Below are 121896 nucleotides of genomic sequence, written 5' to 3' on the forward strand. Positions count from 1 at the left end.
CTTGAACCCCAGATCCACTTTCATCCTGACCAAGGACTGGAGATTCACCTTCAGAGTGGCCCGGCTGCCGCTTAGGAGGAGGAGCCCATGGTGATAAAGCACATGCTGATTGGATCCTGCCAGATGTGCAAATAGAAGGCGTTCAAGTCGAGATGATGCTGAAATATCCCTCAGTTTCTCCAAAACCCATTTGCGCTCTTCTGTTAATGGTTTTGGAGGTGAGGGGGGGCAGAGAGGGAGAGAGAGAGTCTTCAAACAGACACCCCACTGAGCGTGGAGCCCCATGTAGGGCTTAATCTTGGGACCCTGAGATCATGATCTGAGCTGAAATCAAGAGTCACACACTTTAAAGTGACTGAACCACCCAGGTGCCCCTCTTCTATTATAATTTTGACTAAGTTTTCATGTGTGGCTTGTGAAATCAGAGGAGGAGCAGTTGTTGCCCATATATGTTATCACACGTTTAGCTGGCTTTGCCAATGCTTTCAAGGTCGCCAGCTAGCTTCATGAGTACATGCAAATAGAAAGCAGAATGACTCTTTTTTTTCTACCATAAAAATATCCCTTAAAGCAAAGAATCCATACTAAACTTTGTATTAAATTAAATAAATCTGCAAGTAAGACACACTTATTTAAAAGAAAAAATATGTATAATTAAATATATATATTTATATAAAGAATGCATACAATTCAATATTTAAAAACAATCCAGGGACTCCTGGATTGGCTCATTGGTTGAGCATCCACCTTTGCCTCAGGGTGTGATCCCAGGGACCTGAGATTGAGGCCCCATGGGGCTCCCCACAGGGAGCCTGCTTCTCCCTCTGCCTGTGTCTGCCTCTCTCTGTGTGTCTCTCATGAATAAATAAATAAAATCTTAAAGAAAGTAAAGTTGCAAAAAGAGTAGATCTTAAAACTCTTAACACAAGAAAAAACATTTGTAATTATACAAGGTGATGGATGTCAACTAAATTTATTGCAGTAATCATTTCGCAATACATACATATATCAAATCAGCACGTTGTACACCTACAATAAATCTCAATAAAGAAAGGGGAAAAATAATTGTTAAAAAATGAAGAACACCCAGTGACCTGGGTTGTCAAGCATTTGGAAGTAGGTGTAATTGGAGTCCCAGTAGAATAATAGGAGGGAGAGACAATCCAGGAAAGAAAAATGATTTTTTTAGATGTTAGCCAAAGGCACCTAGGTGGCTCAGTCAATTAAGGGTCTGCATTTGGCTCAAGTCAGGATTTGTGGGATCTAGCCTCTCATGGGACTCTGTGCTCAGCAGGAAGCCTGTTTCTCCTTCTCCCTCTGCCCTCCCCCTGCTGGTGCGCAAGCTCTCTCTCAAATAAATAAACAAATAAATCTTTTTAAAAATAAATAAATAAAAATGTTGGCCAAAATTTGTCAAACTTGATCAAAAACAGCAATCCAGATATTCAGAAAGCTCTGTAAATTTAATCAGGATTGATACGAAATGATAACTGACAACAACATACAAATGGCTTAAAACCACTGATTTCTACAAAATCTTAAATGGAACCAAAGAAAAATCCACAATAGATAGAAGGGATCAATGTATTTTGTTTTTTGTTTGCTTGTATGTTTTTTAATGCTGGATTTCTCATTCAAAACAGTGGAAGATCAAAATACTGAGATCATACCTTTAAAGATCTATGGAAAATAAAAAATCTATCACCCTAGAATTCAATATCCAGTAATCAGAATTTTCCTTAATGAAAGTCAATGTTGTGATAAATGAAGGCTAAGAGATGTTGCTGCTTAACCGTCAGACCTGCTACTGGGAGTTTTAAAGGCTGGAAATAAACCCCAAGAGGATATGAAGTGGAAACCTGCATCTAGAGAAAGAAATGAAAAGTCCTGGAAAGAGTAAGTCTGTAAGTAAATAGAAATATTATTTTCTCTTTTCCCCTATTAAAAAAAATCTAAGTGACTGTTAAAAGTAAAAAAAAAAAATAAGTATATGTTGTAGTGTTTATAACACATGCAGAAGTAAACTACATAACCACAATAGCATGAAGAATAGGATGGGGTGTATCTGAAATTATGATGTAAAGGTCTTGTATTATGGACGAAGTGCTATAGCATTAATCAAGGCTGACCATGATTAAGGTAAGGATACCCGATATAATCCCCAGAGCAACTGTAACAAAAGTAACACAGATATTTAGCTTAAAAAGCCAACAGAAGATAGGTCATGACATAACAACAGCAACAAAAAAAACTAATCATTCCAGAAAAATAAAAATAAAAAGAGGAACAAAGAAATAAAGATCATAAGGGACAAACGGAAAACAAACATCAAGATGGTAGACGTAAACCTGACCATAACAACAATTACAGTAAATAAAAATGCACTAAACACTTCCAATAAAAGGCAGAGATTTTCACTTAAAACGTATTAAAGACCGAGAACCGAGAGATGTTCATGCTTGGGGATGGCCAGCTGGGCCTTGCCCACCTTCATGCAGTTTCCGGGCAAGAATGTTAATGCAAAAGGTTAAATACAGAGGGATGCAGACAGATTGAAAGAAGAGAGAACGAGAGCTCATACAAACCCTAAGCCTAGGAAGACGGGCGTGACTCCCTCAGACAGGATGGAATTTCAGAGGAGAATTGCCAACAGGAAAGAAGATGGCGAGGGGACGTAAGCGTTGCTAAAAGGGTCATTCAAAGTAGTGCCCAGGGGTCCTAAGGAAGCCCCCCCACGCCCCTGCTGGGGCCAGCCCAGTTCTCCCGCTGCCATTGCCCAAACACGGGGACTTCCCCCTTTGGGTCCCTGCGGCGAGTCGGTTGCACCTGGATGGCCTCCTACCGCACGTCGCTCTACTCTGGGCTGAGGCAGAGATAATGCAGCATCTGTGAGCTAAATAGCCCATCATGTATTAGATTGTCAGTTTAATTTTGCCAGCACCAATCATAATTCTTTCAAAACAAGTTATGTAACCTAGTGTTTTTTGCCTCTGCAAGCCTGCACTCCCCACTTGCAATTCGGAGCACACGTTCAATTTGGGTCAACTCTGTGTCTCCCTGATTACAAGCCCCAAGACCCCAAATAAACCCTTTTGGTTGCTCTACGTCCTCTCCCTGGTTGGTGCCAGATATAAGGGGAGTCTTTTTCATGGTGACAGAAAGGTCAAATAATCAAAAAGTCATAGCAATCCCCAATGTGTATGAAAATATGTAACCATCTGAAAGCTCACGGAGCAAACATGGGCAGAACTGAATGCACTCGGAGCACATGGTCATAGTTGGAGATTTTAATGCCCCATAAACGATAGAACACTTTTTTCAAGCAGAAATTCACTAAGAATAGAGAAGATATGAATAAAATTCTCAACACAATTGACATTTATAAAACACCACACCTGATATCTGCAAAATACAAAATGTTTTCCAGGGCTCGTGGAATATTGACCAAGAAGGATCATGCTGGGCCATGAAAAGAGGCCCCGTACATTTCAAAAAGACTACAATCATGAATATGACGTCCTCTGACATCTCGATTACATTATAATTCAGTATTAGTGATCGCAAAATATGCAGAAAATACTTGGAAAATTTGCAGCTGACTTTAAATAAGAAAGCGGTCCTCAAAAAAATCCCCAGAAAAATTAGGAAATATTTTGAACGGAATGATGAGAAGACATTTACAGGATGTCGTGTAGTGTCTTTTGAAGTAAAATTAATAGCTCTAAATAGTTATATCGTAACAAAAGAATGTAAAAATTAATTGTGTCAGCTTCCCATATAAAAACACTAGGGAAAAAAGAGCAATGAAATGGAAAACAAATTATAGAGCATAACTGTGGAGCCCAACTTTGGTGCCTTTGAAAGATTGATGGGAACTTCCAAGGGAATAGAAGAAAACCCCTGTTAGATGGAAGAAATTGGAATGACAACCAGAGACTGGATTGTTCAGGCATTAAAAGGATGGCAAAGGCACATTATCAGCACGACTATGTGAAAATAATTTGACATCTTAAATAAAATGACCAAAGTTTTTGAAAATATCTTACCAAAGTGGCACAGATGAGATGATCTGAACTGTCAGATATTTATTTTTTAAATTGGATTTATAATTAAAAATCTACTCACGGGTGTCGGTGCACAGCCTCGGGAGCTTCCCGGTGAGATCCGAAGCCAGCCCTGGCCTCAGAGGGCGGGGGGCCGAAGACAGGTAGCCACCCCGCACGGGCACCACTGGGGTCACGAGCAAGGGACCTCACACATGGGCCTGGTCTCGGGTGCCACGGGGCGAGGAGCCCTCCGCCCCACTCCCAAATCGTGCGGACGGACGCGGTCCCTGGGCTCAGTTGCTGAACCACGTGGGTAGGCTCTGCTGCACATCACTGCCGCGGGCTGTGTCCTTGGGGCAGCTTCTGGCAGCAGGGAAGGCGAGGGGGACCGGCTCCCCCAGAGCAGGGGAGAGGCTGGGGAGCCGGCGGTCACCCAGGTCGGGCTCTCAGGTCCACGGGCAGCCACGGCCTCTCGATGACCCCCTTCAACAACAAACCCCTGCAGGTGTGGATGCCTTCGCTGGGGAGTTACATCAAACCCCTAATGAAAGATCATCTGAAGCTCTTTCAAAAGCGAGAGGATGAGACGACGCTTCGCAGTTTCTCCTCTGCAGCCAGCACTGCCCAGCAGCAGAGCCCGACGGAGAGCTCTCAAGAAAAAAATTACGGACCGATATTTCTTGTGAGCATAAACATAAAAATCTGCATTAAATACAGCAGGTTGAATCCAGCACCGCAACCGAATAGGGTTCGACCCAGGAACGCTGCATTTGCTCGACGTTCAAAGATCAATCAGCATTAATTCAGACGTTAGGAGGAAACCTTGTGATCGGGTTAACAGATGCAGAACAGAGGGACAGAACTCGGCACTTGTCCTCATAAAAACAATCAGCAAAGAAAAAATAGGGAGGGATTTCTTCAATCCGAAAAGGACGTCAGATACAAAAACCTATAGCCGGCACATGTTTAATCATGTACTTTTGAACGCTTCCCATGTGTGATTAGAGACAAGGCTCTGATCCTTTATTCCGTGTTTTGGTGGTGGTCCCCAAAGAATGTAGGCAAGTGTGAAAAGATAACAACTAGTAAGGACTGAAAAATAATTAAAGCTGGCTTTATTTGAAGTCCCTATGAGTTCTGCTTAGAAAATCGTGAAGAAAAAAAAAAGAGAGGAAAAAAAAAAAAAGAAAATAGTGAAGAATGTAAAAAATAATTATTAGAATTAATAAGCGAACTTAGCCGAGTAACAATAATGCCCCGATTTGTCATCCTCCCGCTCAGAAACACGGACACCTATAGTCACAAAAAGACTCGTACAAGAATGATCATATCGGCCGTTATCGACGAAGCAGAAACCACGCGTGCGTCCACTGGCGGGTGAGCGGAAGGACCAGCCGACAGCAGGATGCTGCTCGCAAGGAAAACGGGCGGCTTCTCGGTGCCCAGAGCCCGTGAATCGTCCCAGGAGCATCGCAGTGGGTGACAGACCCGGACCCGGGAGGCCTGTGGTGCCAGGGATGCCGTGGGCACAGGTCACCACCCAGCAAGACGGAAGTGATTTGGAATATAACTACTACGTGACGCTGTTAATGCCACTTAAAAAGACACTGCACTACCTCCCGTAAACGTCTTCTCGTCATAAATCAAATCTTTAAAAGAAATATAAAGTCTGCAGGTTTTCCGAATATTTTCTACGTATTTTGTAATCACTAATATTGAAGTTTAATTGAAATGTCAGGGCAGCCCGGGTGGCTCAGGGGTTGAGCATCTGCCTTCAGCCCAGGGCCTGATCCTAGAGTCCTGGGATCGAGTCCCACGTCGGGCTCCCTGCATGGAGCCTGCTCCTCCCTCTGCCTGTGTCTCTGCCTCTCTCTTTCTGTGTCTCTCATGAATAAATAAATAAAATGTTTGAAAAAATAATAACTGAAATGTCATAGGACGTGTGCTATTTATGATTGCAGTCTTTCAAAACGCGCGGGGATGCAATTCACGGCCGGGCGTGATGTTTGTCGGTCAAGGCGGGAAGGACATGAGGGGCAGTCAGGCAAGGGACGACTGAGCAGGGAGCGAGGCCAGGCGGGGTCTACGCCGAGTGCAGTGTTGGCCACACCTGGACACACATTTGTCGACACGCGCCAGAGTGAACACAAGCTGTGCGATGTGTTGTATGTAAACAGCTCCTCGAAAAAGTCGGTCAGAAACCACAGAGGATGTTTGGGGCCCCCCGACGGCCCGCTGGTGGGGGAAGGCGACCCGAGGTGGCCTCCGTGCCGCTGCGACACGTGGCACAACTCCAGGGCTCGCAGACTTGCTGCAGAGCGACAGGGAGGCTCCACGAGCAAACGCGGCCGTGCTCTGTGGAGGCTGCCGGGACCTGGTGGGGAGCACGGACAAGGCCTGGAGGGTGCAGCCCCCACGAGGCCGAGCTCAGAACCCGCAGACCTGGGGACCGAGCCTCCCCTGTCGTCCGTCCTCGTAACCAGAGGGGGCTCGGCACAGTTTCGTTAGTCCTGGGGTCCCTTTGATATCTGACCTGCAAATTCATTTTCCTGGTCGCTTCCAAGCCAAAAGCCCAAGAGTCTGTAGGCGGTTACGTCCGCATGTATTTAAGTGGGATCACAATAAAAGGAATGTGCGTAAACACTGGGGGGCTGTGAGAATATTTTCTCCTTCGAAAGGGATCAATACGTTATTCAAGGCTGGGAAACGCTGAGTATTTCTAAATGGTGTTATAATTGGAAGAGCTCCAGAAGTCTTGATTGGATGCTGGGGCTGCCAGAAAAAAATGCAGCAGAGCTGGCAACGGGGACGCTTTGCACAATTCAGAAACAGTTCTGCCTCTGAGCGCACAGAGGCCGATTTGCTGGAAGAGCATGAAAGGAATTCTTGTGCGAAAGGAAGCGGGGGGGCCCAGTTTCCAAGGGAGGGGGCGTTTTGGAGGATGCCCAGGACGGGGCTGAGGCGATCTACAGTCTGACCATTGTGGGGGGACCCGGGGCTCTGCAGATACGCTTCGGGCCACCGTCTGAGTTGGGGTGTCCCTGAATTCAGAGAACTGTGTTATGTCTCAGGGCTTTGGGGTTTGCAAGGGAGAGAAATTCAAATCACTGCCCCCCTCCCCAGCCCCAGGGCAAGAGAGAGATTGAGACTGAGAGAGAGAGAGAGAGAGACCTGGGCTTTGGCGACTGGAGACACCGGGGAGAAACTTCTTGAGGCTGTGAGGGCCTCACGTAAACATTTTTAGGACTTTTTTTTTTAATTTTTATTTATTTATGATAGTCACACAGAGAGAGGGAGAGAGAGGCAGAGACATAGGCAGAGGGAGAAGCAGGCTCCATGCACCGGGAGCCCGACGTGGGATTCGATCCCGGGTCTCCAGGATCGCGCCCTGGGCCAAAGGCAGGCACCAAACCGCTGTACCACCCAGGGATCCCACATTTTTAGGACTTAATTTGTCTTGTTTTCTTGCTTTGGTTTTCTTCCATGCTGGCTCCATTTCAGGTACAACCTCTCACTCCTGAAGCCCCTAGCAGATCCGCCCTTCATAGTTTTAAGACTCGATTCTAGGGGCACCCGGGTGGCCCCATGGGTGCAGCGTCTGCCTTCAGCTCGGGTCATGATCCTGGGGTCCCGGGATCGAGTCCTGCATCAGGATCTCTGCTCAGCAGCGAGTCTGCTCCTCCCTCTGCCTCTGCCCCTCCCCCCTGCTTGTGTGCACGTTCTCACTCTCTATCTCTCTCCGTCTCAAATATGTAAATAAAAATTAAAAAAAATAAAAGCTCAAGTCCACTGGGAAAGAGAAAAACTTTTGTTTTCAGATGGCTCCAGTGTGAGTCTCTTGGTCCCCAGTGAGCTCACATGAGCATCCGTGGCCACCCCCCCAGGCCCAGGGACCAGGCTGCCGGTGGCACCTGCCCAAACCAAGCGACGGCTCTGCCTGAGAAGCAGGCGACTGAGAAGCGGCGCAGAGCTTGGCTCTCCAGAGGATAATCAGATTAGGGTTTGTTACCAGAAACAAGCATATAGGCCCTGGATTTCAGGCAGTTATATTTCTAGAGCCATGGAGATTCCTGTAGCTATTTACCTGCCCACAGGCTCCAATGCAATAACTAATGCGCACGTTTGTCACGAATCATGAGCCCAGAGGCTCATGTGTGAAGCCAGCCCAGCCTGTGAGCCCCAAGCTGGGCCCCAGACCCAACCGTGTTCAGAACTCCCTCCGTCCTGTAGCTCCCCATCCTCAGATCCCATCACCAGAGCAGCTGATGACATCGGGGAGAACATGAGATGCCCCCAGGCTATTTCAAAGTCCCCTTGGTATATCATGGAAGCTTCTAGTAGCAGCTTGGGGTCTGGGAGAGAAGTCATCCCAGGAAGGCTTGTTGCCTGATTTTCTACCAAAGACACATGTGCCACCCGTTTATGTTCTCAATTCACCTGGACATACCCTCCTCGCCACGCTACTGGCTGCTGGGCCCAGCCCAGCAAGGCAAGCCCCGCACAAGCCATGCTGGGGGCCCTGGGAGCACGGGACAGAGGTGCTGGGTCTCTGGCTGGGCCATAGCTGGACCTGGCGCCGACTCCTGCAAAGACCGTGGGCCAGAGAAGCAGTCAGGAGGGAACACATCCCGCATTAGCAGTGCCCCAGGGGCACCGGGGGGCTCAGTCAGTGAGGCGGCTGCCTTTGGCTCAGATCACCATCCCGGGGTCCCGAGCAGGGGGCCTGCTTCTCCCTCTCCCTCTGCCTGCCGAGCCCCCTGCTGGTGCTCTTTCTCTCTCTCTCTCTTTCTCTGTGTCAAATAAATGAATAAATAAAAATCTTAAAAAAAAAAAAAAAAAGGTGGTTGAGAGTGGCTTCCGGATTCTCTTTATGAACACCAAGGAGGTCCTGCCCGTAGTCTGGGTGGCACCCGGCACCTGCCATAGACTTCCTACTCTGGAACTGTCTAGAAGAAGGAGAAAACCTTAAACAGGGCAGCTGAGCTCTTTCCACTACCCTGCGGTGCACATGGGCCCTGTCCTCCCAGGGCACAGGGACCACGCCACACCTCTGACCTAGGTGCCTGCTGCGCCCCTTGGGCCGACACGCTCTGCTGGGCCCGGGCCCCGCGATGATGGCTTCTGACACTGTCCTATGGGCCAGCGTGTGTGGGGCCTAGGATGTTAATGCAGTGCACGACTTGATAGTATATTAAAAACAGATCCCTGGAAACCTCCTTTCAAGGAACACAGTTTTGCCACTGATTTTAGAAGAACGTCTGTGAGTCATCCACTCGCTTATCTGAACAGATGCCGCAGACTTTTGGCCTGACGGCCGGAGGGAGGCCTCTCCGAGGTGCAGGGCAAGAGCCTCCCGGGGAGCAGTAACTACGCCCCAGGCGTTGCCTCTGCTGACTGCGAGCCCAACCCAGGGCACAGCCTTAATTACTGGCCCCTTTGCCGCCAGGCTGCTCCTCTGCGCACGTGCAGAAGCCACCCGAGGGCCAGGGGTGGCTTGTCCCACTCGTCAGGTTGAGCTAGTGGTCATCCTTCTGTCGGGACCACAAAAGCCTGCTCATCCTGGATTTCCCAGGGAGGGGCCTATATCCTCCTAACGCCACAAGATGAAGGTTTTACAGCTTTTCCCTTCTGCGGCTTCTCCTTTCCCCTTTTCCTCATTCCTCTGCTGGATCCGAGCCACTCTTCATCAGGTCACCCTGCCTCAGTTACAGGGCACACGGCCTGGTCTAGTCCCTTCCGTGTCCCAGGGCTTCTCTGGGCCTGGGCGTGAGAGGCCCAGTGTGCACAGTCCCAAGAGAGGCAGGATGGGGGTTGGGAAGGGCTGCGGGTCCAGTCCAGGAAGGGACTGACACAGTGTTCCCCCTGCAGACCACCCGTGGTGCCCCCCCTCCAGGGGACAACAGAAGCCCAACCAGAGTCTGAGGTTTCAGTGCCAGCTGGGCTCTAGCTCTGTTAGCTGTGACCCCAGCGGGTCTCGCAGGGAGGGGAAGGGAAGATTTCTTGTATCCATGTAAAATCCTTCCATAGTCTTATTTAAAATGGAACAGAGGACTGAAGAGTCACCTTGGAGCTTGGCCTGGAACCAGTGTCCTGTGCCTGCTGCTGGGGATGGGTGCTGGCTCCCAGACTCCCTGCGAGGGTGCTAACCCGGCCCCCAGAGGGCACGTGCATGGAGCCACTGGGTTCGCACGGACAAGGGGGCAGGAACACGCCACAGTGCCCGGGCACCTCAGGCTCCCCATCCATTTGGAGGCTTTCTTTTCTTCCTTTTGAAGATGAGAAGACAAAGGCCCTGAGACACCTGGTGACTCATCCCGGGTCCCAAAAGCTGCCCTTGCTGGATCCCAGATGACTCCCATGTCACCTCACCCACTGATTGGAAATCTTTCTGCTGCCACCTCTTTATCTACAGCCTGACAAGACAGTAGGCAAATACAGAGGGGAGGGGGGGAGGGGAGGGGAGGGAGGGGAGGGGAGGGGAGGAGGGAAGGAAGGAAGGAAGGAAGGAAGGAAGGAAGGAAGGAAGGAAGGAAGGAAGGAAGGAAGGAAGGGAGGGAGGGAAAATAGGAAGAAAGGATCATTTTTCTAATGCAATGAATTGCAAATCCTTCTGATGCCTGCAAAGTTCCAATAGTTCCTTGAATTTCTCGGCTAATCAAGGCTGCATGGGTATTATTACCTAAAAGGACAGAAGTCCTTCTAGAACTGCCCCCTCCCTTTCTTCCCACCACCTCTGAGAGCTTCTGACAGAAAGTGGTGTGGATGCTGGCTCGCACAATTAGCTCCTAATTTTGTCAGGCTTCTCCCCGCGAGCCGCTCCGTCTCATAATCACGGCTCTCCGGCTCTCCGCTGTGCCCCGGAGGCTGCGACAAAGGCTCGCTGATTCAACGGGAGCTGTGATTGAGGTGGGATCGATGCAGAGACATCACCAGTCCTTCAGTCGGACCCCCGGCCAACTTGCCAGCCAGAAGCGGAAGCTTGGGGGCACACAGGGTTTTGTTATCAGCCCATGGGCTTGGGGCTACCCCCAGGCCATGACCTGAAAAGAAAGGGATACACGGTGGCAGCAGACTTAGCGGTGGCAGCAGACTTAGCCTGGGTGGCCGGGCTGCTGCACCCCCCACGCGAATGTGGCCTGCTTCTTGAGGTCAGGTGACAGGAAGGAGAGATGGTAGGGACTCCAAGGCAGAAAGGCTCAAATCATTTTGGACATACAGGCCCTTTACCCAGCCATGGTTGTTTCTTCTCCTTCTCCTCCTCCTCCTCCTCCTCCTCCTCCTCCTCCTCCTCCTCCTCCTTCTTCTTCTTCTTTGGATTTTTCATGTTTTTTTTTTGGGGGGGGGGTTGGTTTTTGTTTTTGTGTGTGCCTGTGTGTATAAGGGGAAGCAGCTTCTCTCCACCGCCTGCAGACTCTTTGTCCTTTCTAGTACCCTCTGTTTGTCCACTCTATGGGAAGGGGGAGTGGCACCCGGGGGGCTCAGTTGGTTGAGCACCCCCTGCTCATCTCAACTCAGGTCTTGATCTCAGGGTCCTGAGTTCAAGTCTCAGTTGGGCTCCAGGCTCCACCTTCAGGGCACTTAAGAGAGAGAGAGGGATGGGGGCCCTCCTCCCACGGCGCACTCCCCAGCCCAGAGCCTGACCTCGCCTGGAAGAAGTGTTTGGCCCCAACGTTTTCAGGGATTCTCCGAGGACACTGCCCCGGGGCTGCACATCCCTATAGAGATGCCATTAGGGGAATTCAGGGGAACAGGTACCGTTTTCCCTTTATCCAAGAAAAGTAGCGCATCCCCTGGCCAAGATCAAAGGGCCAGCGAACCCAGGGCTGCACAGGGCTCTGCTGAGCAGTTTAGCATCCGCAGAAAATTAATCCGAATGTTTCTATTTGGGGCCTAAGAGCGCGCCCGGGGAGCCTGAGGGGCGGGAGCGAGGTGGTCCGCTGCCCGGGGGTGTAGAGTGTCTATGCCTTTGGGGCTCTGACCCTAAGGAGGAGGCAACTCCCCGCGGGCTAAGCCCAGCGGCCCTGGGTCTCCAAGCCCGGCACCGCTGGCCTGGGGCTCTTCAGCCGGCACAGCCACGCGGCCGAGGCCGGAGGGGGCCAATTAGGCAGGAGGAAGCCGGGGAAGAGCACGGAGGCGGCGGGAGGCGCGGGTGAGGGGGGGGGCGGGAGCCGGCGGGCGCCCACAGGTGGGCGGGGCGCGGGGGGTCCCCGACCCCAGACCCCGGACCCCGGACCGGGACCCGGCAGCGCAGCCTCGCCAGGCAGCGGGGCCGCGGAGCAAGGAGCGGGGAGGGGGAGCGCGCGGGGCGGCGGGAGGATCCAGGGGGCGGGGAGCGCGCAGGGGGCGGGTGGGAGTAGGGAGCGCGCGGAGCGGGGTGTGCAGGGCGTGCGGGGGGGTGCCGGGGCCGCGCAGGGGTCGGGGGGGCGCGCGAGGGTGCGGGGGGCGCGCAGGGGGCGTGGGGGGGCGCGCGGGGGTACGGGGCCGCGCAGGGGGCGGGGGGGCGCGCTGGGGGGCGGGGGGCGCGCGGGAAGTGGGATGCGGGGGGGCGCGCGGGGGGGCGCGCGCAGGGGGCGGGGGGGGCCGCGGGCTCCCACGCCGGCCTGGGTGCCCCGCGGCGCGCTCCGGCGGCTCGTGTCCCTGGGCGGCGGCGCGGCGGCGGGGCTGCGGGGTCCCGCGCGGAGGTGTCCCCAGCCCGCGGAGTGCAGAGCGCGGGCGGCGGCGCCGCGGGGACGAGAGCCGGGGCGGAGCGGCGGCGGGCGGCGCGGGCACGGAGGCGACTCGGGCAGCGCGCGGAGCAGCCCGCGGAGCCGCCCGGCCGGGTGCACGCGCCGGGCGGAGCGCGCAGGTGGGGCGCAGGGCCCCCGCCCGCCGCTGCTGCCCCCGAGCCCGCGGCGAGCCCGGCGTCCGGCCCGCGCTCTGCGCTCATGTATGTAGGCTGCGCGCCTCCCCGGGCCCGGGGGTGCATGCGGGGCGTCGGCGCCCGGCGCGCCCTTCCTCCTTCCTGCAGCTCTGAGGACCTCCCGCGCCCCCGGCCCCCCGGCCCCCCGGCTCCCACCTGGAATTCGCAGATTGGAGGGGGTGGGGGCGGCTCTCCCGCGCTGAGGACTTCGGCCGGGCTGGGAGTGAGCACAGGGCAGGACTGTCCCAGCCCTACCTGGGGTGGGGGGTGGGGGGGTGGGGGCGACCCCTGGGCGCGCCGGGCGGAGGCCGCTGGCTGCAGGGCGAGGTGGAGAGAGGCGGCGCGGCCCGCACCCCGCGGCGTCGACGGCTCCCTTGGCCCCTTCGGGCTGCAGAAACTTTGGGACCTGGAGAGGCTTTCGGAGCTGGGGAGAGTGACAGGGACGTGCCCCCGCCCTGCATCCCCGACGCGCACCCTGGGGCCGCAGGGACCCTCGTGCTCCATCGCTGCGCCCCCCTCCCGGGTGGAAGCGGCCCGCGCGGGGGTCTCCCACCTAAGCTCTGGGAGCCGACTGGCTGGCTGGCTGGGGGGGGGGGGGGGCGGGCGTGGAGGAGCCGGAACTCCCGGGACCCCGACCCCGTGCCTGTGGTGCTCAGGACCATACTTCCGCGCTGGGGGCCAGGGAGGAGGGGGCGGGGAGGCGGCGTCCGCTCCCTGCGCTCCAGGCTTTTGAAAAGTTGTTGGAGATGCGTCCCGGGCCCCGGGAGCTCTGCGAAGCCCCTCCCGCGCCCTCGGCCTCGCGCCCTCGGGCAGCCCCCGCGCACCGGCCCCGCGCGCAACTCCACTGCGGAATCCTCAGGCATGTGGCGAGCCCCGGGAAAGTGTGGCTAGCACCCGGGGAGGGGCGCGCGGGGGGCTCCCGGGCTCCGGATCGCGCGGCGCTGTCCGGGGTGTGCGGGGGGCGCGGGCCCGGCTCCCCCGTGCGCCCCCCCGCCCCGCCCCGCCCCGCCCCGCGCGGCCCCTGCGCGGCAGAGCCGGCGTCCGCCTGGGCACCGGCACCGGCACCGGCTCGGGCACCGGGGAGGTCCGGGCTGGCTGCCCCCGCCCGCGCCGCGCGGCTCGTTCGTCTGGAGCGCGGCCGGGGCCGGGCGGGGGCCGGGCGCGCGCGGGCCGCGGGGCTCAGCTGTGCTGCTGTTCTCTCCGCAGGGACGGCGGCTCCCGGCTGGCGGCGGCGCGCCCCCGGGCCGTGAATGCGACTCGCCCCTCGGCCGCGCCCCCCGCCCGCCCGCCCGCCGGGACGCGGGAGGGGATGCCCCGCGGCGCTGCCATGGCCGTGGGCGCGCTGTCCAGCTCGCTCCTGGTCACCTGCTGCCTGATGGTGGCTCTGTGCAGCCCGAGCATCCCGCTGGAGAAGCTGGCCCAGGCGCCCGCGCAGCCGGGCCAGGAGAAGCGCGAGCACGCGTCTCGGGACGGCCCGGGGCGGGTGGACGAGCTCGGGCGGCCCGCGAGGGACGAGGGCGGCGGCGGCCGCGACTGGAAGAGCAGGGGCGGCCGCGGGCTGGCCGGCCGGGACGCGTGGAGCAGGCAGAAGCAGGCCTGGGCCGCCCAGGGCGCGGGCGCCAAGGCCGGGGACCTGCAGGGCCGGGCGCGCGGGGACACCCCGCAGGGGGAGCCCCCGGCCCCCGCCGCGCAGGACGCCGCCCGCGCCGACCCGGCGCCCACGCCCGAGCCGCCCGAGGAGTACGCGTACCCGGACTACCGCGGCAAGGGCTGCGTGGACGAGAGCGGCTTCGTGTACGCCATCGGGGAGAAGTTCGCGCCGGGCCCCTCGGCCTGCCCCTGCCTGTGCACCGAGGAGGGGCCGCTGTGCGCGCAGCCCGAGTGCCCGCGCCTGCACCCGCGCTGCATCCACGTCGACACGAGCCAGTGCTGCCCGCAGTGCAAGGAGAGGAAGAACTACTGCGAGTTCCGGGGCAGGACCTACCAGACTCTGGAGGAGTTCGTGGTAAGAGGCGAGCGCCCGCCGGCCCACTTTGCACCTCCCAGCGCCGCGGGGCGCGACCCCCCGGGCGCCCCGTGCGCCCCACTTTGAAGAAGAGGCGCACGGCTGTGCCCGCGTCCCCTCGGCTCGATCCCTCTTTGGGTGCAGAGGTAATCTCCAAAGCGGTGTGGCCCATCCGGGTCCGCGGTGACTCCTGGGGCCTTGGGGTCTCCCCCGCGGAGGGGTCTGGTCTGGAGAGGGCGAGGCCCCCCGGCGGGGCGGGGCGGGGCGGGGCGGGGCGCGCTGCTCCTGTTGCCGCGGCTGCAAACTCAACCTGTTTCCAAGCGCAGGCCGATTTGCGTGCCATTTGGGATACATCCTTCGGATAATGCCTAATGAAGGAAGACTAGTCACATCAATAAGCCATTTCCCCAGATTAGGGGGTGGGGTGTCATGCACAAGTTCTAAAAAGGAAAAGGAGAGGAAAATGCTTGCTCATGGGCCCCCGGGACGTCGAGGAGGGCAGAGACAGGAGGCCCAGGGGTAGGGTTAGAAATCGTGCAGGTCCAGGTGGGTACCGGGAACACTGTGCAAGGGCGCCCGGGCTCCTGGATGCCCACGCTGTGTGTCGGGCTCTCCTGAGGTTTCCAGGTGCGTGGACTTAGCTAAACCGCGCACCACGCCGCCAAACAGGTTATTACCTAAGATCTCCAGTTGATGGAGAGGAGGAAACCAAGGCACTGAATCTTTACATAATGTGGTGAAGGCGAGGCGGGTGTTGAGAAGCAGACTCATGTGTCGGTCGGGCCAAGCAGTTCAGTTCCACTGTGACACCTTCTCCCCCCACACTCTGTGGGACACACAACCCCCCCGTTCAGCCAGGGGCAGGTTTGCATGGAGGTGCTGGCTGGCACCACTGTGGGCCCCTTGGGGAACTTGACAGCCCTGCCTGTCACTGGCGGGCTGGGCTGAAACGCTCAGCTCCTCTTCCAGGGCCCCCCCCATGGCCGGGCTGGACGTGGCCCGCGGACGTGGCACCTGGGAGGTTTCCTGGGCGGAAGGGGGCAGCGTGCAGGTGCAGCCGCGAAAGCCGAACGGAGAAGGCAGTTGGGAAGGAACCCTGCCTGCTGCTGGAGGCTGCCCAGCGCCCAGCCTCGGAGACCTGCACTTCAGGGTACGCCCAGGATGCGATGGCACCGTGTGGATTTCAGGAATAAATCATCAGGGTTGTAGAGCCAGAAAGCCAGGAAGGCCAGACCTGGAGATAAAGTGGAGACAATGCTGGGATTTAGTCAGGAAACCGGGGTGTCCATCCCGACCTTGCCACTAACCAGCGGAGCGCTTGTCCCCTCCGGGTTCGTGTTCCTGGTCTGCCAGGTGAGGGGCCGCCAGGTGAGCTGAGGCTTGCTGGGGCTCTGGCAGCCTGAGGCCGGGGGCCCACCTCCATGCCCACTGCCTGGGGGTACAGCTGTTCAGGGGGCCCTTTGGAGAAACAAAGAAAAATTGGTTGGGCGACTCCTCCGACCCAGGCCGGGCCTGTGCCATGAGGACGGTGGGAGCGGGCGGCCCGGTGCTCTGGCTGGGGGCCAGCTCAGGCCTCTCGGGGCGCTGGCGCAGAGGCAAGGCCAGAGGAGGGCCCTTCTGTGCTGGCCTGCGCAGGACTGTCGCCGTGGGCCTCGCACACAGATCTCTTGAGTTTGAGGCTCGTAAGGAAACCTAGGACGCAGGAGAACACATGCCAGCTGTAGGGTTTTAATTAATGACGTTGATTGTGAGCCCTGGGTGTCGTCGTCCGAGGAATCACTGCATTTTTTATCTGGAAAGCCCAAGCACATCACGAGGTGGCCGTTGCGTCCCCGAGACGGCAGACAGAAGGGAGAGTTCGCACTTCGGCTTCCGGGCTCGGCCGCTGAGCGCGGGGGCCCCCCCGAAACTGCCTTTGCCGGGGGACGAGGGAGCCCTTCCCGGACTCCCCGCTTCCGAAGGGAGGGGCTCAGTGAGGAGACTGTGTTTCAGGCGCTGGACACGGGCGACGTTAGCAACAAAAGGGAGATTGCAAAGATTATGATCTTGGGAAGATTAAGGTACCGGCGAGCCTCTTTTTAGAGCATGAAGAGCATCTTCCATCCTCAGGTGACGCCTCACTTCTAACTTTCATCCAATCACCACCGGCTGCCGGGCTGTGCGTGGGCGAGGGTGTTGCAGAGCTGCTGCAAGCTTTCAATTGTGTGCTTGCTCCTGTGACGCGTGAAGATTTCACGCCTGGACGGTGTGCACCCCGTGCTCCTCTGTTTCTGTTGCTGTCAGGAACATTCTAGGCATTTCCCTAAGTCACTGTGGTTTGGTGCAAGTCATTTCGCGTCCATGTCTTTGTTTCCTCTCATGTACCAGAAGGGCTGTGGCACATTGCTGGGGGTGTCAGAGGGACGAGGGTGCGGGGCCAGCACTGAGCCCCGGGCGTCTTGGGGGTTGCCGTCGCGCAGAATTGCGGGGCTGGGCGGCTGTGTCCACCTGCCTGGTCTGGGGGCGCCGAGCTTTGCAGGGAGCGCCACCATGGTTGCCATGTGCAGAGCAGGGGCGTGGAGAGAGGCTGTGGAGAGGCCTTGCCGTGGGAAAACGCTCTGCTCTTCTCCGAAGATGTAATTGAGGCGAAGCTTGTGGGACCGTGGGGCCCTGCGTGGAAGGCTGTGGACCGTGGCAGGGAGGAGATGGCAAGGCGGCGGGTTCTGGGCCTCTGTCCCTGGGAGGCACCTGTGCTCTCTGCTGGGTGGGGGTCCTGCCGGGGGCTCGGGGGTCACACTGGGCCTCCTTCCCTGGGAGGCACACAGGCACCTGTGCTCTCTGCTGGGGGGGTCTCCTGCTGGGGCTGGGGCTCACCCTGGGCCTCCTTCCCTGGGAGGTACCTGTGCTCTCTGCGGGGGGGGGGGGGGGGTCCTGCCGGGGGCTGGGGGGTCACTCTGGGCCTCCTTCCGGAAGCCACTAGAACAGTAGATCCTGCCCAGGGCCTGCAAGGCAGGTTTGGCTCCAGGGGGGCCTCCCCCGCACCCCCTCCGTGCCGGGTGCCTCTCCATCTTGGACCCGTGGCTCCCTGCCCAGGTCCAACAGTGAGCTCCGTCTTTTCCTTCCTCTCCGGGCTCCCCGCCCTGTCCCAGCCCCGCTCTGCTCCTCACCACCTGCTTGATCTCAGCCCGGTGTCGGCAGACAACCTCGCTCACTGCTTCCAAGGCGTCCCGTTAGGCTGCTCGTAATAAGATACCCACATTTTTCTGGGGGCATTTGCAACTTAACTTGTATATGCAAACCAAACACCGAGTAACGAAGAGCATATTCCGCGCTGGCTCTCAAATTCTCCCAAGTAGCCTGGTGGTCAGCTTATGCCAGCAGGTATCCGACTTTGAATGAGGAAGCTGGTCTGTGGGTTTATATTTTTGTATAACAATGGTGTTTTCACGTGCTGCCTCCCAGGTCTGTTCACTCGTGGGGCCGCTGTGACAAAGTGCCGCTGACCCGGCGGCTCCAACGGTAGAGACTCATTGATTCCCGGCCCTTGAGGCTGGAGGTCTGAGATCGAGGTGTGGGCCGGGCTGGCTCCTTCCGAGGCCTCTCTCCTGGGCGTGTAGACGGCCGTCTTCTCCCGTGTCCCCACCAGGGCCACCTGTGTCCTCCTCGTAGCCGACGGGGGCCCACCTGTATGGCCTCATTTTGACGTATCTCGTCTCGTGTCTCGAAATACAGTCACGCTCAGAGATACCGGGGGTCAGCACTCGAACACGGGAATCTGGGAGGGAGGACGCGACCTGGGCTGTAATGCAGCTGTCACGGGTGTCGAGGCCACAGTTGACCACAGATGCAGGAGCCCAGGGAGGCACAAGGAGTGTGGGTGGAGGGGGTCGCGGGGAAGGCTGCAGGGGCAGGTGCGATGGAAGGCTGGGAGGGACTGATGACAAACTGGACGCCGAGAAGCAGAGCCAGCAGCCCGCCCGAGCCCGCTCGGTCCGTGTCTGTCCCATTCTGGGTGCCACGTTAGGGGCTACTCTACTACCTCTGCCCTGGGGTCTGAGCTCTTGGGGGCTCCACGGGGCAGTTTCCAATCCGTCCCGACGGCTACCGGGCAGGCCAGCAGCACACCAAAGCTGGACCCTCCTGTGGAGCCGCAAAGTAACTCATCCCCGTCCTGGGGTGTCTTGACCCCCAGAAGCGGGGTCTGCGGGCTCATTTCAGTGTGCTGTGGGACCCGCTTATATGGCTCTCGCGGCCGGCGGGACACCCGTTTGGTCTCGGCACAGCGGCCCTCGTAGGGAGCAGGAGCTCTGAGGGGCGGTTGTGGCTCGTTGAAGAAAAGGGGGAACTTAATTATGAACGAGCACGGCCTGCTCGACTGTCTTTGAGAGCAAGAGGCCTGTTGGACGGGAGGCAGCTGGCCGGAGACCCACAGGCGCGGGGCCAGGGTGGACCCAGGCTCCCCCAGGGTGCCACTGTCTGCCCCGAGATTCACCCCGCTGCGCAATCTCACTTCCAGAAGTTCAGCGATGAAAAAAATTCTTCCATGAGATTTGGAATCCAAAGCTCCACTGACGGAGATCTCCGTCGTTACCAGGAGGTGCCGACGGGGAGGGAGACCCAGGCGTCGTACTTTTCAGTTTCATGGTCTTTATGTTCTCTTGGCTGATGTCCCCTAACACAGAACAACACTGTTATTATTTACCTTTGCAGAGAACGCGGAGTCCAGCTGTGTGAAGCTGGCGTTCTTAAGCTGGCCCTGATGCTCGTGCTGTGTGCTCCTTCTGAGTTTGTTTTGGTTTCAAGTCAGATTTTCTAAATTCTGGACTTTTCGGTTTCTGCCTTTCTATCCAAAGCCATGTAAATAGGTAACAGTTATTTATTTCTTTATTTTAAGGATTTTTATTTACTTATTTGAGAGAGGGAGAGAGTGCACACACACAGGAGCGGGCGGGAGGTGGGGTGGGGAGGGGCAGGGAGCCCGATGTGGGCCTCGATCCCAGGACCCTGAGATCAGGACCTGAGCTAAAGGCAGACACTTCAACGACAGAGCCCCCCGCCCAGTCGCCCCTAAATGGTAACAGTTATTTTATTTTATTTTATTTTATTTTATTTTATTTTATTTTATTTTATTTTATTTTTATTTTATTTTATTTTATTATTTTATTTTATTATTTTATTTTATTTTATTTTATTTTTTATTGGTAACAGTTTCTTTAAAGGGGGAAGTCCATATGCTTCCTTGGGAACGTTCAAGTGTGGTCAGATGTTAAGCTTTAAGATTCAACGCAGTTAAGTAGGTTGACCAAAGCCACGGAGCCAGTACGTGGGGGGACCGGGGTCTGAGTCCTAGGCTGTTGTACACTGATAATCGTGGGCTTCCAGTGGCACCGTCTTAGGTTCGTGACCAAATGGTGATGAAGTGTCATCTTGTGCGTGACGGAGAGAGTTCTAGGCACGTGAAGAAGGGAAAGCTCCTGCAGGTTCAGAGCACCTGCCTCACATTCGTGTCCGGGAGATGTGGGGTCAGCTTGACCAAGCATTTATCGATGTGGGTTTATGCCCTATTTGAGGCCGCCTAGGACAAAGTAAATACCCGTGTCCTTCAACGTATGCCATCTCGAGTTGGAAGGAGGACAGAAGCGTTTACTTCCAGGAGCTCCCTGAGGGCAAGCGGGGGGAGGATTCCCGTGGGCAGTGGACAGAACAACAGATCTCCAGACGTGGGCGGGACCCCAGGCGTTGTCAGGCCCGCAGCAGGCAGACTGGTGGCCCGAGGCCAGCTCCAGCCCAGGGAGGTGTTCTGCTTGGCTCACCACACGGAAGGCGTCCGTTTGGCTAGTACAGATATTTAACAAATGAGTCGCTCGTGTCTATACCTCGATTGCCAATTTGCTGTCAAAATGGAATGATTCCCAAATGGCAGCCACCTGCCGACGCTGTGCTGGGCTGCTCCCGTGGAAGGGCCCTTGCCCTCCAGCTGACCGCAGCCCACGAGGCGCGATTCACCCTCGGCCCTACGGCCACGGGGCTGTGTAATGCCTCTCTGGTTACGGGGGGGAGAGATGCCCGCTGAGGAGCCCGGGTCCCATGCTAGCATGCCCTGCCCCTTCCGTGTGAGTAGAGTCAGCGTCTTCTAGAACTTCGAGGACAGAGAACTTGCCAGCTAAAGAGCTCTGTGTGAGCCATTTTTCCGTTGTGTCCCTGTGTCCCTGAGCAATTCTCAGACCTCCTTGTGGTACAGAGCGGAGAGTATCCTGATTATCTCTCTGTTTATGAGAAGTAGATGAAATATATGTGAAAGCAATTTGAACCTACACATCTCTGAACAAATTAAAAAAAAAAAAAACAGAAACAAAAAAGCCTGCAGCTAGGTTGGTGTGGTTTCTCGATGTGTCTTGTTGCCTGTGCCATCTCATGGGGATGACTACCCCCTGGCGGGGTGTTTGGTCCCTGGTAAGCCTTCCTGCAGAGGCTTGTCATCAGGGAGGGGCTCTCTGGGGCCTGCCCATAAGTATTTCCTTGGTGAACGGCATCTCTGAATCTGATAAATCCCCCAAAAGAATTTATTCTTGTATGCTTTTTAATTCAAGACATTTTTTTCTTTTTCTGTTTTTTCTTTTTTCTTTTTCTTTTTCTTTTTTTTTTTTTTTTTTTTTTTGGATAAATGTTTGCCAGGCACTGCACAAGGTACTGGAGACATGATGACAAACCTTGGAGTGCCTCCAGTAAACAGGCAGTGACCCCAGAGTGTGTGATATGCTGTGAGGAGCATCATGGGGCTCTGCAGGGTACACAGGTGGAAGCCGCCCATCGAGACTCTCTGGTTGCTGGCTTGTTTTTAAGCGACCGAGCAATCCTGGGGCAGGTTTCTAGGGAAGAGATGAGAGTTTGTCTCGAAGAGAACAACTGAGAGTCTGGGTGGAGGATACGATTTTCCACCCCAGCCTACATACCCTATAGCCATCCTTCGTGGTATGGTTCTGACCACATAGCTGGAAATCCTTTTCTTGCTGCTTCTGTTCCAAGCCTGAGATCCTGCCAGCTGGATTTCACTTCTCATTCTATTTCTGTCGGGCACTGGGGTGCGGCCAGGACATGGAGTGCCTTTCGAATCTGCAGAAAAGGATGATGTCAGGCATCTGCCCATGGCCCTGCAAGTTCTCTCGGAAGCCCTAGGCCCCTGGAAAAGCATAGGGATGGAAAATTAAGATGGCATGTGGCTCTGAGCATTTCCAGAAATGATTTTGCTTTAAACATGATGAGACCACCCCTTGCTTGCCTGGGAATATGTAACAACGATAGCCTGAAAACCTACCACTTACAAAACTCGTGAAATCCCAGATATCATATAAAATACATTTTCTTAAAAGCACAGCTTAAATGGCAAAAAAAAAAAAAAAAAAAAAAGTAAGAGAAATTAATCCCTGGAAGTAGAATCCAGACAGGAAAGTCAGCCCTGCAGCAGTGGCCACCTGAGAGCATCTCCTGATGCCGGGGGTCCAGGCCGTGGGTACTCAGGGCCAGGCTGGGGCACGTGACAAGCCCAGGGCCCCGAGGAGAGAGCGTCAGGTCAGGATGAGTCGCAGGAGACCGTGCTCCCCTCAAGAGCACGTCCTGCAAAGAAGCAGCAGACTGCCCTGCGTGGGCCTCAGGGCTGAGCCCAGTCGACAGGCTTGCTCTGAACACTTGCTGTCTCCAGGGCACACGGTCTCTTATGAGCATGAAGCCCGTATTCATACTCCCCTGGGTGGCCCCCTCAAAACCCGGGTGGGGTATTTTCATTTAAAGGATCCACTGGTATCTGACAGTAGCCGATGCTCCCAGGAGGAATGCACACTCCACCCGGGCTGCAAAGAATCTCCACAAACAGTGTTCCAAGGAATGTGACAGCACAACGGAAATCACACACGAGGAGGGGCATCATAAGCAGAAGTCCGCTGAGACCAAAGTAGTCCAGTAGGACCCAAATGTGGGGGTATAAATAGGGCTACTTAATGTGCAAAAATATACATGTTGACATAAACTGTACGGGTAAGCATAGTCCGGATACTAGTCAGCTTCATGAAAGAGGTGGGACTTCTACAAAGAGAGGATATGAGAGTCTGGATTAATGCTCAACAGGGGACTCAACAGCACATCAGGTGGTTTACGGGTCAATTCAGCGAACCGGCAGATAGATTTGTAGAGGTCACCCAGGTCAGACAGGGACGCACAGATGGAACATAGGAAGGAGATGTTTGGATCCATGGAGGACACGGAGAGGACATTCAATAAGGATCAGATCAGAATTCTGCAAGAGGTGATAGAGAGAATATGGGAGAAACGAGGGGTTGGTGTCTCAGGCTTTTGGATGGAAAGACTGCTATTTTCTTTTTTTTTTTTTTTTTTTTTAAGACTGCTATTTTCTGATTCAAGAATCCCCCCCGAACCTAAAGAAAGAGAAACCAAAAGGTTGTCCGACCCCCTTGCCATGTTATAGTGAGACGGCAAAGCACCCAAGGCAAGAGGTTTTAAGAGCAACCAGAGAGAAAAGACTTGACCTGCAAAAGAGCAGCATCTAGGTGGACGGCTGGCTTCTTGTCAACAGTGGAAAACCCAAATGGTAGAGCATCTTTAAAGGAGCAAAGAGGGAAGAAGAGTTAATCCAATTTCTATATCCAGCAAAACTATCCTTCAGGAAGGAACCTGAACAAAGATATTTGATTTTTTTTAGAATTATTTTTGTTTAAGATTCCATTTATTTATTTACAGAGTGTGAGTTGGGGAAGGGCAGAGACTCTCAAGCAGACTCAGCACTGAGTGTGGAGCCTTACCCGGGACTCAGTCCCATGACCCCCGAGATCATGACCTGAGCCGAAATCAGGAGTTGGATGCTTAACTGACTGAGCCACCCAGGTGTTCCCGATCAAAGATTTTTTTTTTTAAAGATTTCATTTATTTATTAGAGACACACACACACAGAGATACAGACAGACAGACAGACAGGCAGAGGGAGAAGCAGGCTCCATGCAGGGAGCCTGACGTGGGACTCGATCTCGGGTCTCCAGGATCATGCCCTGGGCTGAAGGCGGCGCTAAACCGCTGAGCCACTGAGGCAGCCCCTATCAAAGATATTTTTAAACAAAAATAGAGCGCATACTGTCAAACGAGCATGCAGGGCAGCCTCTGACAACCACCTTCAGCAGTGCGGGTGCTGAATGCCCCACCTGCCTGAGGAGGGGAGTGGTCTCCGGGCTGAATTTTGGGTTGGGCACTTTATTTTTGAACAAACAGGAAATGACCTTTGATAGAACTTAAATGTTCTTGGATAAAGGTTATTATGGGCGGGGTGGGGGGGGCAGCTAGCTCAGCTCTAGGCCCAGTAATGCCACAGGTGAGCGGTTCCAGAGGCCCCTCCTGCTTTCCAGGGCTGTTGGACACAGACGCCACCAAGCTTTTATGGCCTATGGGTCATTGTCCTGACCTTCCTGTGGTAACACGTCCAGGCGACAAGCCCCCCTTGCTTGGCGTGCCATTCCTGTGCTCCACGAGGCAGCTCGGAAGAAAATGGTAATGCCTCTACCCGGATCTGCCGGTGGGTTGGTCCTTCTGGAGGGTCTCTCTGCTTTCCCCGTGGGTTGACGTGCTACACAAACATATTTCCCTCATTCAGCTTTATTTCTTTTTTAAAATATTTTATTTATTTATTCATGAGAGACACAGGGAGTGGCAGAGACACAGGCAGAGGGAGAAGCAGGCTCCATGCGGGGACCCCGAAGCAGGACTCGATCCCAGGACCCCGGGGTCACACCCTGGACCAAAGGCAGATGCTCAACCACTGACCCACCTGGGCGTCCCCCTCATTCAGCTTTAAAAACAATTTCTTATTTATATTTTACTTTCAAACCTCATGTGTCTCTTGAAAAAGTATCTCGGTGTCTCCATAGAGGCTTAAGGCAGATAAAACACACGCTTAGTTTCAGGCGAGCCCAGACTCATTTATTAATCCCCGTCAGGGTGTCAGAAGTGATCACCGTGCTCCTGGTCACACTGTGGCATCCTTGACAGTTATGTTCCGGGGACACGAGCCTTCGGCCAGCGGACGGGCTATCACGGTGGCGTCTCTGTCCCCACGGGAGCAGTGCAGGAGGCCAGCAGTCCCCTGTCTCGTCCCTGCGCACCTGTGCCTTGACCCGCTGGTAGCTTCGCCGTGTCGCACATGCGGACGTGTCAGGGGTGCAGAGGTGGGCAGGGAAAGAAATCCGACAAGGCCACTGCCTCTCCGGGAGCCTGTGCGGAGCAGGACGGGGCAGCCTGAGGGATCAGCTGTGTTCTGATGCCAGCCTCAGCTCAGGTCGCCTCCTGCTGATGGCAGAGTCGCCCTCTGGTCGCTGCGGCCTCCGGGAAGCCAAGTAGGAAAGCACATCTTGCTCCTGGGGGCGGCGGGCGGCTGTCAGGACCACGCGGCTTGTGAGAGAGCCCAGCTTAGAGCCCCGTGGAAGGGACCTCGTTACCTGGAGGGACGGCTGGCGGCGTCCTGTCGTGATTCCAGGAGGTTTGGAAGAGGCCCAGCTCCAGGGAGAAGCACGGGGCCCGCGTGTTAGGCGACAGCGCCCGCTGCCCCGGGCTCCGGCCCTGGTCCAGCACCTTCTGGGTAGTTGGCAGCTCACACTCGCTGAACGGAGCCTCAAGGCAGCCAGACTCTGACCTCAGATGCTGTCCAGACAGGTGTCTGCGGGCCACCTGAACCCTGGGGAGTACGAGCCCTGGGCCTGGGGCCTGGCCAGCTTGGGGGAGAGGAAATGCACCTATTCCTTGGCCACTTTGATTCCTCTCCGCGAAGATGCGCCTTATTACTGTCCTCTCAAATGAGGGATGCCGCAGCTGAGCGGCATGGCTTAGTTTTCTTCTGGGGTCTGTGTGCGCACCTGTGAGGACGACGTCGGCCTCTTGTGTCCCGTGCGTTGTTTCCCTTCTAGTGCGTCGCAGTCCCCACCCCTCCCTACTAGGCACCTGTTGTTCACCAGCTTGTTTCCTTACCCTGTAGGCCCCTGAAAAAAAAAAAAATCTAAATTTGTGACCCTTGCGAGAGCCAATCCCCCATCACACCCTCACATCCACCTTTGAAAAGCCTCGTCTTTGGATCATTTTAGTCATTTGTATATTAAGGGAGGGGCCGGGGTCTCCGCTTCTTTCTCTCGGGGGTTTACTCGGCTCTCACCCTTCACTCCAATTCTGAAACAAGAGACTTTAAAATGAGGAAGTCTGGCTTCCGGAACATTTCTCGCAGGGCTGTCGTCCACGGGGTGTGACCCCGGGGTGGGGGGGGGCACTGCCCTGTGGGCCATGTGTCCCCTCTGCTCAGGGCTCGGGTAGGAATCTGTGCATGAGCAGGGCGTCTGCTAAGGGAGCTGCACCCTCTGCTGCCGGGTCGGGCGGCCGGGGCCGTGAGCGGGGGGCCAGGGTGCGGGCTGGGGCTGGCCCTCGGGAGCACGCACGTGCCTCCACCGCACACGCTCACAGACACTTGCTTCTCCCCGTGGGGGAGGCCGGGAGCCCTACCCCGAGGTGCCAGCGGACCTGCTTCATTGGCGGCCGGGAGGTGGCCGCCCTCTCCCCGCGTCCTCCCGTGGGCAGTGCTCCCGCGGGGGCCCCAGCCTCCTGACCTCGGCTCCTAGTGTCCCCGCCCCCCCAACGCCGTCCCTCTGAGAACGAAGGCTTGGCCTGGGAGTCCTGGGGGGATGCCAGCCACGTAGCCCAGAGCGGGAGGCTGGCGTGGTCCGACTGCGTCCCGGGGCTGCATCTGGAGCCCAGGAGGAGTGGCCTCCTCGCCGTTGTCCTGACCCCGCAGCGGGTGCCCCGAGCACAGCGCACTGTCCACACTGCCAGCCCGGCCCCTCCTGGGTCAGCTTCCGGGGGACGGTTCTTAATTAAGTCCCTTGGTGTGCACGTCCGTCTCTGACAGAAAGCGGAAGGACAAAGAGAACAAAACAATGCAATCCTCCTTCCCGACGGGCGCGGGAGGCAGAGGCTTCCTAGGGCTGCGGGGCCGGGGCGGGTGTTGGAGGCGGGAGGGTGGCCTGGCAGGAGCCGCATTCCCCTCGGGCCCGGGAGGCAGGTGCGGAGGGGCGTGCGGGAGGCCTGGCCCTGAGGCTGGGGGCGCCCTGGGGGCTCCTCTGTGGTCCCTCAGGTGGGGGCGGGACAGGGCCCTGCGGTGCCGCCGCCGCCTTCGTGACATGGCTCCAGGGGAGGAAACTGGCTGGGCCCTGGGGACGGGCTGAGAATCGGTGACAGCGCGGTCCCCCCACTCCCCAGCTTCCTGCAGGGGCAGGGGGGAGGCTGGGAGAGGCGGCCGGCTGGTGCCTTCCTGGGACTGCCCCGGTGGTAGGGGGGTGGCCTCACCGGGTCCCTGTCCAGGCTGCCGTGCACGTGTTCCTGGCGACGCTCAGACTCCTGGGTGTGTTTTGCTCCAGAAACAAACAAACAAAAAAGGTACAGAAACCCCCACCTGAAGGGCAGCGCCCGCAGTCCTCTCGGGCTCCCAGGTCGCAGGGCTCCTGCAGCAGCGGTCCCACCCGAGACTTCCCTGTGGGCAGTGGGAGCCCGGAGCTCGGGCGCCAGCTCAGCCGCTGGAAAGGACGCCTCTGCCATCTGGTGACCAGAACGCAACTATGACTCGTGGGCCGGCTGCCTGTCATCCCCACCCGGAGCCACCCGGCCGTCTGCCCGCGCCCCAGGCACCTCGTGGCCCCTTCACCAGGGTCAGGATGTGCAGGTGGGGCCCAGGTGCAGGGGCGGGGGAGGGACGCCCCGTAGCTTTGGGACGATTGCCCTGGCCTGTGGCCCCCGCATCTGCCGACGGGCGAGACCATGGCCCTTGGAGCTCTTGGGAGTCTCATGGTTTGGGGTAGTTACTCGGCATTGCAGGATTCCTCCCTGCTTGAGGACGTCTCTCACCTCCTTCGTTCCTCCGCAGACCGTGCCGGGGGCTCACGCCGCCATAGGGTGTTGGGGAGGGTGGCTCGGCCCCCGGAGAGGGGCCCTGGCAGGTGCGGGGCTCCCGTGGGGCTGAGGCCGCGTGTGGGTGCTGTGCCCCCCAGGGCTGCGGCCGGGGCCTCCCTGCAGGGGAGCTTGGGGCGTCCGTGCCGCCCTGACCCCCCAGGACCCCCTGGCCCCTCGCCCTCCCCCCTGCGCCGTCCCCGCCGTCCTTGGCCATCGTCCCTCCCTTTCCGATCAGAGGCCACAGCTTTGCCTCGCAGGTTCTGACCACGCACGAGCTGAGTCCGCTCCGGCCACTCTTGCCCTTCGTCAGCGTCTCATTGACGCGTCCTCGTCCTACCCGGGCCGAGCACCGTGCCGCACAGTGACCTGTCCGCTCCTGACCGCGGGGCTGCGGGACCCCTCAGGGCAGGGGGGCCGTGGGGTCGCACAGATGTGGGGGGCCGGCGTCGGGACCTGGGGAGGCTGGTCCTGCAGTCGCCGTCCTAGGACCTGTGTGTCCGTCGTCACCAACCCACAGGCCGCGCACCGTCTGCTGGCTCAGCGAGCGAGTCTGGGTCCCCAGCCACTCGGACGGAGCAAGAGGGTTAGGAGCGGAGGCAGGAGGGGCTCGGTGTGACCTCTGACCCCGCCTGGGGACTGCTCCGGCCGCTCCCGCAGGGTCTGGGGACCCTGCCTCCCCACGTCGGGCAGGCGCCGCGTCTCTGGGTGCACCCGGCTCACCCGCTCTCGCCCCATCCCTCCGGGGACAGGCCTTCTGTTCCGCGTGTGGATGACACGTGGCCCCTGCCCGCGGAGAGGCTCGTCTGTGTCCCCCCGCCCGGGTGTGGGCACCCCGCGTGGCCCCCCTGTTTCCCAGGTGCTGAGCGACCCTCCTGCAGCCGAGCCGTCCATCACCTTTCCAGGGTTTTCCGTCGTAGGTGGTGAGCCGGGCTCACTCCGTGACCACCCCCGTGTGACTGATGCGCGGTCTCGGCTTTGAGTCATCCCGAATCCGGCGGCTGCTGCCCTGGTGCTTGGGAGCCCCGAGCTCCTGGGCCTCCGGGGAGGGGGGGGAGGGAGCGGCCGCCCAATGCCAGGCCCTACTCCGTTCTCAGGTTTGTCTCACTTCAAGGCATTGCCGACCCCGGTAGTTTGGGGGTCACGAAGGGAACAGCTCTGCTGATGGCAGACACAGAGCCGGGGACAAGTCTAGCTGACGGGGAGCCCCGTGCTCTCAGCCCCTCTTCTGCTGCTTCTCTCTGGGCTGACACCCGCCCCATCTCCCCGCATGCTCCAGCATTTTGGGGACGGTCTGCCTCCCATGTGCCTGCCCCTAGGGAAGCCTCTGCCTCCAGCCTGGGATGGCTTGCTGGCCACCAGGAGCCACCAGGAACCACCAGGAACCTCCAGGAACCACCAGGAACCTCCAGGAGCCACCAGGAGCCTCCAAGAGCCACCACGTCGGGAGCCACTGGGGTTTCGCGGCCGCTCCTCCGGGAAGCGTGGTACAAAGTTCCAGACTGGACTCTAGCAACGGTGACAGGATTCGGGGGACCCGCGGCGTGGTGCACCTGTCCCGCGGCCCTGTCTGGCAGCACACACCCAGAGGGAGGCCGAAGCTGTCGAAGCTGCACTTGGGGGACGTGGGTGGCTGACTGGCCAGCGGACGAGCGAACGCGGTGGGCGGGAAAGACGCAGTCTCAGTCTCCCCGGGGGGACGGGACTTGGGACACGCAAGACCAGGCTTCCTCGTGGTCACGGCGACTGAGATCCCAGCTATGATGTCGCACGAGGCGCGATTCCCGCCGGCCGACGCCTGTCGACAACCCAGCTGGCTGATGTAAAACATACGAGACGAGGTCCAAGAGATGAGGTCCAAGGGGCGCACGTCGGCCTCTTTAGGACCGTCCCACCCGCCTGTGCCCCTCTGCCGTCGACATCCTCACTGATTGCGTCCGGGCACTTGATTCAAGCAACACCCTCCGAGTGGGCGTCCCTGCACACAGAAGAGCCGCTCCCCTCGAGGCTGGGGCGCCTGTGCCCACGCGGCTGGTTGGAAATAGGTGCGACCTGGATCTCCCGGCCCTACTGCTGGCGTCCGGGCTGCGGACACAAGCACCTGACCGGGAGGCCGTGTGGCCGGGGCGCCAGCTCCGTGCCTCTCCCAGGGCCCGCGGCCGCTGCCCGGCTCGTGCACCCGCCCCAATTCCCGCCCGCGCTCCTCCTTCCTTCCAGAAACAGGGCGGGAGCGGGACTCGCCCGTCTGACTTCGGGCCCGGGGTGGGCGCAGGGCTACCGCGGAGCCGGCCGTGCGCGTCCACCTGGTCCCTGCTCTGCCTCCCTCCGGCCCGCGGTGCAGACGCTCCCTCCACGCCCGGGGGTTCCTGGAGGCCGTGCGTGCCTGGAGGCCGTGCGTGCAAATCCTGTCCATCCGCACTCGGGGCTGCGCCCGGAGGATGGCAGGGTGTGTGTCGCACGCCGTGCTGCACACGCTGGACGAGCCGCTTTGCCAGCAAGGGGCACTGTGGTGTCGAGGTTAGGTCACCGCTGGCCACGCGTCTGTCGGGGAGAGGACAGCTTTGGAAGCAGAGGCAGGGGGCCAGTCTGTCGGCAGAGAGGCGCCCGGAAGTTGGCGCGGCCGGTCCCAGAGGTGGAGGTGGGGACGCGGCAGGAAGCGGGACACAGGACACGGCGATGGCGGGAGGCCTTGCGGAGCTCAGGCTGCTGGGGGAGGACCACGCGGCCTCAGGCCTCCCACGCAGACACGGCGGCCAAGTCCTCCCCCCGCGCCACATGGGCACATGGCGTTGGGGTGGCAGCGTCGGGGGCTCATAGCTCTGCAGGCTTCCCGCCCCGGTGCTGCGTGTGGCCTGGGGGGCATCAGGGGTGACGGGCTCCACGGGGGACCGTGCCACAGGTGCGCCGCGGGAGGCTTCCCAGAGGGGATGCGCTCGGGCTGAGCGTCAAGTGCAGAGGGTCCAGCCGATGCTGAGCCCTCCCTGGGCGACGGGACAGCACACGTGGCGGCGGAGTGCAAAGCCCGTGTCCGCGTGGAGCCGTGCTTGGCTCGCATGGGGCCGGCCGGGCTTTGGTCGGCTGCATTGTCGCCGGCCGGGTGGGTGGCCCGGGGCCCAGCAGGAGGTCTGTGCCGTGGGCTGGGGGCCCCCGCAGGCCCGCAGGGGTCCGGTAAGTGAGTGGATTCCCGGGATCTGTGACTAGATCGGGGAGCTCGGCTCAGAGGGGACCCTTCCCTGGTGGGTCGGCGGCGCCCACGTGTCCTCCGAGGGGATGGGGGTCTGGCCGCCTGTGTGGGCCACTGGGCTCAGCGTGGGGCTCGGCGGGGCCGGACCCCTGTGCGAGGGCGGAGCTGGGCCGGTGGCCGGAGGTGAGGTCGGAGCATGATGCATGCGCACCTGGGATGGTCCTGCCTCTGAGCTTCAACTCATGTGTAGGATTCATTTATTTGAGAGACGGAGGGAGGGAGGGAGGGAGGGAGGGAGGGTCGGAGGGAGACAGGGAATCCCGGACTCCGCGAACAGCGAGGGGCCACAGGGCTCGACCCTGCGCCCCTGAGGCCATGACCTGAGCCAAACCCTGCTCAGCCGTTGGAGCCCTGAGCCACCTGCCGCCCCCCCACCCCCCTGCCACTTCATGGTCTTGAGACATCGATGTCCGAGCCGTTGGGGCAGGATTCCTACACGTTCTGCGGCAGCAAAACTCCCCAGGGACCTTGATAGGGTTGCAGAGCCTCCAGGGAAAGAGGCTCAGGCCGGGGCACCGTCGGGCCTGTGTGTGCTGCAGGCGGGAGGGGCGCCGGGACGCGTGTGCCCAGGCCTGTCCTCCCAGGTGCCCTGCCCCGCGTGGGGCTGTGGGCTGAGGTCCACTCTGTCGCGCGGCCCGGCGTCTGCGTCCTTTGGGGCCTGTGGTCGCCCCTTCGTGGCTTGTCCTGGAGCCCCCCTGGGGACACAGCTGGAGGCCTGGCCGCCCCTTCCTTCAAGGCCCCACGAGCTTCCCGCGTCCCCACAGGGCAGCCTGGGCCATGGCGCCGGCCTGTGCCCCTCTCTAGGACAGACCCCAGCGATTCCGGGCCCCCTTGTTCCTCTAGGACGACCGTCCCCTCCAGCTGGGCTGTCCTCGCCCAACCCAGGGCCCCCATGGGGCTCTGACGCACCAGGAACCCCGCCTTCTACCTGCACAGCCTTTCCCTGTGGTGCCTGCTACCTAGTCCACCTTGCGGGGGGAGGGGGGCATTGCGGGGGGGCGGGTGCAGAGGCCCTGCCAGGAGCAGGGGAGCCCGCAGTGCCCACCGCCCTCCTGGGAACCACAGCCCCACTGCAGCCAGACAGACGGGCGTCCGCTCCCCAGGCCCCTCGGTCTCCCTCACACCCGGGCACACACTTGCTCACACGCTCACTCACACACACCGCTCTCGCACTTGGCGCTCACTCGCAGCTCGGCCAGCTACAGGCCAGAGCTGGACCATGGCCCTGAATCCTGCCCAGGTGATCTCCAGCCCCCCGAAGCAGCCAGGGGGTGGGGGGGTGGAGGGGGTGCAGGTCTGAATTCTCCTTTCTGCGGGCAGGGGCGGCGGGCGGAGCTGGCAGTGGCCCACCTGGGAGGGCGTGGGGCTCGACCAATGGGGCAGTGGCTGCAGCGCAGTGGCAGCCTGGGAGAGGCCTGGGTCACCCAGGTCACCCAGCAGGAGGGAGCCCCGAGGTGCTTGGTGGGGCCACACCTACATTCCCTTCCGGGGGCAGCCTCCTCAGGAAGCGTGGACCTGAGGCTGTCCTGGGATGGCCCCAACAGGGACCTCCTTCCTCACCCTGCCCCCACTCTGCTCTGCCGTCCACCTCTGTGGGGGGGGGCACCTGGGGGGGGTGGAGACCTGTGTGCACCAGGCGGGGGGGGGGGCGGGGGGGCTATGAGCACCAGGCTGGGGGGGGCTATGAGCACCAGGCTGGAGGGGGCTGTGTGCAGTGGGCCAGCAGCCAGTGACACGCAGCCCCCCGCTCGGCCTGGGGCTGGAACCTGTTTGACGTTGTAACACACCTGGGCGTCCGCAGGCGGTCGGGGGCGGGGGGGGGAACGCGGCGGGGGGAGGGGCACACGGAGTCTGACCCCGCCTCTGTTACAGGTGTCTCCGTGCGAGCGCTGCCGCTGCGAGGCCAGCGGGGAGGTGCTGTGCACAGTGTCCGCCTGTCCGCAGACGGAGTGCGTGGACCCCGTGTACGAGCCGGACCAGTGCTGCCCCATCTGCAAGAACGGTAGGCCCGGCGCCCCAAAGCCCCAGAGCCACCCCTTGTCGTCCCCCACCGCCCCCAGACCCCGTGGGGGCCTCACGCCTTCCCCCGAACCCCCCTACCCTCCAGGGCCGTGCCCTCCCCCCATATCCTTCATCTGCTGCCCCCTCCTCCCGTGGGGCCACCCCCTGCAGTCCCCTCACTCAGGTTGGCTGCCTGCTTCCTGGGGGAGGAGGGGTGTCTGCATGGGAGGGCTTGAACCCCTGTCTACCAGCCTCACATGCACCCCACGTGGCCATCAGAGCTGTCCCCAGGACGGCGTGCTCCCCGCGGGTGTCAGCCCGTGTCCCTGATCTGTCAAGGAGTGCGTTGGGGAGAAATTCAGTTTCCAGAGTGCGGAGAGTCACTTATTTTAATTTAACTTTGTTTGCTCTTTGCAAAGCAGTTTCTCTCTTTCCAAGACAAATCAAACTTGCCGGTTGGGCTCATTTACTTTTCATTACTAAGTGAATTAAACTTGGGACGTAATTGAATATTTTTCATAAGTAAATCAGGCAGGAGGAGAACCCCTCTGCAGCGAGAGCCCGTGGCAGAGCAAAAGCCTCAAGGATGTCCTTGATCACCGCTGGCTCGGGGAGAGCACTGCCTCATCCTGGACACTGGGAGTTGCCTTGTGCGTGGAAGTGCCGAGTGCCACGTGAGCCTTCAGGGGTTTGAGTCCCTGCGAGCAGGACGGGGTGTCTGTCGCTCTGGGGCCCGGCGCTAGGACTCGAGGTCAAAGCTGCAGATTGGCTCCCGACAATGCAAGCAATTCCCCAGCCCGAGCAGATGGGAGAGGGGTGGCCGTGTCCCCAGGTGGCTAGCTCGTCGCCGTGGGCTCGCGGGGCCCCTGCGATCAGGCTGTGAAGGTGGCGGGTGATGAAACAAGGCTGTTGGTGCCTGAGAGGAGCCTGAGCTCTGCAGTCAGGCCATTGGAAGCCGGGGGGCCGCAGAGGCCCTGGTGCACGCAGATGCTGGGGGCTGCAGCTGCGGGGCCCAGGGGGCCGGAGGCTGTGGATGCCCTGCAGGGGGTACATGCAGATGCTGGGGTTTAAGGGGGTCGGGGGAGCCACAGAGGCCCTGCAGGGGTGCATGCAGATGCCAGGGGCTGCGGGGGCCGGGGGCCATGGATGCCCTGCAGGGGGTACATAGATGCTGGGGGCCGGGGGGTGCCCTTCAGGGGTGCACACAGATGCCAGGGGCTGTGGGGATCACAGGGGCCGGGGGGCCGGGAGTCGTGGATGCCCTCCAGGGGTACATGCAGATGCCAGGGTCAGGGGGTACCCTTCAAGGGTACACGCAGATGCCAGAGTTTGCCACAAGCACAGACAGAGGAGGGAGCGCAAGCTTCTGTGAAAGAAGGACGGTCCAGGAGGAACAGGCTCGGGGGCTCGGCCTGCACAGCGCTCTGACCCTAAGGGGACAGTGTGAAAGGGTGGGGAGTGCACCCCGTGGTGTTGGCCGCGTGGACTGTGCCGAGTGTGAGGAAGGGAGCACAGGCTTCGCTTTTTACAACTCGGGTCTCACCCCCGGTGTGCAGAGCGAGGGGCCTGCGGGTGCCGGTGGGCCCCTGAGGTCCGGGCGGCGCGTGTCCAGGCTGCGGTTCCTGCTCGGAGGCAGGGGCGTGCACTGCACAAGTAACCTGGCGGGGAGTCCGCGCTGTTTCATGAGTGGCTTACCTGGGGGTGCTCAAATATTCGGTTTCTTAAGAATCCAAGATAGCGTGTGTCTCTCTGGCCAAGCGCGGTAGGAAACAAAGTTTGGGCATTAAAGAGGGAGTCTGGGCATTTCCAAAAGATGGAAGATGCGATGTCAGCCTCTGAGGAGGTCCTAATCCTTGGAACTTGGCAAAGGTTTCACACCCACGGAGAAGCTGGACCGCCCGGACGGTGCTCGGTGTGTGCCCTGCACTGCAGTTACCTTTCACGACCCTTTTGCCATTTTTCTTCATCTCTAGGGTCCCTGTCCTTGTCCCCGCTCCTCCCCGTCTCTGGGTATAACCCAGCGCCCTCAGTACGTTTACTTCGTCGCTCTTTCCCTTCATACAGGTCTCCCTGGAGACCTTCCGTTTACACCACCCCTCGCACGAAGCCTACACGGTGCATTTCCAGATTTTTCTTTGTAGCTGTTTGCTCTTAGGATTTACCCCAGTTAAGGCACAAGAGTCAGTGAACGATGTTTAGAAATCGTGTGAAAAAAAAAAAAAAAGAAATCGCGTGGATTAATTCTTTTTTCTCATCCCCATGACGTTGGTTTTATAAGTGAAAGTTTGCGCCTCTTGATCCCCTTCACCTGTTCCTCCCAGCCCCACCCCTTCCCCTTGGCGGTCACCAGTTGCTGGTTTGTTCCTGAATTAACCCCTAATTGGTATGCGCATGTTAAAGTTTCAAGGATTCTCACTTTGAGAGACGGCTGGGGATGGAAAGAGGCAGGATTCCGGGATGGCATATAAGAGATTCTTAGAAGGAGCTTAAATATGTTTCTTAAAACCAGATTCAAGAAGGATTACAGATTATAGGATTTGTATGGAAAGGCCTGATCCAATTATGTCAAAACATCAACAACTTCTTATTTGCAGGAGTACCAAGTAGAAAGAAGTTTAAATGTGCCCAATGGTATAAACACTAATGAGTTTTAGCATATTCACCAGATGCAACGGGGCTTTCTGCCGGCCACAGATAGCATTCTGACCCCGACAGGGTGGATGGCGTTGGGATTCTTACCAAAAGGTTGGCTTGAAAAAATGAATTTCTATTGAACGTGAATGCCCTGTAATAATTAACTGAGTTTAGCGACTCATTTATGGTAGTCCATCCCACCACCCGCACACGGAAAACAATGTTTTCGTAAGAAAATATTACACGTGGACTCACAGATTATAAGACATCAAAATCAATGCCTTACACAAAATGAAATGGGTGGATATTTAGTCTGGGTAGACTACGAAGGTTGAAATCCTGATCTCAGGAAACAGGCCTTTTCTCTGCATCCTCTAGTGTCTTGACCTGTAGCATGAAATCCTTCCTTCTCCCGACGGAGGGAGAATTGGAGATTGGTTGCCAGCTGCCAACGTCAACATTCAAAAGTTTGAATCCAAGAATGCATGAGATATAAATAAATGATCACAACTCAAGTATGACATAATATATTCACTTTGGTGACTTGTATAGTTCAGTCCCCCAGGGATTTTCTTTTGATAAAATGGCTTGTGTGGCGCTGCTTTTTTTCTTCTTCTTCTTCTTCTTTTTCCAAGTGATACAAACAGCAAATGTGATTTATATGGATTTTTCAAGATTTCGTGTTTGCTCTGGCGACAGGTGTGCTCGCAGGGGGGTTCCCAGCACTCATCCCACCCAAGCCCCTTAGTCTCAGGACACTTGTGACGTGAGAGATCAGGAGACTGTGCTCTGCACCTGGGCACGCTCTTCCTTCGTGCATGCAAGCAGGGCACGGCCTTGACTCTGTTGGGATCAGCTCTGGTTCTCTAAAGGGGAAGAGCACACCCAAGGGGGCATGAGGCATTTCGAGAGCACCAAGGCCCTGAGTTTGAAGATTGTACATGTGCAGTGTTTCTGCCACGAACAATACAGTTGACCCTTGAACAACATGGGTTTAAACCATGTGTGGGTCCACTTATATGCAGATTTTTTTCCCAATAAAGACAGGACAGTTCTATAAATGTCTTTTCACTTCCTCATGAATTTCTTAACATTTCCTCTTCTCTAGCTTACTTTCTTGTAAGAGTACAGAAAATAACACATACAGCATACAAAATACGTTAATCAATTCTTTGTGTTATTGGTAAGACTCCTGGTCAACCCTAGGCTGTGAGTAGTTAAATTTTGGGAAGTCAGAAGTTATACACAGATTTTTGACCGCACAGCAGTCAGTACCAGAAACTCCTACACTGTTCCAGGGTCGACTAGTTACTTGCAGCTTTATTTCCACAAGAAAATAAATATGGCTTTTTGGGGAAGGAAATGAAAACTTTTATTAAAAGTTTTTAAGAAAAATATTTTATTTTATTTTTATTTTTAAAAGATTTTATTTATTTACTCATGAGAGACAGAGAGAGAGAGAGGCAGAGACACAGGCAGAGGGAGAAACAGGCTCCATTCAGTGAGCCTGATGTGGGACTCGAACCTGGGACCCCAGGACCACACCCAGGACCGCTGAAGGCTGCGCTAAATCGCTGAGCCACCTGGGCTGCCCAAAAAATATTTTATTTTTAAGAAAAATACTGAGACTTCAAAGCACTAGGAGCCTTCCATGAAAAACACATGAGAAACAAAGACTAAGAATTTGGGTTTTCTGTTTTTTGTTGTTGTTCTCTCATGTATTTCAAGTGGGATAAGATCATAATTAAACCACATGTGGTGAGTTGGACAGTACTGAGTGGTGTGTGTGCATGTGCGTATGTGTGTGAGAGAGAGAAGGAGAGAAATTCCTATCAAGGTCCTTCTCACATGGAAAAACCTACTCTCATTTGACCTCATCATTGAATCTTTCCAAAATCTTTACCAAAGAAATAGTACCAATCTTATGGAAATGCTCACATGACATGATTTTCTCCATTAAAAATATGAAGAACACTACAAATATCAGAATTAACCCTTAATACAAAGTTGTTGTACAAGGTCAATATGCAAAAATTAGCCATGTCTCTATACACCAGCAACCAATAGAATGACTTCAAAACTAATCTTTAAAATAGCATCATACACATTAAATATTGTACCGTGTTCATAATTGGGAGACTCAATAATGTGAAAATTGTCAGTCTGTCTCAAAGGAAACTCTTGGTTCAGCACGATTTCAGTAAAAATGAAACCCAATGATTTTTGGGTATGTGTGTGGATGTTAATATTAACATTGATGTTAATAATTAATAATAAATAAATAAATAAATAATTAGCATTAATATTAATATCCAAAATAATTGTAAAATCCACATGGAAATATAAAAGTTAAAGGCTAGCCAGGAAAACAACATAGCTGGAAAATGTATGCTACAAAAGTAATGAATATACTGTGATACAGTCTTGAATATAAAACGATTGATCACTGAGAGAAGAATGGAATCAGAAAGGACCCAGACATAAGGGTCACTAGATGTACAGCTAAGCTGGTCCTGCAGTGTGGTGGGGAAGGGGCGTCTTTCCAGTAAATGGTGCCCGTTTGATTGGATACGAGGTGTAAGATACCTTGCCTTCTACCTCACACTGTACAAAAAAATCAATTCCAGATAGGATTTAAATATGAAGGTTAAAATAATAATGCTTTTAGAGGAAAACATAGGAGACCATTTTTATGATTTTCAGTAGGCAAAGATTAACTTAAAAGGACACTAAGAACATTAACCATGATGAAAGGAATTGATAAATTAGACTTTGTTAAAATTAAGAACCTCTGTTCATCAAACATTTTTTTTTAAGCCAGCAGGGCAAAGCAACCCATATATTTGGGGAAAAATGCAGTACATATATCTGATAAAGAACCAAACAACCCCAACACATTAAAGCAAAGTTTAGAGATAAAAAAGAAAGAAAAATGTGATGAGGATTCCCAATGCTCTTTTGACCTCAGTGTCCTTCTTCTCTTTATTGATCAGAGAGACAGGTATTCTCACTGAGTTTTGAGCACTGCCACTCCCCACTCCTTCCACAACATAGCACTGGTATGACAGGGCCTATTCTTGGTGCAAAGACATGAGTGGGGGAAGAAAAAATTAGATTTCTTATTTCTTATTTTGGTGAAATTAAATCAGTATTACTCTAAAGGATATTGTGATAAATTGAGATGCATGTTAAAATTCTTAGAATGGTAATTAAAATCAACAAAGGAATTAAACATGGCACGCTAAAATTATTTATCTGACTTTAAAAAGGCAGTCAGGGAGGAACAAGATAAAAGGCCAGAAAACATGCAGAAAACAAATGAAAAACGTCTGGGTGCTTAATAACAAAGCCCCAAAATACATGAAGTAAAAATTGACACAGTTCAAAGGAGAAATAGGAACTTTGAATAACTATAGTTAGAAATTTCAACAAACATTCAATAATTCAAAGAGAAATTAGAAAATTACCAAGGATATAGAAGACTTGAATGACTCTCAACTAACTTGACCTGACGTATGTGTAGAAAATGGCGCCCAGCCACTGAAGAATTCCTTACAAGGAAGGGTGGACGGTCTCTGGTGTAGACCATTTGTCAGGACATAAAACAAGTCTTCACATATTAACATAAAGGACAATCACATAAAATATATTCTTTAATCATGACAGGATTCAACAGAATTGGGATCCCTGGGTGGCTCAGCGGTTTAGCGCTGCCTTCAGCCCAGGGCATGATCCTGGAGACCCGGGATCAAGCCCCACGTCGAGCTCCCGGCATAGAGCCTGCTTCTCCCTCTGCCTAACTCTCTGCCTCTCTCTCTCTCTCTGTCTCTCATGAATAAATAAATAAATAAAATCTTTAAAAAAAGGATTCAACAGAATTAAATTAAACAAGCACTATAAACAAAAATCTTGTGAAACTAAATAAAAACGTACTATATGTCTGAATATTGAGAATATGTGTCCACATAAAGATGTGTATGGAAATGCTCATAGCAGTATTATCCATAATAGCTAAAAAAAAAAGAAAAGAAGAAAGAAAGAAAGAAAGAAAGAAAGAAAGAAAGAAAGAAAGAAAGAAAGAAAGAAAAAAGAAAGAAGAAAGAAAATGGAAATAACCCAATGCCCAAGGACTGGTAAATGGATCAACAACGTGAGGTATACGTACATAATGAGATACCGTTTACCAGTAAAAAATGAGTAATGGGATGTGCTACAACAGAACGGCCCTCAAAATCATCGCTGAATGAAAGAAGCCGATCACAAAAGCCGACCTGCTGTAGGAGTCTATTTTTGTGGAAGGTCTAGAGTAGGCAAATTTACATATAACAGAGAAAGTCTGTCACTAGAGGCCTAGGCCTGGGGTCGAAGAGGGAGGTTTCCCTGCGAATGGACGTGAGGGGATTTATTGAGGTGACGGAATGTTTATAAATTGGGTGGTTAAATATATTTACTAAAATTATTAAACTATATACTTAAAATGGGTAAGTTTTATGGTATTTAAAATATCTCAATTATGCTGCCAGAAGTATTGACAGTCTCTTAAAAAGATAGACAAAGTTGGGGCGCCTGGGGGCTCAGTTGGTGAAGCATCTGACTTCGGCTCAGGTCGTGATCTCAGGGTCCTGGGATTGAGCCCCGCGTTGGACTCCATGCTCAGTGGAGGAGTCTGCTTCTCCTTCTCCCTCTGCCCCCACTTCCTGCTCATGATCTCTCTCAAATAAATAAATAAATTTTTTTTAAAAAAAAGAAAAAGTGTAACTTTTGTAATTTGCCTCGACTCACTCCCGAGGCTATGCTAAGTACGCGCCCTTTCATCGTCCCTCGGAGACCGCCTTTTCAAATCCTGGTCTGGGGCCTTTGATAACTATGGGCTCTTCTAATGAAGCCTGTTGAAGCTGAGCCCCTGCTGGGTGTTGGGCCCCTGCTGGGTGTTGGGCCCCTGCTGGGTGTTGAGCCCCTGCTGGGTGTTGGGCCCCTGCTGGGTGTTGAGCCCCTGCTGGGTGTATACTGTCGTTGACGTTCAAGAGCTAGAGGGTGGTAAAGAATAGCAGACGTACAATCCCAGCCGAGGTGGACGGCTTCTCCCAGACTGGCCGTGCTCCGGCTCCCCTGTGCTAGCACCGACGTCCGGCTCCCCACACGTACCCCGTCTGGTTATCCTTTGCTTGCATTGTAGATACCTGTCCTCCTTCCAGTGCTCACTTCTCCTAGTCATTCTAGACTCTTCCTCTTCATGACTGAACTCCCCAGAACCTGGGGCCGCCAGTACCAGGAGAACGGGGGCCGCGAGGTGCCTGCAGGCCTCAGGCAGGTAGATATTGTGCTCTTGTGGCAGCCCAGACCCCAGGATGCAACTTGCACCCACCTGAACCCTGGTGAGCATCAGAATTGCTTCTAGGGCTTATCCAAACACAACCCTGCTGCGCACCCCTGCCAGAGCTCCTGACCTAGAAGGTTTGGGGCCTGAGAATTTGTATTTTTTAAAAGGAAACTTTATGCCCAACATGCAGCTTGAATTCTACCCAGAGGTCAAAAGTCTCACGCTCCTGCTTTGGTTGCTCCTGGGGTGGGGAGCCCCCCTGGAGAACCATCGATTTCAGGCAGGCACTTTCTCACTCTGTCCTCCTGGTCAAGTGTAAGAAGAGAAGGACACGGAGGAGCTGTGAGGCTTTACACATGCATGACATCATCCAGAAGTTTGGATGCATTTCCTTTTTTTTTAGAAAGGTTTTATTTATTTATTTGAGAGGTGGGGAAAGAGAGCAAAGAGAGAGGGAGAATCAGACTCCCACTGAGCAGGGAATCTGATGCAGGACTCGATCCCAGGACCCTGAGATCATGACCTGAGCCAAAAGCAGACACTTAACCCACTGATCCACCCAGGCACCCCTGGATGCGTTCCCAAAGGCATTATTTTATAGCTGGTGTTTCTCTAGAGATTTTAGAGTTTATGGAAATCTATAACAGGTAAAAGATTGAACTATCAGGGCGGAGAGAAAATGACTTGCGTGACAAATCAGAAAGGCTCCTCGCGGCCTGTGCTCTCCATCACCCCACACGGCTCATAGGGTAGATGGGCCGCGGATTGGACTCTCAGCTTCCTAGAAGCCAAAGCAAGAGTGAGAAGGGTAAGAAATGGGACCTACAAAGAGAAATACACCACAATTCTGCTTTTCAGTAGTGAACAGTTTGCCTTGGAATAACACAAGAGTGGATTTTTTTTTTTTTTTACAAATATAAAAGCTTTTAAGGGCGCCTGGCTGGCTCTGTTGTAGATGCAAGTGGCTCTTGATCTCAGCGTCATGAGTTCCAGCCCTGCATTGGGTGGAGGGATTACTTTAAAAAAATCTTTAAAAAAGAAAAGAAATGCAAAAGTTTTATTCGGTTTCTATTAGCATTTCTCAACACATAGATCAAGTGCTCAACTCCTCTGAGTGCTGACGTGTTTCTTCTCCACGCGTCTTTTACTTAGATTTTGGTGTTGTGGGAAGAGTGATGCAGATGGCATCCCATTAATGCTCATAAAGTGAGCATCAATCATCCTTTCTTTCTTTCTGAAGATTTATTTATTTATTTATTTATTTATTTATTTATTTATTTATTTATTTTTAGAGGGGGTGGGGTGGGGTGGGGGTGGGGAGCAGACTCCTCGCTGAGCATAGAGCTGATGCGGGGCTCCATCTCATGACCCTGAGAGCATGACCTGAGCCAAAACCAAGAGTCAGATGCTTAACTGACGGAGGCACCATTTGTTCTTTATTTTTTTCATTTTTTATTTTTAGATTTTATTTATTTATTCGTGAGAGACACAGAGAGAGAGAGGCAGAGACATAGGCAGAGGGGAAGCAGCCCCCACGCAGGGAGCCTGACGTGAGACTCTATCCCGATCCCGGGACCCTGGGAATGCGCCCTGGGTCCAAGGCGGATGCTCAACCCGCTGAGCCCCTCGGGGGTCCCTCATTTGTTCTTTAGGGAAGCTCTTGAATGTCCCCTGGTGTCCTCCTGGCTCCCTTCACCAGCCCCTCACTCCCTGGAGGTTGCACATTCCAGGCTCAGATCCTCGGGATCCACAGGGGAGCTCGGATGGCTCTCAGGGCTCCTCCTTTCTGTTAGATAAAGGGATGAATAGAGCGTGAAATCTTAAATTCAGGAGCTTAGTTTGTCTTCATCTCCTCCTGAGATCTTTGCCTTAGCTGCTCTTCTTTGTAAATGTGTGAGTAGCTTAAAAGGACCCTTCTGTTTGCAAACATCGGAATCCCATTTGTAAGATAAATAGCTCAAGTGAGACCTGGACTGCCCCAAAGTGCTTGCTACCTGATTATCATGAAGAACTGCTTTCCAGAGTGAAGGGTAATTCTTAAACTCCCGGGCAGGAAGTGTATGACGGTGGCTTTTGTTGTTGTCATTGTCGTTTCCTAAAGTCAAACTGCATTTGGCCATGAATTAAAAAAATAAATAAATAAATAAATAAATAAATAGAAATAAAAATAAAAAAGAATTTCAGACAAAGCAGGGCCTCTCAGGTCAGCAGCTCGCGTCCACCAGGCTTGGCCATTTCCGTTGTGTACTGTACCTGGGATCTTGCTGGGGACCGGACCTGGAGTCCCTCTTTCGTCCCCCTTCTTTGTGAAGAGGTGTGTTCGCCTGTCCTCACCTGGAACACCTTCTCTGGACTGCTTCTGAAGGCAGGTTCGTGGCACTGTTGCTGCTTCTCAGAGGCCAGAGCCCTAATCACCTTGCATCCTGATGCAGGAGCTGGGGGGACATCATGAGTTAGACGTGGTCTTCTCTTGAACACTTGGCTTTTTTTTTTGGACGATGAGAGAGGAGTGTGTATACGTGCACGTGTGCACTCACACAGGTGCATGGGCGCATATATGTAGCTCTTATAAAACATTGAGGCACCTCTTACCTATTTTACTGCAGGTACAAAGAGGAGTGGAGCGATGGTGCGGGCCCTTAATGAGCTCACAGTCCAGGGGGACGCTAGGCCTGTAAGTGACTCGTGTCTGCTGCTTTGCTGGGATTTAGGATGACAGCGGGGAGGGGGACCTCTGAGTAACACGGCAGTAAGCGTTACCGTGTGAATGGCCTTTATTTGTTTTTGCATCATTTCATTTGGATCAATTCCCAGCAGTGAGACGATTAGATCAAAGGGTTGGAACATTTTTATGATTCGGATACATATCGTCATGTTGTTTTGAGGAAGGGGGTGCGCATTTATAAAGTTTTTGGTCTTGTGGTAACCTTGCTAATCCTTTTAATTTATAGAAAATGTTGTTGTTTTCATACTAAGCACCCAGACTCTAAAATATTCCATGGCGTTTTTTTTTCTTCCCTGCAACATAGTCTACTCTGCTGCCTTCTTTTTTTTTTTAATGTATTTTTTATTGGTGTTCAATTTACTAACATACAGAATAACCCCCAGTGCCGTCACCCATTCACTCCCACCCCCCGCCCTCCTCCCCTTCTACCACCCCTAGTTTGTTTCCCAGAGTTAGCAGTCTGCTGCCTTCTTAACAAAATAACTTGGAGCAGGACTTTAACAGCCCGTGATGTCTGAAAGTTGCTGCTGTGGAAACCACATCCCAGGGGCCCTGCAATGCAGACAGGTGTGGAGAGAGAGTTTGCTCAAGGCCCTGGGTTCCTCTGTGCCTTTTCGTATCCGTAGAGGGGACGTAGAGCCACATCAGTGGAGGTCTTGTAACAGTCAAGGCGCAGGGTGGGCTCACAAGGGCTTCATTGGTTCAGTCCAGATTCTGACATCATCACAGTCTGCCCTAGGAGGTGCATTGGCAAACGGGAAGAGCTCTGGAAGCACACATCCTGAGAGGGAGCCAGCCCCCTGCTCCCCACTGCCGAGCTGGGAAGCTCCTGGGAGAGGAGGAGGGAGCTCTGGACACGGGAGGAGCCAGGACGGTGGTCCCGGGCGGGGGACACGTGCAGGAGTGAAGGGGCTGGGATAGCCTGGATGGGGGAGAGAGGACTGGGGGACTGTAGGATGGGCGCAGAGAAGCTCGCCAAGGAGCTTTGTGCCAGGCCAGTGGTCAGGGAGGCGCCCCACAGGGGGCTTTAGGGTAGACGAGGCACGAATGTATTTGAACCGAAGCAGCCAGTCTGGGTTGGGGCTCGGCCCCGGGGACAGCGGGCTGTGGGCTGGGTGGAGGTGGAGTCTTTGTGGACGCCCTTGCTGGGCATTTGGAGCTGTCAAGTTAGGCTAGATTCCTTGAAGAGGTGTGGAGACCCCTGGCTTTGGAGCCAAGCAGGTGTGACTTTCCGGCCAGCCGAGTCCCCGTCCCTTGGGGCCGGCCCGTGGGCGCCCTGCGGGGAGGCTCAGACACATCAACGCCTTCTGCGGGGTCAAGACTCAAGCTCCCTTTCCTCCGTCCCGAGCTCCGCTGCCCGTTGTGCTTCTTCACAGTCACACTTGTCGCCAGGTTATCGCCGGAGGGACCCCCAGATTCGTAGCAGGGACGCTGTGGCCGCGTGCCAGGCCTCAGGCAGACGGAGGGGGCCGAAGGGCTCGCGCTTCCCTGTGTCTCCGGACTATCGAGTCATGGTCTTTGGCCGTTACTCATCTGGTAAGAGCCGCTTGGTCGTTAGCCCGGGGGCCTACGTGTCCCCAGCCTGTGTCCTGGGCAAAAGGGCAGTCAGTTGTCGCCCTGTGCGGTCAAGCCGTCCGTGCGGAGGCGGGCGGGTGTCTCCGCGCGTCCAAAGCACGGTCCTGGGGCCCATCACCGCAGGAGCGTGAGCCGCATCCGGGGCGCTCGGCGGGGTGCGTCGGGGAGACACGGGCCGACGCTGTGAAGACAGGAGCCCGCGGCCCGGTTCCCCAGTCGGCCTCCACGTCCAGGAGAACGAGCCACGGAATATTCTTGGAGCGGAGCTCGGGGCTGCGCCGGGAATATAAAGTACCGTCTCTGTTGATCAGAAGACACATTTGGCGCTTACGGAAAACCCACACCTTCTATTTGTCTTGCAGGAAGATAAACCTTAGGTGTAAAGGTGCCCATTTCCCCAGGAGGGATCCATCAACCACCGGTTCTGAAAATTGTATCTCATCTTTTCTAGAACAAATGCCTTCACTTAAGGGTGCTTACGGTTTGGTAACCCCGATGGCTGTGTGCTGAATTTATCTTTAACCAGACATTTGCTGAGTCTCTTGAAAGCACATCAGCCAACACTAAGGAAAGCATTATCGTACCGGACAAATCATCACCAGTTCTTTCATGAGAAGCAATTAAATTTCATAGATAATGAGAATTGGGAGCCCTGAAAGGAGGGTCTGGGTTTTAACCTGTGTCCATTTAAAAAAAAAAATTTATTCATGAGAGACACAGAGAGAGAGGTAGAGACCCAGGCAGAGGGAGATGCAGGCTCCCTGCAGGGAGCCCGATGCAGGACTCGATCCCGGGACCTGGGAGTCACGACCTGAGCTGAAGGGAGATGCTCCACCCCCGAGCCCCTCAGAGGCCCCTTAACCTCTCTCTGTTCCAACTTGATTCTCAGAACACGGGAGACAAAAGCAGTTGTTGGAACAAATCTGTGGTCGCGTGAGGCGCTGACCCTGGTGGGTAGACCTCGGACCCCAGCAGGAGGGAGGCGCTTCCAACCGTGAGAACAATCCCTCAAGAGTCTGCAAGGCCCTGGAGCCCACGTCACACGTGGACAGGAGCGGAGGCTGCTCTTTGGCTGTAACGCGCACATGTGTCCCACATCGATACTCAGCAACCCACTTTGGACGCACGGAGAGAACAGGGGTGCTTTGTCCGTCGAAGGCACCATGGTTTCTTGTTTTTCCCCCCGTCTTACTTGTATCAGTAAGTCATTTTGTACATGAACAAGATACTCGCTTAAAATAACATGCGCACGCTTTGCAGACCCACAGAGAGACGGAGAGACTCATAAAATCCAGGCAGGGGACCTGGGAACCCTGGCAGGGTGGCGGGCGGGTTCCACTCGGCCCTGCCGCCGCCTGCATCCCCTCCGGTCCTCACTCTCCTCATTTGTAAAAGGAAGTAGGTCACATGGGAGAGAAGACATATGAAGGCGCCTTTGGGATTTCTTTAAAAGGTTATTATTTAAAGGGGAGGAAATGCCTTAGAACATAAAAGAGGTATGACTAATACGGTTGACCTTGAACCACGCGGGTTTGAACTACGCGCTTCTACATGGATTTTTTTCAATAAATTTAAAGGACTCTAATGCATTTTCTCTTCCTGATGATTTTCTTTTTTTTTTTTGAGATTTTTTTTTTAAGAGAGATTGAGCACAAGCAGGGGCAGAGGGAGAGGAAGAGGGAGTGGGAGAGACAGGCTCCTGGATGAGTGGGGAGCCCGACACGGGGTCAGTCCCGGGATCCTGAGATCATGACCTGAGCCGAAGGCACACATTTCCCCATCTGAGCCCCCCACGTGCCTCCCGATGATTTTCTTAAAAACATCTTCTTTTCTGTGGGCTCCTTTATCGTGAGAACACGGTATATATTACATACAATGCACAAAATACGTGTTGGCCAACGGCTTAAGGTGTCGGTGAGGCCTCTGGTCAGCAGCAGGCTGTTAGTGGTTCTGTCTGGGGGGTCAAGAGTAACATGGATTTTCGACTGTGTGGGTGGTCAGTGCCCATAACCTCCGTGTTATTCAAGGGTCAGCTGTATTTACGAGACGTGTTGCACAGTTTACCCCTGAAAAGTGCAAATTTACTTACCTCCTAACGCTTAGACCTTTGGAGTCCTCCCACTGGCCCCCGGGCACGGCACGGCACCCGCACCCCTCTGCAGCCACCTTCTCGTGTTGAATGGACATGATGCTGCGGGCTCATCCCTTCGCCTGCTCTTCCTCCGTTGCTCAGTTCCCCGGAATGCCTCGAAGCCCTTCTAGAACAAGCAAACCCCCATCTGTTTTCAAGGGCCAGTGCCCGTGCACCTCGCTTGCCTGTTCCCAGGCGCCCCACCCTGGCATCCAGACCCCGAGGAACCATCCCTTGGTGGCCTGGTTCTCCCCAGGAGCCTCAGGACAGCCCAGGGCTAGGGGACTGGGCTAGCTCATCTCATGCCCCATGGGGACGGCTGCGCAGACTAACGTGGAAGCCACTGTGCCCTGGGGTCATGTATCTCCGAGGTCTTTATCTCATCGGAATGAAGCCAGCCCAGAGGGGCCAGCTGCCCTGCGAGCTTTGAGAGGGTGACCACGCCACGCTTCTGGAAACCCCCGGAGGAAATTGTGTCTCTTAAGCCCCAGTGGCTACTTCACCGGCCCTGTACCCCTGGGCTTCCCTGGGCTTCCCCGGGCTCCGAGCCATCTCGGGCCACGCACGTCCCTCACGCCACTGCTTCCAACTGCAGGCCCCGTGAACGCTACTTGCCAAGGCAGCCTCGTGTTCATTATCTCAGCTAACAGCCTCGGGATGACGGGGATGCCTGGTCTGCTCCCTCCAGGCCCCAGCAGTACTGAAAAGCCCGAAGGAAGGGCTCATTCGTTAAGATCTTATAAGCAGGCGAGAAGAAGATGTTTGTTTTAAAGAAAACCAGTTTTGCCCCGTCTAGTCTCGCTTTAGAAGAGCTGTGTCAGAGAATGTAAATTTATTTGAAAAAATAATAATCACAATGAAATGCAGTGTCTGCAAAAGGGGGCTTTGACCCGCTGGTGAAAGGTCTCCCTAGTAACAGCTTGTTCACAAATTCTAATGGGCCTGAGGATCATCCGGGTTTTGCTTTGTGTTCTGAGGGGTGTGCATCCGTACGAGCAAGTGCTGGGAATACAGCTTGGCTCCTCCCATCCTTTAAACCGATGGTGCTGTTACGGCTTCTGACTAAACGGGTAGAAATCGGTCATTTGAAATGACCAAAAAGTTAAAAAGTGACAATCATACCCCAAAGAAGCAACGTGCATCCGCGTAAGCCGAGGCGGGTGCATCCACGGGGAGCAGTGCAGGGGATCCCGAGAAGGCGGTTGGCGTGCGCAGAGGGGAGCCGTCCCGCGGCCCGGGGTGCGCTCCGGGGAGCTCTGTTCGCGGCTAATCACTTTATGAGCAATGAGCTAAAAAAAGGGGGGGGGGGAAGGAAAGGGATAAGATTCGGAGGAAAAGTGAACATTTAGCAAACAGTATTGACTTTGTATTTCTCGAGGCTCTTTTTTTTTTAAAGATTTTATTTATTTATTTATTTATCCATGAGACACACACACACACACAGAGAGGCAGAGACACAGGCCGAGGGAGAAGCAGCCTCCATGCAGGACTCGATCCCAGGACCCCAGGGTCACGCCCTGAGCTGAAGGCAGACGCTCACCCCCTGAGCCACCCTGGCATCCCCCACTCTTTGTTTCAGCTCAGGTCCAGATCTCCTGGGTCGTGAGATCTAGTCCCATGTCTGGCTCCCCACTCGGCAGGAGTCGGTTTGGATAGTCTCTCCCTCTTCCCCACTTGTGCGTGTGCTCTCTCTCCCTCTGTCTCTCTCTCAAATAGATTTTAAAAAATAAAAATTAAATTTAAAAAAGAAAACATTGCTACCAGTTCAGAAGTTAGTACTGATTTTAAGAAGACTGTCTAAAAATGATGATTTCAGGTGGGAGGCTACCGAAGGTGTATTTAGCTGGCCTTCTCTGAACCATGAATTCTCATGAGAGTCACTAATGGTGGGTTAATGCACTCATTTTCAGTTGCATGTATTTGGGTTTGTTTTTTGTTTTGTTTTGTTTTTTTTTTTTTTTTTTTTTTTTTTTTTTTTTTTGGTCTTTGTACAAAAGGTAAAACAACAGCTCTTAATCTGGTATCTCCAATACCAGAAGAAAAATGCAGGGGGAAAAAAAGCCAGTTTTCTATCAGTTTCTCCTATACCTCGGATAGAAAATCAACTTCATTATTTTCCAAACCAAAGTCAGTTTTGTTTTGTTTTGTTTTGTTTTTGAGATTCAGTTCCTGGAATCAAAGCAAAATTTTTGAAAATTAATTCTATCAAAAGTAAAACATGAAAAGCAATTGCTAAGTCTATTTTTGATGCATTTTAATGAGTTAAAGGTTGCAAGTAAAATCATTGTCTGGCTGCTATTATGAATACATTTTTGGCAGAGTATCACCATAAAAACATGATCTTGGGCGCCCGGGTGGCCCAGTGGGTGAAGTGTCTACTCTTGATTTCAGCTCAGGTCATGATCTCAGGGTCATGAGGTCAAGCCCCGGGTCGGGCTCTACCCCGGATGTGGAGTCTGCTTAAGATTCTCTCTCCCTGTCTCTGCTTCTACACCAGCCCCAACCCCCGCCTTGCTCTCTCTCTTTGCGAAGCAAAACAAAGCAAAACAAAACAAAACAAAAAAACCCACTGTGATCTTGCTAACTTCATAAACCAGTAGGATAGAAATGCATTTGAAGTTGAGTGTGGTGCACACGATATTTGCGATTGCATCCCAGCAAACCGTGGTAGTATCCGAGAGATAAATATGGAGGCTCTAATTGTCAAAATTTCAAACTAATCCAAGCACATCATTTTGTGAAAAAAAAAAAAAAAATCGCTGGCTGATTTGTTGGTGCCTCTTTCGCCTGCTGGGTTTTCTTCAGAAACAGGTGAACCTTGGAAGGTCTGTAAAGTCAGCCTAAGTGCCTAACAGTGCTTTTTGACATATATATTTTTAAAATAAAGGCATTGTCTGTATATTTCTTTTGAGATCAATTGGAAATCTTTGGTCAAATATTCGACAAATAGAAGATTTTAGCTTTTGACGTCTTAGAAAGTTACCACTGTGAAAGCCAAATTTTTGAACCAGATAGTACCTCGATGGCTCTGGGCAGACTGAGCAGTGTACACAACGGGCCGCCACCGTGTGTGATTTAGTTTTCACATCATCATGTGTAGGGATATATCGGTGTGAGAAGAATATTTCTATGGAGCTCGTATGTTAAATTGGATCTCTAGGTACTCCGTACTGAAATGACACAAAATTTAGAAGCTCTGTGGCTTTTCTAGCATTTGAATTCTGGGAACACTAAAAAAAAATTTGTAAACAGAGACAAATTATATGGTGAATTTTGTCTTAAAACATATTTTTTTTTAAGGAAAATTACTCTGCAGTGCTATAAGGGTAGTACCTATGAAAATATTTGGCATACCCATAAATACCATTATTAGAAATGAAAATGTCTGCTGCTTAGCACTTTTTCTGAGTTTGCCAGGTAGTAGCTCAGCACCCATAGAGAGAGAATTTTCTCAATTAAAAACACACTCTTTAAAAAAAAAAAAAAAAAAAAAAAAAACACTCTTTAGAGAAGTCTATTCAATTTGCTAGTAATTCCAAATTTATAGGCCCCATAAAATATAATTTGGAAAAAAATTCCATGTAATTTTATGGAAACATTTAAAATAGTAAGACTATTGAAAAAACTCTCTTGAAAATGGGGTTGTATCCTGAAGAAACTGAAATGAAGTTTCTGGACTATACCAAAAATAATGATTCCCGGTGTAGGGGAGAAGAGAGTTTTCCTTGTCCCTTTTCAGGGCCCTGGCTGGGTCTCAAAAGAAAACTGATAGAGACAGATCAAGAGAAAAGCACACAAATTTCATTAAATTTCTACACATTTATGGAGTCTTCACAAGGGAATAAAGACCTGAAAAATGACCACAGCAGGCAGCTCTTTGACCTTTTAGACAAACAAACATCACACCTGGGAAGAACTGCCAAGCGTGTTTGGGCCCGGGGGTAGTTGGTGTCGAAGAATCACGAGGCTGGGGCTCCCACCTGGCTCACTCAGACGAGATGGGACTCCTGATCTCAGGATTGAGCATCCGAGCCCCTTTGGGGTGTAGAGATTACTAAAATAAAAGAAATCAACTGAAAAGAAGGAAGTACTAGGAAGGATGGTTTAGCAAGGTTGGTTTGTACAGATTTTCCTTCCTGGTTAAATTAATTTTGTTTGATCATATATAAATGTCACAGTACTTTAAGCTCAGTTTTAGCGTTTACAGTGTTGCAGCAGTTTTAGTTGATACGTAACAAAGAGCCCTGTTTGTGACTGTGTGGTTCACCTCTCAGCCCCCACCAGACACCTGTTCTGAGGCAACTGTTGGTCGGATTTCTGTCTCAAGAGGTTTTTTTTTTTTTTTTTTACCTATCATTTATGGAATTTCACAAAAATGGAATCATAGAGTGTGAGTCTTTGTGTCTGGCTCGTTTCACCTGCCAGGTTTTTGAGATTCATGCACGCAGTTGTTGCACGCACCGGTCCTCTTACCCGCTGAGTAGCATTCCGCTGTACAGCGCGGCTGATTGCATTCCTACGTGGAGACCACAGCTTATTGAATTCCACTTATGAATATACTGCGGTGCGTCCATGGACGACTTGATGGTCACTTGAGTCGTTCCCAGTTTCTGACCAGTATGAGTAGGGCGCCTGTGAATCTTCACGTATAAGCCTTTGTGCAGAGCTAGGGTCTCGCAGATTCCTAGCGAAGGGATTGCCGGGAGAGAGTGTGTGTGTTTGACTTTGACAGCACAAAGGAATTCAGATCCCTGGAAGGAAGACCTCTGTTAGGACTCCAAAAGGCAAGGTTCCGGGGGGCCACACAGCTGGTGCATCCAGGGACAGGGTGAAAGCAAACCGCAGCCATAAGAGGTGCCTTGTGTATGGCAGGCGACACTCAGGTGACCAAGCGGAGCTACCTAGACTTCCTGGGGGCCGGGTTTTCAGTAATTCCGTGGTCCCAGGTGAGAAGGGGCCATTCTTGGGTGTGAAGTATCAGGGTTTTGGCAGCTGGAGATGTGTGGGTCCCAACTCAGGAGCGTTAGTGTTTGCTAAGGGAAGGAGCTGGACTGAGGGCTTAGTAAACCGCCTTCAAAGGGAGATTGACAGTTTCAACCATGACTTCAAAACTGGGTCCATGCATTCTGAAATATATTGCACACTCACGTCACATCCTTGCCGGTGCTTGGCATTGGCAGTGTTTAGTTTCAGAAATTCTGGTAGTTCTAGTGAACTTCAGCTTGACTTTCCCTCAGGGCTGTTGCTGCTGAGCATCTTTTGACATGCTTATGTCATGAAAGGCCTGCTCAAGTCTCTGGCTCATTTTTTTTTAATTTTTTTTAAATTTATTTTTGATAGTCACACAGAGAGAGAGAAAGAGAGGCAGAGACATAGGCAGAGGGAGAAGCAGGCTCCATGCACCAGGAGCCCGACGTGGGACTTGATCCCGGGTCTCCAGGATGGTGCCCTGGGCCAAAGGCAGGCGCCAAACCACTGCGCCACCCAGGGATCCCTCTGGCTCATTTTTTTATGGAGTTATTTGGTTTTCATGATTGACTTCGCGTAATGCACCTCCTTTGTGATCCATAGTGACTACTTTCTCTCAGCCTGTGTCTGGCTTTTCCATTTTCTTAATGGCATCTTTCAAAGAGTGGAAGTTTTAAATTTTGGTGAAGTCTAATCATCAGTTTTTCTTTTACAGTTTACACTGTTTATCTATGACGTGTTTGCCTAATTACAGATTAGGAAAATTTCTTTTATGTTGTCCTTCCGACGTTTTATGATTTTAAGTCAGATTTGTTGACTGTGGTCCATACTCGTAATAAATGGTGGAAGATTAAGGGTGATGCTTACGTTTATCCCATGTTGATATCCGAGCACTGTATGTTGAAAAGAACATCTTTTCCCTATTGAATTGTCATGACTTTTTTTTTTTTTTTTTTTTTTTGTCAAAAAGCAATTCATTGAAGTTTGGCCTAATTCTTGACCATCTTTATTCTAGTCCATTTATCTACCCATTTATCTTTATGCTAATGTCAGACCCTTGATGATTGTAGAATCATATTAACTCTAATATAATTGGGAGTTGGGAAATGTAAGATTTTTTTTTAAGATTTTATTTATTTGAGAGAGAGAATGGGCGGGGGAGAGGGGCAGAGGGAAAGAGAGAAGCAGGCTTCCCACTGATCAGGGAAACTTTCTGGGATCATGACTTGAGCTGAAGCCAGAAACTTCCCTGAGTAAGCCACCCAGGGGCCCCCGGAGCTATAAGAAGTTCAACTTTGTTTTTAATTGCTTTGTTTTTTGCATTGTTGTGAAAATTTTAAATCAGGTTTCAGTTTCAGCCTATTTGGATTTTGCTTGAGATCTATTGAGTTTAGAGAATAATATCAAGGAGAATAGACAACTTAGCCAGATTGAGTCTTCAGGTCCTTCATGGTATGCCCCTCCATTTGGGTCCTTAATTACTTTAGATGATGTTTTAGAGTTTTTTTTGCACAGATCTTGCACAACTATTGTTAATTTAATTCCTAGTATTATTTTTCCCTAATGTGAAATGGAAATGTTTTATTACATTTCATTTTCCAGTTTTTTGTTGCTTTGGCATAGGAATGCATTTGATTTTTGTTAATTCATCTTGCATCTTCCCACCTTGCTAAATACACCAGATTCGCAAGTTTTTCAGCCATTACTTCTGTGGTTTTTTCTCTCTCCTGTCCTCCTTGGATTCCAGTACACATAGGAAAATTTCCTATATTGCCCCACAGGTCTTTGAGGACATAGTATTGTTTCTCTTATTTCCTTTCTGTTGTTTAATTAGATGGTTTCTATTGACGCACCTTGAAGTTCACTGATTCCTCTGCTCTTCAGTGTGCTGTGGAGTTTTTGTCATATTAGGAATTCCACTAAATCATTTTTTAATTTTCATTTCTCTGTGTCCAATTATTAAGATTCATTAAGACCATATTTAAGGAATATGTATATATCTTTTTTATGGATTTATTTTTTATTTTAGACACACACACACACACAGAGAAGGGGAAGGGGCAGAGGGAGAGAGAGAATCTCCAGCAGACTCTGGATGCAGCAGGGAGCCCGACATGGGGCTCAGTGTGGGGCTCAATCTCACAACCCTGAGATGGTGACCTGGGCGAAATCAAGAGTCAGATGCTTAACCAGCTGAGCCACCCATGCGCCCCTGGACATATCTTAATAGATGCTTTGATGCCTTTGTCTGTGGATCCAACATCTAGACCCTCTCAGACTTAGTTTCTAATAGTCTTGTTGCTTCTGCTTGGGGTAGACCTATTTGTTGTCATTTCTTTTTGTGGCTGCTGATTTTTGTTTAAAAACTGTACATTATAGATATGCTGCTGCAGCAACTCTGGATTCTGTTGTTTCCTCTAAGGATAGACGTCTTTCTGCTCCTGTGGGTGCTAGGCTTACCTGAACTCACACTGTAAATGCAGGCCTCTCCCAGGAGCCTGGCAGCCTTGCCCTGACCTTTGTGCTTACGGCTGCTTCTTTTCCAGCCAGGCCCTCTTGGGTCTTGCTGTACCTGGGCAGGTTAGTGGCCAGCTGTGTACTCATGCCATTTATGCTGTGATTAGGTCCAGCTTTTTTTTTTTTTTTTAAGATTTTATTTGTTTATTCATGAGAGTCACAGAGAGAGAGAGACAGACGAAGACAGGCAGAGGGAGAAGCAGGCTCCATGCAGGGAGCCCGATGTGGGACTCGATCCCAGGACTGTGGATCATGCCCTGAGCCAAAGGCAGATGCTCGACCACTGAGCCACCCAGGTGTCCCTGGGTCCAGCCTTTCCATCAGCTTTCTTGTTTCCAATTTTCTCTCCGACTTTCCAGCTTCTCTACCCATCCCACCTGTGTCTTCTGACATCTGCCGCCAGCAAGACTTCAACTTTATCTTGCACAAACTACACTTCTGCTGGGAAATGCATGTTGTCAAAGGGTAGCATAGTCACAGATGTGACTCGCTATGCTCTGTCTTTCAAGGATAGACGTCCTCCGCATTTGCACCTACTTTATAGCAAGTTCCTCCGACTCTGTGCTGCACATGTGTACTTGCTAGGAATCCAGGTCGATTTTGTACTTGGATTTTGCATCTTATCCTTCTGTGGCAACTCTCCCTTCAAGCCTGTAAACTTCCAGCTGTTCGATCAATGCTGACTCTGTCCTTAGGGCAGTGAGACTGATATTTCAGTGACTAGAGGAGAAAGAGGGTGTTGGGAGTGCCTTCAAGCAAAAAGCCACACCCTCATTACTCCCATGCTTTGCTGTCTGTGCCTGTTAAGCATAAACACTCTTGGGTTTTTTGCCTGCTTTTGGTGGCTTTCCAGTACCTTCTAATAGTTCATCTTTTTGTGTTGTTTTCATCATTGTCAACTGTAGGTTTTTTTCAACTGCATTACCACCATTACAGGATGTCTACTACTTTTTTAAATGAAAATGTGAGAATTCTTTAACACATTCAGTTCAATAATCCACAAATAAAATCTTGTAGCCAAAAAAGAAAAGAAATGGCTAAAAGTTTTAGGACCTCTAAAAAAAGTAATCATAGACTAGGCCATTAATAGATTATTGATGGATTCAAGAAGGTGAAGCCCATAATCAGGGAAGCAATGATTTTCAGTCACGTACCTGCCACACGCCGAATGTGGTTCTAAGTACAGGGTATGCAGATAAGCAAGTATGGGTCTGTATCTGGAGGTACCTATGTGCCTGGCCTGAACAATTCCAATTAAAAAAGAAAAATTCTCCTCTCCGTTATTTTTAGCTTAATGAAGAAATCAGGCTGAAATCATATAATGTTTAGCAATGAATGGAGGGTGCCTGGGCAGCATAGTCCATTTAGGATCTGACTGTTGGTTTCCACCCAGGTCACGATCTCATGGTCATGAGATCCAGCACAGCATCTGGCTCTGCACTGAGCGTAGTGCCTGCTTGTCCCTCTCCCTCCCCCTGCTCACTAGCTCTCAAATAAATAAATAAGTAAATAAATAAATAGAAATAAATTTTACCTGTCAAAAAAATGAGTGACAATTTTTTAAGGATTTATTCATTTCAGTGAGTGAGTGTGCAGTGGGGGAGGAGGGAGTGGAGTGCAGAGGAAGAGGAGAGAGACTCTCAAGCCGACTGCACTGAGCCCAGAGGGTGATGTGGGGCTCAATCAATCTCACAACTCTGAGATCAGATCTGAGCTGAAACCAAGAATCAGACGCTGAACCCGCTGCACCACCCAGGTGCCCCAATGCGTGATAATTTTTATTATTGATATTTTTGTATACTACAACCTGGTCAGAAGTTTTTAGCAGGTACGTGTTAAGTCTATAGTAGATTTCTTTTGCGTGGAGATAGATTTGAATTCCTTTTTGAAACTTTGGAAAACATTATCACAAAAGCTGACATAAGTTATTCTGACACCTAATTAAGTGTACTGTATAAATATACATATGAATTCAGCAAGTACTATGTATTATTTGCCCTGTGGTAAATTTAGCATTGCATGAATTATTTATATTTTCTAGGGTGAAACTTTCATCTTTAGCAAGTCAGGACAAAATAATGTATTCACAACTAATTTTTCTTTGTCTTATATACACCGTATGTATACATATCTCATCTCTGTAACTTTCCCCTGTTTTAATATAATATTTACTGTATTTTCAGTTATTCTTATAATTTCTTTGTGTGGTGTTTCATATTCTTCTTTTTAAATATTTATTTATTTTAGAGAGAGAGGGAATGAGTGGGAGGGGCAGGGGGAAAGAGAGAGAATTCCTCAAGCATATTTCACTTTGAGTGCGGAGCCTGGATAAGGCTCAGTCTCACAACCATGTGATCATGACCTGAGCTGAAATCAAGAGTGAGATGCTTCACCAACTGAGCCACCCAGGTGTGCCTCAGTGTTTCATAGTCTGATACTACAGTTAGATATTACAGATTTCAGTTGTGTTCTTGAGTTAAGGCTTGTAATTTTTGTATTTTTTATAGTTTTCAATGTTTTTGGTTTTTCATACTCGATTTTTATACATTTATATTCATGCCAGGTAGCTTGAAGCTTTGCCCATTCTAAAACTTTAGTGTATATATTTTGATCTTCAGTGTCTTTTTTTAGTTTGAAAAGTTTCAATTGCCTTAAATTTTATTATTCATCTTAAAGGCAGCAAGGTCTAATTTTTTACACAAGAGTTCAGCACATTTTGGTATTTTTAGAGATACTGAATCCCATTTTCCCATAGGTTCAGCATTGTTGCTAGTCTTTTGTTGTCTCTCTTTTTATTGAGGTATAACTGACACATATTAGTTTCAGATTTGCAACATTATAATTGAATATTTGTGTACACTGTGAGATGATCACTTGCAGTAGGTCTAGTTAACATCCATTACCATACAGAGTTACACATTTTTCTTCTTATGACCAGAACTGTTAAGATTTACTCTCTTGACAACTTTCAGATATGCACAATATTGTGAATTATAGTCACCTCTCCATCCATTGCATCCCCATGACTTATCTATTTTATGAATGAAATTTTGTATTTCTTGACCCCTTTCACCCACTTTACCACCTCTAGACACCATCCCCTCAGGCAGCCATCATCCTGTTCTCTTTATCTCTGAATTTTGTTGTGTTGGTTCATTTGTTTTGTTTTGCAGATTCCACATATAAGTGAGATCATATGGTTTCTGTCTTTCTCTGTCCAACATAGTTCACGTAGTAATAACCTTGGATCCAACCATTGTGTTGTAAATGGTAAGATTTCATTCTTTTTTTATGGCCAGGGAGCATTCTATTGTATGTATGTATCACATCTTCTTTACTCATTCATTCATCAGTAGACCCTTAGGTTGTTTCCGTATCTCAGCTTTTGTAAAAACTACTGTGAAAACAGAGGAGTGCATATATCTTTTCAAATTAGTGTTTTGGTTTCCTTTGGATGAATACCCGGAAGTGGAATTGTTGGATCATACGGTGGTTTCATTTTTAATTATTTGAGGAACCTCCACACCATTTTCCATAGTGGCTATGCCTATAGTGAATAAGAGTTCCCTTTTCTCCACATCGCTGCCAATAGTTGTTATTTCTTATCTTTTGTATGTGAAGTCATATCTCATAAGTGGTTTTGATTTGCATTTTCCTGATAATCAGTGACGTTTAGCATCTTTTCATGTGCTTGTTTGCCATTTTGCCATCTGGATGTCTTCTTTGGAAAAATACCTCTGCCCATTTTTAATCAGATTATTATTATTATTGTTTGCTGCTGAGTTGTGTAAGTTCTTTATTCATTTTGTATATTAACCCTTTTTCAGATATATTACTTGCAAATATTTTTCCCAGTTAGTGGCATGCCTTTTCATTTGTTGACAACCTTTGCTGTGCAGAAGCTTTTGATGTAGTACCACTTGTTTGGGATTTTATTGTCTTTGCTTTTGGGTTTCAATCCAAAGAATCACCAGGACCAGTGTCAAAGAGCTTGCCACCTATGTTTTCATCTGTGAGTTACATGGTCTTGGGTCTTACATTCAAGTTTCCAGTCCACTTTGAGTTGATTTTTGCATATGGCATAAGGTAGTAGTCTAGTTTCATGTTTTGCTTGTGGCTGTCTAATTTTCCCAACACTATTTTTTGAAGAGACCCTCCTTTTGCCATTTTATGTTCTTAACACCTTTGTTATGAATTAATTGACAATATATGTGTGAGTTCATTTTTGGGTTCTCTATTCTGTTTTGCTGATCTATGTGTCAATTTTTATGCCAATACCATGTTGTTTTGATTACTGTAGCTTTGTGATGTCATTTGAAATATATGAGTATGATGCCTCCATTGTTGTACTTTTTTTCTCAGGCTTGCTTTAGCTCTTTGGAGTCTTCTGTAGTTTCATACAAATTTTATGATTGTTCTATTTCTGTAAAAAAATACAATTGGAATTTTGATAAGGATTTCATTGATCGCTTTGGGTAATGTGGACATTTTAATAATATCAATTTTTCCAACCAATGAGCACAAAATATCTTTCCATGTATTTGTTCTTTCTGCAACTTCTTGCATCAGTGGCTTACAGTTTTCAATGTACAAGTCTTTCTCCTCCTTGGTTCAGTTTATTCCCAGGTATTTTATTCTACTTGATGCAATTGTAAATAGTATTTCCTTAATTTCCCTTCCTGGTAGTTCTAGTATATAGAAACACAACATAGTTTTATATGTCAACTTTGTACCACAACTTTACAGAATTTATTAGTTCTACCAGTTTTTTGTTGAAGATTTTAGGGTTTTATATATATATATATATATATATATATAATCATGTCATTTGTAAATAGTGACAATTTTACTTCTTCCTTTCCTGTTTGGATGGCTGTTATTTCTTTTTCTTGCCTAATTGCTGTGGCTAAGACTTTCAATACTATGTTGAGTAAAAGTGGCAAGAATGGGCATCCTTGACTTATTCCTGATCTTAGAGGAAAAGACTTCGGCTTTTCCACTCTTGAGTATATTTGCTTGGATCATGCCCTGAGCGGAAGGGAGATGCTTAACCACTGAGCCGCCCAGGCATCCCTGTGCAGCTATTTTTATTTTTGTCTTTAACCTTCATACTAGCTTTGTAAGTGAATAATCCACTGCCTTTACTATGTATTTACTTTTATCACAGGAATTTTTACATTTCTTGATTACTAATTAGTACCCCTTTTATTCATCTTAAAGAATCTTTAACATTTTTAAAAGATTTCATTTATTTATTTATTTATTTATTTATTTGAGAGAGAGAGAGAGAGCTCATATTAGTGGGGGAAGGAGCAGAGGGAGAGGGACAAGCAGCCTCTATGCTGAGTGCAGAGCCTGATGCAGAGCTTGATCTCTTGACCCTGAGATCATGACCTGAGCCAAAATCAAGAGGTGGATGCTGAACTTACTGAGCCACCAAGGTGCCCCTCCCTTTAACATTTTAACAAAAGACTGGCTCTGTGGTATGGAATTCTTTTAGCTTTTGCTCATCTGAAAAACTCTATATCTTTCCTTCAATTCTGAATGATAAACTTTCTGGGTAGAGTATTTTTGTTAGGAACTATCTCTTTTAGTGTTTTGCATGTATTTTACCACTTCCTTCTGATCCGTAAAGTTTCTGCTGAAAATCTCCTAATAGTCAAGTGGAGGTTCCTTTGTATGCACCAAGTTGTTTTCCTCTTGCTGCTTTCAAGATTCTCTCTTTAACTTTTGACATTTTAATTATATGTTTTGGCGTGGATCTCTTTGGATTCCTCTTGTGTAGAAGTTTCTGGATGTCTATTTTCTTCCCCAGGTTAGGTAAGGTTTCAGACATTACTTATTCAAATATGTTTTCCACTTTTCTCTTTATCTTCTCTTCATGGGACCTCTATCATGTGAATATTGTTCCCTTTGATGTTATCCCATAGGTCCCTTAAGCTATCTCCAGTTTTTAAATTCTTCTTTGTTTTTTTTTTGTTTTTTTTTTCTGTGTGGGTGAGTTCCACTGCCCTGTCTTTCAGATCACTGATTCTTTCTTCTACTCCATCTAGTCTGCTGCTGAACCCTCTATTGTAGTATTCACTTCAGTTATTTTGTTCTTAAGCTCTGTGACTTCTGTTTGGTATATTTTTATGAAAGAAGAAAAGAAAGAAGGAAAGGAAAGCAAGAAAGCAAGCAAGCAAGAAAGAAAGTGAGGAAGGGAGGAGGGAAGGAAAAATATATACTTTCTTATATATCTTTGTTGAAGTTCTCACTATGTTAACCCATTTTTCTGGGTTTAGTGAACATCTTTATGATCATTACGTTGAAATATTCACCAGGTAAATTACTTATCTGTGTTTCATTAAGGTCTGTGTATGTGTTGAGGTTTTATCTTGTTCTTTCACTTGGAGCATATATCTCTATTTCCTTGTTTTGTTTCTTTCTATGTATTAAGCAAAACAGATACATCTCTCAGTCTTGAAGAGTTGGCCTTGCATAGGAGATGAATCTTATCATTCCACTTTGCTCTAGCTCTTGTTGTCTTTCTGAGCTTTGTGATTCTTTTTTTTATGGAGCCTGGTTTATTCCTAAAAGATCCAAGATGTTGAAGGTGTCAGTGTTCCACAGGGAGAGATGTCAGTTAGTACCTAATTTCAGGCTGACTGGAAGCAAGAAGACCCTCAGGCAGCAGCTTTTGGGTTTTCTAAGATTTTATTTTTAGAGAGAGAGCATGAGTGTGAGTGGGGGGGTGGGCAGAGGAAGAGAGAGAGAAGCAGCCTCCCTGCTGAGCTTGGAGCCTGATGCAAGGCTTAATCTCACAATCCTGAGATCATGACCTGAGCCAAAATCAGGAGTTGGTTGCTTAACTGACTGGGTCCCCCAGACCCCCCCAGGCAGTAGCTTTTAAAGTATTCAAACATTTATAATCCTCTGAAACCACAGTTGTAATCCTTGCTGGTCACTAGACTAGGTGATCAGGAGGCAATGGTTGCAAAAATCAGAGCCCTAGACAAGTGCAGAAGCTCCTTTCTTGGAGATACTGGTGAGATTTAGTGAGACTGAGCGAGAACCCAAAGATGGTGTCCCCCTGATCCTAAGAACACCTTTATAGCCTCTAGATATGATGTAAACCTGGAGCCTGTCCCTCAGGCTGAAGCCCTAGGACAAGTAAATAGGCCTTTTTCAGAGAAAGACAGGAGGTCTAGTTCAATCCACTATCTATGAAGTACTGTGGGGATAGTAACCTGCCAAGAACAATCTCTCCAGTAGTTTCAGATCCATGGGACCCAGAAATGCAACATGTCCCCCACCCAAGAACCATGTGATCCAAGGGCATCCCCTGGGTGGGCTGCATGTACCCACTGGCTTTAGCAAGTTGTCAAGATAGCACAGAGCCACGGTGTGTCTGCAAACTTTAGAGTACCAGCAGGAGAGCTCAGGGCTGGGATCCACCTGCCCATTTTAGTGGGAGCAGCAGGAGAGCTTAGGGACTGTGTGCACCTGCCAGAGCTAGCAAGGTAGCTAGCAAGGTAGGGAAACAGTGCACAAATGACAAACCACACTGCCTCCACGTCAGGAGACAGTTCTGATAGGCCCCAGCCCTCCAGCAGACCCTTCAAGATTTGCAAATGAATCTCCCTAACTTATAGTCTAGGTACTTCTTAAAATGCTGCTTTTGTGCCAGGCCAGGGTGAGTGAGTCTGCACATGAGTCCTTTAAGAGCAGTGTTACAGTTCCCTGGGTCTACTGGACGTGAGCCCTGTCGGTTTTCGAGGCCAGATGTTCTGGGAGCTCCTGTGTCCAGTGCAGCTCCTAAGGGCTGGCATAACTGCTGTGGGGCAGGAGCCCCTTGCTTCTCAGAGAGAAGCTCAGGATTTGTGAGATCTCTCCCCGTGTGGGTCACTGCACCAGGGGTGGCACTTTGGCAAGACCGTATCTTGATATGGTCCTTTTAGCGCTTGTGAAGGAGCCGGTCAGCCAGTTTTCAGGTGTTTCTCTGAGGAAATTATTGGATATGCAGCTGTAGGTTCAGTGTTTCCATGGGAGGAGGGGAGTTCTGGATCTGCTTGTACCGCCATCTTGGTGGCCTATTGTCTTCTTTTATTTCTATATTTATTATTCTAATCTCTTTGTATGAGACAAGAAGTAATTGCATGTGATTAAATTTATTTTCTAGGACTGTTTTTGAGTGTAGTTGACACACAATGTTACATTAGTTTTAGGGGTATGACTTATCAATTGAAGAGATTTATACATCATACTGTGTTCACCATAAATGTAGCTACCAGCTATCCCGTTCCATTATTACAATAATTGACTATATTCTCTGTGCTGTGCCTCCTATCCCTGTGACTTACTCACTCTGTAACCAGAAGCCTGTATCTCCCATCCACTTCACCCATTTTGCCCATCCCCCACCCCCTTCCCCTCTGGCACCCATCAGTTTGTTCTATTTATAGATCTAACTTGTTTATTCATTTTTTTTTAAGTTTTATTTATTTGTTTGAGAGAGAGAGCATGAGACTGGGAGGGGCAAAAGCAGAGAGAGTAGCAGAATCCCCACTGAGCAGGGGGCCTGACGCAGAGCTCGATCTCCCAGGACCCTGGGATCACAACCGGAGCCAAAAGCAGATGCTTAAACTACTGAGCCACCCAGGTGCCCCATTTATGAGTGGAATTATATGGTATTTGTCTTTCTCAGTCTGACTTACTATAATATTACATTTTAAAAAGGTGCTTTCATTGCTTTCTGCCATTCTTACAGGAAATCCTCTTGTTTACGATAATCACCATGTGAGATGTCCACTTTATACAGGGAACAATTGTACACTATCTGTAATGTCCTATGGACTCTCTGCCTCCCTGACTTTCTTTGAATCTTCTCTGATGGGGCATCAGGGACAGGTCCTCTGGACATCCCTTCACTTCTTAGTTCTTTAGTTTTGTAGCCTGAGGCTGATGTCTGAATATGTTTTCAAAGTGAATTTTGGTTGTTTCTGTATTCTGATCAAGCTTGTATTGAGGCATGACTTACATGCAGTAAAGTGCATGTATCTTAATTATCCAGTTTGATTTGATGTGTACATTTATGTCATGTACATCCACCTACCCATCACCCCAGAAAATTACTTCAGGTACACAGCATTTAATCTTCACCCCACTCCACTTGCCAGAGGAACCTATGTTCTAGTTTCTATTTCTATAGATAATTTTTGCATGTTTGTAGACTTCATATAAGTGGAGTCATACATGAGATATTATGTGCCTGGCTTCTTTCACTCAAGCAGCATTTCTGGTAGTCTTCCATGACTCTGGCTTTTTTGTGTTTTGGCTCCTTTTTCTTGCTGAGTGGTTCTCTGCTGTACAGGTAGGCTACAACCTGGAGATCTATTTCCCTGCTGATGGACATGTGAGTCGCTTCCAGGTCTGGCTATAATGAATGCAGTGCCATGAACGTTTGTGTACCAGTCCTTGCATGGACATACACTTCTGCGGCTATTGACTGAACCATAAGAAGTCGGCCGTGCATTAGGTCTATGTTTAAAGTCACAAGAAATTGACAGTTTTCAAGTGTTTGATACCATTTCACACATCTCTCATGGAAGGCTTGTCTTTATCCACTTGGGGCCTTTTTACTCCAAAATGATTAACACATTAAACACCATCAAGCCCAGCTATGGTTCTCGAGTGTATCCAGCTCCTGGTTTTGGTGGGAGGGATGATGTCCTGAGACTGTTTACTTGCTGGAAACAGTTCCAAGTACCTGGAAGCCGAGCTTCCCAGGGCTTCATTTGTATATCAGCAACTCTTTTTTTGGTTATTGTTGCTTCTCTACTTAATCTGCTCTCAGATCTCTGTTGCTGCTTATAATGATTTTTCCAGCCATGGGAGTGTATTCAAGGATTTTTCTTGTGTCCTCCAGCTACTGAGACATTTTTCTTCTGCCTTCAAAAGAACGTCAACACAGCGGAGGGTGGTGTTTGAAGGGGTGGCTTCCCTTCTCTTGGCTGTGTTTGTTTTTTTCCTTGAAGGTCTCCCCTGGTTCCAAGTTCCCAGGAGCAAATCTGAGGCATTCTCCTTTTCTCTGTTCTTACAAGTCATAGGATTTTCAATTTTCCTTTAAAGTTTAAAAAAGTATGGGATGCCTGGGTAGCTCAGCAGTTGAGCGAATGCCTCGGGCTCAGGGCGTGACTCCAGTTCCTGGGATTGAGTCCCACAGCAGGCTCCCTGCACGGAGCCTGCTTCTCCGTCTGCCTTTGTCTCTGCCTCTTTCTCTGTGTCTCTCACGAATAAATAAATAGAATCTTAAAAAAAAAAAAGTTTTAAAAAAAAGTTTTAAAAAGTATCCTTAGCAAGTAGAAGTCCCAGAATGGAAGTGAAGCCACTTCCTTAAGAACTCTGGGTGGTGCTGGGTGCTCTATGTGGTTGGAGTTCTCTGATCTCTCTGGAGTCTTGATTTCCTGGTAGGGGGAGTTAACTGGAATTTGTGAATTCACCTTGTGTTGCTTTTGTTTTCCTGTCCATTTGTCTGGTGATAGTTTTCCTGGACTAGCATATATCTCACATTAATCTTCCATTGTTCCTTTCTAGTCAGTAGTGTTAACCTTCTGGAAAGTTCATTAATCCCAAGTCCTCTGAATTCATGTTTTAGCATGCACAATGCAATAGTGTGTGCTTGTCACTTCCTCTAGGGAGTAACCCTTCTTCTGCTGCTTCGGGAAGGCTGTTCCTGGCTCCCAAGGAGAGGACACGTGTCCCCAGCTGCCTGTTCTTGTGTTGTTCCAACAAACTTGCTTCTGGCGGTTCTTTGGGGTTGTCCTAATTAATTTTGAGTGAAATATTATTCTTTTTTTGTGAAATATTATTCTGTGCTTTAGATTATTTGTACTTTAATCTTTTTAAGATTTATTTATTTTATTTTAGAGAGAAAGAGCATGAGCAGGAGGGATGGAGGGAGAAGGAGAGAGACAATCTCAAGCAGACCTTGATTCTCTGTGCTGAGCACTGAGCCCAATGTGGGGTCCGATTCCATGACCATGACCTTGAGATCAGGAGCTGAGCTGAAACCAAGTGTTTGATGTTCAGCTGACTGAGCCACTCAGGAGCCCTTGGTACTTTAAGTTTTTAAGTTGTTTCAGCCACAGTCATAAAAAAAGAATCATTCCATGTAGTATGGACACCAGGATTTAGGGATGATACTACAAAAGTTGTATTTCTTTAGCATAACTATTTAATCTGGAGAAGAGAAGATTATAAGGTTTCAAGGGAGAAATGTAATAACTGAGCCCTTATTTAATGGGGAAGAAACTAGATTTATTCTGCATAGCTTAGAGGGCCCTGTGGATAGAATGAATGCACAGGTGGCAGATTTTGGCTCAGTGTAAAGAGAAACTTTTAATAATGACTAAGGGTGCATTTGTCATGATGAACACTGAATAAAGGACAGAAATGTTGAGTCACTATAGTGTACACCTGAAACTAATACAACACTGTGTTAATTATACTGGAATTAAGAAATTTAATTTAAAAAAATCCTACTTAGTAGGACTAGACTTTCATTCAAGAGGATTATTGCAAGGGGGGAAGGGAGCATTGCAAAAGCCAAAAACACTGTGGCCATAAGACCTGCAGGTGGCCTCAGGCCATATGGGTTTTCTTTGATAGGAATAAACAAGGCAGAGATAACTGGGTTTGGGAACATAGGATGAAGGGAAGGAACATTCTACCTGAGGCCAATGTGTTCCAGGTAGGGGCAGCATTGTTTGCTGCTCAGGCTGACAGTGGACCAGAGGAGAGGTTAGCATGCGTTTTGTTCTGATCGATCAGGGGGGATAAATCAGTCCCACTAATCACTTATGAGAGCAGAGTAGGAGTATAGAGGTTCTGTGTCTGGCTCTGTCATGAGTGAAGAAGGGAGCATCTATGAAACTCATCTAAGTCATGTGGGGAAGAGTCATTCTTGGTAGTCAGTCATTTTCCAGAAGGCAAGACGATGGACCTACCAAAGAAGGACCTACAGAAAAAACTCAGCATTGTCAAGACTTTCTCATGTGTTCTTAGCTTCTTGGCAGTGATCTGTGCCCCATAGTCATTTTGCTTTCCTCGACCATTTATCAAATGCCTACCACATGCTCCACTAGGCCCCAGAGTTAATGATGTGGCCCATAAATTGACCCCGCCCCAAGGAGATCACCCTAAAAATGTTTCAGGGAGAAAGGCATTTCCACAATTGCAGCTCTAGACCATGTATGTCTTGAGTGGGAAATGCACAGAATCCAGGAAATCAGGATGAGTAGAATCAGGACTAAAGACACCCCAGGAAGCCTATGTGACTTGCTAATGGATTGAGTTGGGGCATTAAAGAGAGATGTGCAGATTAAGTACAAGAAATTCAGCCTAAGCAGCTAGAAGAACAGCATTGATATCTGTTGATGCTGAGAATGTGGGCACACCAAGATGGTAGGGATGGGTTAGGAGTCCAGTTTTAGATGAGTCAAGTTTGGCAAGGCTGTTAGAAATTCAAGTGGTTTTATCACTTAGAGAATTGGAGTCTGTCAGGAGGCGTCCAGGCCGGAGAGGCAGATGTGAAAGTGGTCTTTGCATCATCATATCCAGGGTCTGGAAGGTTGGCCTTGTACCACGGGGACAGTATATTGGTTGGGCAAGACTAACAGTGGTTTTCCAGAGTCATGGGTTGATGCATAGATTTGGGAAAGAGGTAGGGTTACTATTTTCCAAAAACAATCCTCCCTGATCCTTGAGCAGGGCTGCTGCGTTTAACTGAATAACATTTTATGGGTTATGTGGGCCTTGGGGCAAACTTCAAGGTTGACTTGATGCAATTCATTTGGTATGTTCCTCTGTCTTCTGCTCATTATCCCCAAGGGCTAATTCATTTCCAGGAGGGACTCTGTGGGAATTAAATAGTTCAATTATATGGAGAGTGAATCTAGGCAGAGAGCTTTCATCACACATTAAGAAGCCCATGCTGGAAAGAAGATACAAAGCTTTACGAACAGAATTCCCATTATGCAAATATATATTCTTCCAACAAGCTAATGAGCAAGTTGACTATTCAGCAATTTCATCAGTCCTACTAAGTGTCAGTGTCAGTGTCTGCATTATAGGCTGAGGTATCAGTAGAAAATGTAAGATTTTCTGGAAACATGGGAGACAGTGCTGAGGCTCATGAGTCTTCCTACTACTCACAAGAAATTCTGGAAAAAATATATATATTTTTGTTTTTGAAATGTGTAGCTTCATCTGAAAGTGAAAAAGTAAGTAAAATCCCCCAGGTGCTAGGCATGAAGTGGAAACCAGATTAATATCAGACAGTCATTATCACAGTGACCTGGCAGTTTGGGACTGGCTGGAGGCCCCAGCGATTGGCCTTGTGGTCCCCCATGGGGATGGGGCATTTGGCTGTAGGTGACACAGGTAGGAGAGGAAAATAAATCCCTCTAACTTTATGAGTTCTTGCCCAAGGCCCCTGTAACAAAAGACAGACTTAAATGGGAGAAAAGTAAACAGATTTATTAACTGTACACTCCATGTCTACTTGGAGAGACCCAGAAAAAGCAAATAAGTCCCCAAGATGTTGGGGCGTGGAAGCCAGTTATGGGAGGTGATCAGGAAAACAGCAAACTAGGGTAAGGTTGTTAGGAGATTTAAGGCACTGCCTTTCCCAACAATAAGAGTTTCTTATGATTTAGCCTGCTTTCTCTTCCGGATATGAATCATGATTTCTCTTATAAATTTTCCTCCGAAAGGGCAATCTCTGTTTGCAGAGATTTCCCTGTGTTTGCAGCCTCTCAAAAATAATCAGCCTCAAATGGTCCTTATACTAAAGAGGCATATTTTAGGGTGGTGTATTCTGCTCCCCATCACACACATGGGCTTGGGGTGCAGATTTTTCTGTGTGCAGGGTGAGGATCAGAAAAAACAGGGTTAGAAATTGTCAAGGGGCAGCAGCATGGACAGTTGTTGCAAGGGGCAAGACTGAATCTCTTCAGCCCACTTCAGTCGGGGAGAGAGACCAGTGTAGACAGAGCTCAACGTCAGCCAAGATAGGTAAGGAAGTTTCTGGCAGAGAACAGAGGGAACAAAGGGGTTTTGGGGAAGTGAAAAAGGGGAGCAAAGAGGGGATTTGGAGGCTAGGGAAATGGAAGTTTCCAGAAGAGAGGTGATGGAGAGTGACCGAACGTGGCTTGGCTGTGGGTTGGATGAAGTAGTTTAGCAAAGTTTAGCAGCTTTGCATTTTCTTGAGCAGAGACTCCACAAAGACTAGAGGAGCTGGGGTGGCCTCAGTGGGCCATGCAGGTGGGAGCCAGCTACAGACAGGTTGGAGCATGCAGGTGGGAGCCAGCACAGTCTCAGGGGGCCTATCACACTTGGGAGTTCAAAGCTCACAAATTAACATTTAGACACATGGAACACTGTGGAAGGAAGCTCACACCACCCCTGTGACATTTTCACAAATCAGGAACAAAGGAATCCCTGAAACTATAAAACTGCACTGAAAATAAGGTCACAGTGAAAAATAATGATGGACTCACAGTATGAAGCATAAAATAGAGAAAAGACACAAGCAATATTTAGAAAAAGACATGAGACCTAGTCACAACTATAATTGGGTTTATAATATTTAGAAGAATACAATGAATAATTTTGTGCAAAAATATTGAAAGTGTGAGTGAAATAGACATTTTTGGAGAAAGATAAATTTCCAAAATTGATCCAAGAAAAGAATAAAAATCCAAACTGCCATGCAAACATTAAAAAAAAAAAAAATGGAATCAGTGACTTAGTCTTTAAAAGTCTAATCACAAAGAATAGGTCCAGATTGTCTTACAGACTTTCAAGAAACAGGTAACCCTTGCACTTCTATACAGGGTGTGGTTGACAAAGGGTGCCAAAGTCACTCAGCCCTTCATGAAGCAAAAGAAAAGAAAAAAATCTTTGACAAAGGTAGTGTCTGTAACAGTCCCACAAACACAGATAAAACAATTACTACATAAAATATCATCAAACCAAATCCATCAAAGTGGCACGAAAACCCCTTGATGATCAAACAGCATTTATCCATGAATTCAGGGACGGCTACGATAAGAAAATCAGTTGAGATAATCAGTCATATAAAGGGATTAAATGTGCGATTCTTTTAGCAGGCTTCAAAGAAGTATCTGACAACACTCGGTTCTTATTCATGACCAAAAAATAAAAACCACCATAAATGAGGAATAAAAGCGAAGTTTAAAATCTGATACAGTATGAAAACAAGACAAGGACCTAAAGGAAATATATTTAAAGGTGAAACATGTTAAGTATTCTCTTCAAGAAAAAGGAAAGACTACCCGTTCTCATCATTTTCCTTTTTTTTTTTTTTTTTTTTTACTCAACATTTTATTGGAAATCCTAACAAATACAATGAGACAAGTGGAAGACACACGGGAATAAGAATTGGAAGAGGGGTGAAGGCAGTGTAGTAACTGGACTGATGTGAGTCCTAGTGTCAACCCTATGGGATGTCATCACGCAAAGGAGGCTTTATTTGCAGCAAATCATGGGGAATAGCTTCCACAGCCCTGGCTCCCCAAGTAAGGGTGAGTGGGTTCCTTCTATTTAGGGTCAAGATGACTGAACACTCAGGGGAATGTAGTCATCACATGTGAGGGTGGGCTTACGAGTGCACAGGTGTGCTTAGAGCACATGCCTCAACGTGGGTGGGATGTGAGCTTAATGACGCGTGTGCTCCTCCTAGAGTGGAGACCTCAACATTATAATGAAGCAAAGGTATTTCTTGGCTCATTTGCACTGGTGTTGACTTGGTGGCTGAGCTCAAGCCGGCCTCGGCTGCCTTAGGCTGGCTAGTTCTGAAGAGTCTGGGGCTATTCTGTGATCTAAGACCAATAGGGTCAGGAATGGAAGACCTGGCTTGCTCCTGGGCTGGGACCGTACCAGTTGACCTAGAGTCCAGGCTTCTGCAGAGACAGTAAAGGTTCAGTTCTCTTCCCAGAAGACAGAATGTAGAAAATCCAAAGAATCTAAAGATAAGCCATCCGAGCTAGTAAGAGAGTGCACTAAATTGTCAATACGAAAATAAAAAGGAAAAGAAAAGAGAAGAAAAGAAAAGGAAAGGCCAGTGGTTTTCCTATGCACCAAAACCAACTAATTAGAAAGTGTGATAAATGGGTTATTGACTGATGTCACTGGAAGGACACATACAAACTATCGTCATTGGCCATCTGGCTTGTTAATACTTTTCGTTTCCTTCCTGACATATTTTCCCCCATTTTGTTATAATGACCATCAGGGGAAAGAAGAAAATGGAAGCCTTTATCGTGATGTGGGTAAGTTCCTTATACAAAACAATTGAAGATAAATTCAGTTGCTTTAGATAAAAATGTCATTCCTTGGCGTTCTCTTCCCGGATGTCGTCTGTAGATAGTAGTGAATAGAAGCGGGAGGACAAGGCTTCGTTAAGCGGCTTTCATTCTGGTTTTAACCGCAGTCTGTGATGCTGTTTTCTTAGATTATTAACCCAATACAGGCATCAGGCCGCCTCTTTAATTTGGACACAATATTTCAGCTGGACCATTCCAGAGGTGTATTGGCACATAGAAAAGAAATCAGTAGCAATCCTTGACTTAAAGTAAATTAAGAGATAGCTGACTAGGTTGACGACGTTCATTAATATTTTTATGATTTTACCAACAATATCACAAGAAGTAGTGTTTTGTCCAGGGCTCTTATTCCAGACTCATTTAAAATCTATACTTAAGTGCACACCAAATTCATAAAAGTATTTCTTGGGCTCTGGCAAAATAATTCAGAATTTGGGGACACAAAAGGATAGTTGTGCACTCAAAAGGAAACCAAACCTCTATTTAGTTGTAGACGTGTCTATATTATGTGGTCTGCTCGGAGAGAAGTCAGGTTCACACAACCTTTGTCCTGCCCGTGAGCAAAATTTCAAAAGACGCGAGAACGTGCGCACAATTAATTGCTACAGAATATAGTCAGTGATTACTCGAAGTTTGAGTCTTTGAAGTCTAAGTTATTTGGTTTGTGTGACATCAAAAATTGGCTTCTTGAGATGATGTCACGTGGCAACCATTGAAGTGAGTTGAGAAACTTAACTGAAACGACCCAGTTCTTTTCAAACATTTTTATTAAACATATTCCATAGAGATGTGAGTATTTTAAATTAAGAATTGCAACTGTGATATTCAATGAGGGAATATTCAAATAACCGGAGCTCTGTGGAACTCAGTGGACCATGCAAACGTTTTTCATACTGCCTTGTGTAATCAAACTTAATTAAATTCAGACATACTTAGAATAATTGGTGAAAAAGGGTGTCTGTCGTTTGCAAAACTCTGGCATTCAGTGCGAGGGAAGCCATACTAACAAGGGACCTGGATCAGGCGAGAGCACAGCTGGAGGACCCTGGGGTCCAGGATGTGTGACGGGGAGCTTTTGCATCCCCCCTTCTTGGGCACCAGTGGAGACCCCGTACTCCAAGCCCTCCCCAGAGGCCCGAAGGCCGTGCTGGGCCACGGAGGCGCTCCGGCAGCGGCTCCCGTGCACCCTCCGGTGCGGGCCTCTGCACCCTGCGCTCGCGGGCCGCCTCTGATGATGTTGGGCCGCGAAGGGCCGTCGGGTCACGGTCAGGGTCAGGTTCCCACAGAAGCACCTGTTTGAACTGTCCTTTGCTTTCGCTTATGGTGTGAATTGTGAGATGATGTTTCTCCCCCCAGATATCTGGGGCCCTGACTTCCACGCAGCACCAGGAGCTTTATGCCTAATAAGCTGCAGACTCACCGGTTGGGTCTATGGGTCGGGCGTCCGGGAAGCTTCTCGCGGGCCTGCGGCAGCGGCCCAGGGCCTCCGGTTCGCTCTGAGCCGGCCCGAGTGTGGCCCGTGGCGCCCCATCCTCGTGGGCCCTGAGGCCGCGGTAGCCTCAGGTCAGTAAGGCCACGGGGACGTGATGCAGGGGGGCGGGGACCCAGACGTGGTGGCCGCGGCTCAGGAAGGCACCCACCACCTCGCGCGGAGCTAGAAGTCGCACCTACACGCAGACGCCTTGCAGGCCCGCTTGGCGGTGCAGGCCGCTGGGGCCCATGTCCTGCGGGACCTGGACACGGGCCTCCTCCAGCCGACCTCCCGGGAGGCCAGGCGTCCTGCGGGCCTGCCCTCCCTGGCGCTCGTGCGCACCTGCCTCCTCACCTGCCTCCCCATCCGGTGTCCTTGTGCACATGCTGCGCGATGTGCCGTGGGCCGCGGGCACGCGTGACGCAGAGCCCGTTGCGGGGAAGCAGAGCTCGCCTCTCCCCGTGGCCCAGCACCAGAACCTGTGTGGGGTCCGGCCTCAGCCCTCGGGGTCACCAGCCAGGTGCCACAGCGGGCTTGATGGAGAACGGGGTGATGTCGGGAGCATCACGGAAACGCTCGGGCAGCCCGTGCCGATTTTTCCCTCATGTGCTTGCATGAAAAGTAATGGCTGTTGCGACACCGCGGCTTACACGAAAATGCTGTTGCAGGCAATGAAAGTCTTGGAAAAAAATCTCTCCTCCATCCACCTTAACAGAATAGGGGGAAAAAATGCCATGACTTATTTTTATTTTACTTTACTCTTATTTTGCTTTATCTTATTTTATTTCACTTTTTTTTAAAATTTTACTTTGATTGTAAGCAGATGCCTATCAGGCATGGCAGTTCAGGCAGGTCATTGTGGGAGAACAGAAAATTCCAGATAACAGGAGCACAAAGCATGGGTCAGAGTCCGAATGTGGGCGGGGGGGATCCACCCTGGGGGGGCACTGGATGGCGTGAGATGAATCTGTGGGATTCATGCAGAAGTAGATAAACAGATCACCCCGAACCCGTGTCAGTGAGCTTAACTGGAAGCCCTTGCCAGAACGGTCCACGCCCGTGCACCTGGTTAACTGTCATCGACGCTACTGAGCATCAACACGGGAGATGATGTAATAAGCAGGGCAAAGGCAACGTGAGCAATTGCTGTGGGGCTGCGGACAGAGAGAGCCCCGCGGGACCTGCAGGAAAGAGCCGTGCTTGCCCTGCTGAGTCACGGGGCCCGATGCCTCCGTGAGGTCATCCACGTGCTTTGGCGCCCAGACGGCTTACTTCCCATGACCCAGAAGACACAGCAAATACAGGAACTCCAGTACTTGCCCATATTCTTGTAAATCCAGATTCAAATTCTGCTTTTTAAAAAAAAAAGATTTTCATTTACTTATTCATGAGAGACACAGAGACAGAAAGAGGAACAGACCCAGGCAGAGGGAGAAGCAGGCCCCGTGCAGGGAGCCTGATGCGGGACTTGATCCCGGGACCCCGGGGTCATGCCCTGGGCCAAAGGCAGACGCTCACCAGCTGAGCCAGCCGGGCTGCCCCAAATTCTGCTTTTTAACTTCATTTTCTCTGGGTTGAGCCGCTGTGTCGTGGGGCCCGGTTACTGCAGGCCCCGGAGGGTGCAGGCTGCAGGTCAGCAGTCGCCAGGCCCACAGCTTTGCGGGGTAAGGAGGGGCGTGGCTTGGGGGCGCCGGCTGGCACCGGGCGCAGGTCTGGAGGTTGGGGCACATGCTCTCAGTCGTCGTTCCAGGGCCGGGGTCTGCTGGTGACGGGTCCGGGCAGCAGGGACACAGCCCCTGCCCGTCCTGTTTCCCTAAAGCAGCTCCTTGGGGAGGACAGACCAAAACACTCGAGAGTCCCCCTCAGCGCACGGAAGGGGTTCCCATCCCAAGTGCCTGTGCTCCTCCCTGCCTGCCGTCCTTGTTCCGCGGTCCCCAGGGGGCTGGGGGCTGGGGAGCCCGCTGCAGGGCTCCTACGCAAGTACGGCTAGGGTCTGGCCCCAGGCCCACGAGTGGCCCCCCAGGTCCCGGACACCTGCCTGCATCCTGGGGACAGGCCCCGTCGGACCGTGTGACGGTGCCGAACGCGGACACACCTGCTTTGGGGAGGCGCCGCAGAGTCCTATGGGAAGGCGGCTGGTGCAGGGACCGTCCCCATGGGGTAGGGCCACGTCTTCTGACGCATGTGTCAGGGGCGTGCTCGGGCTGAAATACCGCAAGGATGGGTTTCGGAGTCACGGCAGTGACCACTCCTGGAGACCCCGTGTGAGTGAGCACACACGTCCACACACACCCTCTCCTTCCGCCCCGGATGCCCCCCTGTGCTACTCCAACGGGAGAAGCTTCTGGAACTGGGGCCTCGTGCCACGTGCCACAGAGAACCATAAAGCTTACCCAGCTCTTATGGGTCATTGGTCTGAAATGTCAGCACCTCCTGCCACGAATTATAATTTGTGTCCAAAGCACCACGGGGGCTTGTTGGCTTGACACCGGGGACGCCTGCTTGTGAAGACGGACCTCGTTCTCGGCCCAGAGATTCCTTCTCATGTGAACGTCTGACCCGGGTCACACAGACGCGCGGCCACCTCTTGCTGAGTCCTGCAGTCTCATGGCCTGGCTCGCTCTTCACGCTTCGTTCTTTTTTTTTTTTAATTATTTATTTATTTGGGGGAGAGAGCAAGCGAGTGGGAGGAGGGGCAGAGAGAGAGAGAGAGAGAGAGAGAGAATCTCAATCAGGCTCTGCGCTGACGGAGGAGTCCATGGCAGGACTCGACCCCGTGACCCTGGGATCACGACCTGAGCCGAAAGCAAGAGTCGGGTGCTCAGCCCACTGAGCCCCCGGGGGCCCCGCGTTGGTGCTTTTGTAGTGAAACTACTAAGTGTCGAAGGGGCGTCCCTGGCTGGGGCGAAGGTCACTATTGAAGTTACTGACCCACGTGCACATGGGCGTTTGCGTGGAAACTGTGGCCCAGAAGCCCTGGGGAAGCTGGGCTGGGCCCTGGACATCACGCGCTGATTGCCTGCCTTTGCAAAAGAGCAAACTGAGGCCAGAGCTGGGGAGGAGTGACTCGCATACGTAAGGTGGCTGCTGTGTGTCACAGCCAGTGACCCCCCAGACCAGAGGGTCCCGCGTGGCTGGCCTCCCTTCCCCGCCTCTGCGCCCCCTCTACTTGGGAGACCAGGTTTTGCTGCTGCTTCGTGGCTGATGGGTGAGGAAGCCTTATCAGGGGCGCAGGTGAACGGGGTGTTGTCCGCGAACCGCCCAGGGGACTTCCTAGGACAGGGCGAGGACCATGCCCGGAGCCGGGCGGTGGGGATGACAGCCGGGGCTCCCCGCAGTGTGAGGTGGGGAACAAGACCCCCAGCTGAGCCGGCGCGGTGCTGAGCGGCTGGAAAGGCGCAGAGGTGCAGGTGATGGCTGCCCAGGCCCCGGTGGCCATCCTCCCGCTGGATGTGGGCGCCCGCACCCTCCACCGTGGCTTCCCCGTGGGGGGGGCACCAGGCCTGCCCTCCTCCACCCTCCCCCAGCAGACCCTGGGACCCTGGGCATGGGTCCCCCCACCTGGTCCTGCATCGCATCCCGCAGGCTCCCGGCCCAGCCCAGCCATAGGCCCCCCCACCCCGCCTCCCCTCCCTGACGCCCTTCCTTCCCTCTCCATTCTTCTCGGAGAGAATAACGGGCTGGCCTCCCACCTCCGCTTCCCTCTCACCCACCGCCTGACGTCTAAGGTGACAGTGGCCTCAGGGTGTGGAGCGGCTCACCTCCCCAGGCGCCGGGCGTCACGTCACAGGGCTGGCCCCTCGCTCAGGCTCCTCGGCTGTCCTGCTGCTGCCTTCCTGTCCCCCCAGGCCGTGCTGCTCCCCACGGGCCACTCCCCACGGGCTGTGCTGCTCCCCATGGGCCGTGCTGCTCCCCATGGGCTGTGCTGCTCCCCACTGCTCCTCACAGGCCATCCTGGTCCCCACAAGCTGCTCCATCCTGGTCCCCATGGGCTGGTCCTCACAGGCTGCTCCCCACAGGCGATCCTGGCCCCCCTGCCCTTGTGGCTCCCCACACCTGCAGGCCACAGTGAGGTGTCAAGAGCCTTCCCCTCCTCCCGCTGCCTCTGCACCTGCCGCTCCCTGGGCTCAGCCCCCCCCGCCCCGGTTGGGCTGCAACCCCACGGGCCCCCTCAGGACACCATTGTTAGCATCGCCTTGGCCAGGAGTGTGATACTGGGATGCTCTGCCGGCTGCACTCAGCGGGCCCACCACGCGGACGGCGTCGGGCATCCACGGACCCAAGAGTCGCTCACACGCTAGTCCCTCACCAGGGATTGGCGGTGCTCGGGGCCCCTGCATTCCTCCCACCCCCACGTGCACCTGCCTTCCCCAGCACCCCCCACCCCCAGGCCCAGGGCTCAATTCCTAATCACCCTGACGCCTTGGCAGTTTCTCGTGGATGCGGTAAACTATTACGATACAAATACTTGATTGTTCTTAGAGAGAATACTTCGCGGCCTGGCGCCCCGGGCGTGTGATTGCGCAGCGTGAGGCTGTGACTCTCTGCCCGCAGAGTGTGGCTCGGGCGAGTTCCAGCTGTGGACGGCCTCGACGTGTCGGCTCCTTGTTTGCAAAGTGTCTTAAGAGAACAGCGAGCTGCAGGGATGGTCTGGTTGCAGGAGGAGCGGAATCGTAAAGGTCACCCCGCGCCGGGACCTTCCGTCCTAGTGATTGTAAGAAGTGGGAGGGAGAGCGTGTCCCAAGGTAACGAGCAGCCGGGTGACACATGGCTTATCTGACAGGGTCGGGCAGGTGACCCTGGACAAATCATGTGCCGTCTCTTGCCTTGTGTCTCCGATCTAACTCGGTGTAGTCGTGGGCCGGGGGGGCAGGCCTGTCGCAGGGCCAGCAGTGCCCTGGCTCGCCAGCCGGCCCGTTTCTGCGCCCCTCCCGGGACACGCCCTTTGCAGGGCCCTGGCTGGGTTATCAGGGCAGGGGAGCCCACACCTGGGGAGACCAGGGCACCTGGGGAGACGGGGGCACGCAGCTGCAGACGTCACGCCAGGATCCCAGGGGGCGGCCTGAGGTGGAGGGAGATGGACGCACCTGCACCAGAGCCTTCCTTGTGCTTTGCATGGTGGGGAGCGAGGCAGGGCGGGGAGACTGACGGGGGTGCCCTGCTGATTCCAGAGCTCCTGTGCCCTGCTCCCGCCCTGGTGCCCGGTCCCTGGCCCCCGTCTGGCTGCTTGTGTGAGGACGCCCCGAATTGCGTCCTTCTGTAATACAGGTGTGGTGCTTATCTGATACCTGTTGTCCCAGGGGCTCAGTCGGTGAGCTCAGGATGCGCACTGAGGGAAGATTCTGGAACCTGGGAGCCAACCTGAAAGTAAAAGCCCTTCAGGGGTGCACGGGTGACCGGGAGATGAAGCAGGGGTCCCTGGCACTTTGTGAGAGCAGCTGTGCCTTTGCCTGCCATCGCAGGGGCAGGTGGGCTGCGGGCGGCAGGTGCTCCTCGGGGCGTTGGGAGAACCTGTGGTGCCAGACACGCCCCGGGGCTGTCAGGTGTGTGGCGGTCCCCAGCTGGGGGTACAGCTAACACAGGGGCTGCCATTTCCGGGCGAGGGCCCAGGTGGAGCCAGGCAGAGAAGCCCATGGGCCTAGACATGTGTGGAGTCCTCCGCCCTCCTGCTGTCCTCGTACCTGTGGCCTGAGCCAGCTAAGGGCTCTGGGGCCTTGTCGCCTTGGCCACCTGCCTGCTGGGGTCGCTGTGCTCGTGCACATCCGCTCAGAGGACAAAGCGGAGGGGGCCTGGCCAGTGTCATGTGCAGGGATGGCTGGGGTGGGGGCGGGGGTACTCGTTCCCATCGTGAGACCAACGTGGAGGCGCCGGGGCCTCAGGCGGGCACGAGCCCAGCTCTCAGTGTGGCTCAGGTCAATTTGTGACCTCAGGGCTATGAGGTGGAGACGGACCCACGTGGGGCTCCAGGCTCATGGGGCGTCGATGGTCTATCTGCAGATCTCTCTCCCCCGCTGGCCCCTTCCTGCACTCTCTCTCTCTCCCTTAAATAAATACGTCTGTTAAAAAAATCAGTTAGCTACAGACTTATTTTGATTTATTATTATTTTTTAAAGATTTTATTTATTCATGAGACACACACACAGAGGCAGAGACCCAGGCAGAGGGAGAAGCAGGCTCCATGCAGGGAGCCCGACGCGGGACTCGATCCCGGGACCCTGGGGGTCACGCCCTGGGCCGAAGGCAGATGCTCACCCACTGAGCCACCCAGGTGTCCCAGTTTATTCCTTTTTCATTTCCATTTTTATACCGAGGTAGAGTTGACCCATGCCGTGTCTGTGTCTGGAAGCATGTGTGCATTTCATCTGACTTAGGGAGCACACTATTCATATAAAATCTAATCCTTCTTACTTTTGCAGGTTCCCATTTTTATTTCCACCTTTAGTTCTTTGTCTTCTATCTCTCTCTCTCTTTCTCTCTCTCTCTCTCTCTCTCTCTCTCTCTTTTTGGCCTCTAGCTACAATTTGTCTACAGCGTTGATCTTTACAAAGAACCAGCTCTCTGTTTTTCGTTTATTCTCTCAATTGTCTTCCTGTTCTCTGTGTCATCTAGGCTTTCAAGTTTATTGTTTCCTTTCTCCTGTTAGCGGTGGGCCTCATGTAGGCCTTTTCCCGAGTTCTTTAAGGTGTAAGTCTGGTGGATTGATACAAGAGTCTCCTTATAACGTAAGGATTCACAGCTATGAATTTCCTTCTTAGCACGGCTTTTACTGCATCCCATAAATTCTGATGTGTTTTCATAAGTTTATTTTTTATTTTTTATTTTTTTATAAGTTTATTTTTTTATTATATTTTTTCATAAGTTTATTATTGAAAAACTGGAGATGTGATCGCTACAACGTGACAGAGGCAGTGGTCAGATTCTCGTGGCTGCACCAGCAGGTCGGCCTGGCTGTCACGTCCGAGGCTGTCGCAATCGGCTTGTGTGGTGATTTTTCTCAACCTTTTTTGTGCAGAGTGTGTACCTTGTCATCGTGCCACCGAGTCTCTGTTCCTTAGCAGCCGTTTCGCATGTGTTGTGTCAGAGATGTCCTTGAGTGTCAGGGAAGAGATGGCAGGCTGTGCAGACAGGCTGTCCACACCCGGCCCCGGCCCCGGCACCGTGCTTAGCGGGGCTCCTGCGGGCTGCACGGATCGGCCAGCCCGAGGTGGGAGCTTAGGGTCTTTGCAGGACTTTCCTGGGCACGCGTTTGGCTTGCAGTGCGTCCGTGGCTCGCGAGCTCCCCGCCTCAGCACCTGGGAGCGCTCGGCACCCCAAGGACACTTGGCCCCGGGCTTCCCCTCCTTCGCTGCGGGAGGCGGCGGGCTGCGACGTCCATGAGGCCGGGGTGCTGCAGGCGGTCACCGTGCACACTGCACCCTGAGCGGCGGGGTCCGAGCTCACAGAAGCCCGTAACGGTCCTGCCGGGCCTGGCAGCTCCAAGCACCCGTCCACGTGCTGGGTGCCGCTCCCCGTGCCCAGGCCCGGCTCCCACGGGAGGGGCAGCTGCAGCCTTCGAGGGGCACACGGGGTGGGGGGGCCTCCGTTCCTCTGCTGCCTGCCCCTTGGTCCCGCGGCCACGGCTCACGGGTGGCGCCTGCTTGTCGGCCCCGCTGCCCGGCTCTGCCGTCTGGCCCACGCGGCCCCACGTGTCCTGAAAGGTCTCGTTCTTGGTTGTAAATAATCATGAATGGTACACGGCATGTGCCACGTTTTCCAGCTGGAACAGGTCGTGTAGAAATGTACTTCGGTCCATTGCTTTCATGAGCACATGGACGTGAGCGAGGGGGACTGTCCTGGAAGCGGGGCCGGGGCGAGGCGGGCAAGGTGAGAGTGTCTCGAGGGGCTGCAACCAGAGTGCACCTGACCTCCCCTCCGTCGGATCACAGGTCCTCTCCCTTCCGCGGGGTCACCTGTGTAAGTCACTGAAACGTCAGCCCCGGGGGGCATTTCCCGGCACCATGGCCGATGCCGTCGTGATCTCAGCAGCCGTCTGGACCAGCTGAGGCCTGCACTCGCCTGACATCCTTAGCGTCGAGGCCGCGCCGTGTGCTTCCCGGGGCCGTGTCCTCCTCTGAGAGCCTTTCTCTCGTTGGCCATAGGAGAAATGAGAGACTCTTGTGTTTCACCCCCGAAATGCCTGGCCCCCAGATTCCAGTACATTCTGCTTCTAAGCGAAATAGCTCCTCCTTGTCCCCCCATTCACACCCTGCCATTCCCGGCTGGGAGGACAGTGACTCCCAGGTGCATCCCAAAGCAAGTGAGGTGCCAGCTGCCCTGGTTGTCACATGTGCCAGCAGTGTCACCCCCGCCAGATCCGGCTTGGCTGGCGGCGTCCGTCTGCACTACCCGCCCAGCCTCCGCCGGTGGCCCAGGCCCCACGCCTGCACCACACGGCAGCTCGCAGCTGGTCCCTGGTGACCTCGGGGCCGCAGGACAGGTGACAGGTCGGGCCAGCGGGTAAGCCCTTGGCAGGCCCACTCATTAGCTGATGCGCCACAGGCTGGAGCAGGTCACACGGCCACATCCTGGCTCAGAAGATGGAGAATCTGACCCTGGTTCTTCCTGGAGGGAGACGCGGGGTCTCGTCACACAGGGGTGCCAGGAGCCGCGTCGGCAGCGCGAGGAGAGCTGCGGTTTCCCGTTCACTAGAAGGGGGCCCGTGGGAGCCGCTGTCTGTCGGGGCTGGACCCGCACCTGGAGCCGGGCTCTGAGCGGCGCAGCCCTGCGTCCCCGCTGTGGGCTTGCACGCGCGTTTGCTCCGTGCCAACCTGGGCAGCGGGGTGGGGGGACGTGCCGAAGGCGGTGCGGGCCGGGGGATCCAGGGAGGCCCCTGGGGCCTCTTGCGGCTGAGAGAGGCCTAGGTGAGACTCCACCGGGGCAGGCGTCATCGTCGGGCCCGGTGACCTTCATTATCCCGTACGTCGCTTCAGAGACTATGGCTCGTGGAATTCAATGACAACACCCAGCGCTCTTGCCAGCGGTCCGGGGCAGGCTTCGCTAGAGTCCAGCGTATGCGGAACAGGGTGCGGGAAAAATCTTTCTGCTGTGGCCGCCTCGCTGCACGGAGACAGACTAACCGCACCGCCTCCCGACTCCTCAGAGAAATTATGTTGCCCCCAAAGCTGTCACTGCGATATGTATTTAAAGATCTTTCGCTCCCGGAGATGGCCGGGGAGGAGGAGCAGGGGGAAAGCGCGGAGAGCTGTGCCTCAGCCCCTCGTCGGTGCCGGAACCTGCCTGGGCCTCGCGGTGCGCCGACCGGCCACGCCGCGTGTGCTGGCCCGGGGCCCCGTGCAGGGCATGGCCCCGTGCTGCGCTGGAAGGACCAGAGGCCCGAGCAGCTCGCCCCTGCAAGCTCTGGCTCCGGGAGCGGCCCGGGGTGAAGACCGGAGAACCCTGGCCCTGAGGGACACCCGCCAGCTTGCCACACGCCGGGGCTGAGAACATCCCCCCGGATACCTGTAGGAAGACCGGGCTCTTTCCAGGTGCCCACTGTCCCCAGCAGCACGGGTTGGTGGTTTTTTTTAAGAAAATCCCATTGTGGGTCACAAGGACTCAGCTGATAATCCATTTTCCCAACAGTAATGGCGCTCTTGTCCCTTGAGGTAACGCTCCATCCATCGGTAACCTCTGTCTCCCCAGAGCTCAGGGCGAGGTGACGTTCAGTTAGCAGAAGGCATCAGCTGTTTTAATTTATTTAATTCCATTTATTTATTTATTTTTCACTGCTTTAGGCAGACGCCAGGTTTGGGCCTCCTTGGCCACGTGAAGTCTGTGACTTTCTCAGGGAGCACGGGCGGTTGGTCTCCGTGACGCTCGCTGAGCGCTGGTGAGGCGAGGCGCATCGTGTTCAGGTCACCGTGTGCGCTCGGGGCTTATGTTTATATTTCACAAAAGCACCTGAACCCCCCGGAAGGAGAGAAGGTGCTGACAAACGATCCCAGATGTGGATTCCCGTACGCCGATCATCAAGGTCCCCAACGTTCACACAGCACGAAAACGCTCCCGCGTGGGGAGGCAAGGAAGACGGTTGCGTGGCAGGAATTGTTCTTGCCTCAAATATGTGCAGGGCAGCCTCGAGTATGATTTTCAGAGGGATAAGCCACAGCGTGAGAACACGTCGGTGCCTGCGGATCTTTCTGAATGGCTACTCTGCAAGTGCTGGGACGTTATGCTGTCCCGCAATTCCTCCGTAACTGCAGACGATGACGAGCTACCTGCTGAGGCCCTGCAGGAGTGGCATGTGGCGTCCTGTGGCTTCGGAGAAGGGCCGGGCTTCGGCCAGTGCGTGCGATGAGCGCTGCGGATGGAGGACGTGCAAGGTACACGGTGGCCGGAGGTAACGCTGAGCGGGTCTGCAAGGCGGAGCTCATGAGTCCAGGTCGGGGAGCAGCAGGCCAACAGATGAAAGATTTTAAAAATCAAGGCCCTGCTAGAGTAGGAGAATCACAGACGAGGGGAAAGAACGGTCTCACGGTGCCACAATCACCATGTGTGTCACAGTATTTTTAGGTTTTAAGTAGCTTAGATTTTTATATTTGATCCTTTTGCAAAAAAAAAAATTGTTTTTTGGTGTTTTTTTTTGTTTTTTGTTTTTTTTTGTTATTGTTGTCCTTGTTTTGTGGTTTTTTGGAGAGCACGAGAGAGCAAGCAGGGGACAGTCAGAGGGGGAGAAAGATCTTCAGGAGGTTCCATGCCCGGCCCAGAGCCCAACTTGGGACTCTGATCTCACAACCCTGAGATCATGACCTGAGCTGAAATCAAGGGTCAGATGCTCAACCAAGGAAGCCACCCAGGCGCCCTGATCCTTTTGCCAACTTTTAAATCCTTAATGGGACACTTTGCTGAAAGTAATTGAAATAAGGGTCGTAAACGAAGACTTACCAGAATGGTTAAAAATGCGAAGCCTGCCGGTAGCAGGAGACAGGGGACGTACAGCCGCCGGGGGCTCCCGGACTGTGCCGAGCGCCTCCACTCCTGGATACAGACCCAGGAGGAGCCGTTGCACCAAAAGACATTTGCAGAACTGGGCATATCTGTTTTAGTCAGAAGAGCTCAAAATTCCAAGCGGTGTCGGTGCGCATCCAGAGGAGGATGGACTAACAGACTGTGACAGACCCCAGGGTGCAGCATCACTCAGCCGTCGAAAGGGATGAACTACCTCTTGCACGCGAGCCCCGGTCCAATCTCAAGAGTGTTGTTCCGAGAAAACGAAGCCTTGAACAAAACAGTGCGTCTGTATGATTTTATGTATTTGAAGTTTAATCTACCCTGGGGGCCTGGGGAAGCTTCCTGGGCAAAGAAACGTTTCCGTCGGTGATGGGCATAGGTGGTCCTTCTGCGTGGGCATATGCAAATGTCCTCCAAGCTGTGAGATTTGTATTTTTTACTCTGTATAAAACTTAAGGTTTTTTTAAAGATGAGTAAAGGATAGGGGGGCCTGGGTGGCTCAGTCGGTTAGGTGTCCAACTCTTGATGGCGGCTCAGGTTGTGACCTCAGGGTCGTGGGATGGAGCCCTGAGTTGGGCTCTGCACTCAGCAGAGATTCTCTCCCTCTCCTGGTCCCTCTACCCCCTCCACACACACTCTCACTCTTTCTTTCTCAAATAAATAAAACATTCTAAACAAAATTTTTAAAAAAGACGAGTGAATGATAGATGATAATGGTGATGGTCACCCGGGCAATCATGCACCGGGCATGTCTCCAGGATGGAGAGTCTCAAACCTGCACACGTGAGCTGAGGCTGCAGGTGCCTTGTGCACGGGAGAGGGCAAGAGAGGCTCCCCTTTGGGGGAAGGAGTTGGGGAGCCGTGACATCGTCCTGGGCCGATGACAGAAAGCTCCCCCCATTCACTGGGCTGGGAAGGTGCTCTGTGCACGAGTCATGAGGACAGTTGAGTCCTCGCCGGAGACGAATATCTTTCTTCCATCTCATTTTACACTGATCTTCGTGGAGGGTCCTAATTCAAGAAACTTTTGGGGGGTGCCCGGGGGCTCAGCGGTTTAGCACCACCTTCGGCCCAGGGCATGCTCTGGGATCGAGTCCTGCGTCGGGCTCCCTGCATGGAGCCTGCTTCTCCCTCTGCCTGTGTCTCTGTCTCTGTCTCTCTCTCTCTGTGTCTTCTGAATAAATACATAAAATCTTTTTTTTTTTCAAAAAAAAAAAAAAAGAAATGTTCAAGAAACTGGTTAGTGACAGGTGAATTCCATAGAGCCTGGGCGAAACTGCTCTGGGAGGTGAGACACCTTCTGAGAAGAACATCCTTTGGAGAACGAGTTGACCATTGAAAACGAGGAACTGTACTAAACACTACAAAGCCGTGGAAAATACCCCATGGAGCCGACACGTTGGAGAACTTAGTCGGAAGGATGCAGAGAGAATGGAGCGTTTCAAAATGGACCTCAAACAAGTGTATTCCGTTAGAAATACATAAAGGGCAGGGCGCCTGGGTGGCCAGGTGGTGGAGCCTCCGACTCCGGATTCAGCTCAGGTCACGAACTCTGGGTTGTGAGGTCAGCCAGCACCCCGCTCTGCGCTCAGCACAGAGCCTGCTTCTCCCCACCCCCGCCCGCCAGGCTGCCCTCCCCCTGCTCAGGTGCGCGCTCTCCCTCTCGCTCTCTCTCTCTCTCTCTCCCTAAAATAAATAAATAAATAAATAAATAAATAAATAAATAAATAAATAAATACATAAATCTTTAAAAGAAAGAAAAAAAAAAGGATGAAGGGGTATAGTCTCCATTTGCAGTGAAATTTTACTGGGAAATGTAAGATGAGTGACAATACGGGTCGCCAGTGTCTTCATGAGACTCCGGCTGCCTCGGGTGAACAGTGGAGCCTAAGGCTGACATCCGGTGGGGCCTCCAGGCCCAGGGGTTGTTCTGGGGAGCGCTGCAGGGAAGGCCTGCGGGGAGAGGACGGGTCCGTGGTGGGCTGGCTGAGGAAGGGCACGCACGCGGTCCTCAGTGACTTCAGGGGCGACGTACTGGTAGACGGGATGCTTGGTGGGGTTTCCAGGGTGTGGTTTCAGGTAGAAAAGCAAGAGACAGAGACGTGGTTTTCCGTAAGAGAAGCGTTAAACAGAACAAACCAAGACCTGTGTGTTTTTCTTCATCCGGTTCCCAAGTGACAGGAGGATGGGAGGAAGCACGCGAGGGTGCAGCACTGTGGGTTTGCACACACATGGGGTGGGGATTTGGGTGAAGGAAGGGGGAAATCCAAATACATGAATAAATGGCTTCTTTCTTTCTGAGGGACTTCGAGGAGTAGGAGGGGAGAGGGGACCTCCAGCAGGCTCTGCGCTGGGCTGGGCTCAATCTCACGACCTGGGGATCATGGCCTGAGCTGAAATCAAGAGTCTGATGCTTAACTGACTGAACCATCATGTGCCCCTAAACAATTTCTTTAAAAAATAGAAATGACAGGGACGCCTGGGGGGCTCAGCGGCTGAGCATCTGCCTCTGGCTTGGGGTGTGACCCCGGGTCCCGGGATCCAGTCCTGCATGGAGCTCCCCACAGAGAGCCTGCTTCTCCCTCTTTCTGTGTATCTGCCTCTCTCTGTGTGTCTCATGAACAAATAAACAAAATCTTAAAAAAAAAAAAGAAATGACAGTAGAAAATAGCATGGGTTATATAATCAGACTTCTGGGAAATTGCACACCCAAGCACACATGTACATGGGCATGCACAGCACAGACACAGGGAAAGAGAGACGGAGAGAGAAGCGGGTGGGAAGAAGGAGGAGACAAGGAGAAGTGACAAGACCATGTACATGAACAATCACTAAGAGCAAACCAAGGAAGAGCACCATAGAACAGCTGGGTACAAAGCAGAAAAAAGTAGTTACACTACAGAAAGAAGTAGAAGCAAACCCCAAACCTCTAACTGCAGTGGACTGGTCCCAGTTAGAGGGCGGATGGGGGAGCAGGGGGTGGAGGGGGCAGATGAAAGGGGCTTGAGAAAGTGCCCCTTCTGTGTCCTGGGACAACCGCCCGCACGTCACACCCAGCTGCGTCCCAGGGAAACCACGGGAGAAATCCTTGTAAATCATCCCAGAGGAAAAGCAGTTGCCCGTGGACGGCGTCCATGCACGGCGACGAACGTTCGTGTCCAGGCGCGGAGAGCAGGTGGTTTGGGCCTAGAGCCTGCAGTTCATCAAATTCCCTTTGCAGACGAGGCCGGAGGAGACCCCTGCGTATCCACAAGGATGAGGAATGCGCCGCTGCCCGGTATTGCTGAGAGACGCAGGGCAGGTGCACCTCAGCAAATCGAGTGTCATGCACGCAGGAGGGGACGGTGCCCAAGAGTGTGCCCCCACGCAAATAATCTCCAAACGGGTGATTTTCAAAAGTCTGGCGGTGGGCATGTTGCAGCAGCAGGGGCGTCGCGGGCCCAGAGAGCGGGCAGGTCCCCGTGGGAGCCCTGGCAGGGAAAGGCCTCCCTCGCGTGCACACCTAAGTCCTGGCTGGCTCAGACGTCCGTGTGTGAGAGCAGGTGATCGGGTCTTCGGGAATCTTACGGGCAGTGAAGATGTTCTCAACCAAGATAAAAATAAAATAAAATAAAATATAAGAAAATAAAAGAGAAGAAAAGAAAAAAACCGTGTGACATTTTTTTTTCTCCAGTAAAATATAACAAAGGCTGCGAAGATAAGGACTTGGTATCCGAATTGAATTAAACTATGAACGAATAAAAGTGTTGAGAAGGGAGCAGGTGCAGGAGAAGGAAATATTGCTGAAAATAGTCTACGGAGCACATATCCAAACTTGCTGGTTGCAAGGGGACCGCCAAACACTACCGAGGAAAGCGAAGCCCCACCCGGTACTTAGAGGAATGATCGTGACAGCCACCGGCGAGGATGCGGACGGCCGTGTTGCACCCAGAAGGGCAGCTCTGGGGAAAAAAGGGAAAAAAACCTGGCTGCGTATTTTACGTTTGTAAGTGAGCACAGCAAAGCAATTTGCAGCAACCGTGCATCTTTGATTCCGGGGAGAGAGAGAAGCCCACGTGGAATTCGTACAGGGACCTGGGACCGCGTGCACGGGTGCGACTGTTTTTAGTGACAGAAGAAGGAGGCAGGAGTCCGAGTAGCGGTCATCGGTGGAAGGGTGGAGAGGGGACTCGTGCACCCTGTGCACTGTACTGCTGCACGGCGCCTGTTGCCGGGCGCGCAGAGCACGATTGCAAGACGTGGTAACTACGTGAAAACAGAGGAACCATGATGCGTCCGTGTGAGCATGTGACGGTGTACTGGTTTCGGTGTAAACATCAAGCAAATAATGAAAATCAGTGCATTTTGTTGATGGGGGTGTGTGTCCGTGGAGCCGCAGCGCACAGCACAGCTGGATGGGGTGCTCTCTGCCGCGGGGGACAGAGGGGGACTGGTGGGCGGGCAGGCGGGCCCGTCACCCTGCGGTCACAGCGGCGGCCTAGAACAGGGAAGCCGCGAGCCCGCAGCCGCACACACGTGGACAACACGGGAGGAGGCTGGCGTGGCCGCCTCGTGAGGCACCATGATGAGGGCGTTCATGCCGGGCCCGTCTCTGTCCTGGGACTTCAGCGCTTACTGCACGAGTGGCCGGAGCGTGTCGCAGCCCGGGGGCCATGAACCCGTCAGCCTCCGCCTTCGCCTTCTCTGTGCATGTGGTTCCCCCCACCTGTTCCCTCCTGCTGGACGGAGCGCTGCCGGGACTCCAGGCTCCCCCGGAGGTTGTTCTGAGTTACGTGAAGACAGTTGAAGTGGTTTCATCATCATGATACTATTCACGTGCGTAGACTAAGACTGGGAGACAGGACTAGACGCTGTTGGTGACCTTGTTTCTAGAAAAAAAAAAAGAAGAGAGTCCCTAACAGACATGAGTAATGGGGGAAATATGGGTACATGGATGTGATCCAGTCACGGGCCAGGTGGGGGTGCTGAGCTTGAGCCTCACCAGCAGCGTGTGTCCCTGTGCCACACGCTCTGGTTGGACCCGGGGATGCTCTCCACAGGGTCCGTGTGCGGGTTAGCACTTCAGCTAAATCCTGGTTTGAACAAAGCAAAAAAATAAATAAATAAATAAATAAATAAATAAATAAATAAATAAATAAATAAATAAATCCTGGTTTGAGGAAGCCATGCAAGTAAGTGAGAGCAGCCCCGGAAGAGGGGCCGGGCAAGAGTCTCCCCGTCAGAGCCTCTAAGATCCCCTCCTCCTCCCTTCCGCGAGGCCGTCTGTGCACTCAGTTATCACCTGTTGGGTATGCATAAATACGGTGTAATTAGCTGGAAAACGAGTCTCTTAATTGCAGTGTGGACTTGCTTTATTTGCTCAGCCGTCACATCTCAGGCGTGTGACACAACCTGCCAAGTCAACTTCAAACGCAGGGTCTAAATTTATCAGCGTGCAGCCTCCGACACGCTCATTCCACGGCCCCCGTGCTCCACTCCTTCCTTCCGACAGGACGGGAGGGCGCGCAGCCACGGTTGCTCCTTGTTCGCCCCAGAGTAGCTGGGCCTTCAGCCTGAGGGCCGATCTCTCCCAGGACGAGGGGCGACGCCAGAAGGATGGGACACCACAGTGTCCCCTGCTGCTGGCATCAAAGTCCTCAGAGAAATGATATGTGGACCCCTGGTGCTCTCCGGGCGGGTCGCTGATGCTCACCAGCCTCCCTGCAGCCACCTGTTCGCTCATTAATCCTTTTGCCCTCCTCCCCAGGGGAGGCTCCTGGAGGGACATGCTGTGGTTTGTCACCGCTGGATGTGCCAGCTAGTGGGGGGGCAGTGGAGGGGACACACAGAGCCTGGAATTGGGGTCACAGGCTTTACGTTGAGTCATGACTTATCCCCTGGACAGTCACTATCAGCTGCTTTCATTTGGCCTTGAGGATGATGATGATGATGACGACGATGATGATGACGACGATGATGACGACGACGATGACGATGATGATGACATGATGATGACGATGATGATGACCATGACGATGATGATGATGGTGACAATGATGATGATGATGATGACCATGACGACGATGATGATAACAATTATGATGATGATGATGACAGTGATGATGACGATGACATGATGACGATGATGATGATTGACGATATGATGATGACGATGATGATGATGCTGAAGAAGAGACGGGCGGTTCTCCGTCCCTGTCATCCCCCTCCCCCATCTGCTCCCCCTCCCCTTGAATCTGGGCTCCATGCTGTGGCTGCGGTGATAATGCAGGTGTTCCACTGAGGGCCTTAGCACCTGTATCAGCTACATTAGGTTTTCCTGTCCTTTTTTAATTCTTCTTTGACGTTTAAGTGGTTTTTATTCAATTTTCCCCCCCACCCCCAACAGCTCCAAAACTATCCATCACCTTATTAGGTAATTAGTTATTTTTTTGATGAGAACACTTAAGAGCTACTCTCTCAGCAGACTTCACATATACAGTCAGTACACAGAGACTACCCGTAGCTACCTGGCTGTACGTCAGATCTCCGGGACCTACTCACCTCACCACTGAGAGTTCGCACCCTCTGACGGCTCTCTCCCTACAGCCCCAGCCCCAGCCCCCGGTTGACCACTGTCTGTTTCCGTCTGATTGATCTTGAGGTTCGGCACATAAGTGAGATCATGCGGTCTTTGCCTTTCTGTGTCTGGCTTACTTCACGTAGCCTAAGATCCTCCAGTTGCTTCCATGGGGTCGCACATGGCAGGACTTCCTTCTATCTTAAGGCCAAGTAATGTTGAACCGTGTACACACCACATTCTGTCCATCCGTTCATCCGTCAGCAGACATTTAGGTCGCTCTCGTGTCCTGGCTGCAGGGAACTTGGGGGTGCAGACGTCTCTCTCAGACGGCGTTTTTATTTCCCTTGTGTGATAGCTGGATCCCATGGTAGTTCCGCTTTAGGTTGTTTCGGGAACGTCTATGCTCTTTTCCATAGTGGGCGCTCCAGTTCAGTCCCCGCCCCCCCCACCCCCCCGCAGCATATGAGAGCCCCTTAATCCAGGTCTCCGCTGACACTTTGCTTCTTTGTTTTGTTTTGCTTAACAGTGGCCATTGTAACAGGTGTGAGGTGATAGCTCACCGAGGTTTTGACTTGCGCTTCCCGGATGATGAGGGATGCCGACCATATTTTCATGTACCTGTTGGCCACCTGGATGTATTCTTGAGAAAGACGCGTCTTCAGGTCCCCTGCTGATTTTTTATTTGGGTATTTTTTATTTTTTATTTGTTTGTGTCTTTTTGCTATTGAGTTGTATACGTTCCTTATGTATTTTGGATATTGACCCTTACCGGGCCATGTGGTTCACAATGATTTCTCCCGCTCCGTAGGTTGCCTTGCATTTTTTTGATTGTTTCCTTTACTGTGTAGAAGCTTTTTAACTTGATACAGTCCCCCTGGTTTATTTATTTTTGCTTTATTATTTTTTCTTCCCCGTGTGCTTTTGGCGTCACCTCCAAGAAATCATCACCAAGACCCATGTCAAGGAGCTTTTTCTCTCAGTTTCCTTCTAGGAGTTTTACGGTTTCAGGTCTTATGTTTAAGCCTTTGATCCAGTTTGAGTTGGTTTTTATGTCTGGTGTAAGGCAGGGGTCCAATTTTTACCATTTGCATGTGGAAATCCAGTTCTGCTGACATCATTTATTGAAGAGATGGTCCTTCCCCATTGTGTGCTCTTGGCACTTTTGTGGAAGATTAAGTTACATAATATATATATGTATATATTATGTAACTTAATATATTATGTATATATTACATATACATGATTTAGATATATATATCTTTAAATAAATACAAAGAATCTTTTTTAAAAATAAATGAACAAAAAAAAGAAATAAACAGACATTAAGATAAAAATGTTTGTTATTTGGTATAGTCAAGTAATTAGTTGAGTAAAGTTTTGCTATTCCTTGTTTAAACTTGTCCTGAAAATAAATTATATTTTGATACCATTTTACATGCCTGAGAGCAAATGAACACAGTTTCTCCATAAGCATCCAAGTGCCATCTGCTTGCTTAACTGTTGCACGCAGATTTTTTTTCTGTTTTAAAAATTATTTAACACAGAAAATGATTGTGTATAAATATTTAAGAATAGATTTACACATGCCATCAAAACAGACTAGAGATATCATTAATACGCATTCTGTTCTTTTGTTAATTTATCAGAGAACAGAACGAAGGGAGTGACACTCTCTTCCCTACCAAGAGCTTGTCTGATATTTGCAATAGAAGTAGGAGCAGAGGTTCCTGGATCTCCCTCTCCGTTCTGCAAAGCCTCCCCCCACCCCGCCCGACCTCATCTTAAACGTTCGCACATATGTCATAACAATAAAAAGCAAACGAGGAAAACACTTTCTCGTATCAATAAGCCCCCACTGCCTTCACTTCTGTGTTCTCTTTTATTCTCTCCCACTGGAATGGTTGGATACAACAGTGTCGCTGGGAAGGAAAGGAGATGGGGAGGAGGGGAAAAAAGCGACAGACAGACAGATGTTGTCCTGCAGGGCTGGCAAGCGCGTGGCTTCCCCGCCCCCGATTTCAGGTGAAGAGGTGACCGCGGAACTGTCCTGGAGCCACATGTGAGCAATGTTGCATTCGAGAAGCCCAAGAAGAACCTACGCAAATGAGGTCGATTCTCTGTTCTAATTCCTGAAAGGGGATTAAGGCAATTTTCAAGCAGTAATTATGCACTTTTCTCATCTGAATTCCCCTGCCCCTTGTCCTCCCTGGAGCTGAGTCACGCCCGTCATCGGGCCTGGGAGGGAGGCACCTGTCCTCCCGCCCGTCCCCCGCTGCTGTCACCCGGGGTTTCTCTGCCCTCGTCTGTCCTCCGAGACAGAGAATCCGAGACAAGCCCAGAAACAGACCCAGAAAGTGACTTCTTTGACCAAACCGATGAGAGTACAACCTCTAACAAGGCAAGTAAAGGAAAAGATGAGAAGCATTACTTTGTAAAATTAGGAGACCTGAAGAGGATATAACAGCTGTGGGGCTGAGTTCACAATATTGAAGAAGCCATTGTACACGTGTGACGCTTAGCACATAATTGATTATTTAATTAATAAAGTTTCGAAGTCTCACAGACGTGAAGTATTTCCGGGTTTGCTAAAAATGCTTCAGAAGGAGAAGCAGAAAATTGGAACGGTCTTAAAAGCTTGTAAGAAATTGAAATGGTTGTTAAATAATTTAGTTTCAGGAGGGTTTTCCTGGTGACTTCACAAGCTTTCAAGAAGCAAATAATACGTCTCTAGTTGGAGGGGCGCTCGGTGGCTCAGTGAGTTTCGGCTCAGGTCATGAGCTTGTGAAAGGAGACGTAGTTTCTCAACACATTTCATGAAATCAGGGTATTTCTTCCACAACCAAATTCAAAGAAATAGCTCTGTAAGAGGCTACAGAAAACAGAAACCCCCACTCACTGGGATGCATAGGACGGTCACTTAAATATCAGCAAAGCACATGCTAGGGGGCAGTCACTCAGGAAGAACGTAGGCTTCGTTCTAAAAACGTCTTTAAATACAAGGGGTGTCTGGACCCAAGCTCCCTCTAAGAGTGAAAGGCCAGGATAGGCTTTTAAGGCTGAACACCTGTTCTCACTTGGCCTGGAAGGTCTACGACGTCTGAGACGACACGAGGCTGGTACCACGGTCGCAGAGTTGGGGGCCAAAAGGATGCGTTTCCGCTCCCTTTTTTTTTTTAAGATTTTATTTATTTATTCATGAGAGACACAGAGAGGCAGAGACACAGGCAGAGGGAGAAGCAGGCTCCATGCAGGGAGCCCCATGTGGGACCCGATCCTGGGACTGTGGGATCACACCCCGGGCCAAAGGCAGGTGCTCAACTTCTGAGCCACCCAGGCATCCCCTCCGCTCACTTTCAACTATTCAATCAAACATCCCGAAAATGAGAGCGAGGGGAAGCTAATGCAAATCGCGACTGGTCTCCTCTTTTCCTGCTGATGCAGGACGGACTGCGCGCCCTGGCGGGTTCCCTGGGAGCCGTCAGCAGTGAAGGTGGAGGACAGATGCTCATTCCTAGGGAGGATGGGGCTGTGCACCTGCCTGGGCCCCACAGCGTGGGTGCGGCACCCAGAGCCCGGGGAGGGGGCGGCCGATGGCTGGCTGTGGGTCTCTGCCCACCATCAGGGCGACAGGAGCGGGGCCAGCGGGGGCCCTGGGCTGGGGGGGGGAGTGGCGGCGGCCCCCAGCATTGCAGGGTGAGTACATGAGGGGGTGCGGCTGAGGAGGGAACGAGGGGCCAAGATGCGTCCGTCCCCCGAGGCCACTGCCGGGGGGGAGGAAGTGGGGGAGCTGGAGTTGAACCGGTTTTTTTTTTTTTTAAAGATTTTATTTATTCATGAGAGAAACACAGAGAGAGAGAGAGAGAGAGAGAGAGAGAGAGAGAGAGAGGCAGAGACCCAGGCAGAGGGAGCAGCAGGCTCCATGTGGGGAGCCCGATGGGACTCGATCCCGGGACCCCGGGGTCACGCCCTGGGCCCAAGGCAGGTGCTTAACCGCTGAGCCACCCAGGCTGCCCCTCGGAGTTGAACTTGTGACATGAATTCACAAAGGCGTGGTGGGTGCGGAGCGGGCGGGGAGAGGTTGGGGGGGGTTGCGCGCTCAGGATGCGGGGAGCCGGGTGCACCCACCGGGGCGCACCCAGGGCACTGACCCGCGCGGCTCACCCGGAGTGAAAGCCCTGTTCCTGGGTGGAGGCGCCCTTGGTCGCCGCGGCGCTTGCAGAGTCTCCTGGGGCCCCAAACGCGCCGCTAAAACGCCTCAGGTTACAGACGCGACTCACAGGGATGTGACTGACCTCCTGGTGTTGGGTCCAGAGGCATTTTCCTTCGGGTATTTCACGGGTACGCATGAAGCCTACAATTTCTTCATCATATTTTAGATTTCATTTTTTTTTAGATTTCATTTTTATTACAGTTTCCCTATTCATTTCTTTATATGTCATATGACAAGCTATTTTTCTTTTCTTTTCTTTTTTTTTTTTTGGTAGGAATGCGTTGTTTAAAATTAATCTTTCTATTTAGGATTTCTCGTCGGTGATTTGTGTTTGTGCTCCTTGCCGGCCACGTCTTCGTTGGCTCCTTTTGGTTTCTCTACGTTGCTCTTAATTGCAGACATTGAGCCTGTAGCAGACACGGAGATCTCTTCCGATGAGACCTTTCCACTTCATATTTTATGGCTCCTTTTTTGGGGTTTTTTGAGATTTTGTTTTGTTTTTTGGTTTGCTTCTTTTTTGTACTTTGCTGTTAGCCTGTTCTGTTTGCTTGTATCTTCTCGGTGTTTTTAAAACGTATCTTACATGGGCTCCTGCTGGAGTTTGGCCTCATTCATTTCTGGAGTGTTCTGCAGGCTCTGCGTGGCACTGCGCGGCCCCCTTGCCTGCTGGAGCCCGAAGGCTGCACATTGCCTCTGGGCCTTCGGGAGGGGCTTCCTTGACGTGGTTTTAGGTGGGATTGACATCGTGTTCCTTTTGTATCTGATTCTCCATGGTTTTCCTGTTGTGGATAGCATATGTTTTATTTTTCCATAACGCAGAACGACCCCCGCCCCTCGCTCTTTGTGGCACGTGGTGTGTGCACGTGTGCGTTGCCGGAACCGAACCGCGGGGTCTCGAGCGTGGCTCAGCCCAGCTCCCGCTGGCAGCTCCGGGTTGGACTCCGTGGGACGACTGCCCGCATCCCTTTCCTGCTTCTTTAAGCAGTTTTTTCCCTTGTTGCTATTCCAACGCCGGTCGTCAACACCATCACGTCACCAACTGCCTTTAATTTTTTTTCTTTTTTTAAATTTATTTATTCATGATAGTCACACGGAGAGAGAGAGGCAGAGACACAGGCAGAGGGAGAAGCAGGCTCCATGCACCGGGAGCCCGATGTGGGATTCGATCCCGGGTCTCCAGGATCGCGCCCTGGGCCAAAGGCAGGCGCCAAACCGCTGCGCCACCCAGGGATCCCACCAACTGCCTTTTTTGGTTGTTTTCTTTCTCCTGCTTGCAGTCCTGGTCCCCAGAACCTAGGGGCAAGCCTGGCCTTGCTTCTCCTTACCTGCCCACGATAACGTGGGTTTACCTATGTGGTCGGCCCGGCAGCTGTGCCTCCGGAGTTCAGTTCTCAGGCGACGGCGTCGCGGTCACATGGGGCTGGAAGGCTGTGGTGCTGCTACACGCTCTTCCATCGGGAATACAACGATTTGGGTTTTTCCTTCTGATTTCCTAGCACTGCGATTTACCCCCAGCTTGCCGGGCCACGTTAGGGGAGCCCGCAAGCCCCACTGCGCTCAGGGGAGGGGTCGCTGCAGGTGCGGGGCCTGGGAGCCCTGCCGTGGCGGGACCGTCCCAGTGCAGCTGCGGCCCCGGCCCGGCCTCGGGGCGCAGAGGGTGCTCAGCACCTGGGGGCTGGGCCGGGAAGCCACCCGGTGGGAACATGGGCTCCGTGGGCCCAGCCCTCACGGGGGCCACACGCGTCACCCCGTCCTCGTTACACATGTTGGGCTCCGTGCGTCTTAGGTGAATCCATGGCACCGAGGGGGACCACGGCCCAGGGGCCACTTGCCCGTGGCTTTTCAGGCAGGATGCCACCTCGGCTCCATTTTGGAGGTGACTTTGAGGACATGCCCAGGCCTTGCACGCATCGCTGCTCCATTGTACGTGAGGGGTCCTCCCGTGTGGGGACAGAGCGAAGGTGTGCGTGACACACGGAGGGTGGCCAGGGGCAGGAGGCCGTCCTGGGGGCAGACCCAGGGCCATCAGGCAGGCGGCTGCAGGGCACTGGCCTGGTCTGAAGTCAGGATGCATGAGCAACCCCTGGGGACCTTGTCCCCTCGGAGCTGAACCTGGGGACCCACACGTGGCTTCCAGGTGACCCACACGCTGTGGGAGGGAGAGCCGTGCTGGAAGGAACGCGGTCTTAATGAACATTGTTTCCAATCTCCCACTCGGATTCGAGAAGCCTTCCCTGGTCCTCGGCAACGGCGCGCACGTGTCCTGTCCCTGTGTGTCACCGTCACTCACACCTGGGATCTGGGAACAGGGTGGCCACCTGGCACGGCGGCGGACGGCATCCAGAAAGTCCGAGAGACAGATGCACGTTGTGCGGACCTGAGGCGTCCCGTGTGCCCTCACCGCCGCGCTCTCGGTGTTTCTAGGCCTCTGTTCTCCCGTCTTGGGGGGAGGGAGTCGGACACGAGGTTTCCAGGTCTGACGGTTTGGAAGCCGAACATTCTAAGCCCCAACTCTGCTGCCTTCGGTCGACAGCGGCGCCTCTGCCGCGGGAGCCAACAGAGGAGACACGGAGCTAAAGCAGAGCGAGGCCTTCGCCACCCAGAGCCACACGCGGGGGCGGGGATTACCGTCCTCGTCATCGTAGGGCAGGCGCATTTGCTGCAGACCCGAAAGTCGTATTTTTACATGAATTACAAATGGTAACATTATGTCTTCACATAAGTGGGTAGAGACACGCAAAATTGTACTTGACTTGCTAATGACCAGAGAGCAGGGAGATGAAAGAGCTTGCTTAAAACTGGGGACGGGATCCCTGGGTGGCGCAGCGGTTTGGTGCCTGCCTTTGGCCCAGGGCGGGATCCTGGAGACCCGGGATCGAATCCCACGTCGGGCTCCCGGTGCATGGAGCCTGCTTCTCCCTCTGCCTGTGTCGCTGCCTCTCTCTCTCTCTCTGTGTGACTATCATAAATAAATAAAATAAAATAAAATAAAAATTAAAAATTAAAAAAAAAAAAAACCGGGGACAAGGGGGATCCCTGGGTGGCTTAGCAGTTTGGCGCCTGCCTTTGGCCCAGGGCACGATCCTGGAGTCCCGCATTGGGCTCCCAGCATGGGGCCTGCTTCTCCCTCCTCCTGTGTCTCTGCCTCTCTCTCTCTCTCTGTGTCTATCATAAATAAATAAATAAATAAATAAATAAATAAATAAATAAATAAATAAATAAATCTTTAAAGAATAAAATAAAATAAAACTGGGGACGTGGGGCGCCTGGTGGCTCAGGGTCCTGGGATAGAGTTCCGCGTCGGGCTCCCTGCTCAGCGGGGCGTCTGTGTCTCCCTCTGCCCCTCACTCTGTTCTCTGTCTCCTTCTCTCAAATAAATAAGTTAATTAAATTAAAAATAAACCCAGGGATGTAGACAGTCCGTTCAGACAGGAGCACGCAGAGAAGACTCAGACCAGCTCCGCGAGCATCGCTGCCTCCCGGCCTCCCTGGGGGGACGTCCTACCGTCACCACAGGCGCACAGCCCACCGCACAGGGCTACGTGGGGTCTGCCCCTCTCACCTGGCAGCTGTGAGTCCGATGTGCTTTGAGAACAAAATGTTAAGTCCATGTTCCACTGTTGGTGGCCGGAAGTGAGGGCCTATGAGGAAGCCCCCCCTTCCCCCCCCATCTTGGGCTGGAGAGAGCAGACACGCATATTCCAAACAAAAACAAGCAAAGAAACTGGTTTGGAGGCAGCAGAGAGCAGGTGCTGTGGGAACAGGGGGCGCACCTGCCGTTGCTTCTCTGGGCGTCGACGTGTCCCCAGAGCTGGGGTAGGTGTTCCCCCACCAGCCGGAGCCCAGGGTGTGTGTGTGTGTGTTCAGGGAGCAGAGCCCAGGGCGGGGTTGGGGGGTGGGGGGTGGGGCTTAGGGAGCGGAGCCCAGGGCAGGGAGTTGGGGGGGGTGTTCAGGGAGCGGAGCCCAGGGCAGGGGGTGGGGGGGTTCAGGGAGCGGAGCCCAGGGCAGAGGGTGAGGGGTCTCAGGAAGTGGAGCCCGGGGCCGCGGCGGCCAGGAAGCTGGACACTGCGCCAGGAGCCAGGAGCCAGGAGCCAGGAGCAGGGCTCGACGGGCGGGCGGTGGGCTCCCAGGACTTGGGGGCACGATCACCCTTCGGGAACCAGGCCAGGTGTGCAGCCCCCGGAAGCACAGCAGAAGCAGGGCAGGGAGCACCTGCTGCCCAGCCCTGAATCAGGGGCGGCCCGGCTCCCGGGCGGCAGGCAGGTAACAAGCTAAGACAGCGGAGCTAAAGGAGGGAAAGCGCTGGATTCATCCACAAGAAGACCACGAAGGGAGAGAAAGCAAGAGGAACAAACAGGACGAACAGAAAGTAAATCCAGGAGCACAGATCTAAGCCCAAAGGTACGCAGCTTTGCATCCAGTAGACGTCAAGTGTCATTAAAAGATACAGATTTCCACGCAGCACTTTTTAGACTCTAGATGCTGCTTTCAAGAGACGCTTTAACTCTAGGTTTAAAATATATATATATTGGATGTGAACACAGGCAAAGACGGACCCCGTAACGTAACCGGTGGGAGCAGTTGGCCCTACATGATGTCAGAGATTTTAGATCCTAAGGCAAGAAGCATCAGGGGAGACCAATGGTAAAAGGATTGATATAACGGTCACACGTCAGTCATCTAAATATATATGTGCCCAATGGCGTGACCTTAAAGTAGGTAAAAAAATGAAAAATAAGAGAACTAAAAGTAGAGACAATAATTCTGTAATTATAATTGGATACTTTATTCACAACCATGTATCCAACACAGGCAGGACCGATCCACGGTATGTGAAGAGTTCTTACAAATAAACAAGAAACTCTGGACAATGAGGTAGGAAATAAATGCATATGACCTGCATGGCGCGTTCTGAATGTCAACACCGAAATCCTGAGTGATCAAGGAAATGCAAATTAAAACCAGGCGTGCCTGGGTGGCTCAGTTGCTTAGGCAGCTGGATCTTTTTTTTTTTTTTAAGTTTTTTATACTAATTTATCGATCTATCTATCTATCTGTCTATTTATTTATTCATGAGAGGCAGAGAGAGAGAGAGGCAGAGACACAGAAGGAGGGAGAAGGAGGCTCCATGTAGGGAGCCTGATGCAGGACTCGATCCCAGGACCCCGGGGTCAGATGCTCAACCCCTGAGCCCCCAGGCAACCCTAGGCATCTGGCTCTTGATCTCAGCTTAGGTCATGGCCTCAGGTTCATGAGATCGAGCCCCATATCGGGCTTCGTGCTGAGCTGGAGCCTGTTTGAGATTTCTCTGTCTCTGTCTCTGTCTCTCCCTCTCCCCCTCCCCATCTTGTGCTCTCTCTCCTCCTCCTCCCCTTAAATTTAAAAAAAAAAAATAGGGATCCCTGGGTGGCGCAGCGGTTTGGCGCCTGCCTTTGGCCCAGGGCGTGATCCTGAAGACCCGGGATCGAATCCCACGTCGGGCTCCTGGTGCATGGAGCCTGCTTCTCCCTCTGCCTGTGTTTCTGCCTCTCTCTCTCTCTCTGTGTGACTATCATAAATAGATAAAAATTTAAAAAAAAAACTTAAAAAATAATGGAAAATAAAACTACAACCCAGTATTATGACACATGCAGCCGATCTGATAAAATATAATGCAGACTAACAGTGTCAGGTGTTGTGCAGGACCCGCATGAACTGCAATCACCACGTACTGACCCTGAGGGTCCGAACTGGCACCCCCGCTGTGGGGCAATGTGTGTGTCTGGGTTTGCAGCAGGGCCACAGGGCCGCACACCGCATGAGCCGAGCACCCCACTCCTGGGGCCGGAGCGCACCCTGGACTCACACCTAAGCATGTAGACAGCGGCCTTTACTCTGAGAACGGCTGCCCTGGTCCCACTCCAGCCGTCTGCCGGGGACAGAAGTTCAGAGGCTAGACACCTGTCAGTAGTAGGATAAATAAGGTGGAGAATGTTCCTGAAACGGAACAGGAATGAGCCAAAGATGTGGGGGCAGAGGGACAGATCCTGGACGGCGCTCCGAGGAGGAGGCCCGCTGCACAGGATCCGGGGCCGATGGTTCTCCTCCCACCAGGTGCGGACACGGGCAACCCTGGGGGTCGCGGTGCATGGACCCAGGGCCCCAGGAGTCCTCAGGCAGCGCCCCGCCCCTGGGCTTGTGTGCGTCCTCACCGGTGTGTCGGCTCAGGAACACTCACCCAGCGCTGCGACCGAGTATTTGTGTGTTTTTCTGGATGATGAAAAGTTGACGTCAGCAGTGTCCAGAGAAGCGCCGGCTGCCCAGGTAGCAGGTGCGCGCCGGGCGGGCCCATCACAGGCAGCGGCCTCCCCCCAGGCTCCACAGGCGGGTGGCAGGCGACACGACAGTCCCCAACGGCTCCTTATGCGTTCGTTACTTTTAACGGAGCCCCAGACCCACAGCCAGCGGCCGAGGCCTGCCGTCTTCTCCTGGTCTGCGTGGACTGATGACAGGACCTATAGTTCTGGAGCCAAGCTCAGTACAGATTGCCCCCGTGGTTGCCACCCAGTGTCAAGGTGAGCAGTGTGCCCGTGGGCCGTGGGGTGGGGGTGGGAGCGTGGCCTGGGCTGCCCCCAGGGTCCCCTGTGTGCTCTGCAGGTGCGGCGGGGGGGGTCTGTCCCCCTCTCTGCCCTTCTGCTATGGCCTCATGTTTCAAACACTGCTCCGTGGATTAGAAACGCGCGTCGGGATGTTAGCAGCTGCTTGTGCGCCAAGGCCCCCGTGCTCGGGGAGGGGGGAGAGAGTCCGGAGAGGGGGTGTCAAGCCCTTCCTGCAAGGCTCTCGGGCCGGGTGGGCCCCGCCTCACCTCTGGGGTCTGCAGACGGAAATTCCACTGCAGCCTTGAATGGAGCTTGCCCCGACTTTGCTGATGGTGGGGGCTTTTTTTTTTTTTGAAACAGCAGACCTTTCACCATATTTCAAAACTTCAGAAAATACTTCTTGCATTTCTGCATAGGATTTACTAAAGTGTTTTCTGAGAATGTCTCACTTAAAAACGAGGGACTGTTTTGTTTCTTGGATTTCGGCGCAGGCTGGGGGTGTACGATGAATCAGAATTTATGGACTGGAGGGACCGGAGTAGGAGGACCTGGGAGTTAGCGCCTCCGTTCCGGGAATCTGGGAAGGACGCGCTCTGAAAGGAAGCGTGAACGGTGTGGGACACCATGTCCTCCCCACACACTCCCGGAGCCGCTCCCAGGGAAGGACACTCACTTCAGAGTAGTGTTCTTTTGGAGAAAACGGTTCCTTTTGCAGAAACCGAGTCTATTTCCTTTTGGTACGTAATTTACTGCCATTTAAAATTTTTCCCCATTTTAATTGTCCTTTTTGCTGCTTTCTGGTTAAGAAATGCCTCTGTACTAGATCCTTCCCGGAAGAACGTGGATGTGCACATGGACACGTGTGCTCACACATACGTGAGCACGCACTTGGTGATTTTGTTTAGCGCGGCAGGAGATGAGACTGCACATTAGGGAAACAGTATTTCCCGTCTTTTTTTGAAACCAGTGCCCTGCGAATCTAACATACGCCAGGTGCATGTCAAGGAAATTGAAATGCATTCGTGGCTTCCTCTGTAAATACCAGTGGGGGGATTTCATGTTCAGAAGAGACAGATTTGTGGGTTGGGAACGTGATTTGCAACAGGGGAGACAAACGTCGCTGTTTCAAGACCGGGAACTGATACCGAGTTGTGCATCGTTGGGAATTATTTTTTAACATCATGGTTCCCAAGGAAAGAATGCCAGTCGTCTAGTGCCCCGAATAAAGTGGGCCGCCTTGAGCCAGTGCTGGCCCCACGGGGCTCCGACACCGCGAGGACCCCTGCTCCAGGGCCCTGATGTTCTCGTGCTCCGGGCTGTGCCTCGGTGTTCAGTCTTTGATGGAAGAGAAGGAGATACGCCTCCAGGCACTGGCGTAGGTTTGCCTTCATCAGTACCACGTCTTCTTGCCTCCTGGCATTGCTTGTGGCTGAGATCCACGGGATATTATACTATATGTTGGCAAATCGAGCTCCAATAAGCCAAGTTAGCAGAAGCAGGAGTTGTTTTTTTTCCCCCTCAAGATTCTTAGTAGCTCTGGAGTTACAAATCTGTAAAACTAAATGTGTCATGAAAAGGAAGATACAACCCATCCACACCCTTGAGACAACAGCTAAAGCAGTTCCAGGAGGGAAATTTATGGAACTGAATGCTGACATTAAGAAAGAAGAAAATTCTTACATCAGTTAAGTCATCACTTCAAGAAACTAGAGTAGTAACAAGAAGAAAATAGTAAAGATGGGAACAAAAAATCAATAAAATTGAAAACAGAAAATCACTAGAGAAATATCAATGAAAGAAAAGCTAGTTCTTTGGAAAGATCCACGAAATTTATAAACTTCTAGCAAAACCGGATTTTAGGGGGGAGAAGATGCAAACTACTACCAACAGGAATAAAACAGGATAGATGCCTATATTTATGCTTATGAATAAGTGAAATGAATACTAATATGGATGCAATGGCTGGGAGGGAGGAATTGGGATTATTTGTTATTTGTCATTATTCACACTACTCTTGAAGCACAAGTGTTATTTGCAAGTGGGCTTGGATTAGTTAAAAAAAAGTGCAACATATGCTTAAAAAGAAGAGAAAATGTAATCATATAAAATGCTAAGTTAAATCCAGAAAAGGCAGAAAGAAAAATACAAAAATAGGAACAAAAAATAAAGGCAACAAATAGAAAAGAGTAACAAATATGGTAGATACAAATCCAGTTATATCAGTAATCACTTTATTTGTTTAAAGCTTTATTTTAGAGAAAGCATGCATGTGTGTGCATAAGTGGAGTGAGGGGCAGAGAGAGAGAGAATCTACAAGCAGACTCCCCACTGAGCACGAAGCCTGACGTGGGGCTCAGTCTCACCACCCTGAGATCGTGATCTGAGCCAAAACCAAGAGTTGGGCACCTGACTGAGCCACCCGGGTGCCCCTCAATATTCACTTTAAATGTTAATGACCTAAGAGATAGAAGTAGAGTAGTTCAGAACTTAAGACCCACCTATGTGGGGGCACCTGGGTGTCTCAGTGGGTGAGCATCTGCCTTTGGCTCAGGTCATGATCCTGGGGTCCTGGGATCGGGTCCTGCATAGGGCTTCTCATAGGGAGCCTGCTTCTCCCTCTGCCTCTCTCTTTGTGTCTCTCATGAATAAGTAAATACAATCTTATAAAAAAGACCCAGCTCTGTACTATGAGAACCCACCTTAAATATAAAATACATATATATATATATATATATATATATATATATATATATATATATAGTAAGTGGGTGGAGAAAAATATATCATTCTAACACTAATAAAAAGAAAGCAGGAGTAGCTGTATTAATTTCAGCGTAGATCAAAGCAAAGAAAGTATCCAAGATAAAGGAGGTGATTACTCATGATAAACGGGTCACCTCTCCAAGAAGACATAACGATCCGCCATGTGTACTCACCAACAATAGTGTCAGGATACATGAGGCAGAAAATGATGGAAGGAATACATGAATTCACTACTACAGTTGGAGACGTCAACATCTCCTATTGGAAAAGGACAGATCCAGCAGGCAGGAAATCAGTAAGGACATAGTTGAACTCAGTACCATCAATCAACTGCATATAATTGATACCTATTGACTACTTTTCCAACAATGGCACAATGCACATCCTTCTCAAGTTCACATGGAACGTTTACCAAGATGGAGTGTGATCTGGGCCATAAACACGCTGTGATACATCTAGAAGAATAGAAATCATATAGTGTCTACTCTCAGACCCCAGTGGAATTAAACCAGGAATCAATAACAGAAGGGTAACTGGAAAATCCACAGATACTTGGAGATACACAACAGCCTTCTAAAAACACATCGATCAAAAAAAGACATCTCAAGAGAAGTTTTAAAACATTTGAACTTCATTAAAGTGAAAACACAACTGATCAGAATTTGTGGGATGCAGCAAAAGTGGTGCTTGGAGAGGGATACATAAGGAGGCACTGAATGTGTATATTGGAAAATAACAAAGTAATGAAATCAGTCCAAACTCCCACCTAAGGAACTGAAAAAGAGACAAGCAAATTAAATCCAAAGGAAGCAGAAGGAAAGAAAAAAAAAAAGTAAAAATTTTAGCAGAAATCAATTACATTGAAAATGTGAAAAAAAATAAAAAGAAAAAAAAATAAAAAGAAAAGAAAATGTGAAATTCAGAGATAAAGTCAAAGAAACTGAGTTGGTTCTTTGGAAAACTCAGTAAAGTTGAGAAGTCTCTACCAGGCTCACTGAGGAAAAAAGAGAGAGGACACAATTTACTAATCTCAGAAATAGGGGGCATCACTCCAGATCCTACAGATGTTAGATAGATAACAGAGGAATTCTAGGGACAATTCCGTGCCCACAAGTTCAACAACCCACGTGAAATGACAGTGCAGTATTGGCAAAAGCATTGATAGATAAATCAATAAACAGAATTGAGCCCCCCCCCCCAATACACCCAAATACGTAGAGCGACCTGATCTTCGACAATGAGGTGAACACAGTGCAATGAAGAAAAGATCATCTTTTCAACCAACGGTGTCGAGCAGTTGGGCATCCACACGAAAAACTATGACCGTGTGGTACTTGTCTTCCTCCGAATGACTTGTTTCACTCCGCACCATACTCTCCAGGTCCATCCATGTGGTTGCACGTGGCAAGATGCATTCTTCCCAGCGGCGGGGTAGCAGTCCAGTGCGCGTAGATTCCACGCCTTCTTCGCCCGTTCGCCTATCAGTGGGCCTTCAGGCTGCTGCTCTGGCGCGGCGGTTGTCCACCACGCTGCAACGCCCGGGGTGCACAGAGCTTCCAATTAGTGGGTTTGTCTTTTGGGTAAATACCCAGTAGTGGAGCCTCTGGGTATACCATTGGATGGTATTTCCATATTTCATTTTCCGAGGAACCCCCATGCAGTGTCCACAGTGGTCGCAGCAGTTTACACTGCCACCAGCCGTGCACAGGGGCGCCTCCCTCTACATCGTTGCCAGTGCTTGTTATTTCTTGTCTTTTGATTTTAGCCACTCTGACAGCTGCGAGGTGGTATCTCGTGGTGGTTTTGGTTTCCATTTCCCTGACGGCGAGTCATGTTGAGGATCTTGGCCTGTGTCTGCTCTGGCCACCTGGATGTCTTCCTTGGAAAAGTGTCCATTCGGGGTCCCCTGCCCTTCTCTAAAGGAGGCTGTTAAAGCCCAAAACAATGAAATTACTTAGTCCAGGGTCACATAACTGTTAAGCAGTGCCATCCGATTTTGAATCTAGATGTTTCAGGAGAGGGGACCTGCAAGTGCAATTAGGGCGTGTCTTTAATGTGCAAGGCATACTGAGAGATATTAGGGCCAATTAGAAGGAGATTGCATCCTTGGATTAAACTCCATAAAAGAGACAAACAGAAAGAAGCACACTGCAGAGAGCTAGAGTGGACTGTCAAAATCACAGGTGTCTCATGCGCCGAGTGGGCCAAGTGTAGACAAAGTGGGTCCCACCCAGAACGGCTGTCGTGGCGCTGTTGGGCCGTGACCTCATGGAGCTGAGGAAGCCGTCCTGGGCTGAGGACGTCGGGAAGCAGCCCCGAGTGGGTTGTGCAGGCATGTGCCAGGCTAGAGGGCCTCACACCGGCCGTCTGGGTGGGCAAGGGTCTGTATTTAAAATATGGCAAAGCCGGCGGAGGGGAGGGACCTGACCGCACCCCGGGCGTCTGAGGTATCAGCGGGCGGGACACACGGGACCCTGCTCCAGAGAGAGAGAGGGTTGGAGCTGCAATTTGGATCCACTCCCAGATGGATGATTGTTAACTGCTAGAGGTCTCCAACGGAGGTAAAGTAAGTCCCGGGAGGAGCCCTGTGGGAAGGGCTGGGGGCGAGAAGCAAGCAGAGTCCCCGCGGGAGCAGGGGCCCTGTGTGTCGGGGCGCGGGGACCACGCGGTGGCATCGAGGAGCTGCTGTGCTTGACCACTGGGCTAATGTGAAAACTGTAGCCGCGAAACCGTGAGTTCCTGTGCTTGGGACTCCTCTGCCTAGAAGCGTCGGAGCCAGTCTTGCTCCTGGAGCTTGTTTGGATTCGCTTATTCTTAACAACTGTGTAGACGAATGTTTCTCGTGCCCTTAGGATGGCGTCCCTCCCAGCCCGGCTCGGGGTAGTGGGAGCGTATTATCGAGGACCTAGAAGTGAAGAGGGGGAGGGGGGTGGGGATCTGCCTCAGCGCTCAGGCTTGGGCTGGAGGCCCTACACAGACCCCACACCTGTCATCCCAACCGGGTGTGCGAACCACAACACAGTAGCTTCTGTTCGACTGGTGTCTTGGAAACCACGTCTCCGCATCCTTGACCTTCCACGAAGGAAGATGCAGGGGGCTGGGAAGCGCACGGCGGAGCGGTCGGGGGGTGCAGAGGCCTGGTCACCGCGAAGCCGGTGGCAGCGGCAGCAGCCCCTGGGCCGAGGCCCCGAACCCGCCCAGGGGGGAGGGGGACAGGCAGCCAGTGTTGCCAGCGCCCCACAGCCCACTCTGGCAGGTGTGGAAGCTACACGGCGCCCACCATTGCCCCGAGCAGCTGGCCCGTGTGCACTGCCCCTTGCAAAGCTGCCATGAAGAATAAACCCGGTTCTTTGAAAGCCCCAGTTAATTCATTTTTCCCCTACGATTGCTTAGAATTCATTAAATCAAAAGACTGCAGGTTCGACTCCTGTCTCAGGCCCACAAATGGAACAGCGGGTGGAAGTGGCAGTGTTGCCATAACAAACCTAAACCACACCAGTTTCATTTCGGGGCCAAAAGTGGGAGTATTTCCTTCTAGGCTGAGCCCTTCGCAGCATCATTCCTGAGACCGTGGACAAACTACCCGGGCAACGCGCGAGGTGCACCTGCACGCTCCTGACCTAGACGGTTTTTGTGTGTTTCAGGCCCAAACTGCTTTGCAGAAACCGCGGTCATCCCGGCCGGAAGAGAGGTCAAGACTGATGAATGTACCATATGTCACTGTACTTACGAGGAGGGGACGTGGAGGATCGAGAGGCAGGCCATGTGTACGAGGCACGAGTGCCGGCAGATGTAGAAACGGGACCATAAAAAAACAGACGTTTTTCTAGAACCTTTTACGGATGGGAACCTTCCAGAGGACCCTGGGGAGCATCCTTCAATGGGAGGAGACTTCGGATGAGGAACGTGGAAGGTGGGCGGCGCTTCTGCGATCCTTGCTCCCCCGAGAGAAAGAAATGGGTACATTTCAAAACGTCCACGAGAACTCGGGGCATGAGCCCCCTCTCTAAATAAATGTGCTATTTTCACAGTAAGTACACCGAGGAGCACTATTATATATTCAATGTATTTCTATAATCCCTCCATTAGAGAGCTTATATACGTGTTTTCTATAGATACAGATTAAAAATGCCGTGTTGTCAACCGTCCTCACTGTGTACCTGCCTGTCGCCTCCAGTTCGGGTTCTGTCCGCGAGCTCGGTGGCGGCTGCCGACGCTGCTTCTCTTGCGGGGCCGACGCCCGCCCGTCGATGCACCACGAGGCACGGGACCCTGAGATCCGGCCCCGTCCCGTTCCATCACAGAGACAGGCCTCGTGTCTGTCCTTAGAGACCCAGCACGTCAGTAGCTTGCCTTCCCAGTGACGACCCCCTGCCTTTACCGTCCCCGCTCCCAGGTGCTGGGAGATGCGGGGACAGAGATATGTGGTGTTCAGGGCCCCAGAGCGACCCAGACGTGTACCCCCCGCCCATGCACACTTCTTTCTCTCCTAAGCCCCCCGTGGGCCTCGCAGCAGGGGATGATGACGTAGGCACCGTGGCTCCAGAAGCTGCAGCGGGTGGGCCCGGCTGGGTGCAGGGCCCCCGCCATCCACGCAGCGGACTCAGGCTTCTTGCTGGAAGGACCAGCCACCCTCCGGAAGAGACCGGGTAACATCTGAAGGGCCTCCCCGCGTGAGCCACACTCGGGGAGCAGAGAGGGGACAGAGGGAGCCCCTGTGCGCTGCTCCTTCGGTTGCTTACCTGTGATCCCACATGGATTTTCTTTCTCTTCGCTTGGACAGGGAATTAAAAAAGCCACTGCAAATATCCTGATCTCTGGTCCCCGTGTCCTAGAGAATATTTCTGCCTTTAGCAACCTCGTTGACACCTGGCACACTGATGAGGAAGGGCGCTGGTCTTGACAGGTGTGCGGGGAGACATGATTATAATCGCTATTTGACTCCTTATAGGTTTTTCTGCCATATTTTTATTTACTTCAAAATTTTGAATTGAGCACCTATTAAGTAGCAACCATTGGATGATCAAAAAAAGGGGGGGGATAGAGCATGGTTTCTCGCCTTCATGGGCCTTTGGCCTAACATGAGTAAGAACTGAGAGTGCCTTGGGGCAGCAGGTCAGTCCGTCAGCAAAGAGGCTGGAAAGCTGTCCTGAGAAGAGCAAGGAATATGGAAACACTGAAATCGTTCACTCATTAAAGGTCAACTAATCAAGAAAAATGGATATAGTTGTCGTTATTGAAAACGTGAACCACTGTGTACCTTAATACATGGACAGCCGGCATTAGCGGAAGCTTCCAGAACTTTCCACATGCTCACAGTCTGTGTGCATCTTGTTTATCAAGAACACGTTGGGCCAAACGGGCTCCATGCGCCTAGAGTTTTGAGAAAATCCTCAGGGGAAGGATTAGCAAGTAGCTTTGGAAAACTGAACATTTGGCAGTAAAGGCTCCTCGATGTCGGCCATCGTCACTCTATTATCCCAAGGTAGATTTTATTTTATTTTTTTTTTTGAGACCAGGTTATGCAAGTGATGGTTTTGCCAACAGTGGGCTCTCCTTCCCCCGGGGCGGGAGGTGGGTCATTAGCTGTCCTAACAGGACACCTGGTGTCATGCGCCTTTCAACTAGTGGATGCACTAAACACATCTCACTGCTTAAAATCAAACATCAAGATAGAAAACACCTGAATTGTCTGAAATTGGATTTTTTAGACATTGCATGCACATAACGATTGTGTTGGGGGGACGGAGAAGCGTTTCTTAAACATACGATGCTGTAGGTCTCACAGCGTGTGAGCACGTATCTCTGAGACGCCGTTGGACGGCGCACGGGAGATGGTCCACACCAGCTTAGCCAAAACTTGAGAGCTCACCTCTATTATTTTTGAACTTACGGAAAACAGAATTATAGACACAAGCTGAACCTAACAAATATTAACAGTTTATTATATTTGCCTTAACAGGCAAGAGATCAAGCCTACTGTTACTATTAAGTCTTTAAAAATCAGATGCTTTTCTGCAACGCAATAGGGAGCGGTGAGGGCACCTGGCTGGCTGTCGGTGGAGCACACGACTCTTGATCTCGGGGTCACGAGCTCGAGCCCCACACTGAGGGTGGAGGTTACGTAAGCAATTCAGGAAGGGTGACCAGGTGCCCCCCATCCGTGCGAGGAGGCCGGCCACATCGTTGGCCCGTGTAACCTGACCTGATGTTGCAGGCCGCCCGCCCGCCGGCTGTTTGGTGCTGCAGGCTGTGCGGGGCAGGTGCGTGCTCTCCTGCAGAGACCGCCGCTCACCCGTGGGGTGAAGGCCTCCGAGCCATGCCACGTCCCACCTCCGGGGCCCCCTGGCTCACCCCCCTGCCCCGCAGCTTCCAGTCCGCCAGGCTTACCTCCCGGACACAGGGCGTCTGTGCCCCCGAGCTGGGCCGAGCTCCCCGCGGGCGGCCTGGCATCTTCAGGGTTCCCCGCAGCCTCCCACTGCCATCGGGCCTGGGCCTCACCACGCCCTGAACCAGCCCCTGCCTCTCAGCCCTGGGGGCCCAAGGACTGTCCCGCGGCGCCTCCGCCGTGCCACCCATTTGGTATTTGACGCTCGCACGGTTTAACGATTTAGAGACCACATCATACTTCTCATCACCCGCTTTGTCTGTTTGCTCTCTTATTTATCCTAAAATCTCCTTATTTCAGGCCGTGGAACATTTGGTCCCTGGAAGGTCATCCAACGCCCTTATGTTAAAGGCGTGTTGAGTCGTAGTCAGTATATTAACCCAGAGTCCTCTGCTGTCCGCGTGTGAGGCCAGCAGCTGTTCTGAAGAGCAGCCCAAGCTCCGGGGGCTGTTGGCCTTCCGCTGTCACTGCTGTCGCTGTCGCATGCTTTCTCGGGTGACTTGCAAATCTCCATGTCAGGGGACGGCAACCTGACCGGGACCAAACCCCACCAGCCCTTTTTGATGCAAGTCAGGAAACAAATCGCTTTTGGTGCGAAATTTCTGATGGTGGAAATAATTTCTTACATCGAGGTCCTTAGTGACGGTTAAACAAGTGGAGTTTACAGCTTTGGTCTTTGCCGTATTTACTTACCTAGTTTCAACTTTCAGAATATAAACTTCCTGTCTTAGACCTTCACAGTCCAGTGTGTATGCAGACTTTCATCTGCACACATAACATAGTCACTCGATGGGTGTCGAATAAGGTAATTGGGTCATTTCTGCAGAAACACACATTTCCAGAGGCCATTGGAAAAGTGTTGGGAGGTGGTGCTTGTCTATGTTCCACCAGATGCCGACGTTCACTCAAGAGGTTTGCAGAGCACGTGGTGTTTTTTTTGTACACCTAATTTTTATTTTTATTATTTTTTTTACATTTTTATTTTACTTCCAATTAGTTAACTACGGTATTATTTTGTTTCAGGTGTACAATACAGTGATTTAACAATTCTATGCATCACCTGGTGCTCATGACAACAGGTGCACTCCTCCATCCCCACCCCTGCCCACCTCCCCTCTGGTGACCAGCAGTGTGTTCTCTAGAGCAAAGAGTCTGTCCCTTGCTTTGCCTCTCTCTTTTTCCCTTTTGCTCATTTGTTTTCTTAAACTCCACACATGACTAAAATCCTATGGTATTTGTTTTTCTCTGAGTTGTTTTGCTTAACATTTTACTCTCTAGATCCACTTATGTTGTTGTAAATGGCAGGAAAGGCAGGATTTCACTTTTTTAAGGGTGAGGAATATATATTTTCCAACCATATATATATATGTTCCATATATATACACGTATATATATATATATATGTGTGTGTGTGTATATATATATATATACACACACACACATACCGCATCCTCTTTATCCACCCATCAGGTGATGGGCTGCCTCCATAATTTGGCTATTGTAGATAATGCTACTATTTGGATGTAGTAGTCCCAGTAGTTCATTTTTTATTGTTTCCCTTGCCTCAAGAGTCATCTCTAGAAAGAAAAATTGCTATGGCTGATGTTGAAAAAGTTCCTCTGTTCTTTTCTAAGAATTTTATGTTTTCAAGGTCTCTCATTTAGGTCTTTAATCCATTTTGAATTTATTTTTGTATATGGCATAAGAAAGTGGTCCAGTTTCATTCTTTTGCATGTTGCTGTCCAGTTTTCCCAACACATGTGTTGAAGAGATGGTGTTTTTTCTATTGGATATTCTTTCCTGTTTTGACAAAGACTAATTGGCATTTAGTTGTGGGCTTATTTCTGGATTTTATATTCTATTGTATTGATCTACATGTCCATGTCTGTACTAGTACCACAGAGGTTTTTTCTTAATTTGTTTCTTTGTTTTTGTTAGTTTTAGGGGTAGGATTTAGTGATTCATCAGTTACATATAACACTCAGTGCTCATTACTGTACCACAGTGTTCTGATCACCACAGCTTTGTAATATAACTTGAAGCCTGGAATTGTGATGCCTCCAAATTTGCTTTCTGTTTTCAAGATTGCTTTGGCTATTTGGGGTCTTTTGTGGATCTATACAAATTTTAGGATTGTTTGTTCTGTGAAAAATGTTGTTGGTATTTTGATAGGAATTGCATTAAATGTGGAGATTGCTTTGGGAAATATAGACATTGTAACAATATTTGTTCTTCCAATCCATGAGCATGGGATGTCTCTCCATTTCTTTGTGTCATCTTCAATTTCTTACATTACTGTTTTACAGTTTTCAGAGTCTAGGTCTTTCACCTGTTTGGCTGGGTTTATTCCTAGGTATCTTATTATTTTGGGTGCCAAACAACTAATTTTTAAGGGAATAAATCCTGTTGAAGACTTAAGTCACACCGACATTCATGCAAGGCATGCTCGCTCAACATGTCAATAATATTAGGAAGATTTAAGTGAAAATGCACTCTAAATGCTTGGCACACGGGCATTTGATGGTCCAAGAGATCGGTACTGTTCAACTCCTTCCTGTGAGTTCAGAGTAGTATGTGAACCCTATGACTTACATGTTACATGGGTACAGAATTACCAACAATAATCAAGAGATATACCTGAAGTCACTTTAGTACATCATTGACACATTCTGATGAGTTAAAGCAATTGAAAATATTGCCTCCTTAGTTTCAAATCAATTTTCAGGAAACAAACATTTCTCACTCTTACTTAAAAGTAATATTTAATGATTTTCCTTCTTTTAAAGATTATTTATTTATTTTTTTAAAAAATATTTTATTCATTTATTCATAGAGACAGAGAGAGAGAGAGAGAGGCAGAGACACAGGCAGAGGGAGAAGCAGCCATCATACAGAGAGCCTGATGTGGGACTCAATCCAGGGTCTCCGGGATCACACCCTGGGCTGCAGGTGGCACTAAACCGCTGTGCCACCTGGGCTGCCCTAAAGATTTTTTATTTATTCATCTGAGAGAGAGAGCACTCAAGTGTGAGCACGAGCAGTGGGGTGGGGGGGGGGGAAGGTCAGAGGGAGAGGGAGAAACAGACTCCCCGCTGAGCAGGGAGCCTGATGCGGGGCTCAACTCCAGGACCCTGGGATCATGATCTGAGCCAAAGGCAGATGCTTAGCCGACTGAGCCACCCAGGGGCCCCTGATTGATTTTCTATTTTAAAAATTCCTGGAACTTAAGTTTTAGGCAGAACTGTTTTCAAATACACTATGGGAATATCCCTTTTCCCATTTTCCTTTATTTATTATGTTTACATTATGAAATGAATACAATTCTCTTTTTATTTGATTTCATCAGGAATCCCTTCCTAAGCATGTGTTTCTTATAATTAGAATTTTAAAAGTGAAAAGTATCCAAGAAGTAAAGTCTTTCTATGAAACTACTAAGGTTTTATAAATGTATATAAGAGATTTAATAATCTTAAAAAATCCACCACCAGGCAATTAATAAACATAAATTCTATGCCAAGAATTATGCTAGGCGCTTTCATTATTTATTTATTTTACTTATTGAATGTATTTATTTATTTAAGATTTACTTATTTATTTGAGAGAGAGACAGAGAGTGAGCAGGGTGGGGCGGGTAAAGGGAGAAGGAGAGAAGCAGAGCAGACTCTCCACTGAGCGCAGAGCCCGACAACAGGGCTCAATTCAGGGCTCAATTTCAAGACTCTGAAAACATGACCTGAGCTGAAATCAAGAGTCAGAGACTTAACCAGCTGAGCCACCCAGGTGCCCTAGAGGTGCTTTCATTTATTATCTCATTTAGCCTCAATATCCCCAGGGAGCCCTTGTTTGCAGAAAAGTCAATGTGGGCTTGGGGAAGTTCAGAAATAGTCATAAATTTCAGGCTAGTGAACGATGGGTTTAAGACCCAAACTCTGGCTTACGCTCCAGCCTGGGATTTGAAGTCTTATCATTCACTGTTAAAGGAAGGGCCTCTAGATGATAGAAGACCAGGTTTTCAAAATGCTCTTGTGTTCTGCTCCTCACAAGTGCCGGGAATAGACAGCCTCCCAATCCCCTAATTCAACTATGGAAATCTTGACATTTGTCAAAGTAAAAAGTAGCTCCTCACACAATATCGTGACCATCCTCATCCAAATGTTCGTCATATATTTTGATTCCTATCTGAACGATAATCAGATTTCTTGTTAAAATAGTAGTCAAGCATCAGTGGAGTTTTATATGTCTTCTTTTAGGTAGGGTCCTCCCACTGAGGGCCAGGTATCTGGCCAAATGTCATGACCCCGTCTTCCTGAAGCCAAGTGAAGCTAACTGCCAATGTTTATTGCGTGCCAGTTATATGACAAGCACTACGATAGGCATTTCAAATGCTTTTATTTGATTTCTTCCTTTTGTCCACTCTGCTGTATCAGTGAGGAAATTAACACATGGTGGGTAACTTGTTCAGTGTCAGGGAGAGAAGTGAGGTCATCTCCCTCTGGTTCCATTTTCCTGCACGGGGCATGGTCAGGGCTGAGATGGATCGCGCTGCTTGCGTCAAATATCCTTCCACCAGAGTGGAAGTGATATCACTCTACAGATATTTATTGGGTGTATGGTACGTGTCAAGTAGGGTTTAGGCCTCAGTAACTATGAAATCCATGGCCTTGGGGCCCGTGGAGCTCTTAGCCAAGTGCACCTACGGAGGGGCAAAAATCAGTAAACACGGAGATGGCATCACAGGCCATTTTGAACTTTCACATCAAAGTCATTAACTTGCATCGGTAACACCATTAATAATTTAAAACAGAATTTTGCTACCTCCCACTATATACATCACTAGTGACTGAACGATGAAGCTCATATTGTGGAGAACCAATGACTTTAAAAGAATTAAGTGCCTTCTTGGGTTAGTTAAGCTCTCTCTACAATACACTCTGCACACATTTTCCACTTCAGCCTCACAAGCTCCAGTTTAATTGACTGACTATAATTAATTATGAAGTACTCTGCTCATGTTACATAATGTTAAGTTTGTGATTTCAAAGCACATGCTATTTCTCCAAACAATCGGAGGACGGTGGAGGAGAAGGTACCCCAGCTGCCAGCTGCCGACCACTGGCCAGGTTGATTTCCTCTAGAAGAAAACATTCCTGTTTAAAAATAGGCATCACTGCAATAAAGGGGCTCGATATAAAAATACTTCCCATCTGTCTTTTTGTATGTTGTGGATTAATTATGGCGTTGGTACCAAAAAAAAAAAAAAAAAAGAGATCTTACAAATAGCAATGCTGAAATGAGAATCAAAATGTGCCCTTTACAAAAAACTAAATGTCTTTAAAAGAAACATGATGGGCTTTTTTTAGTACAATAAAGAGCGTACATACATCTGAAAGGACAAATAATGTTATAGAAGAATTGGGAGGAATGTATAGAGTGATTATTTTGGATATGCAACTTAAAATGGAAAAGTTGAAATTTGGGGTAATACAAATTTTAAAAGACATTTTAGAAACCTTTCAAATATTGAGAGGTATTTCTTAAAAACTCAAAAATATCTAATGAGCCCCTTTCTTATGGAAACAAGGAAAATAAATGAGACAAAAGTGGTCTATGGGTGAGATAATTTTCCCTCAGTTTATTCCTCAAAAGTATGTTGATTTTCCAGCTGTAAGCTTTCTTTCTGCATACATGCATGCATCTATACAAATGGATAATGTTACCTTATGAATTTGCCAAGACCTAAAATGTAAATATAAGCAGGATATGATCAAAACAAAATGAACAAAAGACAAAAGAAGCAATGCATTATTGGCTAGACATTCCTTTTAAGTCCAATATCAAAGGAAACTGGATATAAGCAGTAACAGGTGCAATGGAGTAGACGGAGACTCTCTTCAGCCGATTTTGCCATTTGTCTGTGTAAATACAGCTACATAAAGCCTGTAACTACTTGTGCGTAGCTACAAATCTAAGCATGTGTATATACACATATGTATTTAATAGTGTTGTTTACTATTTATAATTTGAATCAATCTTTTGGAAGAATTTTAAATTCTAATTCCATGGACCCAGTATTTGAAAGTGAAAAGAGAAAAGATTTTAAATGGCATCATTTACAAATATATGTGATGCTTTACCACGTGCTGGATAATTAGGAGACCATGTCTTTGTGTTTTAATTTTTAAAAGACTGCTGTAGGAAAAAAAAATATAGTAAGATGTTGCATTTATTACATTTATGAATTGCAGGCAGTTTTCTATAGATTGAGAACAATGATATATTTTTATAAGTTCTTTAGTGAAAGTGAGTCTGCCAGTAAGCGTTCCTGTTCTGAGCACAACATCAATTTTATCTACCAAGTGTAACAACAGAGGAATCCCCAACCATCATTTTTCCTGCTTATCTGACATATGGAGACCATTACGCTCAGTGCTGAAGACACCAAGGGGAATTCCAGTCAGGGAAAAGGAGGGAAGGAAACTGATCCAAAGGGAATGCCATGCCCACGATGCTTTTAGAGAACAAGGGCTAGGGCAGGCTGGTTGGAGGGATGACTCTGGTGCCAGCACAGAAGGCACAGGCAAGTGGTTTCCATCCCTGGCATGGGCCTTATTGCACATTTATAGACTTGTGGTGGCTAAAATCCAAGGCCAAAGCATCCTTTTAATATTTATAAGTATCCTCAAAAAAGAAAAAAAAAAAAAAAACTGTGTTATCTTTCTTTATGTAACTTAGCAGTAAAGACTGTCGCCACTAGAGGTCTGGTTCTAACACAGTCCTTCCACTTACTGAATGCTGATCAGTACAGGATACCTCCCTCTGCACTTCAGATTGTGCTTTAGTATGAGGATGGCGTACCAACCCCTAAGATAAATGAGTTAGTATCTGTAAAACACACAGGCAACAAGAGGTAATACTGATAAAGCACAAGGTCCATATAAAGGTGTTTATTACTTAATATATTGGAAATATGAGAATATTGAAATCAAAACATTTTGAAGATTCTAATTCAGTAAAAGTTAATGTCTAATTTGGGACTCATTTTATTCCTGTGTTTAAATTTAAAACATATAAATTATATAATATCATAGCTTTTATCCCATTTATATATAAGATCTGCCAGAAAAATGTTTTGTAATACCTTAATATTATGTGGAGCTGAATCTATATGGTTAGGCCCAATCTGTGTGTGTTGTTGCATGGGTATGTGCGTTGAACTGATTTATAAAATAAACTATTTATTAAACTGGGTTTTGCACTTCTAGACAGAGTCACATTTAAGAGAATACTTCTAAAATATTTCAGCCTTTTAAACTAGATTAAACAAGAATAAAGTGTGTATCATTAAAAATACTCAAAATTCTACAATTATTTCGAGTTATTTAAACATAGTCCTTGGGGCTTATTCAACTATATATTATGACTTTCACGTGTGTTATTTAAATGAAGGATGGACACTGCTTTACATGGAAGTAATATCTACAATATAATCGTGCCCCACAGGAGAGGTGTGGTGATGGTATGTGTTTACTTTGTCATTTCTAAAAGTGAATGATGTTCCTTAAACCAAGTAACTAGAAATATGGACTAATGGTAGGTAAATATCTTGAATTAAAGTTCTTTTGATGGACCCTCACTAGAGTTTCCTCTGCTGTGGCAGGAAGAAAGCCTTCTTTAAAAATTAATAAAAAAAAATTTAAAGCTAAGAACTTTCATATTCACGAGTTGGCATATTAGGTGATTTGGAAAAATCTGCCTGCCAAAGTCAACAAAATAAACTGGATGGAATATATAATCCCTTCTGAAGCAACTGAAGGCCCAAAACCCTAGGAAAAGCCCAAATACAAAGTGTAGCCTGCCATTCTGAGCATTCCTGCCTGAGTATGACTGCTAGATGGAACAGTTTTTCTACTGAGACACTGAACAGCACTTCTGACATCTCATGGGGTGAGTGTGTGTAGGGTGAAATGTGGAGTCTGGGTGCATCAAAGACAGGGGCCTTGGTCACCTCCCCACACTTCCGTGTGTGACCCCAGTGGGCTGCATACTAGGTGCACAGGTGATCTGACGGTGAACCAGGTGCCATCTTAACTACAGCTCATCTCTGAGTCATTGGATTACTCCAGAAAATCCCAGCTGCTGAAACTGGCTTAAAGTGATCCTTTAGGTTACTGCAGTCTCTGGCTCCTCTGTAGGAATAAGTGATACTATCTTTGGCCCTAAATTACGATTACAAACATTTCCAAACACAAAGCATATGGTCAAAGCTAAAGAGGCACACAGGGCTGAGAGACAACTTAAACACAAAGGAGAAGTCCAGAACAACAGGTGCAGAATCACGGGTTGTCTAATGATGCAATAATCAGATACAGAATATAAAGCTGATTTCCTGCACTCAAGCAGGCACAGGACAAAATTATTACAATTTTTAGCAGAGGATTAGAAAAGAAATTAGAAAAAGAATGTCGGGAATGGGAAAGGCAAACTCACCACAGATTCTGAAGATACGAAGATAATGAAATTAAATTACAGGAGATTGCCAGTTCTGCCAAAATAAAGTATCCCCATTCCTCCATGATTCTCCCTCTTGCTACTAAAAATCCTTGACACAGCAAGCAAGCCTAAGAAACTTTGGGAAGTTGGAAAAGAAAAGGCTGCCTGAGCACCTCAGGAGTTGAGGGACACCCTTGGAAGGTCCCTGGTTTCCCTGTGCCTCCCATATATTCCAGGTCCATCATCAAACACAGACAAAAAATTGGATGTGAAATGATGAGCTAGCAACAGAAGACCTTTCTGGCCATAAACCCACCCTACCAAGGGAAAGAACCAAGGGAAAACTGTACCTCCACCCTGGTCCTAGTGGTCCCATTGGGAGCTGTCCTCCCACCCACCCACCCACCACCCCACAGAAGCGGAGGGCACTCCCATGGCCCTGCTGGGTGGTTTGGGGGCCTTCCCTGTACCTCTTATACTGTGAAGTGGCCCAGACCTTGGCTGGATGCTTCCCTGTGCAGGATTTCATGGCTCAGGGGCCAGGCCTTTGTTAGCCTGGGCAGCCGTGTTGAACATATAGCGTGTAGGTATACACCCCTGAATGGATGAAACACTGGAAAGAGCTGGATGTCATCGGTTCGCTACCACATGGATGGCTGGGGTTCCTGTGGAATGGTGCCCTATCAGGGACTCACTAGTGGCCTCTGTTTGGGATAGATCTGACATTCAGAGATGGTGTTAGCTAGAAGAGCCTGGGGAAGTGGGAGTCCATGCTATTGGACCCATATGCAGCCCCATCACCCTGTCCTGGCCATTGTCTTTACATGTCCCTGTGGAGTGCTAGTGCAGCTGATGGGAAAAGCTGGCTGAGACCCTGGGGCTACTCAGTCATTCAGTACCTCTTTTCAGGAAACTTGCCTTTTTCTGGATGGTAATACAGGATTAAAAGTCTTCACACTTTTGGGGCACCAAGTGGCTCAGTTGGTTGAGCATCAGACTCTTCATTTCAGCTCAGGTCAGGATCTCTGTCAGAGTCATGGGATCAAGCCCCATGTTGGGCTCCATATTCAATGTGGCGTCTGCTTGTCCCTCTCCCTCTGTTCCTCACCCCCACCCCTCACTCCCTCTCTCTCAAATAAATAAAGAGAAAAATTTTCATACTTTGTACCTATGCCATACCTCTATCCATAGGCCCCTACCCCAGAGCTCCCTGTTTCCAGTCTCCCAATCTTCTTCCTTCTAGGCTCCAAACTAGAGCCAGGCTATTGACCACTGACTAGGAACAGTCTCTAGTTTACTCTCTCTCCAGTCTTTCAGGGCCACCTCTGCAATGGGATAACCATTCTCAAATTCTGGCTTGCAACCACTGACAGCCAGCCAATCCAGCAAGAATCAAGCTTGGGATTTCTCCTTATCCTTCAGCTGTATGAACTGATGTGAGCTTGGAGCAGATGTGGAGGTCTGGATCACCAGTTCATGCGGCTTACTTCCGTGGGCCCTCTGGTCCTGCCTGGACTCAGTTCTCGATGTACCATTTCCATCTTACAATGGATTGCCATTGGGTCAATTCGGACCCAACCTACCCATCGTAATAGACAGTTCTGGGTTCATGGTCACTTGGTGCCCCACAGTTAGGCATTCCCTCAGGCTTTATTACTTGTATGACTCTGGCTACTTCCCCTATTATAGGAAACCCACTAATACTCAGACCAGCACATCCCTGATGGCTCCATAAATGGAATGTTCTTGAACTCTCCTGTGGAACACAATGCTGTGTTGGGTTTGTTTTTGTTGGGGTTGTTTTTTTAGCCTCATATAATTTATCAATTCCAGCATTCCTTCCTCTACCATCTTCTGGGGCAGCTCTAGCATTTCTGTGTTGCTCAGTGTGGTCCACTACTTCTTCCAGGCATTGAAAACCCCCAAGCAGTATGTTTCCCCATAACCTAGGGCATGTGCCAGGGGCTTAAATATCCTATCTCTTGAAAAGTGTACTAGTCAATAAATTCTTGCGTAGTCAGTTTTATATTCCAGTTCCTTTGATCAAACATCATCAAACTCCAATCCCGGATTCCTGCCAGTACAATAGGGTCTTTCTGGATGCCACTAAAGAGGCCCTTTGGCTCTCATACATGGTCTTCAACTCCTTGTTAAAAGTCCCTGCACTTCACATTCTTCCTTTTCAAAGCATCTGTCTGACCTGACAGTGGTAAGCCAACTCTGCTGACCTGTTGGCATCACTGTCCCCTTATCTTTCAAAGACCTAAATCATCACAACCTGCAAAGCTGCCATTCAGAAGAGCACGTCCTCTGCCCACTGGGTGATCAGTGACCCATCTTCCTGCCTAGATTCTCAGTCCAGCTCTGGGCATTACTCGGGTTAGTTTGGAACTTCTGGGAAAGTCACAAGAAATAGGATTAGATGCGTAAGAGATGAATCTGGGAGTGTATCTGTGAGAGGAAAAGGAGAGGAAGCGAGGAGATGAAAAGACAGCTTCGTGTAACTATGCAGATTGGACCCCATGAGGAGAGGAGGAGGGAAGATCGTAGGCAGAGTTGTAGACCGTAGTAAGGTTCTAAGAAGGAATTGGCCGAGCTGATGAGTGGTCCTCCAACCCCAGCTGCCCATCAGGAAACTTCCACAGACCTGATAATGCTTCTGCACCATGACCGCGGCCATGCTCAGCCACTGGTGGCAGCAGTCTGTGGGAAGCGTAGCATCAGTGCGAGTAGAGGTGGATTCAACGGGCAGCAGTGGGGGCAATCCTTCCAGTAACGACTGTCGTGGCCACCATGCCTGTACCATCAGTCCCACTTATGCTGGGTGCTGTAGTCTCCAATTTACTTGTATCATAGGACAAGGAAGTACTCAGACCTGCCATGGACGATCGCTAGCATTCCTCCCTGCGCCTCTGTGTTATGGCAAGGCAATCCTCCCTTGATGACTCCGGTCAATCAGTCCAAAACAGTATAGTCACCAACTTTTTATTCATTGACTCAAGAGCATGAGGTGGAAGTTCCAGCCTACAATTTAATAC

The 121896-nt window shown here is 50.9% G+C and overlaps 1 protein-coding gene across 2 annotated transcripts; it reads left to right on the forward strand.

The window, feature by feature from the left end:
- The first annotated feature begins 14228 nt into the window (after nucleotides 1-14228).
- On the forward strand, nucleotides 14229-112606 carry VWC2 (von Willebrand factor C domain containing 2). Of its 2 annotated transcripts, XR_003137662.3 has the most exons (4): nucleotides 14229-14950; nucleotides 33024-33153; nucleotides 107625-108010; nucleotides 108096-112606. XR_003137662.3 is itself a non-coding variant. In XM_025449462.3 (3 exons), exons 1-3 carry the CDS (start codon nucleotides 14255-14257, stop codon nucleotides 107774-107776), a joined length of 978 nt encoding a protein of 325 aa, XP_025305247.1. In that variant the 5' UTR covers nucleotides 14229-14254; the 3' UTR covers nucleotides 107777-112606. The 2 variants fall into 2 exon arrangements, 1 of the variants encoding a protein (XP_025305247.1); XM_025449462.3 differs by having other exon boundaries at nucleotides 107625-112606.
- The last annotated feature ends 9290 nt before the right edge of the window (nucleotides 112607-121896 follow it).

The sequence above is a fragment of the Canis lupus genome, chromosome 18 (genome assembly GCF_003254725.2).
Source record: "Canis lupus dingo isolate Sandy chromosome 18, ASM325472v2, whole genome shotgun sequence".
Classification (NCBI taxonomy): domain Eukaryota; kingdom Metazoa; phylum Chordata; class Mammalia; order Carnivora; family Canidae; genus Canis; species Canis lupus.

What these genes read in the sequence shown, in the direction of transcription:
- VWC2 (XM_025449462.3), top strand. Translation starts at nt 14,255, where the DNA reads ATGCCCCGCGGCGCTGCCATGGCCGTGGGCGCGCTGTCCAGCTCGCTC. An exon ending in AGACTCTGGAGGAGTTCGTG is followed by an intron (nt 14,951 to 33,023) that starts GTAAGAGGCGAG and finishes CCTCTGTTACAG; the next exon opens with GTGTCTCCGTGCGAGCGCTG. An exon ending in CTGCCCCATCTGCAAGAACG is followed by an intron (nt 33,154 to 107,624) that starts GTAGGCCCGGCG and finishes TGTGTGTTTCAG; the next exon opens with GCCCAAACTGCTTTGCAGAA.